The sequence below is a fragment of the Colias eurytheme genome, chromosome 4, assembly GCF_061535395.1.
Source record: "Colias eurytheme isolate Ceu_HAF_F1 chromosome 4, ilColEury1 Martin Lab GWU primary, whole genome shotgun sequence".
NCBI lineage: Eukaryota > Metazoa > Arthropoda > Insecta > Lepidoptera > Pieridae > Colias > Colias eurytheme.
In genome coordinates this window covers 8,979,630-9,123,808 of record NC_142983.1, presented here as the reverse complement: position 1 = coordinate 9,123,808, position 144,179 = coordinate 8,979,630, and the positions used below count along the sequence as shown (strand labels likewise).

Sequence of the window (144,179 nt, the reverse complement as noted above, 5' to 3'; positions counted from 1 at the left end):
GATTTAATTCATTTCATCATGCCGCTCTCATAATTTATGACTTCGTTAAAATCAATTCAGTATACATGTTATATTTAATTTTATTTACCTTGAATATTAAATAGCCTTTCCTAGTCTTTATAATATGCTCAATACTCATTGTTGTAACTTTTATGTAATCAATAATCAACATTGTTAAATTTTATAAAAAGATAAAGTTTATGGATCTAATTAATTCCAAATATTAGGAAATATAAAAAGATATCTGTTGTAATAAATCATTATTAGTATCCCGCAAATTACGTAGTCATTGACTGTGAATCCTCAAATAATCTCGTTCAAAATTCATTGCATCTTTGTTATCTTTACGACATGTATTTAACTTGAATAATATTATATTGATGTACTTAATAATTATTTTTAACTAAAAACTGAACTTCCTTCAAATTGTCAGAAGTACACGAAATTTAAATAACCACATGGGAGGAGCATTCCAATAAAAAAAAATTATCACAATCGTTTCACCCATTCGAGAGTTCTGAAGTAACAAACAAAAAAATGTAGTCGAATTGTGAACCTGTGGTTGATAAATAATTATAAACTAAAGAATATTTTAAGAGAAAACTTTCAACATAAGGAAGCAAAAATAATCACAACGTATTTACTATTTATCTTTGTTGTAGACATACCTAAATGTGACGCACTTGATCAAAGCGGAAAATTATATTATCTACACGCACTTGTTAGGGTCTACACACACTTGGCATGGTAAAAAATAATACTATAATTGAGGTAGAAACTAAAATAAATGTAAATGCTATTATAAATTAAGTGGCTAATGAGAGATGCCAAAGTAGGTATGGGTTGTGACGCAATAAATTGAATTTGAGTAGCAATTTTGTTAAAAAAAATCTTTACACAAACTGCTATGTATACATAGCAATTTATTCGGATTGTACAATTCATAAAAATCGATATTTTAGTTAAGTTATTGTTGAACTGATGTAATACAGCTACATACATTTTTAAAACGTGAATAATTTCTCAGGAATATATTCTCTCTGTCCACAAATTTAAACTGTAGCATGGATTTACATAATAATATACAGAAAGAAAAAACACACCTTTTATAAATCAATTTAATGTGAGTATAAAAAATATATATACGTAACGGACAGATGTGTGCACACCCTAACATAATTTTCATAGTACCTCGCAGTTGATTAAAAAGAAGTGATTGCGATACAAAATATACATTATGTGCAAATCATATTGCGTTACGGCGGGGGCACACGATGCGTTGCGGCGGCGGTGCGGCGCCGGAGCGGTGTCGCTGCGTCGTCTTACATAGAAATATCTGTGGCATGTCACACGATGCGCTCCGGCGCCGCACCGGACTTGCAACCACCGAGACGAGGCGGGGAGGGGTGAATGCGGTGCGACGCCGGAGCGGCACCGCTCAGTTGTTTTGCGTCACAAGGAAGGACTGACTGTCCAACGCTGCTACGACGCCGCTGCGACATAACAACGTTACGGCGCCGCACCGCTCGTGTGCCCACTGACACGGTGAAATCTTTGCGGTGCGGCGCCGCAACGCATCGTGTGCCTCCGCCGTTATTATGTACATGAGCACGCGACACGTCAATTGTTTATGAAACTACTAAATTAAAAGAAACAATATTATGTTTTGTAATATAGAATTAACATTGATAGGCGTGGAGTTATGTAAGAGAGACTCATTGGATTCAAGCTTATTAGTTACTAGCTTTCCGCCTGCGGCTTCGCCCGCGTTTTCAAAGAAAAACCCGCATAGTTCCCGTTCCCGTGGGATTTCCGGGATAAAACCTAGCCTATGTTACTCGTGGATAATGTAGCTTTCGAATGGTGAAAGAATTTTTAAAATCAGTCCAGTAGTTTATGAGCCTATTCATTACAATAAAACAAACAAACAAACAAACAAAGTTTTCGTCTTTATAATATTAGTGTAGATTATTATTATAAGTAGCAGTATTAAAAAACGTTCTACTATTCGTATGAGTTCTGTGGCTTCTATATAATAGGTTCAATTATTTTTGGACTATATTATATTCAATTTTATTAATAACTATATCGTTTAACTGAAATAAAATCATCGATCTGTATTGTAATACGAAATCATGACAGAAGCGTAACATTAAAACGAACCACTGTATTATAATACGTATAGAAATTAAAAAAAAAGTAAGTAGGTTACTGATAATATCAAATAAGCACATATAAATTAAATAAATGTTCAATACATGAATGGCTTAAGTTACTGACCCAAGTAATAAATAGTGCATATTTACACGCAGTGAACTTAGAATTTCTAAGTAAAAGCAGCAAATCTTGCGCAACTATAGCTTTCAAGAGTCTCATATATTATTCGTTGGACCGTAAACAATTCAAGGGAACTTCTTTGAAAATATATATGGTATTGTTTTTGTTATGATTAAGGGATTGCTGGTTTTTGATTCAGTTTGCAGGTAGGATTTTTATCTTTATTATTGTTTATACAAATAAATATACAGTAACAGTTTATGTAACTGCTTGTTTATAGCAATTCCATACCTACAATTTTTGTGGACATTTTAAATAAGATTTTCTAAGAGAATAAAATTTCAAATTAGTTCAAATGTTCTATTCTAATTATAATTAATTCAAATGTAATTTTACTATCAATTTTGATATTATTCAAGACAGCCTTAGATATATTTTTGTAAAGTAATTAAAACTTGAAATAGAGAAACATAAAATAGAAAATTTGCAACCAAACAATGTGAGGAAAATCAGTCAAATACACAAATAAACAGTTAATTTAATTAATTGATAATAATAGATAACTTCAATTATGCGTAACTAGTTCTTTCACCAAACTTTTATCTCTAAGAAAAACCGCGGGGCACAGTTTATCTCTATGAAATGGCTACCAGCTAATTACAACAACGGATATGTTATGTAGATGAAATATTTATGGGAGTGACGTTTTTAAATAGATTTCCGACGAAATTGAGCGAATTAAGTGGACATATCTACAACCGGAAGGCAATCAAATTTATTGGCCGGGTAAACTTTCGACGACTTGTTACGTACAATCATTATTTGGAGGTATGACAAGTTGGCGTAAGAGATGGAGACGTTTTGAGTGTCATGTTTATATAGTAGTTAAAATTACGTGCTAGAGAATAGTCCTTAAATATACATGTCTGTGAGTCCATAGTTTTTGACAACGTGTTTGAAATTAGTAGACAGCATGATTGAAAGAGATTTAAATTCCATTAATAGAGTATTTAAAATATATATGCTATGGCCTACCTACGCTAAGGATAGAGTAAGACGTGTAATGTGCTTGAAATATGGAACTGAATACTGATTATTCTGCACGTTTTCTAGTATGTATCTAAGATGTGTTTATTACAATTTAATGTTGAGTGCTAACTATTGATTATAATTTAATAAAAACATAGTAATTATTGAAACAAACTATAATTGCTCGTGTTAAATAAATTCAAATTGCATTTTTACAAGTTATTGCTTTTTCATCGTATACATAACATTCACCAGCTCTTACTCCATAATGAGTTTATTATACAAACGTTAATTCGTTGATTGGGTGTAATATAAACTTGGATTGAATTATTATTTATCTTTGGCTCCGAAATTAACAAGATCTGTACCGACCTTTGATTGACTTAGTAGCTGTTTTAATTTGTTATCCAATTGCATTTCATCGTTTTATTAGTACATGTTGAAGTTAATGAGAATGATTAAACTTGAGTTTATAAGTCTGTGAAATGGGAATCGAGACATATTATTACAATATTATAGTATTTCGGGGCTATTATTGTTAATATCTTTTGGATAGAATCTGTTATGTATTTGCAGTAAAATTTTGCAATTTTAAATTAAAGCGTATAAAAGTATACTTACCGTAAAAATTAGAAGTGTTTTATGGAAAGCCTAGATCTTGCATAAGTCATAACAGCCATGTCTACTCTCTAACATGTCAACTCATTAAAAATAAGGATTATTTATCGGTGAGACTATAGGTATCGCGTGTAGTTGAAAATGTTGGCTTTGATTAAAACAATTAAATTTTATGTCAATCATTATATTTACGGTACAAAAGGACAACGTCCGGCGCCATATTGTTACCCAGCTATTAAGGACGCTGTCACAAATCTGCGTTACTCAAATTTAGGTATTTAACGTCGCAACGTGGTTCGGGGGACATCGCGCTCACGTAAACATAGCGCAATCCATTTTATAGATCATCTTCATACTTGATATTATTATTTTTTTATATTTTTATTGAAATTGATTCCAGAAGATTACTGGGAACTTTAAAAATTCATTTTGTTACTTTTATTAGTAGGTACGATCCTTATAAGTATTTTAGTGTATTCAACCAACTTAAAAAAGTGTGACTATTTTACAACAATTTGAATATGAATTGTATTATTGTATACATTATCGAAGTTTTTTAAGAAATGTATAAAATACGTTTTTAAGAATTATTGCTGTTGGCACATGAGTAGAAAGCCGTCTTTCTACTCATGTGCTGTTGGGTCGGCTTTACACCTGCCCTTTATAGGGGCACTAATTCGTTAGTTTTGTGCTTATAAAGAGTTATTTCGATTCTGATCAAATATTATGTATTTCTTTACAACAGGAGACAATTAAATATACCAAAGGTGTTTTCTTTGGAAGGAAAAGAGTTTATACATACTTATATAAATAACTATTATATAAATTATATAAATAACCGCAGTGAAAATGTGTCTATCACTAATAATACTTTTTATTGACTAGTGCTTAATTGTGTTTAACATTTAATAATTATCTTTATTCTCCATATTCTTTAATTTTGGATTGCTTACGGCACCATTTACTCTGTAAATGTGTAACCACATAGCATTTCTAACATGCATTGCAAATTCTAAAATCTCGCAGTCATCGTGGTGACGGATGTCACGTCACGTCACGACAATTGGGACTAACGAGGAGAGTGTCACACGTCACGGCACGATCAATTGCTGTCAAGCATGCAAAACGGTATGCAAACAATAGCTAGCTGTAATGGGTATGAAATTGAATTTGCACTTGGGAATCATTTTGTTTCTATCGGTTAAAATGGGAGAAAATGGATCGACTTATTTCTTCATTAAAACTATGAAAAACAACATGTTATAAGTACGTAGGTAAAAATGCAAAATAACTAACTGGGTCGATAATAATGTAAAAAATGCTTTAAAGAACTTTAGTTAATTATTGGTAGCAGAACACATCATTCAGTGATGATTAAAAAAGCTGAACATAACTGTGAATTTAACACATAATTTACTAGATTACAAAATAAGCCTTTGCCGTGAAAGTGGTGCACCAATTCTGGTAGGTAATCTTAATTGCTGCTACATTTTACGCATATTACGCAAATATAAAAGTCAAGGATAACATTTTAGCCACCAATAAAGTTCAATTCATCAATCAAAGTCTGTATTTGCATATGAGATGGATATTTGACTAATGCACCAAGCACATTTACCTTATTGGTAATCAAGGATGTAACCAGTGATATATTTTTAATGTTTAGCAAAATGTTTAATTCATTTATTTAGAGTCGTTGCTACAATTGAACACCTCTCACTTGTAGTACGAACCTTTTTTAGACTCAAAAACGATGCCTAGTAAACTTCATCCATCAGATAAACTATTCATTTAGTACAATAATTATAGTAGAAATTATCTGCTCACAGCGCAATGTTTAATATCAACATCATCAACAAATAGGTATAGGTATATTGAAGTAAAGAATAGAGTATTGACGCGTAAAATGACCATTCCTTAAGTTATATTCACATCTACTTCCCCATAAATCCTGTAGGGCCCTTACCAGCAATGAATAAGTGCTTTCGCTCCTTTATAAATCAGAAACATGTATTGTGCATCGGCATCATTGTGCAATGCTTTATTATCCGGCCTCTCAATGGATCTGGCCAATACTGTCCGAATGACAGCTGAAAGATCCTTCCAGCTTTGATCAATCAGCTTCGGATAAACTGGGAGCCCATTATGAAGTAAGTGCGTATATAGTGTGGTTTCATTTGGCTAAGTTCTGTGTGATGTTTGGTTATGAGAAGTAAATTATACACGTAATTGCCTCTGGGATTCTAATGTATAGAGTGATAATATAAGCAAAACTTCTTTGAGTTAAGGCATATTGTAATTCCTCTATATTCTGAAAATATATATCTACTCGTGGAAGTTTTATATCTTATTATGTCTCACTGCGAAAACCAGACAATTCTGACAAAAAAATCCTTAATTTTTATAATGATATTTATACATTTATACATATCAATAAAACTCCTTCGAGTTAAGTCATGCATCTTTTTGCTGTTTCATCTTCTACAGAAAAAAATATTTACACGTGGAAGTATAATCTTATTATAATATCTAGGATTTGAAACCAGACATTTCTGACAAAAAGTTCCATAAATGATATTTATATGCACTTATATAAGTTTGGTCATCTCATGCGGTTCACACACGAGCGTGTGAAACCACGGTTCGGTGGTCACGGCGTCTTCAATACCGTCTTGTACGATACGGTTCCTTGCTTTCATGGGAATATGATTTTGGCTGTTTAGACCTTAGCGCTACCAAGAATTTGTTAATTTGTCGAAGTTTAGGGGTTCTCGGTATTTTGAAGATGCCGCTTTCGAATAGATTGAAGAAACAGCAATGGTACATAGCGATTTGTACTCCAATATTTAAATCTATATTTTTATTTTGGGTATACAAAAGAGCTTTTTCATATTTTTTTATTCCATATGTTTGCAGTACCTAGGTATCTGCATTTTGATTTAACATCTTAATTTCGTAAAATGATTACCTATAATAAATACGGTTAATAATAAGGAATAACATGAGTGTTATCTTTATATATTTACATTTTTTAGTTGTTTAAATTGTTTTAAAATGCAAAATATAAACGTGCTATTAAAATAACAACACATTAATAAAATAAAACATTTCAATCAATTGTTTTTAAAAATACCCAATTACCATTACAATTTAACCAACCACTAATAAATCGAGTACGCCCTCACAATAGTTAACTCAATCAGAATTATGTAAAGGACCGATCGTCACAGTGCCTGCCCATTGGGCTTCCCACGGTGACCTGACCCGGTAATTTATGGGTCCTTGCCTTACAGGTGCACCTTAAGAAAGTAGGGCTGCCACTTAAGTTGTTATTGTCTTCGTAATACAGTTTGAGGAGGGGAAAACTATTGCAATTTTTAGTGGTTAACAAAATATTTTTTATAATTTTTTACTCATTCCCTAAATACTATTTGTAGTCTAATGCAAAATTAAAATTGAATGTGTATTTTATATTTTTATTGAATGAAGTGAATCCTATGGTCAGAGTGAGTGCAAAGCATACAAACTTATATTAGTTGTGTAATAATTATTTTTAAATAAACCTATAAATTGCCAAATGTGTCTTTTTATTATAAGGTATTGTAATATTATGTACATTAAATAACTTTTATACACCAAAACTAAACAAACCATTTCTTTAATAAATAATTAATGCCCTCATCAGCGCTGATTTCGTAACAAAGACTATGAGAACTTAATTATAATTTTCATTTGATTTTCCGACTGTTTAAAGCGTTTTTTGGCAGTTCTTAATTTTGTGCGCATATTTTTTTAGATTTATTATTCATGTGAAGTGAACGCAAGAAAATTCAACGATTGTTCGTTATTGTTAATTATCATGAATCAAATGAAGAAAAACGTTATGACGCAAATATTAAGAGCTTTTCATTGTGTGATGACTGATGATATAACATCGGAATAAATATGTTTCTATAATAATATTATAAGAACGTATAACATTCCGAATAGTCAAAACATACCTAATAACAAGTCTGGAAACTTTGTTTAATTGATTGTCTGTTTGAACGAGCTAATCTCAGGAACTACTGCATCGAATTTAAAAAAAATTCCTCTGTTTAATTCATTTATCAAGAAAATATATATATAGTGATGGCATTGCGGCATAGTGAGTTAGTTACGCATAATATCATAATTAGTGTGAAACCCCGAACTTACACAATTTCATAAACTCTTTAGCTAATTAATTAATTATCATTGACCATTGTATTAATATTTAATTTTATTAATGTTCTTTCAGCTTCATAGCATCCATTTGTCCTCTAGCGTACACGTAACACAATATAAACACATAGATTATGCAACATCTGCATCAGATTCCGTGTAAATAATTGACTTAAACAATACACCACTTTACATAAATATCATTTCAATACAATTAATTGTATTACATTCATACCATCACATCATCGCGGATTTAACAATACAGATTACAAAAAAATGCAATTAACAATAATGCAAAAGGATGCGATAGCATGTGAATTATAACAGAAAAAATTGTAATGGAGTCCATTGTTTCAACAAGGATAACTAGTTTTTTTACGAAATGTCATAAAATTACTGTATTGTCTATGCTTCCGTGATAGGGCTCGTAATAGATGTACCTAATAATTAATACGTATTGTATCGTATCATGATACCTGTGTTATGTATACGTTCTTTACATTACCCAATAATAAATAATAACAACTTTCGAAATCACAATAAATCTACGCGCAGTATTCATCTATTCTATAATATTTATCTGCTATTTCTTTTATACTTATTCATACCTTTACAACATTTACATAAATAACCACGTTTCATTTCAACAAAACATTAAACACCTATAATTTACACCTTCCTCTTCATTATAAGCATGTTTCTTATGAAATCTATATTAGAATATTATGTAATAATGTCACCTTACCTTTATATGAGTCATTCTGTGATAGTACAAGTTGGAGCTGGCCGTGAACCGTTTTCCACAATGCTGGCACTGATGAGGCTTTTCCCCTGAATGTATCCTTCTATGCGTATTGAGACTACTTGATGTGCTGAAACCTTTATTGCAGACCATGCATACGTGAGGTTTTTCACCTAAAATAAAATTTAAATTGAATAAACTTATATTTTATTGTTTAATATAATCAGAGAGACCGTGCCTTACCCGTGTGCGTTCGCATGTGTCTCTTTAGTAATGACGGCCTATCAAAAGCCTTTCCACAAACTTCACAAGGTAATAAAGCCCTCTCTGACTTCGCTGGCCTTCTTTGGATTTTTGGGGTCATATCTAACAGTTCACTCGAAGAACCCGCTGATGATGATGTTAAAGAATCACCAGAAACAGACTTGTGCTCATCTTCAGGCCCCGAAGGAGGTGAAATCGGTAATAATATTCGAGAAAGGAGGGAAGTAGATAGATCTAACGGTGAATCTGAAATTAAAGTAACCCTTTAACATAACGATCCACATATTCAGATAATTAAATAAAAATGCAAGTGCAATTGCCGACGAAACGCAGATAAGAATATTTTTATCGACATTGAATTAAAATTTCCATAAACAGAGATATTAAGTGTGAACTAAATGAGTCGGTGGGTGGAACCCTCTTAACACAGATCATATTCCCATTAAACTCAGTTCCAATCAAGACGAAAAAAAATAATGATCCGGTTAATTGACAACCGTAAACATGTTAGTATTGAAGTCTAGACAATTTATGTTTATTGCGATCTGTTTGGAACTTGGCTCAATAATTATGCTTTTGTATCGTTTCTTGTCGCCGGAGTTAAAATTTCATTTATGTATGGAGGAGCTCGGCTTATAATCTATGGATATTGGGCTATTAATCTCTGCGGTGTCGGTAGTTCTAACAGCTTAATTAGCCGTTTCTCTAGCATAGATACGATATTGTAATTAATTGTTCTCTGCAATGATTTGTTGAAAACTCTACGGTGAGAGATCGATAAAATCTTTGGCATTGCGCAGATGCGTTAAATGCTATTTATTCATATTTTAAATGGAAGTTAACAGATGTCGATGGGTAATTTATTTTCACTTAAGGCTGTTACACGCAAGCGTCTGCCAGCGAACAGTAACGAGGTTGTAAATATCACTGAGTTACTGTCAGATAAGTGTTTAAAATCTACAAAGTTCCTTGTCAATGTTTTAATGAACTACGCATACGTAAACTTACAGGAATTCCTGAACGCAGCGTAATGGTTCTATTATTTATCTTCGAACTAGTTATTTCTTTCTTTACGTCTTTTCCTATCGTATGCTACTAATTCTTATATGCCTACTGTCATCCAATTCTATTGTCCTTATAATTTTATAAACATGAACGTCCGTGTCGGTTAGAATTGATGGAAAGATGTTTCGTTACAACCGGACATGAAGCGACAGGCTGAGGCCAATTACATTAGTTTACATAAAACAATTATTAATTGTATCTCTTTGGCGATATTATTCTATTCTCCTTTCTGCATAATTTCATAAAAAGTATGCAATGTCAACAAAATTCGTCCTTCACCTTTTTCAACAATAAAATCAAAACAAACACGATATTGAACTCTACAATAGATTCAATTCAAAGTGCATTGAACTTGCCGACCTTTAAACAAATTCTCAACACTATGTGAAAGGGGCCTAAATTTTAGCGATGTTTTTATATAGATATAGTGCTTCCGTCGACAGCTGCATTCGAATTATCGATACGAGGCCGAGCGATCGGATCTGCCTTTATTCAGGCAAACGGTGCCGGCTTCGTTATCGCTTCGTAAAGCGTTTATAGCCATCCGATTATTCGATTGCTTTTATTCATAACTTATAATAAACTGAGATATAAAGCGCATACCTTTGCAAATATCGCGCGATAAATTAAAGCGTATGTGTAGAATAGTTTAATTGGTTTCAAACGTCTGAATAGAGTATATTTTAATTTTTAAAATACTTACTTGAAATATTGCAGTTTCAGAACAAAGTTTGGATCGAAAATAAATAGTTAAACTATGGATAAGAACCTTATAAGAACCGAACACAATAACCAAAAAGTTAACATAATAAAGAGAATTCTATGAAAATACTTTATCAAACACTCGGGTAAAATCAACATCAACCAAAATCTTTTCACACTGTAATCCATACATCTGTACAAACACTGCTACAATCTCCCCATAATTACTAATATATTTCAGTTACGCGTGTATTTATCTACCATTTACCGTGTCATCGATCGGCGCTTTGGAGATAAAAAAGCAATCACGAAACATTCGACTACCGGCCTGAGATGCTGACAACGCTGCCTTTGAGACGCCGCCGCTGATAATAAGGAATATCTGGCACTTCTAAGCTTATGGAGGATCGGTAATAAGATTTATCATAGGTATAGTTAGGATTAATTGATTGTTGTACGCAGCTTTGGTTGTTTATGTTGAATTTCTTTATTAGAAACGGAAGGATACTTTTAACAATTCATAGGATATGAAGGAAAATAGCTTACTCAAAACTTTTCTACCATTTCATGTAAAATATACGAGTCAATAAATACTTAGCCTACAAAAAGTATACGAAAATTTTGGAAAAGTGGCAATTTATTTTTCAACATAGTCTCCTTTTAGTTCTATACACTTAGCCCAGCGATGCTCAAACATTTTTAACCCGTCTGAAAAATAGGTTTTCTCAAACTCTTCAAAATAGGCCTCCGTGGCAGCGATAACCTCCTCATTTGATCCATATCTATTCCCGGCGAGGGATTTTTTCAGATTAGGAAACAGAAAGAAGTCACCAGGGGCCAAATCTGGAGAATACGGTGGATGAGGCAGCAATTCGTAGCGTAATTCGACCAATTTGGCCATGGCAACGGCAGCCTTGTGAACCGGTGCGTTATCGTGGTGAAACAGCACCTTTTTCTCACCCAGATGGGGTCGTTTTTTCTTTAATTCGGCGTCGAATCGGCCCAATAAATCGGCATAGTAAAGCCCTGTAATTGGTTTACCCTTCTCGAGGTAATCGATGTAGACAACTCCTTGTGAATCCCAGAAAACGGTGGCCATAACTTTTCCAGCCGTTTTTACAGTTTTCGCCTTCTTTGGAGCACGTTCCACGGTCTGGATCCATTGTTTTGATTGCTCCTTGGTCTCTGGTGTGTACCAGTGAATCCAAGTTTCATCGACGGTCACAAAACGACTAATAACTCCCCTGGATTCCGCTTAAACAGCGCCAAACACGTCTCCGATGTGGACTCACGGTTGCGCTTGTTTTCCGGTGTGAGTAAATGCGGCACCCATCGCGCCGACAGCTTTCTCATGCCGAGTTCCTCGTGAAGAATATGATGCACTGTTCCTTCTGAAATGCCTACAGTCTCAGCTAGCTCCCGAAACTTCAATCGGTGATCTGTCAATACGAGATCATGGATTTTTTAAATGTTTTCCTCCGTAACAGCTGTTTTTGGTGCACCTGGACGTGGTTCATCAAAAACCGACGTAGGGCCACGTGCAAACTCGTTGAACCAATTCTTGAAGGTGGTTATCGATGGAGAAGAGTCACCGTACACAGCATCCAAGCGGTCTTTGATTTCGATGCGCTCTTTCCCGTCCAAAAATAGGAATCGAATCACCGAACGATATTGCTCTTTTTCCATTTTTGTAAAACCGATCGACACGTTCGCTTCCATAGGTTGTCAAATTAAAACAAATGCAGGGATTTGAATGAAAATTTAAAAAAATAATTAAAAAAGAATGAGCTACACTGTGGTAAACCTATTTTGAAACAATAGCGCCCTCTGGCGATGAGGCTAGGTACTTATTGAATGCACCAGGTAAGTTTTTATGAATATACTCTTGAACTATCTCCGCCTTTAAATGTCCTGATCTATCGGAATTAATAAGAGTTTTGGATTAAAAATTGCTATACCATTCAATAGCAAATTGAGCTTAATCATTATCAAACAAACATGAACCTTATTGTTATGGCAATACATTTTTAAATACATTACACATCCACTTTAAACTATCATCTAGAATTCGAAGCCGCTATCTGTCGCGGGAGTACAGTCTCAATCTAAATACATTCGTACTATCGTGTGAAAACATCCACTTAGCAATTCTTTGATTTGCCGACGCCAAGGAAATGTAACAAGCTGGTCGGAATGTTAATATTTTATGTGCTAAATGTGAATGATGGTCTATTTGTGGTTATCGAGCATGTTAGTGTTTGGATTGTTGATAAAATAAAAATATATTGGCTTTTGCATTGAATGGGTGTGAAAACACCCATTCAATTTCATGATTGATACTATATTTGGATCAGATACAAAGCGAACGTAATCAGGACAACATTAAACAATAATGACGAATTTAGAATTTACACTGATATAGGTACTTAATATAAAGAGAAGACTAGGCGGAAATATCAGTACCTACAACGGAATGGTCACTAAATACAGTACGGACTACGGATTAATACGGAACGAAAACGAAAAGCAGTTTAAATATATATCATGTAAAACATCTAGGACACCTCAACCTAGAACTGAATAAACAGGCCCTAATAGGTTAATTGCCAACAATTTTAGCATTTTCACGCATCGTCAATATTGAACTACAATTACTACGTCGATCGTAAACGGTTGATATGAGCTACTTTCTCCACATTCAAACATAATCACCACCTGCTAACAGTATGTAGATTGTAGAATATTCAACCGAAATAAGTCAATATGACGTAAGAGTAAAGGCTGATAAAATGATTGATGAACGAGCACCTAATCTAATTGAGTTGGCTCATAAAATATTGATGTCATTAATTATAAATATTTATTTTTAACTCGATAAATAGTAAATGAGCGTACGGAACGAGGCTTTCTGACAGTGGAAACGGTGAACTGTTTTTGTTCATAATTTATTGATGAAATACAATTTTCAATTTTATACATGATGTATTGCACGGCGTCATTACGGTGGATTGCTAATTTTGAAGCTACCGCTAATCCTACTTATGTTCTGATTAATTTGTTTATCAAAGTAACAAATTTAAATAATAAATGATAAAGAAACAAACGCTTGACTACAGAAAGCCCAAATGACATATTTTTCTCACTTTCATTTTATTTTTTACGGTGAGATGTTATCCACTTATTTAAATCTCAAGACTTATATTATGATGACCTATAGAAAAATATACCTTTTAAAATAAACTTACCCTCCAAAATGGAATCCATCGTCTGCCTGTACAAATTATTCCTCATCCTAACAAAGAATAATTCCTCCGGCCTTTCAGGTAAATAATACACGACCAACTCCGTGTGAGGTGATATAGCTTTAACAGCTTCGTACACCGGCTCACCCTTGACCTTGGTGCAGACTAGGTTCACCTGGAACAATAGAATATAGGAAACATGATAGATGGTATCCAGGAGCTATATTTTTGCTGTCATACAAAGATTTAGAGGAACGGATAGTGCGTAAAAGTACGAGTTATGAATGTGTAAATGGTTAGATGTATGGAGGTACCGTTTTAGTTAGAATTATGGTTTTAGACAGCTTTGAATGTTGGTGGAAACATTTGAATGGTGTTAAGGCTAAAATCTATCTGATGAGTTGAGGAAATACTAATGCAAAATTGAACACAAAATGACTTTAATTAGTCATTAAATTAAAGTCCCCCATCATTCACAGACAGCAACAAAAGATTTTCTAAAACATTTAATGATCGGTTGGGAGTTTAATTATTTCGAGAATGTTATAGAAAATTCCGAAAATCTTACCTGTGGTCCATAATTTTCTGAAACTCGCAAGAATCGCACCCAATTACAATGCCTTACTTGCACTCCACCCGATGTACAAACTTCATCAAACAACCCGAATCTATGCCGTATCTGCAACAAAGAAAAAAAATGTATCGATAATATTAAAAAAACAACATAATATAACAAAAAGATTAACTTGTAAAAACCAGTAAATCCAAATGATAAGGTTAAAAACATTCCTAGTGTCCATATCGCTAAAGTATACTCGAAGATATATTTTTATTCATTTTAAATTCTTATAAACGGTAGTAAACATTAATTGAAGATGTAACTGATATTCAAATAGCAATTAAAGCTAAAATTGTGTGCAATCAACGTGAAATAGCTCCAGTGCAATATGCATACACCATCGTTATCATAACAGATGTAAATTGCGTGCATTTCTTTGCGAACAAAGATTAATATGTAGACGTGACAGATTAAATTCTCCACGGTTCAAAGATACGATCTCTAATAATATCTGTTACAGATGAAGGGTTTTTGATTAAATTTATGAAGAGATTGTATCTTTGATGTAAAATACGTTTGATGGTGGATCCATTTATTTGAATGCTTATTTCATTAGGATTATTATTAGAAAAGTTTTTAAATATTGAGTAAGTGGAAAACTTTAATCATAATGAAACTGAATTTATAAGTCCATAATGAACGGCTAAAGCCAAGAAACAAAAACACTTTTGAATTGATTATCTGTTTATTTTATTCATTGGCGAGCTTTTAAGTGACCGCCGAGGGATTATGCATGACGACGTGAAGATTACAGGCCATACAACTCGTTCCTTGATTCATTTTACTGTTAGCTTCAGTATTTACACATTATGGCTAGTTAATGAATATTATTGAGTATAATTTAACTTTACAATAGTAGGTTTTTGGTCATAGTTTGCTATGTCATTCGTACGAATCAGCTATGAAGATTGGTGGTGGATCAGAGTATTGGTAGTTATATTTATTTCATATTTTAGGTTTTTATTTTTTTATTAGGAGCTTTATTTTATGTTTGATGCAAGTGATATTTTCATTAAAATTTCACTCAAATCGGTGCCGTGGTTTAGCCGTGAAAGCGAAATAGACAGATGTATAATTGAGCATTCATAGATTAAATTAGTGTGGACCGAGTGCATTGAATGAAATAAGTGTAAATAAATAATATATTATAATAAACCTCTTTTTATAAGCACATAAAATTCTTTAGCACCTATTGAAATCCATCGTAAATCGTAATGCATTGAATGCATAATATAATTAGAAAAAAGTATGGTAATATTATAAACAACATCTATTTATGTGACAAAAACTTGTTTATATCTCCGTAATTGACAGTTCTGTAATTATAGAAAAATGAATGGTCACATAACAATTATAAAACCATATCTTCTCAACAGAATGTTTAATAAATATTCAATTGAAAGTAAGATATAACACGGAGCATCATTAACGTCTTCCAAATATGTTAAACGCTAATAAAAATGTAAATTTTATACAAATGTAACACCCGTGTTGAGATTGAAGATTCAGAAATAGGTATAATAAGTATTCTCAAATTGGCCACACAGAGTGAATGAATTTCTAGTAATCAATGAATTCATTCAATGAAACTAAACATTTCCAATTTGTTGCCAATGAGCGTTTATACAATTTATTGCAAAAATTGTGTTTATATTTATTTATTAATTAATGTAAGAATGTGTCCATACCCAAAGAAGATTATTTTTATTTAAGTTATAAATCTATAAAATATAGGATCTCGTTCAGGTTCACAAGTTCAGTTCACAAAATATATTTCTAAAATAATAAGAAAACATAATATCAAAAAAGAGGGTTATTTTATGAAAGTACCTATATTTATTTAGTCTTTTGGATCGTGTGATTAATTTCTATTTTTTGTAGGTATTTAAAGACAGCGTTTTGAAAACTAGGTACATAAATCAGAATAAATAAAATACAACAATTATTTTTATGATAACTTTCATGGAACGAAAGTACGCAATACAACAAAGCTATTATATTTTAAAGCCACATGTATATTCGGTACAGCGCAATAAAAAGCAATTTAAGATTCCATCGAATACAACTCGATTTTATTACGTGAGCCACCAATCGATTCAGTATCGATTTTTAATCAATCTCCAAAATGATCTCAATCAAATTTAATTGACGTTCCGAGGGCTTAAAATGTATTAAAAAAAGATGCGTTCGTCGTATCCGAAACAGATGAACAATTATTTATTTATTATTGAGACGTAAGTAATGAGTATAATACCAATTACTCGATTTTTTGCTGTCATAAATCAATTAGACATGTCAAAAGTCGATTGTTACAAGATTATGTCTTGTATTTACTGTCTCATTAAGAGTACAGATAGACATTCGTAAGGATTCTAATGCAGAAGTAAGTTTTATTGGAAACTATTTCTTGGTAGGATATTATTAATTATTTTTATCTGTCTGTATACGATTTGAGATAGCTCTGAGTCTTCATTTCCTTGGTCTTCCTAACGTTTTACGCCTCTTCTCCTTTTTACGGCGAATGGAAATACGCTTATAATACAATGATGAAAAATATGGATAATAAATAAATAATAATAATAAAAAAAATAAAAAATTATGGATTTATGAAAAATTCAAGCTAATTGCAATATTGGAAACCATAAAAAAGAGCGATGAAAAAAAAGCTCGTCCCGTAATTTAATATACCAACTTGCTTATTTTATAAAAAAAAAACTTAGAATACCAACCGATCCCTAAATATTCTTTGTAATCATTCTTATAAGTCCTTTGTCCCGACTTTTCTAAGGACCATGATTAGCTGCATTATAATACCAATATCCATAAAAAATAATACAATAATTTAATGATCGCGTTCTTAAACAGAAGCCCAAATGAACGTCCGCGCCTCGGGCACGCATTACGGACATCTCCGCATGGCGAGTCGGGTAAATTTTGTGTGTTTCCATTCTCTTATACGATACGAATCTCAATAATATGTGTCACTACAGATATTTAAATTTGAGGTACTACAAAGTTATGTATGTGATGCTTCTCGAATTCGATAACTTGATTTCTAAATGTTATATATACTTTTACGTGGAAATATTTAGTAATCTGTGCTTTTACTTTTATTTAATTAAGTATTGGATACTAGGGAAGACCTAATGATTAGACAATTTTTAAATATTGAGTTCAATTTTTGAAAATTATCAAACTATAAAGCTCAAGTGAAGACATTATATAAATTGATGACAAATCCACTAAAAATAGACTAATAACTATATCTATGAAGACCATAACAATTTATACAGTATCAAATAAAAACAAATCAATAACCAAACAACATGAACACAATATTTAATCGCTACTCAATTGCCTTACACACTCCTCGACCACCGATAGAAAATATGAAAGTCAGGCAATTTAACAATCACGATACAATTTTCGCGTGACAATGGAAACGGTGTCTCGTGATTGCGGCCCGCGGCGGTTATTTGCCGCACTTCTACCAAATTGCGCTGCGCACGCGCATATTTTTTAAGAATGTCGAATGAACACTCGTTAGAACATTGAGTTTAATAGCAAAGGCATATATCAAAATATAGTAATTTATTGTCGCAATGTATCTTGCGGTTTTTCATAAATTTGTAGTAAATCTTTGTGTGTGTAAACATAATATTGATCGTTACTTAATAATCTAAGTTGTTTTGATATATTATATGATTATAGAAATTTGCATTTAAAATGATACAAAGCTTAATAAAATACTTTCTATAGCTTTTTGTAAAAGCTTTACATGTAATAATTATATCCGCTATGATGTAGATAATAATCCATCTAATCTTAATACTATTATAAAGGCGAAAGTTTGTATGGATGTTTGTTACTCTTTCACGTAAAAACTACTCAACCGATTACATTGAAATTTTCCTTTGAAAACGCGGGCGAAGCCGCGGGCGGAAATCTAGTAGGTATATAAACGAATAATACACATACAAACAACATCATATTTTTTATTCCATTAAGCTTGACCATTCAATTAAGTCTTCTGCATTTCTCTTAGCTAAAGCTGTTACAAATTGCCTTAACCACTATCTACATTACTATTACCTATACACCTAAACAAAACATTTTCATATGAACTTTCCTAACCGAGCTTACGTAGAAAACACTCAATTTGTCTACGGATACAGCACGTGCCGGGCACTGCCGGGCAAGTGGTGCGAGTAATTCAAGTGAAGTCGTGAAGGCCGCAGGTACGCAATAATAATACAACATTACGCGGTTCTGTCTCGTGGTACAAGGGAGAGGAGCGAGCGGTTTGTAAGGTGGTAGCGGGTGAAAGTTTGAAGTCAAAGATATTTTACATAAATGAACTAAGGTGTTCAAATAGATACATTCAGACATAGAATACATTCAAACTCAAGGTAAGGGTAAACTTAAGTAAATTTAATATGAATACAGAGGATGTATAATGTAGACGTTATCTCGTAGACGCAGAAAAAAATGACAAAAAGCTTTTCATTAAAATACACGAACGATGAATAAAATACACGAATTATATTAAAAATTGCAGTCAATTTCTGGAAATACTTACTCGTGTACAATAAAGGTATATATACCTTTATTATCTCTATATATAGAGACCCTGTAGAAATAATGCTCAAGAGCCAATCAATTTTTACGACAATTCAAAGTCACATTAATTAATTTCACCATTCATTCTTTTAAATTAACTTAAATTTGTTATAATTATTTTAATTCCAGTTATATTATAAAAAAACAAAAACAACAACTGATATAAATAAATCAATAATTTGAGTTCCACTACACCTTGTACCACATAAGTCTTCGAGGCGTCTGCGGTCTTAAGTCGTACAGTCATGATCGAAATTGCATCTCATTTTATACGACCCACCGGTTGATTGTGTACCAATTGACAGGCTTCGTACCAAATAATAGTGTGCAAATATCAGGAAAGCGGTTTTGTGCCCCTGTTTCGTACAGGTCATATGTTTTACATACTGTTTGCTGAGTGGGCGAGGGATTACGGTCCAGCGGCTAAATTGTCATTATAAACTAGTTAATAATATTAAGTAGGATGTGCATAGCTATTAATGTATGTAATGTAATATAATGCACTCCGTGTAAAATCAATGTTTGGTTTTCTTTGCGATGATTTTGTTGTACTACAGAAAATTATAATGAAAATTCTAGTTCTGCGAGCATTCAATTATTGTAAATCGTTTTATAGAAGCTTAACAGAAAAATAATTTTATAGGTACCTACATGAAATTAGATATTTATTATGAGCACACTAATAATTTACCATTTACCTTTCAATAATTGGATTAAACATTAATCATTTTCGGTCTCTGGCTTCGCATGACACAAAACATGTGCACTTACAAGCAGCTAATTCTCTTTATCCCCTATTTACATTGACAATTACCAAATGTCACGGTCTGGCACGCTCCCGTGGTATACTGGCACGTCACGCTCAATATTGCACGCAGCGAGCGTGTCATTGCACGTCATTCGATTAGTTATCACCTGTACGCACTTGTTTGTGGGGTTACGGTATTGCACGTGAGGAATTTTCATTCATTGATGTTTTGAATTAAATAAATAGATAGAATAATAAAATATAAATGTGTTGCTCTATTTTACTAGCAAGCAACCTCTTGGCTCAAGGAAAAGTTTCTGCGGAGCGTAGAATCGATAAAACATGACAAAAGTAGCCTATATATTGTTATGCTACAAGACTATATTGTAGAGTTGAATTAAAAATCATTCATTTTAATCCAACATCATTTTTTATAATAACCAGAAATAAATAATCTAAATAAATCTTGTGTGCCGAGCACACTTGTCAGAAGTGAAACTTCTTTGGCAAGATTCAAAGATACCAAAATCCTCGCTTTACTCAATGATGTGATGTTATTGCCATGACGTGACCTTGAAATTTATCACTTCAAAAAAAACCGTATATCCTTCGCAATAATAAACCCCTTATTATTTTATTGTAACTTATCAGTTAGCGTATCAAAACACGGGAGAGCGTGCAATACCGTGACGCAGTCATGGTTCGATATACCACGTGGTATTCAACCATGCTGATAATATAATGTTAACACGCTTATGTAGGGGAATCGGTGATTATCAATTAAACGCTTGTTAAACTCGTGTTATTTATAATTAAATGGTATTTGAGGGATCTGAATTGTTTGTTTAGGGAAATGCAAGATAAATTTCAAGTTTTTTTTTATACCTATTAAAACTTACTTATTTTTTATAATTGATTTCTATTCTGTTATAAAATAAGCAATTAACTGCGTTTTCTTATCTTCCGATATTATAAATGCGAAAGATTGTGTGGATGGATATGTATGTGTAGGTGTAGGTGTGTATGTTTGTTACTCTTTCACGAAAAAACTACCTACGGAACCGATTACAATGAAATAAAATTAAGAACGAGAACTATGCGGGTTTATCTTTGAAAACGCGGGCGAAGCCGCGGACGGAAAGCTAGTGTTTTTTTTGTGAATTATTTATTAGAAATCAACAAACATAAGCAATTAATAAGCATTTATCAAATAATGAAAAGTGTTATATAAGTTAGCAAAAGTAGCTTCTAAATACATTTTTTTGATACAAAATCGGAAGGCTATAATTAACACGTATAAGTTTATCCCGCTACCACCAAAAGGGGCTTGATCAAAAACAGAATGTTCAACAATCAACCCGTCACAATTTTAATCAAGGACCTGGTGAATTCTATCGCCTTTTTACTCTCAGATTCCTTTCAGACGCAATAATTGCACTAAATAACAGGGCACAAGAATCCGAGATTTACACGGAGGTAATTCGGTGGATGAGTAAAAAGTTAGGAAGTCTTATACAAATTATTTTGAAGTGGAACTTTTTTAGGCGCGTTGAGTGTAAAATTTCAAGGTCGCATCATGGCCATACCGTCACATGGAGTAAGGCGACGATCACGGTATCTTTGAATCTTGCTAAAGAAGTTTCACTTCTGACACGTGTCGGCACACACGCTCTTCTTTATATACAAGTACCTAGTATTAAAGTGTTTAGGAGAACTGTTTATTGATTAGATGTATTTATCGTTACTTGTTATATTATTAGTACCTAATCTAATGAAACAATTATCTAACATACATATCTATAGATTGATTAAGTAGATATTTTTGCAAATTTTTATGAATTAGTTTTGTACATTACTTTACAATTAGCGTTGATGAAAATAGTCAATGAATTACAAGTACAATCAGATATAGATTTTAATATATACCTACTCCGGTTTTATAGAATAGTCTAAAAATATATTATTTTTAACCGACTATTTCATGCTTTAAAGATAATTTGAATATATCAATTTTCAACCTCAATATTGAAGTTCATTATGTTCAGTGTTCACAAAAACGTTAGCTTGTAATTATTTTGTAATTGGTGGGTTGGGCAGTGACCCAGTAGCCGATACATCACGATACACTATTAAACATTGAGCTCCTAACACACTGAGTTTTTATTTATTTAATACAATATTTATAAGTAAATAACAATCAATATTTGGTAAAATTTATATTCGTACTGGTTAGACTTAATTTAATAAATTAAATACCGATACTTATAGAAAAGTAAATCGTTTGTTTTAACTGAAGTTTGAACATTTAGTTAAATATTTAACTTAAGTTTTAAAATGACTAAAATATGCTTAAATTATGTATAATTGATGAGAGATGGTGTACCATCAACATAATCTAGATTTTACAAAATATTTTTATTTGTATTTAAATTTTAAATGTAAACACTTCTTAACATCTAAACTGACACATAAAAAGCCAAAGGCTGTTAATTTGTTAGTATCTTTTAAAACTTTCATAAGCATGTATGTACTGTGTATGCTATCTCTTAAATTTATGAATTACAGAAAAGGTTAATGATATTATATTATTACACTAGCTTTCCGCCAGCGGCTTCGCAAGCTTCGTCTAAAACCTTATAAATTTTATGCAAAAACCTTTCTCTTTAATCACTTTATCTATTAAAAGAAACCGCATCGAAATCCGTTGCGTAGTTTTAAAAATTTAAGCATACTTAGGGACATAGGGACAGAGAAAGCGACTTTGTTTTATACTATGTAGTGATTCCTTCGGTATATATTCTAAAACTTCCCTTCAATTAAATAATCAGTAAAATATTTATTTAGTCGTACGTTATTGTAATTTAACCCGGCGTCATTGTGGCTACTAAACAGAACTTGGTCGTTGTGGCCGGGTAAATTTTACCCATGTACATTATTGTGCACTGAATCAAGCTTATGTCAATATTAGTTTTCTATAATAGGGAAATAGGTAGTTAAATACATTATTAATAAAAATCAAACATTTATCTTATATATAAAAATGAATCGCAAAATGTGTTGGTAAGCGCATAGCTCGAGAACGGCTGAACCGATTTCGATAATTCTTTTTTTATTATATTCCTTGAAGTACGAGGATGGTTTTTATGTAGAGAAAAGGTAAATATGTACCACGGGCGAAGCCGGGGCGGACCGCTAGTTTATCATAAAATGAGCATATTACTCATCAAATTAAATCTTTTTATTCTGCGATAATTTTTTTAGAACATAACTTAAAACGTTTATTCGAAAACATAACGTAATAGATATTTAGAGAAAAGACATAAAATTTTCTTTCGAACATAAACCTGAAATCATGAACTATATAAAACAAAGCTTATTTACTAATAATATACCGACTTATTCGCTATCGAGATCAACGCAGCGTTTTTTGACCTTGTGCGGACGTTGGTCCGAGGTGGTGGAGACCATTTGGTGGAATTGTCTTTACCAATATAAAACTGCTGGTTACTTGTTGAAACAATTACTTCTTGCACATCATCGCTGCAATCCTGTTCCGTATCACTGCCTTGACTTCGCTCTGAAATATGGTCGATTTCACCCTCGTCGTCTGAACTGCACTGTTAATTTTCACTGGCGTCAGCTTGTTCAAACAAGGCTAGGAGTCGACGTTGTTCGCTTTCGTAAGACATGGTTCATAAAATTGTGCAAAACGATATGCAATTTATGAATAAACAATAAAAAACAACAAACACGCTATCTTTGTAAATGTTACGTGGCCATTGTGGCCGGGTATAACTTACCCGCGCGCTCTTTACACATGTCTACACTACGAGGTAGCCGAAGCAACACAAAATAGAGAAGAGAATATGCGAATAGAGGTCAACGACCGCAGCTACTGTAACGGACAAAAGACGTGCGCATTTTGTTTTAAAATTATGACAGTTTTAAAATGCGTCGGGTATTAGATACCCGGCAACAATGACGCCGGGTTAAGTGCATCTATAATGGAGTGAAGAGTTCATTAAGATATTTAAAGGACACCTAACACAGCAGAAAACTTAAACGAGGTAATAAAATTAACACCGTATTATTGGCTCTGTTGGAGCTAAGATAATGAACGATAAGATATAACTATTTTACTTTACATTTAAGTACTTCGATTTTAATGCATTTTTGTACTCTAAATACAAAAGGCTTTACTAAAACCATATGTTGGATAACGAACCGCTGGTCTTACCAAAAACGAAAAGTATGCATATTGCAAGATATGGTTGTTAAATGGCAGGGCAGGAATTTTTAAATTCTCTTTCATTCATTTTATGTTTTTATTATAGTTGTGTTCTCACTGAACACCTCTTTAAGTGAATTGTTTCACATATAAGTAAAGTGTCTCTATCACATTATAAACAGCGTCTTTCCCCAAAAATAAATACACTTGATCGTATTTAATTCCGAAATAAAGTGACCCAAAAAGCTTAACATCATAATTCAAAAATTGACACACTCAATAAAATACACTATGTAAATATCTTGGCAATTTCGTTCACTTATAACATAATTAATCGAATCAAGAACAAATTATATAACGACCAAAAGGCACCATGAGAAATCCATGGAATTCAATTAAGAGTTTTATTACATTGGGAGTAAATACAAAAACATGTTCCAATCTCGTTGCGACGGGGCATAAAAAGGCTTAATTTATCCACAACGTCTGATCAATTATGCTGTTCGACACGAGTACATTATCCGGTTTAACATACATTACTGGTTTTCATCTCGCGTCGCTACAGAAACTCCTGCCATTGAATTAGTAGATCGTGAACATATCGATATTACCGTTACATACGATATTGAATATTAAATAGCGTAAAGAGACGTTCATTCATAATAAACGCTTGGCACAGGTAAATCGGGTATGTATAATCTGATGAAACGGTCAGATAATTTTATGGCGTAAAAATAGAGATATTATCGTAGAAGAATTATTATCTTTACGTATTAAGATTAATGAATAGGCACAATATTTTATTGGTCGTAAATTTTACTGCCACTTATAATGATAATTCATAAAATTATCCAGTTAAATTACAACTGGAAAATTGATATATCAAGATAATATTTTGTTTTGCTCTTCTCGATCTGCATATTGAAATACATAATACTAAAGAGACACGCGAACCATCATAACATAACGCAACTAAAACCAATAAGAAGTAGACCACTTTTACGACCACGTATGCGTAGGAGCGCCTCAATTTTGCTTCCTCCATTTAATCACCAGCAATCATTTTCAATTCATATCGGGACGGTAATTAAGAGAGTACATAAAGATAATCTATCGAATTAAAGCATGCACCAGTTACCTGTGTTTTAGAGATAAATGAATATTGCTTCGTATGAAACGTATTAGCATTCCGGACTTTACCGTTAGCCGATACAAATTCTTTGTCGGGCTTATTAATAAGCAAAACTAGAAGACTTGTCTGTACTTGTAACTTAATGTACACCTCGAGGCATACTGATGTCATATTTAATTTCAATGATTTAAACGCGATATGCATTACATTACGTCTGCAATTAATGCATTCGTTGTGAAATATATCTGATATATTTTACGGTGTACTGCGATCGGTTTATAAATATTGAAATAGGTTCGTTTTGTTCTTGTCAGATGCGTTAGATAGTAGTCTAGGTAGTTATTTCTTTGAATGGTGAGGCAATAGATTATTTTATGTATCCTCATTCTATAATGTTATGTCCTTCCAACCTAATTTAAAGGTAGTATAGAGAAATAGAAGTATTTAAGAAGCAAAGATTGATCACAGTGACAACAGTGATATGAAGAACATGCCATAAAATCTTATTCTAATTCACCAATCCCACAATGTTCAAATAAACAATCAAAACAGAAATGTAAATACACACAAAATAAAGGCCGCAACCAGTGGTTCAACAAGAAAAGGGCATCAAATAAACGAGTTGACGAAAATAAAGTCATAAATTGTTAGCGGCGCGTTTGGTCGCTCATCTAACAAATTAACAGGTGATTAAGCTACCGATTTTGGTACACTCGATGGACCGTTAATGGGATGCAACAAATAACATTGACAGAGCGAGATACTGTCGCGTGAATAATTCGAAATTCTTAGATATTTAATTGTGAATTGATAAATTAGATGAGCGTAGAAAAACTTGGCTACTGTTGATAATAGTAATGGTATAAAAGTTATTTTGAAAATAAATGACGAAGGAAAATATAGTTGAGAAACTGAAATGTCCAAGAATCAAAAGTTCGTTGAAATGGGTCATCTGCCAATCCGCACTTGATAGAATATGGCATGGACCCTCATAGGAGGCCTGTTTCCCACTGCTGTAGGTATATGGGCATATGCTTATGATGATAAATTATATTGACATGAAAGTAAGTTATGTAGGATTTACAAGATACTATGAAAATTAAGAACACAATAGAAAAATTCTTAATTATATTATTCTTTAAACTGTATTCTCTATACATCTGTACTTCTTTATTGTAACTTTGTCGCACATCTCATTTAGAATCAAATGAAATAGTTACATTAGGTAGAACAAAATAAGATAGGTAAGCATAATAGAAATAATTAATAACTGTGAACGCGCTGATAGAGTTGTTTTACTAAATGTATTCAAATTGAATCATTTATATTGTTCATTTGGTCATTATAACACACAGTAATGTGACTAAAACAACGATTAAAAGCCACTTTGTTTTTATAAATAAATATAGTAGGTTAAAGCAGATGTTACAGGTATGTTATGCTTAGTAATCATTTCGAAATATATAAGAATTATTATGTAAATTTTTCAGTAATATTACGTGCTCAATTTCATCAGAAAGTTCATATCATACTATAATCATATCAAGATGTAAAACAGCAGTACAATAAAACTTTATGTTCACCTAAATCGACTATAATTTGTCCAAATTTATGTCAATATGATTCATAAAGGAAACGCGATCACATATAAATCTATTGTAACATCTTGAAGACTAAATGGCAGTCAAACTAAACATAAAACTTACCCTATTTAGTTTTAAAGTCACGGCCATGTAAGCAGGTATCGCAGGAAATGATCAAGAAATCTTACCGAACACGATATTAATGAATTAATTTCAAATGTAAAAACACCGACAATCCGGTGACATTAAGCGCAAAAAGTCAGCAATGAATCATCGACTCGTTGATGTATAAGTAGCCTTCTAGTTCCTAGGCATTTCGCACGACGACTAATATAGGTTATACTAGCTTTAGCTATTCGGCTTTACTCCAATTAAAAAGAATGTTCAGTAAGAAAAGTTGTTTATAATAATATATATCAAAATTTGAACATTCGCTGAAGTGAAGACGAGCCGAGTGACGCCATTGTTTGAAAAAAAAAGATATATACATACATACATACAAACTGCAATGATATCGAACATAATAACGGCAATAAATAAAAGTACAATAAACACTAACAATATAATGGGTGTACTATTTTTTCTTCATGACAAACCACTTTCCCATTAATAATTTCAAATAAACACCTGTCAAGATCATTTTTATAACATGATAGCAACATACTAGTTCAAATAAATAAAAATTATAATGTTTATATGAGCTTGTAATCATTATTGCTTCCATAGAACATAATACCACATTTTTATATATTACGAATGATCATTATATTATTACCTATTACATAATTATGCCAACTTGTTATCTACTCTGCCCGCATCGCATATTATAAACTGATTAAAATGATAAGGAACTACTTTTGAATGTACTTGATCTAAAATTGTAAAAAAAAACTGACTACTACCTAAATCATATCATAATAGCTTTAAAAAGCAAAGGTTTGTGCGATTTCCTTAATATAACCTAAAGCTTATAAATGTACATGAAGGATTTTAGATAGCCATTCTCCTGGGAAAAGCAAAGGTTTTTGCAAACATTAAGATCGTTACTGATTGGATCATTGGTCAAACATGTTGGTAAATTGATCGTGTAGAAGGACCATTAAATCGAGATTGTGCTGTGCATGTATGCTCATAATTGCTTGATATATCAATGTTGTATCCGATAGCGAAATATTGCATTATGATAAGCCATTTTTAATTTATTAGTAATTTTACTCATATATTTCATGTTAATTTGTGATAAACGTATTGATTGACTTTATATGTAACAAGATTAAAGGCAAGATATGAAATCGTTACAAAAATTGTTCGAATTGTTTCGTGAAATTCGATATAATTATATAAATTTGTAAAACACAATGAAAAAAATATAAACGTTAGCACTAAATTTTGAGAAGAAATAAAAGAACATTAAATGCTGGTACCCTTACCCTACTGACATCCGAAAAACGGACCGGAACAACTTTCTATCGATATCGATTCTAATTCACTCTAAAAGGATGTACTACTTACAAAATTGTATCAATAATTATCGATTCCGGAAGGCAATAACGAGCGATTTTATTTTCTCTTAATTCAATTTAAGCTTATCATGATTTAGCACGAAGTGAACTCGCAGTAGTTAGCAGCTTCGATTACAGTATGATATTTACGAGGAATCTTGTCACGAATAGACACAATTTAATTACAATCGCTTTATAAATGGGTGCCTTGGGGTGTTTGTTCAATCACGCTGTAATAGCCGATAAACTATAGCACCGGATTAGATTGGACTTTTTATGTTTCAGACTTCACTTGGTACTTGTTTTGATACAAGGTGCTTATAATTTATATTCATGGGAAGGAGAGGTTAAAAGCATGGCTCTGAATTCAGTCAAAAATAAATAAAGTTACCCACTCTAGAATAATAAGAAGAGGTAGGTCGACTTCTTCTATCTGCATAATTAGAAAACGTTTGATTTATAAGAGTGCGGGGTGGATAGTCTGAATCCTCATAAATGGCTTATAAGCTTGGCAATTATGGGATTAACAATAATGATGATGAAAGAAACCCTCACACGAGACACGTGAGTAGTGGGAACGTGTACGAGATGATGATGATGAAGGCCTAGGCAGATGAATCTTTAAACAACGCGTTGATAATAATAAATAGATAATCTTTAAACTAAGGAAACTTTCTCTTATTCACCTCATCTGGTAGCGCTAAACTAATACATACTAGGATTAGAGATGATAACAACAAGTATATCACTATCCTCATACAGATGTTCAATGCAGATGATAAATATAATATTAAATGTCAAGCAATGCGGTGAAATATGAGTGAACAGTTTGCGGTGGCTCTCACGGTGAGGTTACCTTGTGGGATGAGCCTATACATAGACAAACCTGTCTTCTCAGCTAGTCTTAAAATAATAACATTGGCAAAGTTGGACTGATTTATGAGCAATCGAATACAAATATGGTTAAAATACTTTTAACAGGATAGATTCATTTGGGGCTCTTCATTTTGGCATTGTTTACGTAAAATGTTGGCTTTATGGATATTAAATTCGTATGCGATAAAATAAATTTCAAATATCAAGATATATATCTACTCCGTGAGAAATGGTAAAAAACAGAAAAAGAAGGCCGTGAATAATAAGAAAGATTTATGTACTTATTAAAATTAATATCACACTGATGATAACGCGTTTTATTACATTCATTTGTCAAAACCTGATTTATTAGAAACTTCAAAAAAAACTATACAAAAAAAAAAACTTATAAATGTAACTAGTAACACCATATGTTTTAAGTTTTATTAGTTTCCCATTTATGCGTAATTAAGCGTTAAAACATCTTATAACTCAAGAGATAGTGGTTTATCAATTTATAATTAATTCCGCAAAATAAATCCTTAGCGGCCTACTCGATCAACCTGTGTTTATTCAATTAGCGGCTTTTTATTCCAATTCCCATACAAATCACTGTGAATAGGACATTTTTATACGCTTAAGTGATTATGCTGGAAAATAATTATCTACCTTCATCATTGGTCAATATAATCGAGCTGGTTGAGAGGAATAAATTAAAAACTATGTTTATGTATTGAATACAAATGATGCGGTTAATTGTGTTAAAGATAAGCTTTATAGTAGTTTAAATGATGGTGCGAATCCAATTGATTTCCGATGTTTAAATTTTGTATTATTTAAGTTTGAAGAGTGTCGTAGTTAATGTTAAAATATATAATTATAGAGTGCTCTGATTTGAACAACTTTATATCGGATATCAAAAGCTTTTTACGTTGTAAAAGAAAACTGCATTTTAATTTCTAAATGTTAATAATACTGATAAAGAGAATTAAAAACAAAAAAATACATTTTATTTATAGACCGGATTGTGGATATTATTATGTTTTAAGACATGTCTTCCGTCATAATGATTTTAGGAAGAAGTCGAATCGTTGGTAGTAAAAATAGAAGCTTGCATTGATTAAAAGATCCGTTACAAATTGAAATAGAGGAAAGTCTGTTTATAGATAGAAAATATTATTTTATAAAAAAATAGTACGAACTAATTAAAAAATGTTTTTACCTTTGCACAGAAATGGGCATTATATCTCTTTTAAAATAAATTAAATGTTTTATTGCCATCCACTCAATAATTAGCAATACAACAAACCGTAAAATTATCAGCCATAATAATTTCACGCGCAAATTACCTAAGCGTTCCCAGACAAACTTGAGCGATAAAAAACATAATGTTTGATTAATAAAGTTTACACACAAGCAAACCCGCTAGGTGGCTAATGCATTTGACCCCAGATCCGCGGGTGTTAACTTTTGAACTATTCTCTTAATATTCGACAAATCACCATTTCCCAGTGCCCATCAACTCGCAGTCACGACAAATTTTATTAGCATTACCACCTATCTATCGAGCCAACTTCTTAGTACTTCATCCATTACGCGCTGTAATAGAAAGGTTAAGGTTTAACCGCACTTATGTACAGCATTAGATTAAAAGCAATTTGTTAAGATCATAAAGTGATTGATTTAGATGTAGCGGCCTTGCTATGATGTATAGGCACACGTCAGCTATAAGATTTTTATAAGCTTATACATTCATTTGTTATTATCGATTTATATTTCACGTCTAAATTCTTGATCATCGTAAATCTAATTACCATTATTTTGAATTTTATTTACATTAAACTATAAAATAAATGATTCGTGATCATCATTACATGACGGGAGTGTTTTGAATTCGCCTCGAGATTTTGTACGTATATTATTCACTATCACTTTGAAGATTTCCAGAAAAAAAATCTATAGCTATCTTTAGTTGAAAAAAAAAATATGAGAAAAACCATTAAAAAACCAGTAGCGAATGAACTTGCGGTATTATCAGCTTGTTTTGGAACGAAACTAAAAAAATCCGATGGGAAAAAGTCCTATCAGATGTTTTTGTGCCTTTTCGCGTAACTTTTTATTATCATTACAGGTTCTAACTTTGTCGTATGTAAATTGTTGATAAATTATAGTTACATTTCCGACTTGAAATTTCACAAACGTGAGATCTTTATGTGTTTCCTCCATAGTGTCTGGGAATCAGAACATTTCGTCACCACCTCTAACGGACGTCCTGTCGTTTCCAAAAAAATTAGCATAATCCATAAGAATATTTTACGAATCGAGTTCTTCATATTTCTTGTCGATTCTATTGAGAAAGTGAAAATGTATCAATGAGTTGTAGTGGGTTAACGACCAGAAGCCGAGTGTGAGAACAGGCCACAATGGAAGTTCATGTTGACGTTTATTTATAGATTGAGAATATTTACATAACACGATAGATTTTTGTTTGATTTTATGTAATCTAGGTGTACGTTTTGAATTTTGATTTTTTGATTTTTTTGAATTGGAATTATGATGAATGGGAATTCAAATATGTTAACAATATTATACTTTTAGTTAATAGTTTCAATATTACTATTAAATTTATAAACTCTATAGATCACAACATTGCTCGGGAGTAGTTTTTCGTTTGCACTAATAGAAGTAAAGAAGCTCAAACGAATCAGCGAGCTCTATTCATCGTATACTATAAACGAGAATTCTAATAACTTCAACTCATGCATAACTTAAAACTATAGAAAAAACAACAACAAATTTGCATAACTAGGATACTTAAATATTCCGCTCGAACGTAGAACGAAGCGTGGCTACTTAATCAAACGCTTTGCAAAAAACGCTCATACTTACACCGTGTTCCCATGTTAACGGCCGAATGCTCATACATCGATAGGTATTTGACAAATGATATCATGGTAACACAACACGTCACGGTCAAGTTGTGACTTTTCAATTCCCATGATACCGATACAGTAAAAATGGTAAATGATTCGTATTGGGTTTCTGTATGAGTGCTAACTATGTATGCTTCTAATTTTCTTTGGTGTTTTCATGACTAATATAAAGTATATAATTATAGTAGGTAAAGGCTTACACAATACACATATGAGTAGCAATATTTTAAATGAGATATCAATGAATCATTCGATTTTTAGACGATCCCAATGTTAGATATCATTTCTTAAAAACATTATTGTTTTCTTTGTGCCAAAACTCATCTGTATTAAATGATAGTTTCTCATAAACAGTAGGTATAAAATAAAAAAAATGTGTGGTTTTATGAAACCACGGTAAAAGTGAAACTGTTCGAACGGTTCCGAACACTGCTTTGTGTAGCGCATGTCGCGTGAGGGTCAGCTGTCGAGTAGGTATACCTACTCGGCAGCCGCGATACACGCGACATGCGCTACACAGACCAAAAAGTTTGAGACGATGTAATAAAAGTTTCACTTTAAAATATATTCTATTCATTCAATAAGTGCATGCTCAAAAAAACCAACATGTGTATTCTTATCGTCTACGTCGACGATTTTAAAATGCTCAAAAACGTCAGGTAAGTCATTATCATCAAATTATATCGCATTAACGAAACCTTCCACAAGCATTAGTTATGCTTTTTTCTAAACCACATGTCAATTCACAGGCCCATTGATGATTTTTTTATTCTAGAGAAATGTTTGACTTTTTCAAATTCGCACCGGTCCGATTGTAGTTTTTATGCTTTTATCGCAATTTCACTAATGATGCATGGGATGGTGTTTCCGCTTTTTTATGGTTCTGTTGTTTATGGGATAGACGTTAACATTTATTTAATAGATACATACTTAACAGGTTATATTATTTTCACATTACTGGACAAAAAACGATATTCAAGCTTCTCTTCACATTTTAACGATTTCAAATAGGTACGAAAGTCTGACTCGCAACTGAACACGCTTTTGCAATGGTTAAACAAACCCTTTAGTCACTTGCATAAAATACGTCTATCAAGATACTCGAGTTATTTCAATGCAAACTTGCAACAAATCACACCAACAAATTGGTTTCCTATAATTATATTTTATTACCTCGCCCGTTGTTCAGATAACGTGAGGAACATAATTCTCATACTAACTAGTCTAACCACTGCGCCATAACCAAGATTCTGTCGGGAGTTAAATAAATAATGAAATGAAAGTAGCATTTGTAACCTACATGTTGTATTAATGATGATGCCAAATGTTGCCGTGAAAGATAGAAAGAAAATGCTTATTTCACTTTGAGAAGGAAAATTTTATTAATTAAATGTATTTGAATATTATTTGAAGAAAACAACAACAACACAAGACACAGTAGGTACACATTCGTACAGGTAAGGTTCTGATTGTTATAAGGAAATGTATAAACAGCTCTATTAAATAACTCTATAATTAGATTACATTGACGGATAGCTTTATCTTCAGGTTTTTATTGATATTACATAAGTTTGATATCGAAAATTTCTATAATATGATAATAAAATTCTCAACAAGGCTCAAGATAATATGCTGAGCAACACCATAAAAAGATGGTTACCTAATTTTAAAATAATTTCCTTGAATAAAAACAAGTTTATTATATTTTAACAATCAGTTCTTATATTAAATAGGTACCACAATGTGTAAGTAAATCAAATCATGATGTAAAAAAAAAAAACAGTATATTATTTTTAATTCAAAATCGTTCTGTGTATAAACGTTAGACTAGGTATTCAGCTTGTGGGTAGATAATGTTATATTTATGCTATCTTAGTTCTATCAATTTCGATATTATCTCGATGCCGTAAAAATATTTAAAAGCACGTCTCAGATAACAGGTAATTATCATATGGTTTATCTTAACTTGAAGACACATTTATATTAAGTTGTATTTATGTATTAATAATTATATGGATATTATAGCAATAAGGTAGAACGCTATAATTAGTATAAATCTTCTCTTATCATCGGTGTTTATATACGCTAATAAAAAGTGACAGATTACGTAAATTCATATAAGGAATAGCAGTAGAACAATTTTATTATTTTAATGTAGCTTGTACAATAGCATGGATGATTTAATTGTCCATTTTTGTATGAACAATAGGTGATTATGATAGAAAGCAAGACTCCGGGAGGTCATTGTATTTGGTCCTCAGGTTATCGATGTATCGATATCAATTATATATCGATTCAATCAGCTAACAAGGAACCATCTGTTTTCAATTAATTAACGCGCCATGATTCGAGATCTGTTAATGATATTATACGCTTTTGTTATGTGCGATTTTGGGCAATCCTAATCGATTATTGTAATCGAATAAAACATCGATTAAGTGGAGTATTAATCAATGGTTGTAATTTATCAAATTAAGGATTGTAACGATTATTCAAACGGACTATTAATATCTTATTCTTCACACTACAACTTCGGTTAAGTTAAAGTTAGAAATAAAAAATCATGCTGCAAATATATATTATATATTCATGATATTCATGATAATATTATGTAATTGACACTGTTTAGGTACCTAATTATTCATTTGATACATTAATAATATCATTATGATCGTTATAAATTATAATATTTGTATACCTATAACCTCCTACGCTGTAATCTTCTTATATATAAAAATGAATCGCAAAATGTGTTGGTAAGCGCATAACTCGAGAACGGGTGGACCGATTTCGATAATTCTTTTTTTATTATATTCCTTGAAGTACCAGGATGGTTCTTATGTAGTTAAAACATAAATGCGAAGCCGGGCGAAGCCGGGGCGGACCGCTAGTTGCAAATATATTTTTTTCATTGACTAAAAAAATAGCTGAGAATTTTGTTTAAATTACCGTAAGTTTCATTCAATAAAGGATTGTCCAAGTTTGAAGAAGCGTTATCAAGCTTTCTTATCCACGGCGCGTTCATTTGCAATGCAGCCTTACCTCCATATATAATTACGTACACTATTGAAAGGTTCCTATTAAAGATACCACTTTTAATACTGCCATTATATTTAATGCAGTTCAATATGGTTCAGAAGTAAGTGCTGTAGATAAGCTACTTTCCGTTTTGTTACTGTTTTATGACTGAGATAATATTTTAGCTTGATTATGAACAATTTGCATGCTCTTATCATTTGCTGTAATAGTCTTTATGTTATCTGGTTTTATCAAGTCCAGAGTCTAGTTTGTTACTGAATGGCGATCGTGGTCTGCGTGATTTTTATATTTTTTATATTTGTTTATTTTTTATTGATTTTAGTGTTTAAATGCTCCTTGGCTTGTACCGTGATAGAAGTGTGAAATCTTATCTTTAATCAAAATAACTTTATGTATAAAAATAATGTTATTTATTGGTTGTGATAATAATAAATATATTGTAAAATCAATGGGTGTTTTATTTTTAATGCTTTGTCATAGGTAATCTATGCATTATAATTATTTATAAGTCATAAGTGAAGAAGGGAATTTTAACGTGTTTCATATTAAAATATAATCTGTAATGAATTATCGTATAGCAGTAATACTGTCTTTTGGTCACATAATTATGTTACTTTACATTTTTACGTTTTGTACAATAAAGCATAAATAAATAAATAATCTAGTCCAATCAAGTAATGGAGTAAATCTTCACACATTCTAACGAGACTTGAAATGTACAAACACACAATATAAATCAAACGTTGATTAAAATCAACTCGCGTGCGCTAAATATTCATAGTTATCTCGCGCATTATACCATCCACATGAATAGCTAAAGACCTGAACCGCTGCTGGGTATTCTGCATAACATCGTCCAGACATAATATATATCCGCTCCTAGTGTTTATGTTGCCCTGGTACTTGGGGATTAATCTTTACTCAGTATGAATGATGATTGCGCTGTATGAAACACTAAAAATGATTTTGTTTATTTTATTGAATTCAAATTGAATATATACAATAATACAAGGATTTTTTTATGTAAAGGCAAGCAAAGGGGCAGATGGTCCACCTAATGTTAGTGTTCACCTCCACCCATAAACAATTGTAACACTGCGTGAAACAGGTGCTTTACCGGCCAATACTAACCTTATTTTAACTCTAAAATAATCATCAGTTGTAGATCAGTTCTCTATCTTAATCTTAATACTATTATAAAGGCGAAAGTTTGTAAGGATGTATGGATGTATGGATGTATGGATGTTTGTTACTCTTTCACGTAAAAACTACTGAACCGATTACAATGAAATTTAGCACACATATAGAGGGTACCTAACTTGGATTAACACATAGGATAGGTTTTATCCCGGAAATCCCACGGGAACGGGAACTATGCGGGTTTTCCTTTGAAAACGCGGGCGAAGCCGCGGGCGGAAATCTAGTTTACTATAATTCGTAGCAAATGTCGATAATTTCCCTTGGCGACTTAAAACCGTATTTTAAATAAAAACTAATCCGAAGATAAATAATTCTTCCGACAAATCACCAGACAATATGCCTGTAAAAACTATTTTCCATATGAAGTTCATCGTCCACTGAAAAAAAGGCATGTGACGCAATCCACGGTGAAACACGTAATTATCTCATGAACTTTCGCTTTTGTGTTCAAACAATGTGCACTTCTAATGTGGTAACTTATTCGTTTTTACTTTGTATTGTTTAGAATGCTGCGCCATAAACATTTGTTGGTAATAGTTTTAGCCGGAAAATAGTGAGAAACTGTAGTTGATTAAATTGGTTGTTTGATGATTCTCTTGTCAATGAAGCTCTTCAATTAATATTGAGAAATTATATAATACTAGAGGTCCGCCCCGGCTTCGCTCGTGGTACATATTTCGCAATAAAAGGTAGCCTATGTCCTTTCTCGGGTATCAAAATATCTCCATACCAAATTTCATGCAAATTGGTTCAGTAGTTTAGGCGTGATTGAGTAACAGACAGACAGACAGAGTTACTTTCGCATTTATAATATTAGTATGGATTTCACTTTTGTAACATTGTTTAAATAGCGTGTAGCGGGATTCACTTCTGAAATCGTCCTGCGTGTCCACTGTCCATAGCGCAGTGCTGTCCAATATTTATTAAACACAGAAATGGAAAAAATAAATAAGTATTAAAATTGAATTTAATTAAAATTGCACAGGCGACACAAACCATTATAATCTAAGCTTTTATTGTTAATCCCATACTTTTGAGAATTTCTTCATTATTATTTCTATAGAGTTGTGTGTCTCTACGAGGTGTGCAGTCGGTTGTACAAACAATATATGTATATACATAAATATCCTCAGTGGTATCTTCTTCTTATATATAAAATTCTCGTGTCACAATGTTAGTCTGCATACTACTCCGAAACGGGTGGACCGATTCTCATGAAATTTTCTGTGCATATCGGGTAAGTCTGAGAATCGGCCAACATCTATTTTTCATATGTACTACGGGCGAAGCCGGGGCGGACCGCTAGTCTTATATATAAAAATGAATCGCAAAATGTGTTGGTAAGCGCATAACTCGAGAACGGCTGAACCGATTTCGATAATTCTTTTTTTATTATATTCCTTGAAGTACGAGGATGGTTCTTATGTAGAGAAAACGTAAACATGTACCACGGGCGAAGCCGGGGCGGACCGCTAGTTGTTGATAAAAATACTATTTTGATACAAAAGTCAGCAATAGATTTTCATTTCATTGCGAATTCAATGAGCTTATAATTTACAATCATAAACGCGTTCTCACATCAATAATTACACACGTTCTAATAGACGAATCACGAAACTATTTTAAGTATGAATAATATTGCTGTATGCTTACTTAGAAGCATTCATTTATTAACATTCGGACGTTCTGATTTATTAGTTTTTTATTGGAATGGATGTGATGGATAAATGTGTTCAAGAGAAAGTATTATTTTTGCTATAGCATAGAGCTTTTAATTCTGTTTGTATGTTTGTTACGCTTTTGAATAAATCAAGACATGATTTATGTTTGGAGGAAAACTACTAATAATTATTAATTACAGAAATGATACCAGGAATTGTAATACAAACAGTCTCTACGATAATACAAAGGTTACAATAACAGATTTATAAAGCCTATATCAAATTGCCGAATTAATAATCTATGTATTAAACTATTAACTAATATTATAGTTACCGTAAAGTACCCATTTTCAACAGCTAACATCAAGAACTACGCTTTTGTGTTTAATAGTCCATTAAGGGCCGATTTTTCAATGCTTGGTTAAAACTTACCCGTCTAATAAAGTATTACACGTGTGATTACACGATAACATTAAAATGTAACTTGAAAACTTTCAAATACGGGCGTACAGAATATATTTTTATAATGGTTGTTTAATACGTTATTCGACGAATAATATTTATCCAAGGATTGAAAAATCAGCCCTAAACGTAGGAAGCTTTAATAGAGGTATAACGTCACGTTATATTCAAAGCGAGAAGCATTAATAAAAATGTTGAAAATTTGAGTGGAGTTTCGTGAGTCAGCAGTTGGTTTCTTTCAATAAATATTGTTTACTGAAATAAAATAATGTGTGGTGTATTACTATAATAAAATTATTATAAGGGTATTGTAACTCCAAAATTATTCACAGTATCACATGTCATCGCACGATAATTACTTCATTTCGTGAGCAACGAAGCTTATGATATAATAACTTCACACGTTTTCTTCTCTTTGTGTTTCAAACAAAAGAATATCGTTTGTTATTTTCTAAAATAATTTTATTATGGATTATAAAACCGCTATGATAGCTACAATTTTGAAATTATCTCGATTATTGTGTTTGTCTTGTTATAGCCGTGATTATTGTCAGCGTTTTAGCGTAGATAACCTTTCTATTTTTTAAACACATAATTTACATTTATAGCTTGTCATAAAAAACATACAAATAAATAAATATTTCAGGACAATTTTCACACACGGCACGATCTGATCCCATACTAAGTTTTCGCTTGTGTTATGGAAACCAGATGGCTGATAAGCATACACATAGGTATAATTTTAAATAAATACCTAAATAGATAATTAATACCCAGACGCGGAGAAAACATTTATGTTCATCAAATCATATTAAAATATCAATCAGGAATGTGGTATTCAAAAAAGTAAAAAGTGGAATTAATATATTACTTTGTAATTTTTGGAGGCTTTTGACTACGACTATAACATAAACGGCTTCTATCCAGACACATTAAGTCCTAACTTTTTATCATTGGTATACAAAAAACATGTCTATAAAAGCAGACAATCCATACTAATATTATAAATGCGAAAGTAACTCTGTCTGTCTGTCTGTTACTCAATCACGCCCGAACTACTGAATCAATTTGCATGAAATTTGGTATAGATATATTTTGATACCCGAGAAAGGACATAGGATAGGTTTTATCCCGGAAATGCTACGGGAACGGGTTTTTCTCTGAAAACGCGGGCGAAGCCGCGGGCGGAAAGCTAGTATACGATAAATACAACAATGACCTCAGAAGTAAGTAACCCGGAATTAATCATAATAACCATTCCCAGCTTAGAACTCAATCTACGGCGTTCAAAGCATCGACTGTGGTATTATTATAAATGGCCGTTGTCAAAATATCCCAGACAATTGTAATTAGGCTCTTGTATGGAACAAACTGTGGCCGTAATGAACGCGGTGCGGACGCGTGCGTTCAGATGTACAAAAAGCTACCAAGGGTGTGAGTCATGCGCTTAAGCTTTGTGTAGAGATTTGAGCGTCTAGATGTCTGGTGTAATCCATACTAATATTATAAATGCGAAAGTAACTCTGTCTGTCTGTCTGTTACTCAATCACGCCTTAACTACTGAACCAATTTGCATGAAATTTGGTGTAGAGATATTTTGATACCCGAGAAAGTACATAGGCTACTTAGGGACATAGGATAGATTTTATCCCGGATATCCCACGGGAACGGGTACTATGCGGGTTTTTCTTTGACTGCGCGGGCGAAGCCGCGGGTGGAAAGCTAGTTATTAATATTTTAGTAATTTAGAGTTCCTATGTAACGTTTGGGTAAGATATTGAATACAGTTGGTTTTTCGTAGAATTATGGTTTGCAATTGCATAACACTATAAATTGTAATACAACATTGTGCATATAAGAATAACCTAGTGTTTGTGGAGTATTTTGTTTTCTTCTCATGATTTTTTTCTAGAAGTTGCTAATTATCCATACTGCATGTTAAAATTATAATAATATTGTAGTTTATCGAGTTTTCAGAAGCAACCTTGAATAAATGTGTGAAAAATGTTAATAGGTACATAAAATATCGATTAGGCATAATATGTGTAGCATTGATAATTATTTGAAATGTTAATATGATTTTTCATAATATATTTTTATTAAATACCTTTTAACTTAAGAACTGAAATTAAAACATATACATGGGTAACATGTTTGGTGGAAATTGTTATAGTTGTATGTTTATAGGGAAGATAGATATTTCTAAATTCACTATATTCCGGGATTATATTTTCGCTACCTCTTATAACACGGGACAAACAACAAGTGGCGTTCTCAATAAAAGGTTAACGAAGTGAAATTAATTACAGATCCAATAATATGAATACAAACACATTTTTAAATTCTCTTCGCAGTATAACACCTATACATTAAGGAAATTTTATTATGAGTATGTTTAGATTAAAAAGTATTTTGAAGATTTTCTTTACTCATTTTTCAGTAAGAATTTTATTTACAAGGATAAGGAATTCGCACAGTTATAAAATTTAAACATTTTTCCCATTAATAATATTAATTACACATTTAGAATAAGTAGACGAGTAAGACTAAATATAGAACTTGCAAAGTTCATGTGACCTTAAAACTACATGAAAATGTAATCAGTTTTAATTACTAAAACATAGCAATCGTATTTTTGGTATTTATTTTCATATAGTTATATGGGTATATTTAAATTATTGCAGTATCTAAGCGGATTCGGAAAGAGATCGAGTTTTACATGACTTTGGTGAAAAAAAAAAATTGTCGCAATTTAAGCCTTAATTACTATATAAATTGGTTTTAATGTTATTGACACTGGATTTCTATCTAATTGATATTTTATTATATGGCACGGATTTTAAAAGGCTTTTAATAAATGTGGGAAACGCAAATGAAAGTTGAAAAAAAACAGGAACTGTCTTTTATTTATAGTTGTGAATGTTATTTATAGAAAAACAGTATGTATTTTTAATTACAATTTGGCAACTATGTTGATTAGTAATAATTAATGGGATGAATTTGCTATTTTTGTTTTAATTATCGTAATTCAAATTAAAGCTAAAATCCATTAAACTGTAAGTTTCGTACAGATTTCGTATTACAGGGTGGAATAAAAAATTTCAAAAAACCTATAGAGACATACTAAATATTCTTATCTTCTGATGCACTAGGTAAAAAATAATAACCATGCTTATTGAACTATGAAACAAAATATATCTGTTTATGGCACTCATGTGACACAGCTTTATTAAATAACTAGCTTCCGCCCGCGGCTTCGCCCGCGTGGTGTTTTGATAAAAGGTAGCCTATCTTTCTCAGGGTCTAAACTCTAAAGATTGTCTAATGTCTGTGCCAAATTTCATCAAATTCGGTTGAGAGGTTTAAGCGGGAAAGCGTAATAGACAGACAGACAGACAGAGTTACTTTCGTATTTATAATATTAGTAGGGACTAGTAGGGATATGAATGAATGTTTTGGATGAACGTTCCTACACCCCATGAAAATTGTTGCAAAAATTACCGGTACATACTTTTCCTCTTTGTTTTACACCTTTGCAAAGCGCTGACGCAAGAAATAACCTTAAAACACTTGTCTCAAATATTGAATTATAGTAATTAACATGTACATATTCCTACACCAATCGTAAACCAGTTTATTTTGGTGAAAGTTTGTGCATGCCTCTAAATTGTAGGCATGGGCTTCCGGCCAAATGGCTTCCAATGTTATAATTAATCTCAACTAATGGAATCTTTGTTTATGATTTGATATTGTTTTTCCTATTAGAATATTACTGTTACTTATTAATAGAAGTATGAAGATATTATAACTGATGATATTATTATTATGATAACTTGATCAAGGTAGTTATACAGGGTGTCCCTCTATTGGTATACTAAGCGCGAAGGAAATTGTAGTTTTGCATACACTGATCATGTAACAAATACTTAAACAACAAAATTACGTCAAAAATTTTTTGCTAAATTTTTCCTGAAAATTCATGTTTTCTTCTCTTCGCTTAGCGCAGCCGGCATATTATACCGTTTCTCTAATGTGAGCATTTTGTCTATGAAAACAAAATCTTAAACGATAGCTCACGTGCGGGTGGCAAAGTTGGGCGGGTTGTTTGTTATGGGTGTACAACATAGAGTTTTAAAATTCATCTATTTGAAAAAAAATGCGTCTGGAATTTTATAAGTATTTTTACTTACTCAGCGTATGCAAAACTATAACCTCCTTTGAGCTTAGTATACCAACAGTGGGACACCCTGTATAAGGTAGATGTATTATGAACATTAAAATAGGTAGGTACCTATCTACTTACTTGTATAATATGAATTTCTCACTTTGCTTCACTGCGTAAAGATTAGTTGTAGATAATAATTCAAACTACCTACCTAAAATAATAATTATAGGTAGTTTAAATTGTAATATTTTCAGGCATTGTAAATAAGTGCAGATAAAATTATATGAAAATTTAACTGTGATGGGTATTTTGTTCATTATACTGTAGTTATGATAAAAATATGACAATAGAATTGAACTTGGCTAATTACTCGATATCAGATCCATGCGAATAATAAATTATGTGCATTTAAATTACCACAATAAAATTATGATGATTAAGTTTAAATATGGACTGCTCTTTATACTGGAAACTAAATAGCATAATTTGTGTGACGAATATAATATCTTCTATCTAGATGAATAGATAATATGAAATAGATACAAGCGACTCTCCGCAAGTAGAGAGCTAGCTAGCTATCAAATTGTATACTGCAAATGAAATGTAAAGAACATTATAACATGTGAACATTATATCAACTAATATTCACGATCGTCGTATTTCGTAGATACACAAAAAAGTCATTTAAATCTGCTAGTAATCAACAGGCATCTCGCGCAGCGTTCAATTCGCGTCAATCGATTTCGATCACAACGCACCATTGTAAAACAAACAGCCAGAATCGAATCTAGTTTTCAAACAAACAATCATGCGGTTATAACATTATAGTAATTCTGTGATTATTGATAAAAACCATCCACTCGCTAACCGAGGTACGTGAGTTGGATCAAGTCTAACTGAGGCACTGCGGTTTGGTATTGCATATACTTTTATTTCACTTGGAAATGTAATATAGTTTCGCGTTTTTTGTATAGGAAATGTTTAACGTAATATCGCACTTTTTTAATGTTTATAGAAATCTTTCGTAATGGAGTTTCATGAAGAAAATTGGATAATGTTGTTCATGAAAATAATGTTGATACTAAATATCCTATCATCACTACATAAAACAGAGTCGTTTTCTCTGTTTGTATGCTTAAATCTTAATTTCTTAAACTACATAACGGATTTGATGCGATTTTTTTAGAGTGATTCAAGGCAGGTTAGTAAGTATATAATTTATTAGGTTTCAGACAAAGCGGGTGAAGCCGCGGGTGGTAAGCTAGTTACTCTATATTCACGTTCAAATTTTTATTTGAAACATGCATTACGCGGCACATTACTTTTTGGTCTATGAACTTTTTTACAATATTGTATTGTAATATAATATCTCTATTGAGTGTCAGTTTATTTAAAAAAAACATCTATTTTTAAATCTGAACATTTGTAATATTAAATTAAATGGTAACGTTTTTTATTCCATGTTTCCATTTATAATAATTAAAATAATAAATCTGAATGCAGGTTCACACATGCTATTATGATCTCTTCAGGGCTGAATAGATCTAGACTATCGTAGATATAACCTTGTTTTAGTACAATACAATCTATCGAGAGAGGTTTCCTACAAAAACTTTTACTTGCACAATTCTTATGTAAGAAAATTCCATTGTAGGTACCTATATAAATGAACTGAAACAAGTAATTTTTAATTTTAAACTCACACATTGTGCATTTTAGACAATCCATGTTATGTTCAATAGTTTATAGATTAATTGACCTTATAGATATGCATATTATATTATGTTTAATAGATGATACGATCATAATCAATTAAAAAGACTATTATACAATTTTGTTCTCTCTAAAAATATAAATTATTATCAATTAAATTATAACATAATAATTAATATTATATATTGTGACATATTAATCGGATGCACAATATTATGCATCGTAATCAATTCCGTATGACGCATTTCCTTTTACAACAAAAACTGCATAAAATTTAAATAAAACGAATTATGTCAATCGGAAACACTTATAATTATTATACAAGTGATATTTTATTTTTTATCTGTGATATAATGTTCACACGAGGTCTATGGGAAAAGATGTTAAATTTATGGTGTCTAATTAATGAATGGTATACATTTCACGCTTTTCCATTAAGCTTTTGAATAACAAATAAACTTATTATTACTTTTTTATTTACGCAATATAAATATAAATATCTATGTATACATATAAAAATACCTATAAGTCGTGTTAGTTACTCCACTTATAACTCAAGAACGGCTGAACCGATTTAGCTGAAAATTGGCAGGGAGGTAGTTTAGAGCCAGGAGAAGGACATAGGATGCTAAATATGTACCACGGGCGAAGCCGGGGCGGACCACTACTTGTATTTTTTTCATAAATCACAATCAATAAAGGCAACATAAATATTCCATTCAATAATAAATCATTGTAATTATACAGTCAATTTGCATCTTATTGTAACACCCTAATCCAATTTATTTTTGAAATAAGATAAGGTCACACAACATTGTATTTATATTATGTCATTAGATTTTAATGTGGATTTATTCAGTGGCATTTATGTATCTTGTCATATTAATCTAATATGAAATTAAAACATTTATCGCTTTATTACCTGTTTATTTGTTTTGTATTTGTTTAAAATTAATTTAGCATTTCCAAAATTGGTTTTAAAATTGTTGACAGTTTTTATGTTTGTATTTAATTATTGGATGACACTTATATGAATTATAGTGCCAGTCATTCACAAAAATACTAGTCGTTGTTGAAGTAACGAAAAATGGTACTTACATCATGATCTGGCACGTACGAGTAGACATGGAGCTTATCAATCCTTATCGTGCCTTGGAACGGATACAGTAGCGCACCCCTCTGTATTTCTGTGGATGTCCACACGCTGACAGACGCCTCCCGACCTCGGGCACCCCCTGGCCTCAACGCCAGGCTCAACTCCTGCGGAATCAGTACTAATGTCTCCATCTTACTGGCACATTCCAAAATCAATCGAGTCCCAAAAAAAAGCTCAGTTTCAACGCGTCATAAATGAGTAATCACAGGGAATGCGACTGGTCTCGTTCATCACAATTAATGAGCATAAATAATTTATCGGGAACGAAAGGATGTCTCGGTTATCGATGTCGCCGATGTGATCGATCGTCCCGAGGAACGTCGCAATAAATTACACAGTCCTCTAAACATGTAACACTGATTTTTCGGTAAAGTTCGTTCAACTTTACCGATACTGTCCGTATTTTAGAACATTACCGATGGGGCGGTCGCTACGTAGGATGCGCGCGCGATCTTTTCTGAACGTGCACTGAAGGAAGCGCTAACATTGACCTTAGGCACGGCCGTGATCGCGTTTACAGTTCATTTTTTGTTCGATAAAAAGGAGAGAAGTAAGGCCCTACCGCGGTGCAGTGCAGGTTTGGTGCGCAATGTTGGGCCTTATTGGCTTGGAATAGGGTCGTTCTCGAGCGCATGATCGGGTTTGTAAGACGTGGAGTAAGGTGCCCCCTCCATAGGCGGCACCTGCCGGCTCGCGCGCCGCCCGACAGTGCGCTAGAGCCTTCGCACCGCGCACCTGATTCCAACGTCTTTTTAATGCTACCTGTTGTTTTTTATTTTATTTTGACATCTGCTCTAATGCTTTTCGATAACGTGCCGTTTTATTAGGGTTCTTTGTATGTTTAATATGGACGATACGTTCGGTTATGGTACAATAACAGGTATACGTTCAATTTTATACTTTGTAATTTAGTTTATGATGAAATGTGTAGAATTTTTTATTTTTTTCTTATTTTGGTAATTATTTGCATTCAATAATTTTTTTTTCTTTATTTTTCATGCAATTAAAAATGTAGAAAAATATTTGTGGTTGAAATTTTTATTATTTTCTTTATACATTTCTTACATTTTCAGTGCACATAAATTTTATTGAAAATAAATCACTCCTAAATTTTTTTTCAATAAAAATTTTGTTGATAATTTAAGTTGTCCTCTTGCCATTAATACCTATTAAAAAATCTATAAATTGTCGGCTCTAGATTATATTTATGAACAATATTTGAATAGGCACTGAAGTAATACATTTTATTATTACACATTCAAATTATTTTATTTATAAGTAGGTATATAAATTTTTCTTAGCAGAATAAAAATTGATGAAATAATAATTTGTTAAAAATTGTCATAATAGTATGTACTTTTAATGTAGAATCTCAAAATAGAAATAAAAAGTGCAGTGAATTATTTAATTAGAAGTAATTTAGATATTGCCCTAAAAAACAGTCGAATTTAAAGCGTTGTACCTAAACGTTCGCAGGTGATTAAACCATCGACAGAAAATATAAGTATTAAGTATATAGATTATTTTGAAAACAAAGAATCTTATAAATATTCATGGACTCCAGTGGTCTAAATACCTAATAGGTATTTAGCTCCAAAAATCGTGATTACACTTTTTTTTTGGGGAAACTAATTATTTGGTAGGTAGGCATCACCACTTTTTTCCAAATAATATATAGTTTAATGACTCAATGAAAAATTGAATTGGACTCTTTCAAAATATTTATTCATATTTTATTTATGATACTTCTTATTCTAATCATAATGTAGAGTTATTATAATATGGCACAAGGAACAGAAATAAAATTGAAATGCCATTTTACCGGTTAGCTAAAGTTAAAAATTCATTTATGGGCCAAGGTATACATTTTTACAACAGAATTCCTCATAGTATTAAAGAGTTTAGTAGTGCTAAATTTAAAAATTATGTAAAAAACGTATTAGTTCAGAGAGCCTTTTACAGCATTAAGGAATAGGTATATTATGGAGTATATGGACCCATGGAGGGTTGTCGCGTAAAAACCACATTACAGTTCTTTGGCATATTATGATAATATACAGTTACATATTATTTTGTAAAATAAAATTGTAATACTGACATGATTAAAAAGAGCAACTATGGAGTTTCTTGCCGGTTCTTCTCCATAGATACTGCTTTCCGAATCGGTGGTAGGTGTTAAAAATATGTAATGACGTTTCAAAAGTGCTTCTCAAAAAAGTCTAATTGAATAAATAAATGTTTGAGTTTGAGTTTATAGAGTGGCTCTACCTATTTAAGTTCTTGTATACATTTCGCGTGCTCTATGCATTTCAAAGCTTATGAAGGAAGTAGGATTAAAGCTAAGTATGGATACATCATTAATAAAATATCTCACAGATTAGTTACGTAGCTATACATGGTTATAAGACATACATACGTCAGTGCTCGTCTGAGTGCGGTTAGCGCCAGGTGTGTTTAGGTCATCGACATTTTCTGTATCATATACTCGAGAAATCGCTGATTTAAAATGCACTTTATATCAAGTAACTAGGGTTCAAATTCGAAATGCAATGCATACGATGGTCCTTACCCGTACAGGACATCAGTATTTTTAATTAGCATTCATTTATATCGGTTGCTTAATTTTGATACTTTTTGTCGGAAGATTGCTCTTTTTATTTTTATAAGGTGTGTTGTATAACCTATTGTTATTAAATTGTATGGCGTAATATTGTCGGAATGTCGATTTCTCAAGAAATTTATAATGTGATGGTATTCAAAGCTGCTTAAAAAATAGGTATAGGTATTTAATTTAAAAACGTCTAACTATATTAGCAAAATACGTAAACTAAGGGACCTTCTAACATATCGATATTAAACGATTAAACAAATCTTCATAGACATCCAAGTAAGATATAAAATAACAAACTAAAAACTAAGTCTTTTAAAAATGGTCGACTCTAGAGTACCTACATATTTTATAAAAAAGTCATCTAGGCAGATATTACTAAATACTAAGAATTTATAGGTATAGGTATGCTAAGCCCGTTTTATTTTACGTCACCACATTATTGCTTTTTAATTAGATAATTGCAATGTTTTAAATGCCAGTAGGTAATGAGAAGATATTTTACCCCTTGCATTAACAGCTATCGTTTTAGTATTTTTTTGTGCCCATTACATTGTAACTTGATGTACGTATTCCATAGGGAATAAGTAAAATAAAATTTATCACTCGAATAGTCATGTCGGATTATAATACCTATCTATTATAATCTCCTGAAATAATTATAATAAAATCAAAAACATGATCATTAATAATTAATTGACATGTAAAATCTTATTTAGAATAATATGAGTTTGTTTTCTAATTCATTAAATAAAAATGTAGAGTTTTAATTTAATACAGGAAGTAGGTCTTTAACGAATTCAAAGCTATTTGGGACTGAATCAATAAACGAATGTAAGTAAAACTCGCTACCTCACTACGATTAGGTACGGTCTACTTTTAAAATGATAGCTCCCTTGTCAAATACCTATTTTTTCCCGAAATATGTAATAATTAATTAATATTTTTAACTTGACCCCTTTCATAACTTGCTGATAGTGTAGACCTTGATAGCCTTGGCACTTTATCAAGTATAAAACATAATTTGTATTTTTCACATGCAGATAAACTACCTAAACAGATCATATTCAGACGCTGTAAAATCAGTCATAAAATATCGATTTATTGTAGTGAAACTTTAGGCGCGTTGTGAGTAAAATTTCAAGGTTGCGTCATGGCAATACCGTCACGTTGAAGCAAGGTGACAATTTGGTATCTTTGAATCTTGCCACAGAAGTTTCGCTTTTGACACATGTGCTCGGCACACACGCTCTTTTTTATTAACTTTGTAGATCTAAACAGAGGATCTAAACATACTAGCAGCCCTTAGAAATATAACCCACCACATCGAACAAAGCGCAAAAAGCTTTACAGATTAACATTATTATGTATTAAAAAATGTCATAAATCACACGGCGAGCTTATGGGCGGGGCCGCTAGAGGGCGTGGCGCGGATCGACCCGCCTGCGCGTGCGTGCATTACCGAAGTATTGTTTAGTTTTTACGTGCCATTGGCTGGATGTAAGCTCTGTTTGGGCATTGTTCAAATTGAGACGTGATCTGTGTTTGCTGTGGATCGATGATGTAGATTGTAGAATGTAGAGTATTGTTCTGGGTGGAGTTGATACAAATATAAAAAAAATACCTACTGATATTTTTTTTATTAAAAAAATATAAAATTATTCGGAATAAGGAATTGATACCTAGGTCTAGGGTCTGTATTTTTTTATTACGTACCTACCTACAGTGTTGTATTCAACACACTTCATAGTTCATTTTCATGACCGATAACACAACAATTTGCAAATACCTAGTTATAATAAAGCAGCTATAGATCCAATTTACTGTGTAATATTGTGTATAATTAGGTACCTACGTAAAGTGGCATTTCACTAACGTTCCTTCATTGTTAGGTAGTGATTACCTATCTATTATAGGCAATAGATGATGAACTAAATAATTTTAGACATTTCAAATCACATAAAAACAAAACTAACGTACAATATTTTTACACGCAAAAAGTAGGTACCTAAAACCTACAAAAAACACAAAAAGCATCGATGTCCAATCGCAATGCCTTGACTCGAGAACAATACAAAACGCAAGGTAAGGTAAGCCCTTAGACACAACACGATCTTTAATGTGAATGATCCTACATCGGATGGACAGTAAGCACGGTTAATCGGATTTCATCCTATATGCGATGTAGATGTTGCAATACACGGAGCGTTTGAACGCGGGGAAAACGCGCGTTATATAAGTAGGTAGGTATGTATTTTTTATTCTAATAGGTAGATAGGTACTGTAAGATTAAGTTGGTATAAACCATTTTGAAATTTAATAGGTACCTACGCTAGAATATTTAAACTTGACCTATAACATTATGTAGGAAATAAAAGTTTCACTAGAAATTATTTGACTCACAACAAACCATTCTTTGTAATTCAAAAGAAATTACAAAGAATGGTTTTTGTACCTCAATCCCTTCTGGGAATTCTAAATAATTTATAATTTCCTCTTTTTCTAATTGCCCACTGTTTAAATTTATTTCACAGGTGAAGCTCTTGTTATATTTCTCGTAATATGAAACTGTTCTAGAAGAATTTTGTTAATGATTTTTTAATAATTTGACAGAAATATAAAACACCAAGCGTTTTACAACATCGTATGTAAGACGCCTAAATCGTCACTTACTGCAACTCGATTTAAACGAGCGATGTAAATCCACTGCAACACGTCAGTATTGTTCAGTTTTAAATATTTGGATCGGTATTAGTGTCACACGATTACAGTTCACGTATTTTTTAAAGTTATAACCATACTAATAATATGTTGTTTATTTCGTTAGATTGTAATTTTTTCTGGCATTTTTAAATAATATAATTATACCTAGTACCTACTATAACTATATAAACCAATTGTTTAGCGGGTACCTATATTATAGGTACTGGTATGTTTTTTTTTATTCTACTTACCACTCTATGACTATGACTCTGTTGACACTGTTGGAAGCTAGAAAGGGAGATTTGACCTCAAATTGTAACAAATCATATTTTATAGAGTTGAATAAATAATTTATCAATCAGCTCAGCTCTTTAAGTCTACACTACTATATAAAACAGGTGAGATATATTTGTTAATTTGCATATTCAGCTAAATAAGTTTCTCAAGCAGGTACCCATTAAAAAAATCAAGAATTGACTTCATAAAAAGTTCCTGAGCGACATTGACTGTTTTTAGGTTGGTTAACAAGGAACCAGACGCGATTATTTGTACATCTTCACGCAGGCACAATTTCATAACATCCTTGCATAGACAATGCAACTCTAAACTTGTATATACAGAGACCTACGTTTTTATAGCTTCGAGCCATTCTACAAAATAATGGTCCAGCTTCTGTTATTACGCCGATTTGCGTGCAGCGTTTAATTCGGTCCTTTCCGACCCTCAGGCGACAATATTCATTCCAACATGCTATTCAGTAAATTCAACTTTTCAAGCCACAAAATGGGCCTTAAGTTCTAAATTATTGGACCATTTTAATAGTAATGTTTTGAACACTAAAAAGGCATACAATGTTGTATTGAATTGAGGGTGTTATTAAGTAGTAAATTGTGCAAAAAATATGGAGACATCACACAAATGAATATCATTAAATTCAGCGTCTTGGAAACTATTATGGTCTACTTATTGTTCGTGTATATTAAAATAAACAATTTAGAGGCATGTGGCTATGTTTTATGTTCGTAAAATTAAAATCATCATATAAAAAAGTGTAATCAATACTGTATACCGGAGAAATTGCATTTAGTCTCTTTGTGACGGTTCAGTTTTTAATAATACATATCTCATCTCATTGCTAGGGAATTTATTTAAATGATTTCAAAGTTATTTTACCAATAACAAGCCAATAATATACTGAAATTGATATGTCAAGTTGCAAGGCATCTGTTTATTATTCAAGTAGAGTACCTTATGGACCCTATACCTACGAATTACGTGAAACAACTTATTCCTTAGCGAGAAGAAACAAAAGTACAATAACATTTCATCGAAACTAGAAATGTACGATCATTAAATACTATGTTGTTCCTCACACACCTGACATTTGGTATGAATAATTGCAAGTTACGATAGCAAATAACAATGCAGGGCAAACGCCAGAACAATTAGCATGAAAAATATTCAGTCGAGACAGAGGCAATGTTTAATGAATTTATAATTTGCGTCCGTCGACAATAAGGTTGTGGTGTGAGAGCAGCGGTGCGGGAGGATATAGCGGATAATTATGCAATACAATTTGCTAGGAAATCTTCTAATTTTTAACCCATTGAGCCCCGAACGGCCCGATCGGTCCACGACACAATAGATTTTTTATTGTGTCTGTGATTCCGGGGCCTGAGTTATTAAGTAATAAATAGACCACATAGACGTTAGTAAAATTTCATTAATCCTCATTTGTGAAAATGTGTGTTCAAAATGGAATAAAGTTACAAAGTAGGTACCTACAGGAAACATTTATTTAGATCGAGATTAAACTTTACCTAATTTAACAAGGACACGTTATCTGTTGATCCTTTGAAAATAATTATGATTTCCTTCATGAAAATGAAAACAATCATTTATACTAAAATGAATAAGTATTTATCACTATTGCTTGACTATTGCTTTATCGCACACGCTATAAGTCACTGCAAAGTCACTTCGTTTATTTCTTTTAATTTAAGAGTCTTGCTCTTATCTCCAGACAGCATATCCAGCACAACCTTCTTGATCTCCTAATACGATACAAAATTTAAATCCATTAATAAATAATATAAATCGCTAATCGCTATTACAATTTCCATATCCCAATCTCAAACCCGACGAACCGCCGCGGGAGCCATCCGGCGACCGGCTACTCATTCAGACCGATCGTTATGGTTTTTTGTAAAAGCATTTCGTGTTTATGTGCCTTTGATTTGTTGAGGCCGTTTATTGTGAGTTATCCAAATGATATAGTAGAATCCGATTGTGCTTTATTAAAGTTCTGCAGTTGCTAGAATAGATGGTGAGATAAAGATGTTAAAAATTTAGACCTATATATAGCTATAGGTAGCTTATATTATTTATTTATTTATATATAAATTTATATATAGGTAGCTTATATTAATGTTAGTAAATGAAGTATGAGAGACGAAATATCTCTATTGAAGGTCAGGATAACTATGGAATTATTCTTCTGTAGAAGTGTATAATATGCGAACTATTTCTACTTAGAATTAAATATGCAAGTCCTTCACTCTGTAATTACACTGCACGTTTTACAAAGCTTACGCAATCTTCATCTTTACCATTAAATTGTATTGTAATATCTATTAATGTGTGACTACTCATCACGTGTTTATATGCTCATTTGGATCTCATCACAACTATCATAAGATAGATTGCCTTAAAACACCAGTAATTGCTACAAAGTTTGAACCTTTCGCCTCTTGTTACTTTAACGAGAACGTTATGGGTTGATTAATAGTACTTACAGTTAATTGTTAGCAGCTTAGCCAGCGGCTAACTGACGCAAGCTGGTAGTTTACGATGTAAGGTGTTATTTTAATCAAATATTCATACCAAAGTTCATATTTATTTTATTGTGTCGTACGTATTTATTTTATTGTGTCCTAGAATTCCATCCACGGCTTCGCCCGTGTTGTAATAACCTTTGTATTATGTTCCGCTCCCGTGTGTTTTCTGGAATTTGACCTATCCTTTGTTTTTTCTCAGATCTCAAACTATCTCTGTACCAAGTTTTATAATATAAATCGGTTTAGTAGATATGGCGCGAAGAAGAGACTGACAGAGTAACAATCGAAATGTTAAGATGATTGAATGATGCTCGAATTGCTTTAATAATTAAATTACAAATTTTAAATTACTATTAGAGTAGAACAAATGTGTTAGCTAACAAAGATTTATTTTCGCATGCGTGTATAAGAAACGAGCAAAGAAATTCACCGTTACATCCAAATTTATATTCATCCTTTAACAAACAGCGAACAAAACTAAACCCTCGCGTGTCTAAAAAACGATTAACGAATGCAATTTAAAAGGATTGCCTACGGAAATGGAATGAGAAACAGCCATTTAACAATAACTTGATGACTACTGTTGGGATTGGAATTTAAAATTGGCAAATGAGAGTCGAAAACGAAATGTTTATTTCGTATGCAAAAGTTTAAACGTTCCCTTTAAATAAAGTGTTCCAAATTGTCGGTGGAATGTTCTCGAAAGTGGCACCTAAGTTTTATAAACGGTTGGATTTGATTTGATAAATATAGTCTGTAATGATATAAGGATGGGGGTTTAATTGGCATTTTATAAGCAAGTTGTATTTTGGCTCGGTGGTTATAGGCTGTATAATGAAATTTACTGTGAAGAAACTTTTATAAATTAACTATGTAGATTAATTATTGTGTGTTTGGATTTTATATAACACGGATTATGCAAATGATCACTGATGTTATCGGTGCAGGAAAATGTTGAGAGGAATCTGGGTATGTAAGTCGAAATTAAAGAGTTTGATGATATTTGAAGTCTGACGAACAACACTTGTCCATCGTGGTGGATGATGGCCCAACACACATAATGTATTCCTGCACACTATGTTCCTGCAGTGTGAAAAAAGGAGATAATATGATAATGATGATTTGCACCTACTTACTAGATTTGTTCGTTGACGTTTTTAATTCAGGATAATTGAAACATTGCTGCGTTATATTTAATAAAAACCGGCCAAGTGCGAGTCGGGCTCGCGCACAAAGGGTTCCGTAGCAGCAAATATAATAAATTACAGTTAAATCAACCTATCTCAAAAACTATAAGAGATACTTTGATCAAACCAAAAATCGTTGAAAGAGTTAATTAGCATGCATCACCTCTATTTTTTTTAGAATTTTATACCCCGTAGTTATAAAAATAGAGGGGGGGGGACATACTTTTTACGACTTTGAGAGCTGATATCTCAAAAACCGTTCACTTTAAGAAAAATGTTTTTTAGAAAACTTTATATCATTTTAAAAGACCTTTCCATTGATACCCCACACGGGTATGTACATCGAAAAAAAAAATTTCATCCCTCAGTTACATGTATGGGGGGCCCCACCCCCAATTCTTTTTTTTACTATTTAGTGTCATATTTTTGTAGCGGTTCATACAACATATATTCCCATCAAATTTCATCACTGTAGTACTTGTAGTTTCCGAGTAAATCGGCTGTGACAGACGGACAGACGGACAGACGGACAGACGGACATGACGAAACTATAAGGGTTCCGTTTTTGCCATTTTGGCTACGGAACCCTAAAAAATATCCTTATCTATCCGCATTCATCAGAAATAAGTGAAACAATAAAATTATTCATTATGGAATTTTATTTATGTCCTGGTTCAGGCATTAACCTCGATATTTCTATCATAATATTGTGCAGGTCTTTGACCGTCTCTTTTAGTAAATAAATGATGAATGAATCCGAAGAAAATAGATTTGGAATGATCGATTAAATGTAATATAATGGTGGAGTTACACAGATTTTATGACCAAGTTCCTCTCAAGCGGTAATTAGTAAAATGCATCAAAGTATAGTATTATGAAGCCTCGTGAACGTCAGCTGGAGCTCGGTTGGGGGGAAGAGCGGTTGTAGCCTCCCGTATCAGCTGACGGTTTTTCCACCAAGATACAGCCAGCTGACCTATATATTTATCCACAGTTACATATAAGCTATCATCAGGTAAATTTTTGTTTGAGAGGAAATCACGGAAAATAAATTTTTCTTTAAATTTAACTTTCATGTTCGAGACACCAGCTGACGTATAATACACCATGTTGTAACCAGCTGATTTTTTTTTTTCGTTGAGATATTGGGTTAGCTACAATTTGACAAATTTTTAGCTGAGAGGAAATGAATGAATGAATGTATTTTTTTTCCGACGTGCGTGGGAGGCTACAACCGCTTACCCCCCCAACCGAGCGCCAGCTGACGTTCACGAGGCTTTGTAATACTATACTCTGATGCTTCTGACGAATTATCTCTTGAGAGGAAATAATGAACCCAATTTGCACCTGGCTCCCTAACCAATAAGTTGGCGCCTATGGTTGGCGCTTTTTAGGTGTTAGTTCAATTATATCTATCTATGGTAATGATTTTGCAAATCTTACTGACTGATTCTTCCATAGAATTTTCGTTTTGTTAAGGAAGATAGTTTACGCAAATAATAAACGACTATCTATCTATTACAGTAAGTTCCAAGTTTTAATATTATGATAATTATACTTATTTGATTACTAGGAACATATCATAAAATAGGTATGATTTAAAACTTAGTTGATAAAAAATGGCTTTTAATAGTAGTAATTTTTAATTTAACATCATGCAAATTGAACGATAAATTGAAACGTGTAGACTGCAATATTGTCAACAAAGAAACATATCAAGCTAATAAGTCATTCTCATGATAAATATAATCTGCTTATCATACATGGAAAGATACCGAAATTATTAATTAATTCGATTATAAGACAAACAACACATTTTATGACCTACTACGATTTATCAATGGAAATTATGAAGCTTGAGCTACTAGGAACAGTAAAATAAAGAAGAATATCCGTATAGTTCCGCTCAAATATTAGAATATTCTGGATAATGTACTTGTAAATTAGATCTCTATATTCCTTGTGTTTTTTGTTTTTGAGTCAAATAAACTTCATTTTATTTATTATTTTATTTTGTGTATTATCACTCTTATTATAAGACGGATTGCAGGAAGGCGTGGCACTTCTTTAACAGTCGACGTAGCACACTGAGATTACGTTGGAAATTGTTGATAATCTAGTATTTAGTAGAATAGTAAGGATTAGCTGTAAAGCTAGTAGCACTATCGACTATCTTCTACTGCCACTTTAAAAACACAAGTAGGCAGGTACTATAAAAACGTATACCAGTTTCCTGATATAGATAAAATATAATATACCTAATAAAGATTATTTATAGAACAGCTCTATGGTTATAGATTGAATTTTGTGAAAAATCTATACTCATATTATAAAGCTGAAGAGTTTGTTTGTTTGAACGCGTTCATATCGGAAACCACGGGTCCAATGTGAAAAAAAAAATTTACTATTAAACGGTCCATTTATCGAGGAAGACTTATCATCACGCTAAGACCAATCAGATCGGAGCAATGCGGGTAAAACCGCGGGGCACAGCTAGTAGTAAAATATATTGTTTTTATTTGTTTATGTTGTACACGTGAAAGAACTTTTGTGTCCAGAGTTTAGACTTTGATATTAAAATTTTACCAAACCGATAAGATACGTTAAGTCCACTCTTCCTGTTATTGCCGTAATCTTAAAACCGTACATAGTTTCGAGATTACAATAATCAGAGGAGATTTTTAATTAATTACTTAAGACAGCATAATTTAAGATTTCAAGAAAAACGGATTTTACTGATGATTCATTTCTTACATGAATTGTTATTATTTTATGTATCGTAAAGATGACTAATAAAACTTGTAAGTGTATTTTTTGTTTATAGCTATTACTAAATTAGCAAATTTTTTTTATGCTATAGGATAGCAAACGAGCAGACGTGTCGCCTGGTGTTGAGCGATACACGCCGCCCATAAGCATCCACTCCACTGGGAAGTGGATGTGTTGCTGTCCAAAAAAAAAAAACAATTAAAATAATTTAAAGGCTCAGTAGGATAGGGAATACTGATAAGTGAGAGCTTACTAAATGCTATTCATATTTTATTATTTAACAACGTAATATTTAATTGACCCAATCTTAATTACTAGGTCAGATATCGACTTTGTAGGTTTATGGCTTATGAGAGGAATAAAATTCCTTGAAATTATTGCCATTAATTACGCTGCTTTTAACAAAAATATCTCAACAACACAAAAGGTAAATTAAACAACAGCTTCCTGAACAGACGTGTGTTAACAACCGAAAACAAATGTAAACCATATAAAAGAAAAATTAATTTGTGCCTTATTATCTAGAAATATTCGTATAATGAACAGCGATCCTTATCAATGCTGGGCTCCGCAGTTTCTCGTCGCGATAAACCGCTGGATGGCAAAGAGATCCGCCTCAGATAGGCTCGCTAACAATTAACAATGAGACATTATACTTACCGGGTATGCCGCCGATAATTACGAGCAGGGACGGACTGGTCACGAGATCAGTGGCCCGCTTTGACGCACGCGATCTTGGATCTGTGGGGCTGGCCATACCATGACTATGTTTACGATACAATTATACTTCGAATATTAGACCAATGACTCTCTTCTACATGGTTCTACGTATATTGTTATTGGGTTTTTAGTGAAGCGAAATGAGGAAATAAAATAAAAGGCTCCTGTTTAATAATAGCAGTAATCTTTATTTTTCATGATCGTTATAAAAATATTATATTATCATAAATGCAAATACAGGAAAAAATTAAATTTGATTCAACACTCAATTGTAAAATAGATAACATCGCTTGCCCTTATCCTACCAGTACGTCCCTGTTTCAAAGAACTTCGTCGATTTGCTTCCCGTCTTGAGTTATGGCGACTTGTTTTAGTTTTCTAATTGGTATGTTCGAATGTACATTATGTCTGCATATTTGTATTAAACGCTCTTTAAACAATTTACATATAAATAGCATCACTTTGGGATGAATAGAAAAATTCTTTGAAACAATGAAGACATTGAATAGTTAAATTACCCTTTGATTGCGTATAATAGGAGCCGAATTAATTGAGTGGAACGAAATTCTATTTAAGGAATAAGTGTTCATAAATAATTCCTTTTCAGGATTAGTGAGAGCGCTTACAAAAGAATTAGATTAAGATGTAGACGGTAGACGTAGGCTTTACAATAATAATTATTGGCAATAGATTATAATGTTCCCAAATTGTGGGATATATTAATGCGGTGTTTCCAAACATTTATAAATATATGACTTTCATAAATAAATAAATAAATAAATCATTTATTGCATAAAAAGATGGTACATACAAAGATATTAAGATCAAAATTAAAGAACATTCATGTTTTTACTATAGCTACATAGCATACAATAATTATTATTAATTCACAAAATGAATGAGAATGATTAGTAACAATAAAAATACGAGTCAGGAGTATAAAAATAAAGAGGGCGTATTCTTATTGAAAAGGCAAGCAACAGATTTTCTAGTTACGTTTACTAGTGAAACTTTGCTAGTGATTTTTCTGGCGTTGTGATCACTTACCATAAGGTAACTACTAAACTTTTCTACCCCATTCTTGTATCTGTTTCTAACCTGTAATAATTTTGGTATATTCTACATACAGACACGTTTTTTTCTCTTGTAATATAAGTATAGATGTACCCGGAACCGCAACGTATTTACCACAGTATATCTAAATACGTTAAGCTTGAATTTAATATTTTAATTTATTACGCGTGTTGATTATGTCAATTTAGATTGAGAAGTATAGTTATATTTGGTGTAATACGCTTGATACTGCGTCAGCGAACTTATCGTTATCATAATGTAAATGAATTAATGAATTTATGTTGGCAGAGTAATGATTGGTGTATTGTATTTTGTATGTACTAAACTACCATTAAGAAATACTTTTATCTTTACCAAAATAGTGAAAATAACTCTATCTGTCTGTCTCGTCTTCATGCCTCAATCACAGAACGGATTTGGATGAAACTTGGTACCTACAGAGATAGCTGAGAAAAGACATAAAATAGATTTTTATCCCGGGGTTTCTTTGACTATGCGGGTGAAGTCGCGGGCGGAAAGCTCGTATAATTAAGCTCGTTAATTTAATAAAATAAAAATATTTTTACATATACTGCACCTATTGCATCTTTTAGAACAAAAACAACGTTATTAAAACATTGTTATGTCATAATATTATATGATTTTTGTTGTTGTAATTGTTGAATCAAAACTGACATATTTTGGAAAGCTTACTGAAAGCTCTTTTATTAAGGTGCATATTCTGAGAAAATACTGTATCATTACGCAAGGATCCAGGAACAATTCGATGATATTAAATAATTTATCTTTGTCAGTACTTATTATGTATTATCTCGCAAGTGTATAAACTTTTGGAAAGACATGAGGTTGTTTAAAACCCAAGACTTATATGAATTAAATTATTATAACTGAATTGTTTGTTTATTTAAAGTTATTGCTTGTAGAGTTGAGACATGTTGACTTTTGACTCTATAAGATCTGATTTTCTTTTTAGAGTAAGCCACAGGGCGACTACAGACTCGCTTTTAAACGACATTTTAAATTATTTAATAAAGTTGAGATTTATTTTACCATAAGAATTATTTGTCAGAAACAAAATAGTATACACAACAGACAATATTTTGCTTAATATTTATTATTATAGGTAATATCATAGAGTATTTTCAACTATATACATAGATAATATTATGACTATTGAAATATTCTATTATTAAATTTTTTATAAAGAAAACTTATGTTGAGTTTGAGTTCGAATCGATGAATGAACTATATCCAAATTCTATCTTCTTATCATATTTTGTATACGTATTTGATAATGCGTGTCTTATGTTCTTAAGATACTTATAATGAACTTACGTAATTACAAATTATGAAGATTTTCATGCGTGATATCTATAATTGTGATACTTAATCCATTATTAAGTATAGATAATACAGATTTAACAATCAGCCTGGCTTGCCAACATTTTTCGTATATTATGTTGTTTTAATACAATTTTTGATTAAACACTAAATTGCATATTTAGATTTTTAATTTATATTCTTTCATAGTTTGTCAGGTTACAGATGAAAGTTTAGATAATGTTAAAGTAAAATTTTGAGATATAAATGTAAACATAACCTATTCTTAGATAACAATAACTTGAAAGGTCAAAGTTTGCGTAATATGGAAATTTCCTCTCATAAACGCCTTTGTTTTTCATAATATAATGTTTGGCATTGATTTTCCACCAAAATTGCAAAATTGTATTTATAAATAACCAATAGTATCGCTTCAAACGCTATACGCTTCAAACTTCAAAGTAAATGAAGCGATACTATTGCTCATTTACAAGCACATTCCTCTCTACACATCCTCGCACATTATTCATGGCAAAACACCCGTAAATCCGTACGTTCAAATTGTCAGTTCAGCCTGTTAGCTTAAGAGCCTCTAGAGAAAAACCTAACATAGTTTAGGACTGCTGCAAGAAAAAGCTTGGTAAATAATTGAAAATTGCTATAATTTTTTTTTTCATAATGTTCAGAGAAGCTTAAAAATATAAGCTTGACTGAACATTATGAAAAAAAATATCTAATAACTGTATGTCGTACATTACCCCAAAAAAACGATACTTGATTTATATGAAGGTGGTATGATAGATAATAATATATAAAACTTCACTGTTTCCCTTGAAAAGGATATATTCAAGCTTTTTTTAACATAATATCATAGATAGTTTCCTAAATCACACAACTATTAAGGATAAACACATCGAACTGAACTAAAATTAAAAAATTTACTGTAATTTTTATCGAATATTGAATAAAATAATCAATAGTGCTTATAAAATATCGATAATCAAAAAGTTGCAGTAACATCTGTATAATAAAATGACACATATAATTGCTATCAGTAACAACAAAATTTATGGGTAGGTTTAAAAGATTTTTAAAAAGCTGTAAAAGTTATCTTATCGATACATTAAACAATAAATTTATTTATATAAATATTGTATGCATAGTTTATTCCGGTTCTGATTTCTAGTGACTAGCATTGATGTGATGTGGAAATAAGTTGGAAGAAAGTGTAGTGGATCTAAAATGGAGATCAATCATATATTGGGATTGTTGTTTCTGTGTGTTTGTGTAAATGGACAGTTATTAGGATTAAAAAGACTGCCGACGGCGCCCTTTGATCAAGAGTTGTATAAATCTGTGTTAGATTCTGAATTATGTCAAGAACAAATAGCGCGTTTGGTGTGGAGAGAACAACTGACGTTGCTCCAGTGTAAGTTTCTTGTAAATTATCCTCCACCGCGTCCGTCTGTCTGTCTTTCGGTCTTTTCATTCAAAATCGATTTTCATTTGGTTTCCAAATGAAAAAATGTAAACCGATTCCGTGATCGGGATTAAGTTTGGCAAAATAAATATATACAGAATAGATGGTCAAGGCAAGTAAATAAATTAAATTCATATTTACTGGTCATTTCACACTAACTCTATATAAGCTCGAGACTAAAAAAGCTCTTCGCAATGACATAATTATTTTGTGAAAATACATATTTACTTAATTATAAAAAGTGTTTATTGTGAATTGACCTTGGTCCTGAATACATGATGATTGTATATATTTGTATCTTGATAGTAAGTTGATGATTCATATACATATTTACATAACGAAAGAAGGATTTGATATAAAAGTATTGGTCCGGGAGCCAGCAGCAGATTTTATGACCAAGTTCCTCTCAAGCGGTAATTAGTAAAATGCATCAAAGTATAGTATTATGAAGCCTCGTGAACGTCAGCTGGAGCTCGGTTGGGGGGAAGAGCGGTTGTAGCCTCCCGTATCAGCTGACGGTTTTTCCACCAAGATACAGCCAGCTGACATATATATTTATCCACAGTTACATATAAGCTATCATCAGGTAAATTTTTGTTTGAGAGGAAATAACGGAAAATAAATTTTTCTTTAAATTTAACTTTCATGTTCGAGACACCAGCTGACGTATAATACACCATGTTGTAACCAGCTGACTATTTTTTTTCGTTGAGATATTGGGTTAGCTACAACTTGACAAATTTTTAGCTGAGAGGAAATGAATGAATGAATGTATTTTTTTTCCTATGTGCGTGGGAGGCTACAACCGCTCACCCCCCCAACCGAGCGCCAGCTGACGTTCACGAGGCTTTATAATACTATACTCTCATGCGTCTAACGAATTATCTCTTGAGAGGAAATAGTTAACCAAATTTGCACCTGGCTCCCTAACCATATTACGATAAAATAATCAAGTAGGTTTCACTTGACAGTTATACTATCTCACGTAGAGTTTTGTAATTATTATAGTAATAGAATGCTTAAATAAAAAATAAGCTAAGAATAAAAATAACAAATATACAGTCTATATTCTATATATAAATCAGAATATTTTCAGTCAGTAGGACGTTGCCAGAGCCGTTTATTAATTAAGGAAGTATTCTTACTAATATTTTAACTGCAATATTATAATATGCAGGAGAAGTAGCTGCCGAAAAGCTAGTTCTTTATAAAACACTTCAATTTTCAATACTAGTATTATAGTGGAAAAAATTAAAATGACACGTGAGGATAATATTCATTTCGGGACGAAATTCGCATAGTCATCTAGATAAAGCTAAAAATTGCAGAGTGATTTATTAAACCCACGATTAAGCTAGTGATTGTGTGGACTTTTGTTGTTTTTAATAATAAACAATAATATTTGCTTTTCTTTTAAATTATTTTAAAACTCTCTCTTAAATCTTAGTTATCGCAGTAATGTACTATTCGAAGATTTAAAATGACCGTAACTAAAAAAAGCAGATATATTCGTACAGTTAACTTTACGCAGAAGGTTCTTTTTATTTTATAGGGACATTTATTCAATGTTTGGCTAAGCAGCTGATAATAACACAATCACATAATACATTTATAATTACTATTTTTTTTTCAGTCATTGACTCCGGATTTCGACTACCGTCCGGTCTTTTAGGGGGCAATGCGCACCATTTAGGCAATTACTACCAATGTCTGGACATATACAGAGAAATAGAGGGACGTCCCCCTATAAGAGGGAAATATTCATACATAGCGGTCCCTCTTGGCCAGAACTTTGAATTACCTTTCATTGGTGAAACAAATGGTTTAGAATTAATGGAAAATGAACTGCGTTTGATGAGCCAAAACCCAGACAAAGCGTCAAGGCTTTTGGATGAGTATGTTTCATTATCTTTTTATGTATAAAATTCTCCTCACTGTTAGCTGTTGTGATAAATAATTTTTATAAAATTTTATATTTATTTTTGGTACTTTTAACTCTTGGACATACGGAATTCTTCGCGATATATTCCTGCACCAATATAAGCATTTGTGAAGTAGATAATGTGCAGATGGTGACGTAGGCAGTGCGTAGAGATTGAAAACTTAATTATTTATTACATCTTCTGCAGCCCGAGACTAATGGCAGAGAATAGAATAAACGCTAAGGAATGGAAACTGCTATCGCTAATTATTGACATAATATGCTCATGACATCTTAGTAATGGTTCGGTCACACTACCAACGACGACGAAGACAACGACCAAAATTCCCATCCAGACAAAATTCGTTCAAAATAAAGTATTAAAATTTTCCGACATACTGGTACTCGAAAAGAAAAAAATTTCGAGGTCAATTAATAAAAAAATTAAGTGTGTTTTTCACAATTTTGGTAAATTGCGACTGGATGAAAATTTTGTTTGTGGTCGTCTTCGTCGTTGGTAGGGTGAACAAATCCTTAGCGAAATATCGTACACTTATGACAATTAGTATCGCTAGCGGATTCTATTCCATTGCGTTTTGACGTTTGGCTAAAGGTTTAATCTACGAATTTTTTATTTAAATCCAAGTTTAGATGGACCCCGTCACCTTTGTGCCACCTGTAATTAAAAATATAGTACACGTAAATAATAAATATTATTAAAAATATAGAGCAAAAATTATATTAAAAAAAAAGACGGGTTGCACTCCGGGAGTGCCGGCAGAAGTGAAAACTTGATTATTAACGTTCAGCATGTTTGATATTTTGGAATTTCGGATATTTCGTCTATATAAAAAAAAAGTCCGTCTTACGCTTTTTCGATCAGGCCACGTGTCCTGACGCGAGTTTAAGATTTTATACCCAACGCCGCTAAAGAAGTTTTCACTTCAAAAATAAGCGTGAGCTTCATTTATTATTTTCATGAATAAAATGTATGAGGCAAATGATTCTGAAATTATTGATAATTTAAAATGCAAACTCATCTCAACTTTTTTAAGATTTTTTTTTCTAATTACAGCCTCGATATAATATTAGAGTTAGCTGCGAATGTTTTCCTGAAGTTCGGAATATGCATACCTGCGTCCTGTACAGCGCAGGAATGGATGACTCATATATTCTTCAATATTACCATGTTCGGCTTCAAATTTGAAGAGGAATTTGTTCGTCTACCAAACGACAAGCAGTGGGTCGCTGCAGATTGGGTGGGCGTGTGAGTATATGAAATAAATCCATACTAATATTATAAATGCGAAAGTAACTCTGTCTGTCTGTCTGTTACTCAATCACGCCTTAACTACTGAACCAATTTGCATGAAATTTGGTATAGAGATATTTTGATACCCGAGAAAGGACATAGGATAGGTTTTATCCCGGAAATCCTACGGGAACGGGTTTTTCATTGAAAACGCGGGCGAAGCCGCGGGTGGAAAGCTAGTACTTTATATACCTATAGTGCCGAGGTGGTTAAATGTTGCATAACATGAAAACTACATACTGCAGGCGGGCTTACTATGATCCAAATCAATCCAATCATTTCATGAATTGCTTGCAGATTCTTAGCAATTCCTCTTTTTTTATTATTACACGCTTTATATTAGCTTCACCTGTATGTTTGTAACCGACTTCTTTGGGCGCGATTTTGACCCACTTTAAACGGCCAGATTTCGTTCAAACTTTGTAGATTTATTTAGGAGCGATGACAATACACTAATTTGATAAAATAAATAATAGTTAAAAAAAATAAAAAACACGCGTTTTATAGAAAACCGAACTAAAGGCGTGTTTTTTAGTTTTTTTAAACTATTATTTTATTTTCGTAAGATGGACATAAAAAGCGTCAAATAGATTAACTTTTATATCAATTGATGATATGTGAAGATGATGGTCTATAAATTATAAGGACTACTTTATTCAAAATTTTTGTTCCCCTTTATGACGAAAATTGCGAGTATATGGTAGGTATGGAGTGAATTTTAACCACTGGGACCAAATTACCAATAAATCAGTACTTACATGCCGACTTGTAATCAAATCTTTTATTACAAGAAAATCCATAAAATTCATAGCAGATGAATGAGAAGCATTTTACTAAGAGTAATAACCAACTTCTTTAATATTTCAGCGCCGTGTTTGGTTTACTTGCTGTTCTGACGATACTAAGTACGAGTTATGATCTCCACAATACGTTTACACTTAAAAAAGGTAAATTAACCGTTCGCTAAATACTCATAATTTTAAGACTATTACTTTCTTCCAATTGTAACTATATTAACTACTTCATATAGTAAAGTCCTCCATTTTCTTTTAACTACAGTTGTAAGTTTAGAGGAAATTTAAATATTAATATAAAAATTACCTTTCCAAAATGTCCCGAAAAGATATATCAATTTATGGTCATAAAGATAACTCAATTTAATACGATTACTTTAATAAACTTAGGTAGATTACATCAATAAGACCAAAATAGTCTTATCATTTTAGCTATTATTTTTTTATAGTTTTGATACTGAAGTTATTATTTATGTAACAACTTCGGTATATTTTAGTAAATCGACCAAGTTTGGAATCTACAGGTACTGTTTTTGTCTAAGATTTTTAAATGATTTAATGATTTTATGTTAATGTTTTAATTGAACATCACTTATGCGAAAATTATAAAATACAAAAATGTAGATAATATAAGAAAGGTTCTAAACTAATATGTACTAAATATTATCTTTACAGATCCGAAGCAAATAAATCCAATATACAGCAGTTTTTCGGTGTACACAAACGCAAGGCGTCTTACAACGTTTTCAACAAGTAGCAACGCTCTCGAATGCTTGGACGGAATCCGTGCGATATCTATGATTTGGGTCATCCTAGGACATACGTTCACCACGTCAAACCATTTTGTGAATCTCTTAAAAATATTAGATGTGAGTCTCAAATAATTAACTTTACAGTGTTGTAAACATTAGTTTTGTTTTTAGCTTTCTTTCTTTTTTCTGTTCTTTAAAATTTTACGTTATATAATTAATTCTTTCTACTACTTATTAGAATATGATGTTCATGTTGTTTTTGTTTTGATGTCATTTCGTTCTTTCTAACTTTTTATACGTTTTTAAAAATGTTTTACTACTTTGACTTAATTACTTTTTAATTTAGATTCATACTATTGAAAAAAATAAGAATAAATTAAATTTCGTTTCAGTTTTTAGTATCTGAAAATTCAGTCTGGATTGCGACTGGCGTGTTTTCCGTGGACACGTTTTTCTTGATGACTGGTCTTCTCTTAGTTTATACATCTATTGGTCGAATGAAATCAAGTAAGTTGGCTTTTGTTTTCAACGGAACTAAATCAGAATAGTTTGGTTTCAATTTAACGTTATCAATTATCTGAAATGTGGTTGCATTATCAATTTAATAAATGCATTTTCTTCCTTCACTTATTTTTTTGAAGCTTTTCTAAATACAATTTCTGATTAATTTTCTTTCTGATTTCAGTGCAATTATTAAAAGGCCTACACATGTTTTATATACAACGAATTCTGCGACTGTTTCCTTTATTGGGCGCGATCATTCTTCTAGAAGCTTCGTTCTTCCATAGAATTACAGATGGACCATTCTGGATGTCTGTTGCAACAAATACGGATAGATGTAGAACTAATTGGTGGTCTACATTGTTGTATATACAAAATTATGTACATCCTATAGAAACTGTAAGTTTATATAATATTAATGTTTAAAATAATTGAAGTACATGAACCTGTAAATTTTTTTTTTAAATAAAGTATTTCTTATAATTTTTTCAAATTTCGAAGTTCGAATCGCGCCTCGTAGACGGTTTTGTTATATTTATTGAATTTGAATGAATTTTCAATGCTATAAAAGATATTTAGATATCTTAATATTTCTTTTCAGTGCATAGAACACTCATGGTACCTAGCAATAGACATGCAATTGCATTTTATATCCCCATTAGTATTATTCTGGGTATTAAGTGGGAAACGAAAACTGATATGGACTGGACTCTTGGGTGGCCTTCTAGCTATTATGACTGCTTCCACCATTTTCAACTTTATGTTGAATATGCAGTCATCCAATGCAAGTATAGTGTGAGTATATTTCAGCGATTTTTTTTTAGTTTTGTTTTTGTACTTTTCATTGGACTGTTAGCTTGATTTAATTTTTTACAAATATTATTTAGAACACCTATTCTAGCTTTCCGCCGTGGCTTCGCCCGTTATGTCTAAAGCCTAATAAATTATATACTTATACCTACCTCTTGAATCACTCTATCTATGTATTAACAAAAAACCGCATCTGTTGCGTAGTTTTAAATATTTAGGCATACATTATTTATATGATTATCTTACAAACTCTCTATTTTCAGTCGTGTGGCTGAAATGGATTATTACATGACAAATTACTATAAAAATACATTAACACGTGCTTCGCCATTTTTCTACGGCATGATTTTGGGATACATTCTCAGTGAACTGAAGGGTCAAAAAGTTAAAATTCGTTGGGTAAGAATTTATGTACCTACCTACAATGGTTTTTTATTTTTATTTTCTTAATTAAGTAGTAGTAATTAAGTAAGTTTTTAACAAAGGAGCGATATATCCATTCGGGTTAGAGGATAATAAACACAGGCCAATTTTTCAAATATTTTTTTAAATTATGTTTTCAAAATTTTGATAATCTTTCATTAATGAATATTTTGGCTTTTTTCAAGTTGATCCATTCTTATTACTTCTTTTTATAAATGAGTAACCTTATTTTAGTATTTTCTTTGATTTTCACGCGTATCGAGTTTAAAAGACGTTAAAAATTAATAAAAAAAAAGACTTGTGGCACTCGGGGACTGCCGCGGTAAAGGTATTGCATAGCATGCCTTCAAGCCATACCTCCGAGCCCGTCGGAGTGGGGAGCGTGAGGTTTTTTCGTTACGGAATTTCTCGATTCGGTCCCCGCGCTCAAGGCCCGCGATAGAAGCTATGCAATAGCTTAATAGACGCTTAATATAGTTTGAATGTGACATTAATTTATCTATTTTGTTTTGCAGTATGTCGCGGGTATCTTTTGGATAGTATCTTTGGGGTTGTTCGCTGTTATATTTTACTTTACGTACAGAATAATGCAGTTGGATTGGAACAACCAGCTATTTGATAATTTATTCAATTCTTTCTCGAGAACAATTTGGTCGTTGGCACTGTCATGGCTGATTTTTGCCTGCGTGCATGGATATGGAGGTATGATTTATTTCTATATCCATACTAATATTATAAATGCGAAAGTAACTCTGTCTATCTGTCTGTTACTCAATCACGCCTTAACTATTGAACCAATTTGCATGAAATTTGGTATAAAGATATTTTGATACCCGAAAAAAGGCATAGGATAGGTTTTATCCCGGAAATCCTACGGGAACGGGTTTTTCTTTGAAAACGCGGGCGAAGCCGCGTGCGGAACGCTAGTATGTAATATAATTGCATCGATTTCATGATTTAAGAATATTATAAATGGCAAATGAAAAATAAAAGAGCACTCAACAAACCACAAAACGTGGTAACTTGGTAAACGTGGTAAAAATATTGTATTCAAGTTAAAACAAAATTAAAAAAAAAATAAATTTAAATGGATCTTGAAGATATTTTTTACAGGAATTTATACAGGAAATTCATCATAACATTTTATTTTTCAGGTCCGATAAACTGGTTCCTATCACTTCCAATGTGGAAGCTGCCATCTCGGATATCTTACGCAATGTATCTTTACCACTACTCCATTCTGTTCATCGCCGCTGGTACAAAGTTTGAACCTGTTTACTTCACACCAGAAAAAGCGGTAATATATTCTTTTAATAACCTTTAGATTTAAAAAAGTGAAACTTCTGCGCGTTGAGAGAAAAATTGCAAGGTCACGTCATGGCAATACCGTCACGTTATGAAGACGTAAGGCGACGATTTTGGTATCTTTGAATCTTGCCTTGCTTATTTTTTTCTTATTTAAACCTTCTTATTCGTGAGTATGGCTTTGGTTAAACTTGTTGAAGAGTATATTTTGGTAATTAGACCATATTAATTGTAAAGTTTTTCACATGCGATCTCTGCGATCCAATAAACCGGCATCTAGCTTATGATATTATATTATGAAAATTAAAGCATATCTATCTATGCAATTGTATACGTAAATTTTAAGTGATCTGTATACCTATTACCTACTTCTGTATCGATTAGTATTATATTTATACAAAATATTAAATTTTTTATCCGTATTGCTTAGCGTTTAGCTGAAACTGTGTCCGTATACTTTATTTAAATTAATGAAATATTTTAAATTTAATTGTTTTTTGACACTAAATACCTTAAACTTAAAACTATATTTCAGGTTATTTATATTTAACAATTATTTATTTAAAATGTTGTTTTTCAGTTGTTCAACACGCTTGCTCACTTTTCGTTTTCTTTCCTGATTTGTTTCGCATTAACCGTCGTTATTGATGCACCATTCTCGACTCTTACGAAGGCAGCACTAGGAGGAGGTTAGTATTTTAAACATATGAACAAATGTAATCATTTAATCTAAGCTAGATAATAATAGTTTTACTTTAAAATTTACGATGACAGAAGAAAATAGTTAATGACTGCAACAATTAATTTAATAGATGAAATTTTCCTTGAGATAACTTTTTAAAAATATTAATAAAATCAATATAATAATTCACAATAAAGTGGAACACTTTAGTAAAATATTTTCTTACAATCGGATTTTATTTTCAGGAGTAAAGAAAAGGCCTCCACCGCCCAAAATAGAACCTGAGACAACAAAGGATCCAGAAGGTCAACCTGAATCTACCAAGGAGACTAAGTCTGAAGATAAATCTAAATAATAAAAATATAGAATAGGATAATAAGAATAAGTAAGATACCGCCCAGAATGAGAATGACTCTATGAGTGTAACTCATGCAACTCTCAATGCAGTAATAATAGACAATATTCAATGTGAATGTAAGACGAGTAAAAATATTATTGTGAAATATTTATTTCGATGAAATGATAAATATTATGGAAAAGTAGGTTTAAGTCAGCTTTGTTGTTACTGCAACAAGTAATTCTTGGAAATCCTATTTATTCTAGTTGCTTTATTTGCCTAATTAGTTTTAGTTCGAGTAATCAAAGTGAAACTAGGGAGTATAAAATGTATATTATACTAATGTTTATAATAGCTATAAAATTATATTTTTTTTTTACATACAGTAATAGTTTTCACACTTGAAGTTGGGTTGTTTCTCCTATTGAAGTGTGCGGAGGGAAAATAAGATTATATTGTAATATATTATATATACTGTAGAAATGTGATTTTATAGACGTTATACTAAGTAATTTTCTGTCGGATAGACATTTTTTTCATTACACGTTACGCCATATTATTTATTGTTACACACATTTATACAGACAGATACTACCTCATATTGTTGTGGGAGAAATAGAATGAAATAAAAATACTTTTTGTATGTATTAAATTTAATAAAAGCAAATGTGACCTAAATCTACATGACTTCCAGACAGTTCAGTGATAATATGATTAAAATAATCGGTCTTCTGTCTACGTCGGATTATGTACATACATGGTACATACAAATCAAAGTTCTTTAATGCATAATTTATATGATATTCATCTAAATTGGCGTATTAATACAAAATTATATGACGTTTTAATCGTGTCAATTGCCTTTGATTCACGATTAGTCATTTTTATGATAAGTGTATGTATGTCCAGATCTACAATATAAGATAGTTTGTGTTGATTAGTTCGAAGAAATTGTAACGATATTTTATCAGCTCGAAAGTAACTTATTTTGTATAATTAAAAATGTGTAATACTTTTCTTTTAGCTTAGTCATGTGCAACGAAATTGATTATCGACTCCGATTTGGGTATTTCTTCAAATTGTGATAAAGATAAATTCAAATTTAAATTGTGACCTATAATAATGTTCAGTGTGATGTAAATTAATGTAAATTGAACAATTATTATTATTCTTCTCGGTGCATGTACGTATCAAGTTCGTAGAAATTAGGCGCAAGCTTTGTTTAATATTCAACATAAGCATATAAGAAAAAAATACAAAGGCCAGACGTAAATTCTTACTTAACCTGTTTGTAATCAAAGCGATGATAAAATCACAGCTTGTAATATTTTTGATATGATTATAAAAACAACCGTGTAACTAGATAGATTACGCAGAAATTGTACAAAGTTCATATGACGTGATACTTTAAAAAATAACCTAATAAAGATGATAAATAATAATTAACAGGATTTGCCTACATTTTACTAAGTGATTCATTTTCTGTTGCCTACAAATTTTTTTTCGTCTAACACTACTTGCAGTTAAATTACATTTACGCAAGCTAAAGCTGTTCCTTAGCCTATCTTTTATTAAGAAAACACTTGTAGAGATATCAATTACTGCCATGCATCTGAAAAATATAAATACATAAGTTACCTCCCAATACTAAGATTTACTTTCATTTACTTAAGTTTAATAATTAGTAAGTATATTATATAAGTAACACTTATTTATGAATTGATAAAATATCTGTATTATACTATAAATGTGAAGTATAGAAACAAGTAATAAAAATATTTACGACTATGGAATTATCAATACGGTAGTTAGGTATGTCGCAGGCAAATTGTATTATTTCGTCGTTTACAAAAGCTCGGCATTTTGTAATATGTCGAGAATTCGTTATCAGAAATTTTTCGTTTGTATAAGGGGTGGGTTAGGTTAGGTTCGTGTTTCTAACTAACTACACAGATATAGGAGCCCCACGAAGTGGGGCTCCGTCGGCTTGCGACCGTCTTTTTGTAGAATTTTGGAAAACGTAAATCCTCAGCATTTTACGAAATGCCGAGCATTTGTAAACGGCGAGATTATACAATTTGCCTGCGACAGTTAAAATGACGGAAACTACGTCTACGTAAATATTTATGGCCCCCAATATTAGTGAAGTCAGGGCAATAAACATTATAATATAACCTGATTAAATTCAACATATTGAAACGATATCGTTCTGCTAATACTCGTATGATTTATGGTTACTTCTGAACTAGTAGCAAAACGTGGTTTTGCTTCTGATAACGAACATTTTTGTACAGGTTAGATTTTGTATTCTTGTTGTTGTTATAAGTCTTTTTGCATAGTTTTTTGGATCGTCGTGCCGTGAAAATTATCATGAAACTTGATAATTACTACTTTTAATTTCTTTAACAGACTGTAAAATGATTAACTAGTAGTTAAAAATTTAAAATCATTGGATGCCTAGCAACTATCATGATGTTGATTTGTGATTTGTAAATTGCACTCTTTTTTATCGTCAATATAATTGTTTATTGTATTCTATAAGTTATAATCGTGTTTTGACTAGATAGCATAAAATCTGGTTCTTCCTTTAGCTGATTAGTTTAGTTTATCGTTAACTAAGTAATATTTTTACAATGTTTGATTATAACAATGCACCTGGTCTTATAATATTGATGATATAATAATTATAATATTTATAGTGATACTTTTGTAATTTTATAGAATTGATTATTAATGATTCGTGAACTGTTGTGATGGATTTTTATGAAACTCCTGGAAATAATAAATCATGGAATGAAGTATGAACCCTGTCTTTTTATTTTTACTTCTTCTACAAAAAAATAAAGAGGCTTTGCCAGATATTTACTTATTTTAATCGTTTGCGAGGAAGACAAAAAAATTTGAATCTTCTTTTTGGAGACTATACAAGTCATATTCTTAGTATCTAAGCTGGGCTGATTGGCTATTATAAATAATAATGATGTCTATGGCAATTTCTCATATTCAAAACCCTTTTATGCCAAATGTAAAGATCAAATCATTTGAAAAATTAAAATTTCATCACTAGGTATGGCTGTTTTTTCGACCGGATAATATTGTGTGAAACTACGAAAATATAATAGCCATGCTATGAAACTATGTGTAAACCAGTGCTAAGCTATGTAGTGATGCGAGTAATATGCGATATAATATTGATGCGCAGCCGCAAAGTAGCTGTGCGAAGAAGATTCGCAGGTTGAGCTATGCGATATTATGTCGATAGTAGGCGCTCTGCACATAGCACGCATCCATAGCACACATCCAAAGCACGCATCCGTAGAACACATACATAGCACGCATCCTTCTATGTAAAAAACATATCTGAAGTGAGACCGTTTCAACCAGTGCTACGCTATGATATTTTCTACTATATAAAAATAAGTCGGGTTTTCCTTCCTGACGCTAATACTCTAAAACGCACGAACCGATTTCCACGGTTTTGCATTCGTTGAAAAGGTCTCAGGCTCCGTGAGGCTTATAGCAAAGAAAAGGTGTCTCTGGTTGCGAAACGGAGTTCGCCGCTAACATTTTTTATATAGATTTTATTTTATTTTATTAATTATGCAATTTTCACGCAATCATTTACTTGTATATAATAATTATTTTACATACGAATGAATCTGAACCTTTTTTTCAGTTTCTCAGGCATGCACTTATGTTTCTATTTTCTTAGTATCTAATAGCTTTTACAGATGTGGAGATTACCCAATGAATCAAATTATTTTAAGCCGCATATCCCTTATGGACGCAGTTCTCTCTATCTTTTTAGAAACATAATTTATAAAGTTTATGTAACATTTAAGATGATAAATGTAACCGTCATAAAGGATGAAAACACAACAGTCGTAATAAAGGATCAAAATAATCAAAGTGGTCTCTAAGTTCGATCTTTATGTGTGCGCATATGGCTATATAAAAAGGTGTGGAAGATATAAAGACTCGGTTTGGTAAAACATAGTAGGCTGATCACCTACTTGTCCCTAGAAATTCGATTGGTACGTAACAGATAAATAATTCTCCACTAGCTTGCCACTAGCCCATACTCCACAAGACAACACGGCATTACACTGATTTTTAGAAATTGCCATACTTTTTTTTATTCTAAACATCGTTGTGACAAACAAACGCACCTACAATTTCACCATATAGAAACTCGGACGGTTCGCACAAAAATGCGGAACGTTTCTGATAAAAGGATAAACATTGATAAAGGCATTAGTCCTCTTGATTAATACACCAGATGTTAAACCTCGTATGTAGTACCACTAGTACTGTAGCTGTATAGCTTAGTGTTAGAAGTAACAGTGGTATAACAATGTGGAATTATATTACAAGTGGATTGATATTATGGTCTATAGTTAGTACAAAAGCTCAAGTTCATGGACCATCGGATGTGCCAAGGGATTCGTTTGATCAAGAATTGTATGAATCCGTGCTCGATCCTGAATTATGCCGACAAGAAGTCTTGTACATGATTATGGAAAAACAATTGTTGTTGTTGGAATGTAAGTTAGATATAAATGTTGGGATATCTTTAAGAATAGTAGCAATATACAAGTTGGTTCTTTTACTTTTTACGTAAGGTTAAGTTAATTTCAGCTAATAAAATAGCAAAGGGAAAATATGGACTCTAATAAAGTGATTTTTAAGAAATCTATATTTATTTTTTATCCATATTGATAGTAGAGTTGAGAAGTTATTCCAAATTGCGGCTAACAAAATATCAATTACTATATTCTTATGAATTTTTTCTCAAAATTTTCACATAATTTCTCAAAATATTGACAATCGTCATAGTACCAGCCAGTGAAGGGTCCTTACATAAAATCCCAGCGGAGAAAAATCTAATGAACTAAAAACAATTAAAAATCCGTTCAACCGTCGGTTCTCGAGTTATAATATAAGTGATATAAACATGTCTCTCTTTTATGTAGATTTTTTGCCATTTATCACGTATTCTTTTGTCAAATGGTGGAAAAAGAAATGTAGGTATCTAGTGAATTAAAACTGCCTTCAGTTATATTCAGTTATAGGTATTTTAATCCAAAAACGCTTAACTGAAACGAAATAAGAAATAAAAGAAAACTACTTTTCCTAATTTTGATATTAAATTAATTATAATTATAGGTAGAGTAGTTTTAGTTTTTTAACGATATTTTTAGAAGACTTGTAGAAAAAAAATAATAGTTTTTCACTAGCCGAGCCGAGGTTTTCACGTCTTCTTTTCATTGGCGTTTGTGATTGGACCATCAGCGGTTACCAGCATCTTCGTCCATGCTGTGAATCACATTAGTTATTTATTTTATAAAAGCGATTTAATAAAAAAAATATATATATCTTGAACATAGGTATGAAAAAATATATTAGAAATCAGTTAAAATAGGCCTTTTTAACGACAATTATCAAACTTCAAGCCTATTGATGTAAAGTTATAATCCTTACAACATCTTTTTAAAATATAAATGATGTTCATAAATCTAGTATTATCTATTATCGTTATTTATAATGCGAGTTTTATGTCGCATTCTTTACATGATTGATTATAATATAATAATCTATTTTTCAAATCAGTGCATATTATCTATGAAACAAGGGACGATAATTTTCAAACAAAAACTTAATACAAAAAGAAAGCGCGATATATATAGATAACTGTTTCAGCATAAAAGCAAGACTTGCGAAATGAATATTATGTTATAAGTATATGAACATAGTTAAGTGTATTTAGTATTTACTTTAGAAATTCGAAAATTAAAAATAAAGATTTCAGTGAAACCTTACAAACCTAACTACAGTCGTATTAAAAAAGCTCAAAGCTGAAAATCGGTGCTGTGATATCTTTTCTTCACAGAGCTTTAATTAAGAGTGGCGTTTCATATTTTAATGTTTTTATAGTGCAAAGACCTCTTGTGATATGAAATTATTTTTCAATTAGTTATGTATTTTTATCGTTTTCAAAAAGTTACTTCTCTATTTGCGTCCATTTAAATTACCTCTGTTTGCGTCGGGGATAAAAAATGTATTTTATTTCTTTCTATTATAATTCATTTTTCTATTATCCATACTAATATTATAAATGCGAAATTAACTCTGTCTGTCTGTCTGTTACTCAATCACGCCTTAACTACTGAACCAATTTGCATGAAATTTGGTATAGAGATATTTTGATACCCGAGAAAGGACATAGGATAGGTTTTACCCGGGAATCCTACGGGAACGGGTTTTTCTTTGAAAACGCGGGTGAAGCCGCGGGCTTCCGCCATCTAGTAATAAATAATATCAATATTTAACTCTGTTGCTCTCTAGTCCAGAGTGATATTATCTAGACGAATTCCAATCTACATAATATATTGCACAATTATTACCTACTTACTTTGATGGGGACTAGACGGTATAAAAGTCAAAAAAAAATTATCTGTTTTTAATTACCGATTTATAAATTCGATCTCACTTATCTTCGTGTCATACTCACGAGGAACTTGTCACATATTATTATGTCGATAATTTACAATTCCCTAGATAAGATTAGGAACTAATTGCTATTTTTATTAAATCTCAGTTTCTGTACGCATTACGAGACGAATTCGCGCACCGTTCAGTGAACATGAAATAAATTTGTAATTAAAAGTGAAAGTGCTGTGAAAAATGAGTTATAAGTATTTCTTAATTTTTATTTTAAGTATAATAGGAAAGGAAGTTAAGGCTTCTAAAATAATACCGTCTTCGTTGTTCGATGACGATCGGTACGAGTCGGTAATAGACCCTGAATTATGTTTACGGGATATAGCATATTTGCTGCTGGAAAATCAAATGATGCTTCTTGAATGTAAGTGCAAAATATTTAAATAAGATCGTGTACATTGTACAAAATTACTTATTAAATACAATACAGCAAAATTACCATTAAATAAAGTATGTCATAGTTAAATAATAAAACCAGTTCGTATATTGTTAAAATATTTGATATAGGTATTGCACCAGTACATGCGTCATGAATTGTGAAAATCACAATAAATTTATAGTAGAATGAAACTAATTGCAAAAGGAATAAACTATTACAAAATTAAGCCATTGTCTCACCACTCCATTTTTTTATTAATTTTTTTATTTAAAAAAAATGGGTTTTCTCAATTTTCAGCAAAGCCTAGTACTACGGACAAAAAACAAACAAATTTTTAATTACCTATAGTATTTTAATGAGAAAAATTATATATTTTAAGTATTGATGAGATAGGGATGTTCGATAAGATTATTTTTGTATTTCTTTCAATTATTATGAGTAGGTGACAGATAATAATAATAATTAAGAGTTCATGTAGAGAGCCGTTTGTAAATAAAGTATCTACCTTTCTTCCAAAAAACAATATATTTGTCAATAATTTTCTTTTAATTATAAAGAAGAAACACCTATTAATTATTTACTCTTCTGGTTCTTTGTATTTTTAGACATTACTTTGTTTTCATTATAAATTTGATCATTTAAAATACAGTGTTTTCACGTTTTTGATCAGATATGATATGATTTTAATCAATATAATCAATCACAAAATCATTGATTACATAGAATGAATGGAAAAAATACTACAAATTCATTATAAAAACTGTAATGTTTATTTTTAGCAATACATTTTCCATTAACTAAAGTAGCAGTAAACTAATGATAGGAATAAAGATAATAAAGATTACAGAGCAAATAATAATAAATAGTTTAAATTTCTTATCGTTAAAAAAATTACTTCTATGCATCCGTAAAAAAATTATCTGCAAGTATTTGTATGTAAAAATCAATTTCTGTTCGTAAGTCTCGCACTCGAGAACGGCTGGGCTGATTTAGCTGATTTTGGTTAGGAAATGTTTGTAGTTAAGGAAGTTTAAAGCGGCAAGAATATAAAAATATGTATAAGTAACGAGTGATATGAACTTCACCAGGAATTCTAGTTTATAATAATTGCCATTTTATTGGATCCCTACTAATATTATAAATGCGAAAGTAACTCTGTCTGTCTGTCTGTCTGTCTGTTACGCTTTCCCGCTTAAACCTCTCAACTGATTGTGATGAAATTTGGCACAAACAATCTTTAGATCCTGAGAAAGAACATAGGTTACCTTTTATCAAAACACCACGCGGGCGAAGTCGCGGGCGGAAGCTAGTAAAAATAAATAAACGAAAGAAGAATCAATCCGCACCTACCTACCCATCTGCGACATCCTATAGTTTTGAGTACAATATTTCTTTTATAATACCTAATATCATAAATCTATGACGCCAATAAGTAATCGATAGTGTGAATATCAAAGATTTTATCTTTACTACTGTATATTATTATACAATATTAATATGTATTAAATAATAGTAATCAAACATTATCAAATATCATAGTTTTGTTATTTAGATTTTGTATCGAAAATATTAGGTATAAATTACTATATTATTATAGAAAGAAAAGCAAACTTTAGGCATACCTAATTACTGTTATACAAAATCATCATTATGATTATTAATTATTAGAAATTACATAATTATTAGAATAAACATAGTTTATCAAATAACAATATCGCTAATCATTCACTGATTACAGAAATGTTTGCTATAATTATTGTTAGTAGGAACGTAATAAGTGTATAATACAACACTAATTTTACTAAAAGTCAAAAGATTACGCTAAGAATGATCATTTATAGAGAAATACAATTAATATTACTAGAGAGTGGCTAATAGAAAGCCACTACTAATAAGCTATACTCAAAAAATAAAAAAAAAAACCCTAAAAGTAAACTGTGAGAATTGAACAAAAACTACAAATAATTCAATGGATAGTTTTGATAAAGTTTTAACGTCCAGATAATAATAAGGCTCACGTCATTAATTATAATACCATTTAAATAACAACAATATTCTATTCCAGTCCTGGACGCCGGGCCTCGAATCCCGACCGGTATCTTCGAAGGCAGTACCAATCACTTGGGCAATTACTTCCAATGTCTATCAATAAGAGAAGAATCTCTAGACCCGCCCATACAGGGCAAATACTGTTCATTGAAAGTGCCTTTGAATCAGTCCTTAGAATTTCCCCCTGATACACAATTTGGTATCAATGGAAGACAGGTTATGGCAGATGAAATACGTAAAAGGGGAAAGGATCCAGAAGTTATACTGCGAGCTTTAGAGAAGAGTGGAGAAAATGGACCGTAAGTACTTTAAAAAGGCACTTTTTAATTTTATAGTATTATCGTATATCTTATCGTATTGAGTTTTAAGATCTAACGAGAATATAGACCCGTCATAAATAGATTTAATATAATAAAAATGTTATGTTTTAAATGAAGAATAAGTATCAGTAATAGAATAATCTCACTCGATCTAAAACGCATGTATAGAGCTCTCGCGCTCATACTCATGGTTGACTATTTTTGTGTTTAGGGGATATTAATTCATCATTGCAATTTGTCTGACTGATCTATAATATAAGAATGAATCGCAAAATGGGTTGGTAAGCGCATAACTCGAGAACGGGTGGACCGATTTCGATAATTCTTTTTTTATTATATTTCTTGAAGTACCAGGATGGTTCTTTTGTAGAGAAAACATAAATATGTACCACGGGCAAAACCGCTAGTTAAATATAAAATTGTAATAGTTATCTTAATAACATATCAAAAAATCAGACATTTAAAAATAAATTAAGATCATTCATTGGAGCTTTAAAACGTCTGATAAAAGTTTTGGCTCAGTGGTAGAGCTGTCACTGTAGAGCTCCACAAACATTCAGATATTAAAAAGTACACTACAGACTACTGTGAACCGAAACTAATATGCTTTAGAAAATAAGTTGTGTCTTACGGCTCTGGGATCTTGGACCATAAGTATTCAGTATTTCATAATGTTTATAAAACCAAACATTGTAATTTGACTTTATCACATAGTAAATTGCGTCTAGATTTAGTACCATTCGATATCATTCGCTATCAAAGCTTTAAGAGAATTGTGTGGTAATAAACGAATCGATGAGAATATTATCTAATACCTTTATTGTGTATAGACATTGTTAACGATAAGTAAAGCTAATATTGTATTAAAAATGAAAAGATTATGCAATAATTATTAAACAACAATCAACAATTGTGATGAAATTTAAACCCTATTTAATATTATAAATTCGAAAATTTGTGAGGATGGATCTCTTTGACGAAAAATATTCCGGGCGAATTTGGATGAAACTTTACAGTAATATATTTTATACATTAGTAGGTATAAAATAATAATACAATGCGCGGCAGATCAAGTACCGTGTGGCTTTTCACAATTTTCGCGTAGGTGTACCTATCTATACCTTTTAATTAGCCAACTACAAGAACCTCCCCATTTTCAGAACTGGGTTACTAGAATTCCTAGACGCTATATCATATAGATATGGTATATGCATACCACAAACATGTTCAACAGAGGAATGGGTAGCAAGTGCCATGAGAACTGTTGGCTTTGAATTTGAAGAGGTGTACTGTCGTCTACCAAATGATAAACCTTGGGTTGCAGCGGACTGGGTCGCTACGTAAGTATCATTATACCTTCCTATATCTATGATTTTTTTTAGTTATTAAATAATGAATCCTCTCTTCACGTATGTTTGTAACAAGGTTTAATAGTTATATCAAATATTGTTATTTTTAATATACTTAATGTAAGTAGTACTAGCCGTCTCCTGTCAACAAAACATTGATCGTAATAGACCGGGAGATACTGACACAAAATTTCGAGTCATTTGTAACAGGATGGCGGTTCTACAGGGTTCTTAGTACGCAATGACAAAAAGAAAAATGATGGTGTGAACGCTGGTACCGGCGGCTTAGTCGCGTGGGCGTTAGTCGAACTCATCGGAAAATAGCGAAAGTCAAACGATTTGTAACAGTATGGCACTTATTTCTCCTGTAAGTTTGAGGATCAACGAATATAAATACAAAATTTCAAAGATCTAGGTGTTGGAAATCTTCACTTATATAAATTAATAATTAGCCCCTTCCCCTTGGATATTCATTTGAAGTGGACGTCTTTTTTGTTTAGATTTAAATTTAAAAATAATTTATATCAAAGTAATTCAGTGTGAAATAATAGGAGTGCATAAAATAAAAGCAGTGTTGCTCAAGTGACGCGTGATCAACTCGCATAAGTAAGTTAATCTAGCAGAGGTCTCGCTTAACTGGACGGAATGGTTATTTGTATGAAATCACCGATCGACGACCATTATACAAGACCTCTCCGCTTGTAATGCATAAACGATAACTGTTCGATACTTCTGCTTTCCTAGTACATTTGTTTCCTACTTGGAGTGTTATTTTAAATGAAGATAAGTTTGGAACTAAATAAATTGTAATTAAAAACACCACCTACTATTTTATGATATCCTGGTATATGAGTGCATATATTTTATAAAATAAAAATGCCGCATAAACGAACTCCTCCAAAAACTAAACAAATGATTAATATTACTTCCGAGAACATTTCATCTGCTGCGACAGATACCGAGACGGAGGGCGCCACTTGTATTATGAAGCAAAGAACCCGTACACGGAAAAGACAGCATGATGACGAATTGTCCTTATTTATGATAGAAATGAAGGAAACTTTTGATGAATTTAAAGAAACTGTTATGTCGGATCTCCATCGGTGCCTGAATGAATTCAAAGAAGAACAAGAAAAAAAGTTTTCTGAACTAAATAGCACTGTGTGTGAAATTAAATGTCAAAATAGTTCTATTATGGAGACTGTCGCTTTCATTTCTAAGCAATATGATGATATGAAAATAAAATTGGATTTATTTGACAAGGAAAAGAAAGAATACCAGCACCGTATTAACTTACTAGAAAGTAAAATTGAACATTTGGAAAGAAATCAATTTTTATCAACTATAGAAATTAGAAATATACCTCCACAAAAAAAGGAGAATACGCATGATCTCTTAGGAATTGTATCAAAAGCCACGAAACTAATTGGTGTTCCGCTTAATCCGAATGATATTTCTAACATCTTTCGCATAGGTTCGAAACCAGAATCAAAACCAATAGTGGTCAAGTTCTCAAACGTTTTTATAAAGGAAAAGGTTTTGTCAGGTTTCAAGAAGTACAACAAAGATCAACAGGAAAACAAACTATGCACAGCCGATCTAGATATTGTTGGTAATAGCAATAAAATATATATGTCGGAATATCTCACTCCTAAAACAAAAAGACTATTTTTTCTTGCTAGAGATTTTGCTAACACATCTGGCTATAAATTCTGCTGGACTGCGAGTGGAAAAGTGTTTCTACGCAGGAAAGAAGGTTTACCACCAATTAGAATCGAAAGAGCGGAGGATTTGGATCAACTTAAAGCCCATCATAAACAGGATTAATATATACATTTTAGACATAACTTCTCTTCATTCTGTAATTTATGTTATATTAGTAATTTTTTTCTATCATTGTTTAATTAACTGCAAAATCTACTTGAGCACGTATAACGCTAATATTATATATTTAATACACTCATATTACAACACAAAAAACACACCTAAAGACTCACACAAACACGTTAACACATCATCTGTTTTACGTATAATCTCATCATGTATCATAATATTTATATCGGGTTTTATAGTATGGCATTTATTTTTCAACTCTTTATGTGGTCTAATCATGAACTCTTTCAGACTTATTTACAATAGTTGCTTTATTACTGTTCTTTATATTATAAAACTTAAAAATGGCTTCGTTAAATGATATTCAAGTAGATCTTGATATGGTGACGATAGCTGACTCAAGGGTTTGCGATCCTGACCAGTGTATCACTTTTATGGACTGTGTAAATGATAAACTAAAAATAATGACGCATAATATTCGTAGTATATACAAAAACATGGATCAATTGGAGCTCCTATTAGACAGTATGGGGTTAGATTTAGATGTACTGGTCCTTACGGAATGTTGGTTGTCCGAGGAAAAAGATCCTCCGAATCTTAAAGGCTATAATCATCATTTTTCATCCCATAATATTAACCAAAATGACGGTCTTACTTTATATATCAAAAGCGATCTTAAATATCATGTAAGGGAACCGAAATTTGATGAAGCGAATTGTCTAATTCTAACTGTTAATGACTGCGCTATTATTGCTGTCTATAGGCCTCCATCATTTCGTTCCACTGACACATTTTTAAACGGCTTGGAAACTGTTGTGAAGAGTGTGAAACATGTTAAAAATATAGTTTTAATCGGTGATATGAATATAGACATCAAAACAGATTCTAGAGACAAAAACTCGGGTTCCTATCTAACTCTAACCTCTCAGCTAGGTTTATTGCCAGCTCATACCATACCTACAAGAGAATTAAATTGTTTGGATCATGTTCTTTTAGGCTCTCATTGTAATGCTCAAGTATTTATTATAAATTCTTTCATAACTGATCATAAACCGATTGTGCTCACAATGGACACCGATGCACGTGCTGTCAAACCTATGATCTCTGAAAATTCTGTAAATAGGACTGATTGGGAAGAGGTTTCTCGTGATCTAGATAAAATCGATTATACTACTGTCTTACAGGCTACGAACGCAAACACTGCTGCAAACATATTAGTTGACACCATTAAGGAAATTATCCAAGCTCACACTAAAAAAATTATTAGATCTAAGCGCAAAAAAATTCTTAAGCCCTGGATAACCCCGGGTATACTAAAATGTATCAAAAACCGCGATAAATTGCACATTAAATCTAAAAAACAGCCTAACAACGAAATTTTAAAGTTAACTTATACTAGATACAGATCATTTTGTAATAAATTGCTGAAAAATGTAAAAAAAACTTATGAGAAGTCTAAATTGCAAACATCCCTTAATAATCCAAAACTTTTGTGGCGGTCCATAAAAGAAATTGCTCAAATGAATATTAATAAAAATTCCCCAACACCTTTAATAAGCGGTAAAGATTCTCCAATAAATACATTAAATAATATTAATAGGTATTTTTCAAACATAGGCCGGAAATTAGCTGAAAAAATTCCTGATTGCTCTAGTTCCCAGTCACAACATAAAAACGTAAATTTTCATCCACCCTGTAATTCATTTGTACTGCTACCTACTAGTGAATCCGAAATTTTATCAATAATAAATAATTTAAAAAATGATTCTGCTACTGGCTGGGATGGTATACCTACCCATTTAATCAAAATGAACAAAAATATTTTGGCTAAGCCACTAACTAAAATTTTCAACCTATCCATTGAAACTGGTAGTTTCCCTAACTATTTTAAGAAATCTCTCATAACCCCGGTATTTAAGGGCGGTGACAGGAACAGTGTCGAAAACTATAGACCTATATCAGTTTTACCAGTTTTCAGTAAAATTTTCGAGAAAATTATAAATAAGAGATTAATGAACTTTTTTACTATTAACAAGCTTATAGCTCAAAATCAATTTGGTTTTCAGGCGGATAAATCTACAGAGGGAGCAGTATTGGACTTAACTAATTATATAACCAATAGGCTAGATAAAAGAGAAAAATGTATAGGCATTTTCCTCGACTTAACCAAGGCTTTCGACACTGTTTCTGTTCCCATCCTTTTGTCTAAATTGGAAAGTTTTGGAATACGCGGGGTTGCACTTAATCTTTTTACTGATTATTTAACTGCCAGAACTCAAAGAATTAAAATAAATAATCTTGTGAGCACCGATATGCCTGTATTTTATGGCGTTCCGCAAGGCAGTGTACTCGGACCTAGTCTATTCTTAGCCTACATCAACGATCTGTGTCTTCTAAATTTAAACTGTTGTAAAATAATTACATTCGCGGATGACACGGTCCTGCTTTTTAATGGTACAAGTTGGAGGCAAGTTTTTCACAACGCGCAAAGTGGTTTTCAAATCATACTGGACTGGCTTCGTTGTAATAAGCTCACAATAAACCTTAAAAAAACTAAGTGTATTAACTTCAGTTTAAAAAATGATGTTTTGCCGATCGACCTCTCAATCAAAGCTCATACTTGTAATTATAACAACATAAGTTTGTGTTCTTGCCATACAATTGAGATTGCTAATAATATTAAGTACCTAGGGGTTATTCTAGACTCCCGTCTGACGTGGCAATTGCATATCGATAATTTGTGTTCTCGTACTCGTAAACTGATCTGGACCTTTAAAAAACTACGACAGGTAGCTGAACTTAACCTACTTAAAACTGTTTATCTTTCTCTCTGTCAGAGTATACTTAGGTATTGTATTGTAGCTTGGGGTGGCACTCATAAAACTATTCTTCTACCTTTAGAGAGATGCCAGAGGTCAATACTTAAGGTGTCAGCTTTTAAGCCAGTTCGTTTTCCCACAAAGGATATATATAATTTATTCAATGTATTATCTATTAGACAACTCTATATATTAGACACTGTTCTTAAATTCCATAATCTAATAAACATTAATGTAAGTTTCTCTAACATAAACTTAACTCAGCGTTCAACTAGAGATGTAGTAAAACATCAAACTTTCAATACGACCTTTTTCCGTAGGCAATTTCTATATTTGGGACCACACTTATATAATGTAATAAATAAAGAGTTGAAAATATTTAATTTATCACGATATAAAAGTAAAAAAACTATAACTAAATGGCTGCTCTCAAAGGATTACTACTACACAGAAAATGTAATTATCTCTAAAACCCGCTGTTAACGTGAGAGTCTATATAAGTTATTCAAACGTAAACACATTCTACTCATGCTCTTCTACTATTACATGAACCCACACTCCTCCAATCAAGCACACACGTAAGACATGTCACACACACACACACACTCACACTCACACACTCATACACTCACAAACACACCCACAGACACAACTTTTACATTATATATATATATATTTTACTTTATTCTCTGTTTAAATTACGTCACTATATTTCTCAACTGTAACATGGAAGGACATCGGTACCCGTAATACAGACTATAGTCTAGTACGGGACCATCGTTTTTGTATATTTTGTAATTGTGGTTGTGAAATAAAGATATTTTTATTTATTTATTTAAATAATAAATTTATGTTTCAAGTATGACAGCACTTTTTCCCCCTACTAGAAGTATGGCAAATATAATAATGGTCACATTTTATCAAATACTCTCCAAAAAGCCAAATGCAATACTGGTACAAAAAGATAGGCGAAATAAAAAAATTTTGCAGATTTTCGGCGGTATGGCGACCATTTGGAATCGTCCGAAAAGTATGGCATGGCGATTTTCATAAATGGCTGCACGACGATGGTTACCTGTGCAAAAGTTAGCTTGGTACAAATGGTTGAATAATTGTTTTTTTTAAATCAACACATTCGCGTCGGTATGGCGGGCTGTAAGTCATACCGGAAAAGTATGGCATGACACTACCGCCTACTTCTTTTTTATGGGCTATCGGTAAATTCTAAAATTTTTGTGTTACAAATCGTTTGACTTTCGCTATTTTTCCGACGAGTTCGACTAACGCCCACGCGACTAACCCACCGGTACCAGCGTTCACACCATCATTTTTCTTTTTGTCATTGCGTACTAAGACCCCTGTAGAACCGCCATCCTGTTACAAATGACTCGAAATTTTGTGTCAGTATCTATAATACTTATTTATAAAAACAATCCTGACATTTTGATAGTATTAGGTATAGTTTTAAATTATATCTTTAATCTTTTATGTTCACTTCATATCACGATTAAGAGGCAAAAAACGATACTTAAACAATGCAAATTATTTGTTAGATATTAGTCTTATATTTTGAGTACAATACAAAGACCATTTACGATTATTTGCTGCAGTTTCGAGACTGCAGACTGTTGACATTCTTGTACACAATATTTTGGAAGTGCGGGATCTATTTCCCTTAAATAACGTAATAAACTACCATTTCAAAAGTGTATTCTTTGCCTGTATTTGATAGTTTACGGGTGACATTTTAATGTTGTCGTGTAATACTTTATTGGGCGAATAAGTTTTCACCATGGATTGAAAAATCGGCCCTTAAGCTTATACAATCATAATCATAAAAAAGTGCTACGAGGTGCTACGCCATTTTGGTTAATTTATGTTATTATGTTCAATTACAATTTTATTTGTGGTAAAACATTTCAAGGAGTAGGATTAGTTTGAAGGATAAATTAACTATAATAATTTATCCCTAAAATTGTTTCAAAATTCGATAAAATTACACACAGGAATTTAATATTTATATCATTGTTTTAGAGCAATCTTCTCAATACTCGCTGTGATCACCATATTGAGTACAAGCTATGATCTCCACTGTACGTTTACACTGAAAAAAGGTAATTATTGCACCACCTTTCAAAATATGTAGAGCAGTGTTTATCTTATACTATCTATACTAATATTATAAAGAGTAAAGTAGGTCCAGTAGTTTATACGCATAAACTACTGGACCGATTTTGATGAAATTTGGCACAGATAATCCCTGAGAAAGAAAATACGCATCCTTTTATTGCGTAATATATACCACGGGCGAAGCCGGGGCGGACCGCTACTATCTATATTTTCAAATTCCATTAAAGTCATCGCTTTTTGTGAATAAAAACGAAAGAATCAATAAGAAATCGAACGTTACAAACATTAGTCCATAAAAATAAACAATTTTTTTTTTCCAAATTATTCTTACACTTAAATATTAAGTAAAGAGTCGATGAAGAAGAGAGGATAGCAGCATGTCATTACATCATTGTGGCTTAATAACTATTAATAATTCTGTGTGATATATTATTATAAGCTGAATTTAATAATCCCTGAATCAATCTTAATCAAAGGAAAACCAAGATTATGATAGCAGTTGAATCCAGTTATTTTAGGGGACTTTTTCTTATAATTATAAAAATACACTTGAAGCAATGATGAAGGTAATTATCTATATGCTTATTCTCATATCAAGTGTAATCTTGAAACGTGTGCTGATTATTTTTCTGCGCAGTTTAATGTTTAAGAGGTTAGGAACTAATAATAAAGTCTTAAAATTAGGCATTTATACACTCAAGCCGCGAAGAGAACGGAAATCTTAATGTAGAGCATGAAAAACTGACCTACTATTTTAACATGTATTCAGGCTTTTGAATTTTGAAAACCACACGGACTTAATTATCTTTCTCGTCAGCTTCTCAAATAAGACATGATCAAAACTATCATTTCAATATTTCCCTCGAATCGAATTCTTCACCTTTTCATGTAAAGTTAATGTTCATAACAAAAGTTCGAAAAGTTTATTCTATTTTCATTTTCAGATCCAAAGCAAATGAATCCAAACTTCAAAATATTCTCTGTTTATACAAATGCTCGTCGTCTCACCACATTTACTAAAAGCAGTGACGCTCTAGAGTGCCTGGATGGTATACGATCGATATCCATGATGTGGGTCATCATTGGCCATACGTTTTCCATGTATAACCACTTTACGAACCTTCTAGATGTTTTAGATGTAAGTATTTAAAGATAATTGTTTGCGGAATTCAAAGGATATAAAATAATATACATAATATATTAAGAACCTCTAACAAATAATAAATAATGCTACCTATATAGCTTGCAAAATCAAAACTAGTATAAACTGGTTCTTACAGTACATTGGAAATCAAATATTATTATTTTATTATAAGGTCATATGGATTAACGGATAAACCTATCAGAGACTAAAAATCTATAATTAAAACACAGGAATCAATTTCATATGAATTAAAATTGATGTGTAATGGTCACGTTTTAACAATATTATTATCACATATTTTAAAAAGATAATATAAAAAGACAAATTCACACATAAATAAAAAAGTAAATTTAATTAGAAATTTATATTGATTTATTTTTAGTTCCTCATTTCGAAGCCAGCCACAATGATTCAAACCGGTGTCTTCGCAGTAGATACGTTTTTCACTATGTCGGGCATTCTTCTTGTATACACTTCAGTTGGAAAAATGACTTCAAGTAAGTATTGCTACAGTTGTTCTACAAGCTAGTTTTACAGTGCAATATCATGAAGTATGTCAGATTGATAAATTTTCACCAAAGGCAAATTTATGGGGAAGATAATAATATCGATAGCTTTTCTGGTAGCAATGTAACCTACATTGCTACGAGAAAAACACGTACCTACCTAGGTTATTCTGCAATACAGTACATTTATCTAAATGTGCTTTGTCTACAAAACATGGGAAAAAAGGTTTGGAAAAGTTGATTATAAACAATAAAAATTCAATATGAGTTATCTATCGCTTTATCTTATACTTTATAGGTACAGAGTATAGAGGTAGGTACTATTAAATATTAAATCCATACTAATATTATAAATGCGAAAGTAACTCTGTCTGTCTGTCTGTTACTCAATCACGCCTTAACTACTGAACCAATTTTCATGAAATTTGGTATGGATATATTTTGATACCCGAGAAAGGACATAGGCTACTTTTATCCCGGGAAAATAACGCAATCCCGGAAATCCCACGGGAACTGGAACTATGCGGGTTTTTCTTTGACTGCGCGGGCGAAGCCGCGGGCGGAAACCTAGTTATTGAATAAACTTTAAAAATAGGGCAAAACGTAAAATAAGATAATAATTATACCTAATAGTATGTAGAATGCAGATTATCCATCATTATTTCTTGTCAGATAAAAGGGATTATACATCATCATTTTCATGTTTTGATAAAACGATTAAAATATTTAAGGATTTTACTTAATATAGATTTTCCTTAAAGTAAATATAGATAGTGACAACTGCTTTGTTTCAAAATGCACATAATATTTTGGCGCTAAAGAAAATATATTTAATAAAGTATGTCTCACAAAAAATATTAAAATAGGTACATGCTTTTTGAAAAATGGCTTCTTCTTTTTCGTTATCTCAAGTATTCGATATTTTTTTTATGAAAACAGAAATATATAAGAGTATTGAATACATTATTTATTAATTTACGTTGGTGGTATTATCGTATCCTATTAAGCTAGTTTTAATACTATAAATGCGAAAGTTTGTAACAATGTAGAGCGGTTTTTACTCTTTTATGCAAAACCATAGAACGGCTTTTGACGATATTTGACAGTAATATAGGTTTTATATACTGGTATAGTAACACATAAAGTATTGAAGAAACTTTTTCCTCCAAATACGTCCACGCGTGAAAACATAAAAAACAGACATTAGTGTATTCTCTTATACTAATAATAGTTCTCCGTTATCTGAAGTTACTTTACAATACTTTACGTTAATATTCTATTGACGATCATGAAAAAATACCTAATTCTTATCTTAATTCACAGGATCATTCCTCCGAGGTCTTCATGCGTTCTATTTGAACCGTATCTTCCGTCTCTTCCCACTTTTGGCGGCAATCGTGCTTCTAGAAGCTTCGTTTTTCCATAGAATAGCTGATGGACCGTATTGGCTGACTGTGGCCAGAAACACAGAAAGATGCAGGACTTGGTGGTGGTCGACACTGCTATACGTACAGAATTATGTGAATCCTGATGACATTGTGAGTATATTAAGTAATAATAATGAATTAGGTAGTTTAAACAGTATTGTGATATAATTTGTAAAAAAAAAACACTACAAAAAATATCTAATGGTGCATTTACACATTCGGCATTCAACTCGTCACTAGGTATACGAAATATTCGTATATGTGTGTGTCAAAGTTACGAACCACTGTCCTCAAAACCGCTCTTGTGCGAATAGCGAATGCATTGTTTACAATATAACGTTTACGAAACGCGTGTTCGTCGTTATTCGCCTCGCTATTCGCACGAATGTGTAAATGCACCATTAAATACGAGCCGTTAAGCTGCGTTTAGACCGTAGACGGAATTAACTCGGACGGGAAAAAATGTGATAAATAATTCTATGAATATTTGAAGTGAACCTTCTTTATCGGGGGTGGACAAAAATTTAGTGTAACATTTTTGCGTTACGCCGTACGCGTGACATTTTGCGTTACGCCGTACGCGTGAAATTTTTGCGTTACGCCGTACGCGTGAAATTTTTGCGTTACGCCATACTCGTGACATTTTTAAGGTCATAAAGAAGTTTCACTTCTTACGTGTGTACTCTAGTATATGCATACATTTTTTTTTGCATGTGTTCTTTGTACCTTTTTGAAATACAATAATTTATATTTTAGTGCATCGCCCACTCATGGTACTTGGCGATAGACATGCAAATCCATATAATATCACCACTAATATTATACTGGGTTTTGTCTGGCAAAAAGAAGGTTGCATGGACAGCTCTGTTTGGAGGTATTTTGGCTATCTTGGCGGCATCCACGATATTTAACTTCTTCAAGGATATGCCTTCAACTAATGCTAGTATTATGTGAGTTTTATTTTATAAAACAATTGCTTGTAAAAACATTGAAAAGTTTCAGTCAGTCTTATTAATTCTGAGACTTATTTGTGACGTTATAATATTAATATCTAATTCGTGTTTTGATTCCATTCGTGTTTTTAATCAAAACCAATTGTTTAATACTGGATTGAATTTTGTTTCAGCCGTTTAAATGAGCAAACCTATTACATGAACAATTTCTATCAAAATACTCTAACGAGAGCTTCCCCGTTCTTCTTCGGTATGGCACTCGGGTATTTACTGACTATTACAAAGGGAAAGAAAATAAAAATAAACTGGGTGAGTACATAACATTTTTTATTTAATAACAATATAGATACAATAATATAATTAGCGAGATTTAAAAGCATTTTAACCATATTTAAACGGCAAGTAATTTGTAAAAACACCTGTCGTGTTCAATTTTAATTCATAACAATTAAAAAAATAAATAAATAATTAATTTAATTTTTCAATTTCATAACATGTACTATGCTTTTCTTTGTACTGTACCACACCCCGGACACTCCATACAAAATTATTGTTTTGACAGTCACACTGTAGAGACTGCAAATGTGTGTGTTAACGCTTCATGGTTGGCACATTTTTGACTAGCGTAAAAAAAAATTCGCGTTTTTCTGATGAAATACATCCGTAAACAGCACAATATCTAACCATTTTCTACGAAAAACGATAATCACAAATCCAAAATAATAAAATTACTTTAAGTCAATTTGATTAATGTTATCAATCTTCGTTGCGTATCGTCCCTGTAGAAAAATATGGACCATTTTTAGACTGATCGTGCGGGTTGAGGTAAGTTTTGGCGGGAGGCGGAGAGTGTCCATTCTGTAGCGTTTAGCTACTATTATGTATTCTGTGACTGTACTTTACTTTTTACTTCCTAAAAAAATCTTAATTTCGTAAATTCGTTAATTTCAAAATCACAATAATATGCATGACATTATGACACGGAACATTATTTATTAATTTTGCATCACACAACATAAAGCTCTACATTATCACCATATGACATATCCACAATATTTTATAGTGTCATTATTGTTTCAACATTTCAGGTGATCGTCATTGTAATGTGGATCCTATCTGTAGCGATGTTCGGTGTAATTTTCTACTTAACGTATGAGATAATGCAGCTGGACTGGGATAATCAAATGCTTGACAACTTTTACAACTCTTTCGGAAGACCGATTTGGGCTTTAGCGTTGTCGTGGGTTATTTTTGCTTGCATTCATGGATATGGAGGTGAGATATAGATTAAATTTACTCTAAATTTGTTGTTGTTTCGGACTTTCGGAACAATATTTTGTGCTGAACATGCTTTTCTGTTCATTCAATGCTCAGTGCTCACTGTTCATTTAAATTAATTTATCGGAGCTTTAGTTTCGTAGTATACCATTAGTCAATATTCATTTAATTTTTCTAATAGTTATTCAATTTCACTCGCCACAAAGAATGCTTCAATAAAAGATTCTTCTGTAGAGACCGCAAATATTCTATTGAATATGTAAAACTGCTAAAAAAGTAGATTAATTGTACTATGCTGTATAGTGTACTTAATAATCACTTCAATAAACACCAGGTCCCGTAAACTGGTTGCTCTCGCATCAAATGTGGAAGCTGCCCAGCCGCATCTCCTACGCCATGTACCTATATCACTATTCCTTCATGTTCATTGCTGCAGGGATGCAACTGTCACCGATTTATTTCAGCCCAGCACAATCGGTATGTCCTACTAATAGGTATTTTAATTGCGAAAGTTTGTGAGGATGTGCGTGTGTGTGTTTTTTACTCTTCCACGCAAATACTACTGAACCGATTAGAATAAAATTTAGCACACATATAGAGGGTAACTTGGATTAACACATAAGATAGGTTTTATCCCGGAAATCCCACGGGAACGGGTACTATGCGAGTTTTTCTTTGAAAACGCGGGCGAAGCCGCGGGTAGAAATCTAGTAGATTATAATTTCTAAATAGAAATTGTGACTGTTAAATAGTAATTTTGACAGTATATTATTAATCACGCTACATGTTATGACGAGCGTCATGAGAACGAACTACATAAAAGGATAAATCGGTTAAAATTTTTTTTTTAATTACGTACTTACTTCTTCTCTTCTGAGAACACGATATTTATAATTATTGTTTATCTTAGCTTATGAAATTATGAATTAGTTACTCATAAAATTAAATCTTAGTTTGATGTGTCAATTATGTACTTGATTTCGTAATACATAACATATTATTATGTACTTGACTTTTTAAAATCTATGTAACAATAATTAAACAATTGAAAATATACTTACCCACGAATTACAAAAAGATACTACTGTAGATTTAATTAAAACACTATTTGTTCTGGATATTTTTCAGATATTTGACTTCATCGGCCACTTCACACTGACCTTCGTGGTATCTTTCTGCGTGACTGTTCTCATCGACGCTCCATTTTCAACTGTCACAAAACTCATCATGGGAGGAGGTAATTAAATTCGATATTATGTGCTTATTTGAAAGTTCTTAATTACAAGAAACTTTTTTGCGAACACTGAAAAAGCTGAAACAAAATAAAAGTTTAAATAAATAACACTTTATTGATAGGTACTTACTGAATATTAGTTTAATTGTCAAAAACTTTTTCTATCCGTCATTGTTCAGAAAATAAGTAACTGTAAACCTATATTTTATTAACCATCTATACAAATATTATAAAGAGGAAAGGTTTGATTTTTTGTTTGTTTGTTTGTTTGTATGAATTGAATAGGCTCCGAAACTACTTGGCAGATTTGAAAAATTCTTTCACTGTTGGAAAGCTACATCATTTCTGAGTGACATAGGCTAGGTTTTATCCCGGAAATCCCACGGGAACGGGAACTATGCGGGTTTTTTTTTGAAAACGCGGGCGAAGCCGCAGGCGGAAAGCTAGTCATTAATAAAAACAAAACTGAGAGAAGCTGTAACACTTTAAACCTACTTTACTTTAATAATACAATAATTAATTTTTAGGACCTAAGAAGAAAAGGCCTCCTCCACCAGAGGCCAAACCCACAGCTGAAGTCCAAATTGAAAATGGAACAGAAGCAGATGCCACAGATAAAAAAACTACGCGAATATAAAATGATTAAAAAATTTTTAGTACGTAGCATAGTACATAGATAGTAAATAAAAGCGGATTATTTATAGTGAAATAAGTACTTATTAGGTTAATATTAGTAGACCGGGAGATACTGACACAAAATTTCGAGTCATTTGTAACAGGATGGCGGTTCTACAGGGGTCTTAGTACGCAATGACAAAAAGAAAAACGATGGTGTGAACACTGGTACCGGCGGTTTAGTCGCGTGGGCGTTAGTCGAACTCGTCGTAAAAATAGCGAAAATCAAACGATTTGTAACACAAAAATTTTAGAATTTACCGATAGCCCATAAAAAAGAAGTAGGCGGTACTGTCATGCCATACTTTTCCGGTGTGACTTACAGCCCGCCATACCGACGCAAATGTTTTGATTTAAAAAAAAACAATTCAACCATTTGTACCAGGCTAACTTTTGCACAGGTAACCATCGTCGTCTAGCCATTTACGAAAATCACCATACCATACTTTTCGGACGATTCCAAATGGTCGCCATACCGCCGAAAATCTGCAAAAATTTTTTTTTTCGCCAAACTTTTTGTACCAGTATTGCATTTAGATTTTTGGAGAGTATTTGATAAAATGTGACCATTATTATATTTGCCATACTTCTTGTAGGGGGAAAAAGTGCTGCCATACTTCATAAATAAATTTATTATTAATTTATAGAAGTGAAGATTTCTACCACCTAGATCTTTGAAATTTTGTATTTATATTTGTTGAACCTCAAACTTATAGGAAAGATTAATGTCATACTGTTACAAATCGTTCAAAATACGAATAAAATCATACAATAAAAAAAAATCTTATACACATTCGCCACCTCCCACAGGTATGGCATTATCACACTTCTATTTATAATCATTCAGGAGTTGTTGAAAAAAAAATTTAGGGTGTTACAAATGGTTCGGCGAAAAAAAAAATTTGCAGATTTTCGGCGGTATAGCGACCATTTGGAATCGTATGGCGGACTGTAAGTCACACCGGAAAAGTATGGCATGACACTACCGCCTACTTCTTTTTTATGGGCTATCGGTAAATTCTAAAATTTTTGTGTTACAAATCGTTTGACTTCGCTATTTTTCCGACGAGTTCGACTAACGCCCACGCGACTAAGCCGCTGGTACCAGCGTTCACACCATCGTTTTTCTTTTTGTCATTGCGTACTAAGACCCCTGTAGAACCGCCATCCTGTTACAAATGACTCGAAATTTTCTGTCAGTATCTCCCGGTCTATAGGTATTTTATATAATTTGTATTTAGAGAAAATTTGCTCAATCATGCTCTCTGTCGATAGTACCTACCTATTCGGTTTTTATAATAATTTTCATAGTTACCTCATTCACATATTTTCTTCTAAACCTATGATAAGGAATAAACTGCTTATTATTCAATAAACTCAATAAATTATAATGGAGCAAATTAATTAAGGTAATCTCAATGAGTTATTGTAAAATATATTTTATACGTCCATAATTATTTTATTATTGTTGTTGTTAAATAAAGCATTATTTTAATAATACATTGTAGTATTCTTTAATCGTGCTTCCCTTTTTAACCTTAAAAATTCTAAAAATTCCGACCTTTTTTTATTTTTGGTGACAACGCCATCTCTGGTGTGACGCTATAACTTTCAATTCATTTTTTATTTAAGCGACATCTATCGATATTTGAATAAACTAATATAATTAATATTTTTAAAGTGTTATAATTAATTAAAGTTTATAATTATTTAAATACATTTAATTCATTAAAATAATTCAAAAAATAATCATTATAGCGATTTCTTATCTTAATAAATATATTTTAATAATTTAAAGCCACCTTTTATTTTTGTTTACAGCGCCATCTGTGATTGAATAATATTCTTACTAAAACCAGTAAGTGTTGTCATGTTTAATGACATCTGTTAATAATTTATAGAACTAAAATACCTATGCCAATTTCTTGCTAACTTCGATTCGTTAAGATTTTTTTAGATAAACAATAAAAATTTTATGAATGCTTTTTTTATAGCAATAAAATAATATTTTATCTCTTTTTTGTAAACACTACATAACTAAGCTACCTAACATAAAACTGGCATAAAAAATAATAGGCGCCATATTTCTGATTGGCGCGGACGGTAACTTTTTTTTTGTTCTAGAACTAAAATTCAAATTACTTCTTAGGTACCTATAAGTTCTTAATTTTGTAAGCGCGTAGGGGCTATCGTAATAACCTCAGTAATAAGTAATAACTTATAAGTGGTAATAACTAATGCATCACAGGCTGGAAACGGGGAAATTAAAATGACGAAATTAAGCCTTGGAAAACCAAGATTGTAACCTGTAATTTGTAAGTAAATATTTTACATTTCTTCAAATACGAAATCTTTTTTCCTTGTCTCGACTTCTTTTAAAATCGCAAGTATAACGACGACGACGACACACAGCCGCACTAAGCAGCCCGTGTTAGTATTAAGCCCGTGCACCAACTTCAAACCTATTTAATAAAATATAGCACATCTAAATAATATTATGTATCTAGTAACTAATTAATAATATCAAATCTTTTTTATTTTGTACTTTTTCGTTTTTGAAGTCGGTTGTTTTTAACGTAGTTATTTTTATTATTAAAATCTTTGTGATTAAGCCTATGCTTAATTAAGATTTTAATTGATTTAATAGGGGCGTGGTATTCCCAAGAAAATATTATCATAATTTTATATAGATAGTACATAGGGAATACCACGCCCCTGTTAACGAAATTTGATCGTATGATCGCGAGATAATTAATTGATAAATGATAATATTATTATATGAGACGCAATCAGTAATGTGTAATGACGAACATTATCAGCCTGGAAATTTGTACGTTTTTCTTATAAAACTAAAGTCATAGGTATTAAACGACGGACGAAAATGACGGCATATTTTGTATTTGCAAAATGACACACGTCCACATTTTGTGAAGTCCCGTGTCTATATAATATTTATTGTAGGAGAGCCCGTGGGTATCGTCCTTCACCGATCTGATAACTAATGAGACGTATTTTTCTATACTGATATTATAAAGAGGAAAGGTTTGTTATTATGCAATTATGTATGTATGTATGGTTTTCACGCATAAACTAGGTACTGGACCGATTTCAAAAATTCTTTCACCATTAGAAAGCTGCATCATCACTGAGCAACATAGGCTATATTGCATTTTTTTTGCAAAAATGCAATAAATAATAATGTAAACTAAGGTAAAAAATTCTGTCATCGCGTGCGCTGCGGACTCTAGAAGATAGAACAAAAAAATGTTCTACGGTATTATGGAATAGATCAAAATCTACAAGAAAGTCCGCGATACCATATGTCCATTGTCCATCTTCAGTAAGTTATGTTACTACAACAACTTTTTTACGTTTTCAAAGTAAATAGAAGTGCCGACAGTAATCAAACCATGTTATCCATAACATAATATATTAATCCTTATCCCATTAAATGATGTTTTATTATAGATTGTTTCAATACCAGCAAAATACTTTTTAAATTAAAAAAATGGGATATTCCATTCAAAAGATACCTACCTATAACGAATTTTTGAGTGCTACAGAAAATAGTAGGTAATGAGCAGACGTAGTGCGGGACGGGGTAAAGGTGATTTTCATGTGATTAAAAATTAAACCTATAGTCCGACCTATAGTAGACTTTTCACTATCACGATATCGCTATCTATGCGGGTGAAACCGCAGGGCATTGCTAGTAAGTAATTAATTTTTTTTTATTAACAATTAATATGCCTATAATCGCTTGCCTATCGAAAAGTGGTCATGGCTATTTTTAATTAAATTACCTTAAATTATCGATTTTTTTTTCATCACCTTCATACTTTTAATAATCCAATGAAATTTATTTTATTCATAATTTTTGATACACAGAATATGCCTAGTAGACCCTAAGAGCAATAAACCTATATTGCTCTGAGAGTAGACCGGACTCTCAGTGGAGTTTCGTTTGAAAAAATAGCGGACCTAAATCTGACTTCTGATATATATTGTATAGATCCCAGACATCCTATAGACAGATGTTGCCAACCAGTTTTGTGGTCCCCTCTCCCCACCCCGGTAATTAAATATGGCATACAAAGATAAAAATAAAAATTTCCAAAACATGCCGTGTGGGGTATCAAATGAAAGAGCTTATTGAGTAGATCACGAATATATAGCATACTATAACATTTCTTACACTTTCTCTAAGATTTTTTAGAAAATTTAGGAAAATGCTCCATTTTTTAGTTAACTTTAAAGAAACTCAAAACTCATGAATATATTTTTTAAATTATTATTTTAAATAATTAACAATAGTCCATTGTTTACGATTCAATAGTTCGTACAGTGAAATAGTTGCATGGGGGAGTGGGGGAGCATTCAAATATGGCGAGTATATTTTCAAGTTTATGCCAGAAATAAAAGCCTAATACAAAAATATCGGTGTCAGGGCTTAGAATAATTATCCCTGCACTGTCGTTGTATTTGACAGAATAAAAAATATGGCAGAATATTCTTGAATCAGCTTGAATTCAGTGAAAGTTGCGCCTTGCAATTTACATTTTACAACATAACATTCTGTGGGGTCATCAAATCCACCACATACATATAGCTCACTTATATTATATTACGAACTATTGCATATATGATAGGCAAGCAATTATATCCATATTATTTTGTTTATAAAAAATATTTAATAAAAAATACGTCTCATCTGGTTATCAGATCGTTGAAGGACGATCTCCCACGGGCTCTTAGACCAATAGTATAGGAGATAGCAATAGTATAGGAGATAGGTAATTGCTAATAGCTTTTTTTTTTCAAAAATATTTTAACACACATTTGGGTTTGGTATCGATCCAGTAACACCCCCTGCTATTTATTTTTTCAATATTTTGAATGTACAGAATTGACCCTTCTGGCTTCTACAGATTTATTATAATATGTACATACTTACCTAAGTAAGTAATTGATATTATTTAATACTTAACGAATCGAATTAGCGTCTGGCTAATTAATTTTAATATTATATAATAATTAATTTTAGATTATACTAGCTGTTGCCCGCAGCTTCGCATTCGTGGAAAAGATAAATTTTCATGGTTTAAGTTTTCATCCCCTATTTTACCCCTTTAGGGGATGAATTTTCTAAAATCCTTTCTTAGGGGACGCCTACGTTATGACATCTACCTGCATGCCAAATTTTAGCCCGATACGTCCAGTGGTTTGGGCTGTGCGTTGATAGATCACTTTATCAGTCACCTTTGAGTTTTATATATGTAATATATATAGATTATGTTTGAAGAACATAATATGAAAATTACAGATATTCTAAAATAATTATACTTTTTTATTAAAACGAAATAAAAAATTGCGTATGGCACCTATTTAACAAGGAAAAAAACGTCTTGCAATATAAAATGTATGTCTGATGGATCTATCTAAAGGCAAAAGATTAAAAATTACGCGTTAAAAAATGACTATAAATTAAGGATATTTCCCTGTGCAGATAAGATGCGCACTAATAAACGCAACCACTACCGCCACGCCAGCCAGACAGCCCGGACTATATAACCGAAATAGCAAGAGAAACAGTATATCGAAAAACCAACTATTCTAAAATTCTTTTGTTTATTAATTTGTTTCAAGTGACTGACAAGTAGATGATAAGCCATGTGTGCTGCAAGACCGAGGCGTTTTTTTCTTTGTCTCCACCGGGAATCGAAGCTCAAACACGCTTCCTCCGTTATACGCTCACGTGTTAACCACTATGCCAAGGCAGTGATCACCAAGGCACGGCCACGAAGACCGAGCTAAATGCTTCACGAAGCTGCTCACTCTACGGTGAGCCGCCTATTGCACTTCTCTTGATTTGTAGAACAGCTTGCCATTTTGGGTGTTTCCATCTGAAGACGATATGGATACCTTCAAAAAAAGAGCCTACGCATCTCTCAAAGGCCGGCAAAACAATCTAAAAATCAAATCAAATCAAATAATGTTCCCTGACGTTGCAATTGCATAAAGGCTATGATTATCAAGTGCACCGCCCTCTCCTTTGCTGGTTGTTGTATAAAAAAATGTAAAAATATATTACTAGTCAGGATCTACATAATATAGGCTGTGATATCACAGCACACACAGCAGCACATAATATTATATAGGATAGATAATAGATATACTTAGGATCATATTTTTAATTATTTTTATTGTGTTCATATGGAATTCAACCCGACGTTTCTTTAATTATGTGCGGGAAAAGACGTATATATAGAAAATGTATTAATTACTTACCAAAAGTACAGATTGTTTAGCGTTTCTATTATTATCTACGAAGTGCACTTACCCTTTGTCTTGTTGGATTTAATCTTCGCGGACTTTTTCTTTAAATGGTTATCGATAGCCTGATAAATTCAGTTTTATTATGCACGGTAATTGCATAATAATTTACCAATGCTTCTCATTAAGTAGAAAACAATACTAAGTGATAATTGTGTCACAATGTTAATTATATTTTTAATTTTAATATCGCATTCTGTTAGTGGTCATATATCATTAAAATTAGATCCTCCTACAACGGGGTTTGATAAACATTTATATGAAGAAGTATTAGATTCGGAAGAATGTCAGAAGCAGTTAAATTATCTGGTTACGAACGATTCCTTTTTGTTGGCGCAATGTGAGTCCTAGATACTATTTTCATAACAATTTTTTTTATAATTAAAGTGAAGAATATTAATAGTACATCTACACATACACATACATACTACATCTGTATCGTCTTAAACTTAAGAAGATAACGTAATTATAACACGTATTAGATGTAACTTTCATACAAAAGGAAATTCGGTTGGTAACAATAGATAATAATTATTACGACATCGTATAATTTTCAGTTCTAGATGCTGGCTTAAGAATACCAAGAGGTCTTTTAAAAGGAAACACACTCGACATGGGGAATTATTTTTCATGTCTCGAAATAAATCAAAATGTAGATAATGAAATGGATATAAGTGGAAAATACTGTGTCATACGAACAACTCCAAATTCGGAGCCTAGAAGAAAAAAGAATATTCCACAATGGCTTAATCCTATGAAACATGGATTGAGTGAAAATGAATGGAAACCTATTGAACAATATGAGATGAGTAATGGGATTGACAACAGGTAAGATGTAGATAGAAAGTACTTAGATAACAAAACTGCTTTTAGTTAAACAACTTCACTAAATATGAACTACGTTTAACTTAATTTGTTAGCAAATTTAAAAGGTTAAGAATTAAGAAGCAAAGAGAAAGAGGTGGATATTGTTGAAAATATAAATAATAATATAACAATAAATAATTAACAAATATATTGAGTTTATACACATATTACATTCCATTATTTTGTGATTGTGTTTTTATAAGATATTTTCCATATGCTTCTTATATACAACTTTCTTCTTTCTTCTCTTTCGTAGTCAACCAGCACATCAATTTCTATTAAATTATTAAACTATGTAATGGCTAATTCAACATTTACTTGAGCATTTACTTGAGATTTATAAGCCTTTCTAATTTTCCTTCCATGATTTCACTCATACTGTAAAAAAGCTAGAAAAAGTTTATACAAACAAAATTTGTTTCAGGAATATAATATCTATTTTAACTAACACAAGGTTAAGATTAGCTTTATGTATACCAAAGCCGTGCACAACAAAAGAGGCAATAGATGGGTTACTATTCAATATTACTTCTCTGGGATTTCAATATGAAGATGATTTTTGCCGTTTACCAAATGATAAACCTTGGGTCACAGGAGATACTATTGCAGTGTAGGTATTAAAACTAGTTAATATATTTAAATTAGTTAAATTCCTACGTAATTTGAATTATTGTATTTGATTTTTTTCAAATAATTTAAAACTTGATCTGACCTGCCCTGAAGAAAATTGTATGTTTATAGTGTTTAACTGCCTTGTCTTTTCAGCATAATTTTAGGCCTTATTGGTTTATTGACAATCATCAGTACAACTTACGATATTGTGACTAGACAAAAAAGTGCAGGTAAGACTCATAGGAAACAAAACAAAATTAAACACTATAAAATTGCCGCTTATACAAATATTTTTTGAAGTGAAAACTTCTTTAGCGGCGTTGGGTATAAAATCTTAAACTCGCGTCAGGACACGTGGCCTGATCGAAAAAGCGTAAGACGGATTTTTTTTAATCCCTTATATTCCATGCGTAAGACGGATACCATTCCAAAATATCAAACATGCTAAACGTTAATAATCAAGTTTTCACTTCTGCCGGCACTCCCGGAGTGCAACCCGTCTTTTTTTTCTATACATTAATGACGACTGCCTGATAAACAGTAGAATTAATGAAATAGTACTTAATGTAGATGGATTTATTGAATAATATAGATAGTATTATTGAGATAATAAGATAATCCAGTATAATAAAACATAACATAAATAGATCAACTTGGATTACAGGGGTATTACTCATTATATTATAAATAAGCATTAATGCAATGATAATATTATTCTATTGGTTAAAAGAAGAATGTTTAATTAAGATTGAAATTCTACGTGTATGAATAGTAATGTTTGAATTTCTTAGATCGGAATAGTTGTGATCTAAACTGAAGTAAAATTACCATTTTCAGATGCAAAGCAAGCAAATGAAATATTGCTATCGTTCTCAGTTCTCAAAAATGGCAAAACATTTTTTGATATATCCTCCAAACCTGGCTCTTTAGAATGTGTAGATGGTATAAGAGCATTATCTATGTTATGGATATTTGTGGGCCATTCATTTTCGTCACAACCGTTTACTTTGAATCCTTTTGAAGCTGATCAGGTTTGTATAATTTTGTTATTAACTAATTTATTATTAAAAGCAAGGATCTTACCTGTTTTTTACATGATATTGCTTCGTGGTGAAAGATAAGTGACTATTTAGATGTCCTAGAAATTATCGGTAAATTTCCATAATTACTTTATCAGTTATTTTTATACATAACTATTCGTAGTGTTTTCTCATATTATGATAATCACAAGTAACTAAATAATATTATTATCTTATGAACATCGATTCCTCAGATAAAGCTAATGTTTGAATGACGTGATGTTAGCGACATTATTAATTATATTAAAAACTTGGGGGTCCACGCGGATTCGCAATTCTTTTAGTATTTAAGTTTTTATCAGGTACTAGCGGTCCGCCCCGGCTTCGCCCGTGGTACATGTTTACGTTTTCTCTACATAAGAACCATCCTCGTACTTCAAGGAATATAATAAAAAAAGAATTATCGAAATCGGTTCAGCCGTTCTCGAGTTATGCGCTTACCAACACATTTTGCGATTCATTTTTATATATAAGAAGATTAATGTTAGACGTAACTTTTGATTCAATATTTTTGTGGATGAATAGTTGTCACTATTTCCTATCAAAGCATGTTAAGGTATCGAAAACTAAAAATTGCCGCTTTCCTTTGACTCGTGGCGCATTCGTACGAATTGCTCCTAGGGGCTCGGACGTTGTTTATACGACGTTTGACCCAACTACCCTCACTTTGCTAATAGTCTTTGACTTGCTGCGATTTGTTATCAGCATCAATTAGGTAGCTGTGTAGAATCGTAGTACATTCTTATTACATTTAACCCGGGCTCGCGTGTAATTTCTTATATTATACGAATCCAAAATACCTACTTTTTAGTTTTGTTATGATCACGTTATGATGTTATTTGACAGCTACAAACAGAGTGGACTTTGTACGGGAAATAGTTAATGTTGGTTTTAGGAATAACTTCTAACTGTTGACAAAGGTCCTAAATTGATCATGAAATAAAAAATTTTATCCGATAAATAGTTATATGTCCTAGAAATTATCGGTAAATTTCCATAATTACTTTATCAGTTATTTTTATACATAACTATTCTTAGTGTTTTCTCATATTATGATAATCACAAGTAACTAAATAATATTATTATCTTATGAACATCGATTCCTCAGATAAAGCTAATGTTTGAATGACGTGATGTTAGCGACATTATTTATTGTATTAAAAACTTGGGGGTCCACGCGGATTCGCAATTCTTTTAGTATTTATGTTTTTATCAGGTATTAATGGACGTAACTTTTGATTCAATATTTTTGTGGATGAATAGTTGTCACTATTTCCTATCAAAGCATGTTAAGGTATCGAAAACCATAAATTGCCGCTTTCCTTTGACTCGTGGCGCATTCGTACGAATTGCTCCTAGGGGCTCGGACGTTGTTTATACGACGTTTGACCCAACTACCCTCACTTTGCTAATAGTCTTTGACTTGCTGCGATTTGTTATCAGCATCAATTAGGTAGCTGTGTAGAATCGTAGTACATTCTTATTACATTTAACCCGGGCTCGCGTGTAATTTCTTATATTATACGAATCCAAAATACCTACTTTTTAGTTTTGTTATGATCACGTTATGATGTTATTTGACAGCTACAAACAGAGTGGACTTTGTACGGGAAATAGTTAATGTTGGTTTTAGGAATAACTTCTAACTGTTGACAAAGGTCCTAAATTGATCATGAAATAAAAAATTTTATCCGATAAATAGTTATAGATGAATATCTAGAAATAAATATTAATTATAATTAATATTATGAATAGATAAAGTAGACCATATATTTCGAATTCAGTAATAAGCTTGTGGTCCTGGGTTGAATTTCTCTTGGAAACATAACTGTTTTTTTGGAAAGCATAAATTACAATAAGTGTCTCGACGGAATCTAAAAGCTTCTCTTAGTAGCAATAATCATTTTAGGAATAAGATAATCAAAGGATGATTAGGTAATAATGATTTCTAATGATGAAGTATTATAATCACTAGTGTTTATTATTTTAAAAATGTTAAGATATAGGTACCTACTCTAAAATATAATCGATGTAATTAATAAAATTATTAGGTATTTATTTGTTATTAATTAATTTCACGCCTGCATCTAGGAATTTATTCATATTTAAAACGCTGAACAAACAGCCTTTTAAATTCAAAAGCACTTATTTCTAAACGAGAGATTCCTAATGATATTTTTTTAAAGAATAGGCACAGAATACATAATACTAAACGCTAACGCTGGAATAGGTAGAAAAAAATTGGTTTCGGGGCGGATTTCGAACGTCTTTCGCCTTCAAACCCGCCTCGCGATAGAACGTTTTCTATTTTGTCTAATTTGTGATTTATAAAGCGTTATATTAAATGCTATAAAACTTATGAAAATGTTTCGTTTCAGTGGGTCTCGTCTGCGAAAGCATTGTGGGTAGTTGCAGGGCATCTTGCTGTAGATACATTCTTTATGCTCAGTGGTTTGCTTGCGGTTTATTGCACTGTTGGTAAAACAAATAGTTGTAAGTATACCTTTATTTATATCCAAGCTTTGACGGAATCCCAGAGGTACTTAATGTTGAAAGTATTTGGAAAGCGTAGGTCTTCATTCTGATGTAGAATCTTTAGGAACCAAATTGTCATTTAATTTATGAATTATGTATTTCTTTGCTATTAATTTTATTTAATATTCATTTCTTTCCCAATCATACAAAATTACAATAAATAACATTTTTGTCATTCACAATCTTTACCATAGTTTTTAAATGACAAAAGCATCAAGAATCCTTTTGACGCAGAAAATTTACGAAGACAATAATATTATTATAACACTTTTACGTAATTCAACAGTTTCTTATCTAACAAAACGTAATATATAGTTTATAATATTTCTGTCGATTTAGTATTAAAGTCATAAAATTAATCTTTATTACCCCACTATCTCGATAGACTTTGGAAATTTCAGTAGGGAGGTGTTAAAGTGAATGTATAATCGTAGATAAAAGAATTTCTTGTGATTTCCTTAATTTGCCCTTGAGATTGTATTGACTATATTTTTATGAGCTTATATTGGTTATGGCTACTGTATGTACTACCTATCTCTCTAGTAGGCTGACCATTACTAATTAAAACTTAGATAATAATTATATTTTCAGTGATTAAATGAGTCTTAACAAAGACTTAAACTTAAATGAGTCGTAATAATAATTAACAGTTTAAAACTGTGTAACTGTAACATGTAATTTCTTGATTTGTGTTTAAGATTATTTGTCTTCGAAAACATTTTTTATTAATAGTTTACTGGTGACTTACAACATTCTTAGATAAGCAATAAGTTAATTAAAATAATTGTTACGAATCACTCCTTAATGCATACGATAAAAATATTGCAAGTTCTAATACTTTAATCCTTTTCTTTGATTGTATTTTAAATCAAACAATAAATCAGTGACACGATGCTTTTTTATTTTTTTTTCGAATTTCTTTTTCGAATTACGATTTAATCTCTATATATAAAACTCAAAGGTGACTGATATAGTGATCTATCAACGCACGTCGCACAGTCCAAACCACTGGACGTAACGGGCTGAAATTTGGCATGCAGGTAGATGTCATAACGTAGGCGTAAGGCCTAAGAAAGGACTTTAGAAAATTCATCCCCTAAAGGGGTAAAATTGGGGATGAAAGTTTGTACGATGAAAATTTATCTTTTCCACGCAGGCGAAGCTGCGGGCAACAGCTAGTAAAATATAAAATACGGGAGTAGTTACTTATTATTGTTTTTTTACATACTGTTTATAATAATACAGGTTCTTGTTTCAGTGGGTCTTTTGAAAAATCTCCATAAGTTTTATCTCAATCGTCTCTTGCGCATGTTTCCAATACTCGCTTTGACGATTCTGTTCGAAGCTACATTATTTAATCATATATCTGATGGTCCATTTTGGGAACCTGTGGCTAAATATGCGGAAATTTGTAGAGCGCATTGGTGGTCTACTTTCTTGTATGTACAGAATTATTTGAACGCAAAAAATGTTGTAAGTATTCTTGATAGGTATTGAATATATGAATGGTTAGGTTATAGGTACCAATATATAATTTGTAGGTATGAATTATGGAGTGATTTTTTATGATCTCGTACTTTATTTACATATTTTTAAGCTATTGCATAGCTTCTATCGCGGGCCTTGAGCGCGGGGACCGAATCCAGAAATTTAGTAACGAAAAACCTCACGCTCCCGACTCCGACGGGCGCGGAGGTGTGGCTTGAAGGCATAGCATGAAATAGCTTTACCTCGGCAGTCCCCGAGTGCCACACGTCTTTTTTTCCTAAATTCATAGGTACCATGTGATTAAGTATAAGATTAGAATGATCTTATCAATTTTTTTCTTTCAGTAACAGTTCGTCCTTTTATTTTTTTTTATCTGTAATCTAAAAATAAATGTTATTATGTAACTTAATTCAGAATGAACATCGAAATTACTAGAATTCACTCTTTATTATAGTAAAAATGGTATTTTTTTCGCTTTTAGTGTGTCTCAATAACATGGTACTTGGCGATAGACGTTCAACTACACATACTATCACCTCTCGTACTATTTTTGGTACTTAGTGGTAAACGTAATATAGCATGGATTGGTCTAACCGTTGGTTTGCTTGGTTCTATAGCAGCGGCCACTATTTATAACTTCGCTAAGAACTTTCCTTCTAGCATGTTGACTAAGTATGGCTTTTTATATTATTATAATTTTTGTTAATTATTTTTGCTATCATCATCATCATCATATTATGTGCAGATAAAAATTTATTTTCTTCACGATCCCCTGGTCTCGAACCTCGGACTCAAATCGATAAGTCCCCGACTTATTAAGTCCGAGGTCCTCACCACACCACTGAACCATCAATGCTTTTTTTGTTAAAATTGTTATGCTGCTTGATAAATATTATATTGATCAAATATTTTGTTTGTAATCAAAGAATCGGTAATCTAACTGGTAAATTATATTAGAAATGTATAATTTCCACTTGTAACTTACTGACCTATATTAAAATTTGCTACCCTTGAAATCGTTTTTTTATTACCTAATACTTTAATTATTGTTTTTAAAAATATAAATATTTTTCCAGTAAAAACGAGATTTTAAGTTGTGTTATTTAAATAATAATTAGTTAAATATTCAATATATAATAGTTAGGGATTGTCTTGAACCCAAAACTTAGCACACTTAAAAATGTTAATTAAATATTAATTTAAATAAATATTTTTTTATTATAATATTAGATTTACTTTTCAGTCGTATAGACGAATTTATGTACTACAGAATATATTATTACATGAATACGTTAACAAGAGCACCACCCTTTTTAGTGGGAATGGTATTTGGATATTTACTTCACGTGTGGCAGAATGAAAAAGTGGAAATATCAAAGGTAAATATTTGAGATTATTTTTCCGACCCAAATATCGACCAATAGAATTGCACCATTCGACGTCACGTAGTACAACTTACATGGTATTATACTGATAATTTTTTGAAAATTTTCTCTGGTCGTTGACGTCAAACTGACAGGTTGAATTCAATTGTGAAATTATTGGCCGACATTTGGGACGGAAAAATAATCTCCCGAATACCACACGAGCTTCAGAATTATCTGGCATTTCCCTCAAGGTTCCCTGCAAACAAATAAAGTCGTCAAGTTTTTCAGGAAAAATCACTCGCCCTTCGCGCTCGTGATTTTTTAACCTTGACTAAAAACTTGACTCCTTCATTTGTTTGCAACGAACCTATCGGAAAATACCCGATAATTTTGAAGCTCTTGTGATATTATAAGTGAAAATTAGGTGATGCTAGAGAATTTTTTAGTGATTTTGTTGTTTCTGCAAATAATTTTGTATAGATATCTTATTTCGAGTTTTAACTTTCAGAAGTTTACAAAAGCTTTATAAAGCTTAACTAGTCTAAATTATTGTACAAAGGAATTGGAATGGGTGTCTTGTTTTAAGTTTTAAAAACTTTTATAATTTATTTTTCTTAAGCGCCTAATTAGTCATATTTTGGTAAAATTAAATGATACATTTTAGGTTAATATTCTACAGCAAATTGAGGTTTACATTTGAGAATGTTTTCTTGTGTTAGGTTGTATGCAAATCTAACCTTTAGAAAATCAACGTTTCTCTTTATTTCTATCTTTATTAATTTAAATAACTTTCTTTCACAGATAATGAACATAATAATCTGGTTTTTAGTATTAGCTGTACAAGGACTAACAATCTACAGTTCCTATCCCGTAATCCAATCGAGTTGGGATAATCAAACAGCGGATAGTTTGATCAATTCGTTTGTAAGACCCGCGTGGGCTTTGGCACTGGGATGGGTTATATTTTCCTGTGTTCATGGGTTTGCAGGTGGGTTAATTTTTATATTAGGTAGTTGAATTATTTAGTAAGTTTTATATTATATTAAATTGTGGCTATAGATATTAGATAGAAGTAATATGATATAATGATCAGTTAATATAGATTATAGAGTCAACTGTAAACAAATTTCATACTCTTATAAATTTATTTTAAATAAATAAGCCAATAATGAACATTATTTCAGAGAGTCGTATCTGACTATTAGCTATTATATTGAAAAAAAAAAAAAACCACGACGACGCTAATCTAGTTTCATCGATACATCTATGTTCTAATTAATTAAAGGGTATATAAAATTATTTAGTTTTATTTCCCAAAAAAGACATAAATTCACGTATAAGATCTGCAAGCGTCTCATCTTTCCTAAATGCTTATATTTTGTTAATTTGTTATAGTTTTAGTAATTTTATATTCCAGGACCAATAAATTGGTTTCTATCTCTAAAAATGTGGAAGATACCAGCCCGTTTATCCTATGCTTTGTACATAATGCACTATGCCATTATGGTCATTATTAATTCTAGCAGAGTGGCCCCTATTTACTTCACAGTTGGAAATATTGTGAGTTAATTTCATATAATATATTTGTAAAATAAAATATAGTGGTAAATTTATAAGTTCAAATTGTAATAGTTCAGAAAGATTTGCAATTCTTGAAAAAATTATGAGCAATGTTTCTTTACCTCACTTTAGATATTTTGATCGTTTATTCGATAGCTTTGTAAAATATATTATAAAGAAATTAATGTTTTTTATACTTTTGATAATGATATGTATTTTATTTTTAATTCTTTAATTAGGTATTATACAATAATTATTCTGGATCTGTATCTAATTATTTTCAAATTTTACGATATTTTAACTAAGATTTCAAAGTATTTTTGTATATTAAAAGGTGTCAAGTACTTGTAAGAAATACGAAATCCGAAATAATAATATAATGCACTTTATAATTTCAGATGTTCTTCTTCTGTGGTTATCTAGTTGTGTGTGGTTTTGTCACGATTGCCGCATGTGTTCTTGTAGATTTGCCTTTTTCTACTTTGTTCAGAATTATGTTAAGCGGAGGTAAGTCAGTTATATAGTTAGTACAAAAGCTCAAACACCCTTTCCTTTTCATGATTTAAGTTTCGAATACCTTAAGACTTTTTCATTTTATCCATTGACCTTTTTTCACATCTTTAAATTTTTTTTTCCTACTTGATCGTCCTGAAAACAAAATATATATAAAACTTTTAATTTTTTTAGGTGGCCTTAGAAAAAAGTGGTCGTACCGTTGAAACCTGACTCCACAAAAAATGATAAAACTTCTGACTGAATAAAATTAATTAATTTATTTATATTGTCTTTATTTTATGCTATTGCAACAACACCCTGTTCTTATGAGACATAGATACCTATTGTTTTTTTTATACGATAGAATTATTCAAAATATTTCGAATTTATCACTTTTTATACCACAAGAGCTTCAAAATTATCGGGTATTTTCCGATAGGTTCGTTGCAAACAAATGAAGGAGTCAAGTTTTTAGTCAAGGTTAAAAAATCACGAGCGCGAAGCGCGAGTGATTTTTCCTGAAAAACTTGACGACTTTATTTGTTTGCAGGGAACCTTGAGGGAAATGCCAGATAATTTTGAAGCTCGTGTGGTATTCGGTGGATTATTTTTCCGTCCCAAATGTCGGCCAATAATTTCACAATTGAATTCAACCTGTCAGTTTGACGTCAACGACCAGAGAAAATTTTCAAAAAATTATCAGTATAATACCATGTAGGTTGTATACCACGTGACGTCGAATGGTGCAATTCTATTGGTCGATATTGGGGTCGGAAAAATAATCAAAATAATTGACATTATAAAAAAGTATGTCTGCATTTACATCAAACGAGTGAGATCATTCCTTGGCTCTTTCCAAGCTCATTCTAACCCCATGATGTCAAATTATTTTAGTGGAAACAGGCGTAGAGCATTCTTTCGTTGTTCTTAGTGTTCTTCTTAGTGTTTTTCGTTGTTCTTAGTTCTTCTATGCAATGTTCAAATACTGAACAACACTGAATACGAGTTTTCGTTTACACTAAAAGATCGCGAAATAATGCTCTTGCTCTAGCTCCAGCTCTATGTTCGTTTGATGTAAATGCACCGTTGATATTGCTAGAAATGAGCTGGAGCAATTTCGAACGAATACCACTTCATAGAAAATCAATATTATAGCTATTTCATAGCTTCTATCGCGGGCCTTGAGCGCGGGGACCGAATCGAGAAATTCTGTAACGAAAAAACCTCACGCTCCCTACTCCAACGGACACGGAGGTGCAGCTTGAAGGCATAGCATGCAATAGCTTTACCGCGGCAGTCCCCGAGTGCCACACGTCTTTTTATTTTAACATTGTTTCTAAAATAACTTTAAAAGTAATATAATATCAATCTGACGGAAAAAAATATGGGTACTTAAATTAATATAAAGCCTTTAAAAGAGGTGCTCTATTTAGCGATTACTGGCCCCTTGAAGTAATCTTTACATTAATGTTTATCGGCAATACTTGACTACAAGTACAAAAACACGTGTAAGTGCGCCTATGGCTTTTATCATGTGAAATAATCAGAAAATATTATAAGCAAATAACTACTGGATTATTAATTGCTTTTTAATATTGTAATTTTAGGTTTGTGTAAATAAAAAGGCAATTGAATAATTATTGATCTAAGACTATACCTACTTATATATTATCTATAAATGATGTGTCGATGTGGATTGGTAGGTATAATTTCAAATTGGAATACATAGCTTCAGTTTTTGGTAGGTCACACCGCACACGATATTTTATGACTTAATCAATTTATATGATTTACACAAATCTTAATAGATATACTAGGTCAATCAGTATTTTGGTGTAAGAATTCAAATATTGGAAAAAAAATGTTGGTAGTTCACATAATTCAGTTTATTTTATACATCACAATTAAAAAATGTCCCCTACAGAAAAAAAACCAAACTTCATGCTTTAATATATTTGCTGTTATTTTCCTAAAATAAAACAAAAAAGATTTACTTTCAAAATTTGTTTTCCCTCATTAATAAATGAAATAAAGATAATAAAGACACTGTCCAAGCTTGTCTTCCAGTAAATCAGTTATCAATTATCATTTACGAAATCATTTCACAATAACATTGTTGTTAACTAAAAAAATAACCGAGTAACATCCGGTACCTAGTACTTTAGTTTTAACAAAGAATCACTGCCTTATCTAAGGATTAATAATTACTTGAATTTTATCAATTGGACAATCAGAACTAACTGATTAAATAAAATATTCATTGTTTTAGTCTAGTCACTGTATTTTTCCATTAATTTATAGTTTCATAGTCAAAAAAAGTATGTAATTTGTAAGTAAATAACTTAACGTGGCCTATGCAGGAAATTTGGTATTACCATGAACTTTTTAATTCAACGAGAAAAAGCATACAGTATTATTACCTTTTTTTTCGTTTCTATTGCAAAAGTAATTTCATAGAAAACTTAGGTTTATTAGGTACCTACAATTCATGCTGATGTAAAGGAATACGATAATCACGCAATAATTACAATGTTGTTATAAAATTTATACGGATACAAATTAGTGTCAAATTTAGAGTAATGATGTTACAAACAGATATATGTATGTATCACTCAAAATAGACCTATGTTTCAGGTCTTATAAATATTTTTCTTAAAGAATTCAGTTTTATAAAAGAGTGTGCTAAAAAAAATATAAATCATCCCTATTAACTTAATTTAATCTATATTAATAGCTAACATTCTTAAGCTAGGATTCGAGGAAATACCTCATTGAGTAAGATAAAATCAATGTAATTCAAACAAAAAAATAAAAAATGTAGCAGCCGTACACCATGCGATTATGAAAGATAAGATATGGTCAGTATTACTGTCGCAATACAAAAATTAAGCACTTCAATAAATAATTTATCTCGTTCGATACGGGGGCATCGCCAATTAATCCAGTTGTGAATAATTCGCGTACGATGGAGGCTTTCCACATTTTTTACTTAAGTTTATTATTTATTTCTCAATCACACGCTAAATTATATGTAAGTGACTATCCTGGTGGTTATGCCTTCGACAGAGAGTTACATGAAAGTGTTTTGGATTCAGAACTGTGCAGACAACAATTGAATCATATACTGTTTAATGATACAGCATTACTATTACAGTGTAAGTTTATTTATCGATTTTTACATTATTTTATATTGGGCACGAATAAAATTAGCACCTCTCGTAATTCTAGTTTTTGATGCTGGGCCCAGAATACCAAAGGGTATATTGACTGGAAATTTAAAAAGTTTGGGCAACTTCTTCCAATGCTTGAAAATCAGTAGATCTATGGATGATACTAGAACAATTGAAGGAAAGTATTGCACTGTTAATGTTGGGCTAAAACAGAACGCTAATGCTCTTTCTTTGCCACAAATTGATTGGTTGCCAGAGAGGACGAAAGAATGGGAAATTTTAGCTCAAAACCTTTTATCAGACGACCAAAGAATTTTAAAAGATTTAGAACAAAAACATTCAAGTCTTAGAGATTATTTAGTTTTTGGACCTGACCTTAAAGGATCAACAAAAAATAACCGCGATTCCAGGTATGTTTATGTATTATATACAGATATCTAATATTTGAACAAAACCCTACAAAATTATAATTGATTGCAAAAAATGTTATACCTACTTTGTGAATTATAATTAATAATGGTATTGCTGGAATATCGATTATATGCTTTTTACTTGTTAACCTTATAGTTTTTCAGAACAATTTTAAATTCCATTATTTCTAGGCTTGGCGATGCAGGTGCCCTAACTGGTTTACAGTTTACACTAGGAATATGTATACCAAAAGCCTGTACGGTAGATGAAGCAGTTAACAGCATTCTGGATATAAGCAGCGTCATACAGGTTAACGAGGATGTATGTCGTCTTCCAAACGACAAGAATTGGGTTACTGCAGATTATGTTGCTATGTGAGTATCTTACGGTATATAGAATTAGGTTTGCTACTAAATCTTCCTAAAAGGAAATTGTCTGGTTTCTTCGGAAAGGACAAATCGTTAATTTTCTAATATCATCTCCTTCGGTAGGTTTCGAATATCATTCAGTAGCATTGTGTCATGTGTGGAACTTGGCAGATACTCCAACTACAGATACTAGATACTCTTTCTACCTGATCTTAAACATTATTTCTTAAGTCTACATAATATGGTCTTCATTCATAAAATATAATCACTTCAGCGATATTGAAAATGTGCATAATATGACCGCTATGTCATTGATCGTAATTCATTTCGAATCAGTAAAAAATAACATTATTTACTTGTAAAAAAAATTATTTATTGGCGACTATAAAAAGAAAATCTTTCTATGTATTTTCACTATGTACCTGCCTATTAATTATTTATCTATCTCTCATCCGGTAGCTAATCATATTTTTCGTAATTTATTACTATTAATTTATCAATACTATCTAGTGAAACATTCACTGCTGATTTTTGTGGGTGACTCTTAAGTTCGACTTCTATTGAATTGCTTATGTGTTTTAATGTCATCATATACATCATTACATGTCATCATATATAAGATATATTATGTATAAATGTAACTTAAGTTATATAGTATTTTTTAGTGTTAAATACTTTTCATATCAAACATCACAGAAGGTGTCTACTGCAAAATTTATGAATATTAATGTTTTAAAACTTTTAAACGGAAGCGATTCTGTAGCAGGTCAACAGTAAAGTAAACAATGTAACTCAGATGAAGAGTTCTGTTATCGACACAGAATATTACTTTAAAGTGTAAATCAAACATTTCGTAGTAGTTGATATTATCTTTGATCATTAATTGGATAGAATTAAGCTTCTAATCTTATCATCCTAGAAACGTATAGAATAATAACAGCAAATAATAAAAAAAAATATTTAATGTTCAATTATTTACGTAATTAATTATTTTCAGAGCAATTTTTTCAATTCTTGGATTCATAATTTTGGTCAGCACTTGTTACGATGTACACCACATATTTTACCTCAAAAAGAGTAAGTAACCAATTTTCTTAAATATGAAAAATCAGTTTTATTTTTGCCGTATGCGTTGTAAACACTAGTAAACATTTATTTGGTAATAAAGTTCAATTAATATGTTCCAAAGTTACTGTCAACATCTTTGTTAAGTGGAAAACGCATGTTGAAAGTTCTCGCTCGAGGAGCGAAAACTTTTAAACAAAGTTGCCACAACATTTTAAAGTAGTAAATAACTTAACTGTTGCTTAACAAATGTTCACATGAGGTTTTTTGTATTGATATTAAACAGATTGACATTAAATATTGCAGATCCGAAACAAATGCATCCATTGCGAATATTCTCTGCGTATAGCAATATGGTCATATTATTACACACTCCCGATAAGCCAGGTAAATTGGAATGTCTAGATGGAGTCAGGGCTATGGCTATGCTTTGGGTACTTCTTGGACATACATACTACATTATACCACCAGTAGGGGCTAATCTTTTAGATCTTCTTGAGGTAAATTAATAGTTTTATTACAATTATTATGTTCATTAATTATTTGATGTTATCTAAATTATTTAATCCTTTATCAGTAATCACTATTGATTCACTATTCAATGGTAAAGTTTTGATTTTATCGACTTGGATTTATTATTTAAGTAGATATCTATGAGATCATTAATAATTAAGGAAATATGTAAAAATATGTATTCAGACATTTTATAAATACGTCAATTGATTATAATATTAGTAATGTGTAGTTATTTATTTTAAATTTTATATGTTTTAGTGGCAAGAAGATGTAAAAGGTATTTGGATAACGGGGGCTCTTCACACTGTAGACACATTCTTTATGCTCAGTGGTCTCCTACTAGTTTATATAAGTGTCGCCAAATTTAAAGATGGTGGTAAGTATTTGATATCCCAACAACTTACCTATATTTTACCTCTTTTTTTTTGAAATGATAGAAAATATAATTCACGAGCCGTGATTCGAACGCGCGTGTTTTTGCCAACCCAAGGTAACGCCTAGCCTCTTGGCCACCTGTGAATCCGCCTTAATTCAATTTATTCTATTTTTTGGACTCTTTTGCTATTATTAAAAAAAACTTTCTTTTCAGTGGCATTACTCAAGAATCTACATATATTTTACTTAAATAGATTAGTTCGTATGTTTCCAATATTAGCGACGGTGATACTTTTTGAAGCTTCGTTGTATAATAGAATATCAGATGGTCCTCTTTGGGACTTGGCTGGAACTAATGTCCACAGGTGTAGAGCATTCTGGTGGTCGACGTTATTGTATGTACAGAACTTTGTTAATCCACACGAGGCGGTGAGTATTTACTTATTGTTATCAATAACACGTTTGAAAAAAATATGAAATTCAAATGTTATTTCGTTACACAAATATACGATAAAAATAACACAAATGTTCCGACCTCAACGTTTCCTTCTGAAAGATTGTTGTAGCATATATCCTTAACATCAATAATTCGCGTTGCTTCTTCAATTAATTTATAAATCTCTTAAATTTTAATCAAAATAGTGTTTGCTTAGTTTCATACACATTCAAATTAAATATCATCATTTTATATTTCAGTGTCTGGGAGTAACGTGGTACTTAGCAATTGATATGCAGCTGCATATAATATCTCCTTTAGTTTTGTATTGGATGTTAGGAACCGGCAAACGATCTTCTTGGTCAGCTCTTACATTTGGCATGATCGTATCTTTGACTATAACAATCTGCTATATTTTCTTCGCTGATATTACAGATTATTATACTTATTACTATGTAAATATTTTGACTCGCTCCCCACCGTTCTTCGTGGGAATGATAGTTGGATACTTCTTGCGTGTTTATAGGAATAAGGAATTCAAAATGTCCGCGGTAAGTTATTTGTTTATTTATTAAATAGGTATTGTAGAATAGAAATGAACAAAAATATTTTACATTTAGCATGATTTACATAAGCGTGCGTTAATATCTGTGAAATTTCAAGTACAATTTCTGAAGATTTACTAGATTAGATTTGAGAAAAACCAGACGACTGATCACCATCATCTTACCACTATGATATATTTTAACGTTTTACACCTTGATTCAATTTCAGATATTACAATATTTTTGTATAATTTCAGGTACTCAGTGCAATCGTCACAATAATCGCAATTGGATTGACATTCGTCGTTTTATACTTGAACTTCTTGAAATCTCTATCCGATTGGGACCATGAAGTTTTTGGCAATTTGATAGATTCATTCACTCGTTCTGTATGGTGTGTAAGTTTAGGTTGGATTATATTTGTATGCGTTAATGGATATGGAGGTAATTTTTAATTAATATTATCTTCTTATTAGTCATTTTTTAATATATCAATCATTGTTCCAATTATATTGATTACTCATTTAGATTTCTGGTGATGTTTTTAATTTTTTATCTGGTGTAGAATATTTATGACTAATCGCGACGTTTAGAATTAATAAAAGACCTTCAATAATCTTTTAATTGGTTATCTGATATAAGATCAAAAATTTTAAAGCGTCTTTATCAAAAGACGCTTTATCAAAAGACATGTAAGGGTGGTTAACCTTACTTTGAAATGGCATTAAAGAGGTCAAAAATTATTTAATATCAATAGTATTAAAATTGACATTTAATTTGCTTTTACAATAGACATTAACAGTAGAAGATCTATTAAAAATACGTACTTATACTAGGTATAATATATAATTACCTATAAAATAAGAATAATTTTCCTATTTTTATAGGTCCCATAAATTACATTCTGAGCATGGGAATTTGGAAGATTCCTTCTAGAATATCGTATGGAATGTATTTAGTGCATTTCTCTTTGATGGTCGCATATTATGCGTCTGCAGTTGAACCTGTTTACTTCAGCATTGGTTCTGGGGTAAGTTTTAGACAAATCCTACAACTGTAAGTTATATTCAAATGCGTAAATTTTAGGAAAGTTAGTTTTAATTTTAGTCTGATTTACATACGCGTAATATTATGTTATACTTCAGTCTATTAATTGATTTTTTTTATTGGACTTTGATTTATCAATGATTCATGAAGTACAGTGGCACTTCTCAGTATTGATTATAAATGCTTATCAATATTTAAAAGATTCTTTATTAAATATTATAATATCGTTGTAGAAATTTTGTATAAAGTTCTTATCTTTTTGTACTTTACATAATGAATCACGCACTAAAATTTTTAGTAGTTTTTGAAGTGAAACTTGTTTAGGCTCGTTGAGAGTAAAATTTCAAGATCGCGTCATGGAAATACCATCACGTCATGGAGTAAGGCGGCAATTTTTGTATCTTGCCAAAGAAGTTTCACTTCTGAGTTCTGACACGTGTGCTCGGCACTCACGCTCTTTTTTGTTTCTAATGTTTTATTTTTATTTTCAGCTTTTCAGATTCTGTGGTTTTCTATTTATAACCATAGTACTGGCTATTCTGATCACTGCGCTTATAGATATGCCAGTTTCTGCGATTTTCAAAATAATATTGGAAGGAGGTAAAACCTATTTATACTCATTTTATGTTGTATGTATGTAATTAATTACTTATTTGCTTCATTGATTTACAATAGCGCATATAACCGAGGGAGCCTGGGTTCGATTCCCAGTGGACACGAGGACATGTCTCGGTCTGGCAGGACACAGAAGACTGATGACCTACCTACTTGTTCTTAAAGAAAATCGATCAGTGAAATATGTGTACAATGTACATACATAATGCACCTGCCTAAATACAAACCAGGGGACATTTGACTTCACTTTCTTCATTGATTCACACATCCACTTAGGTTTTATCTTAAGATTTTTTGTTTTTCTATTGAAGAGTTAATTTATTCGATGAAATATCGATTTACCATAACAGAAAGTTGGTCAGGAGTGCATTATAAAGATATCAAGTAATTTAAATATTTTGATAATGTTCATTAATAATAATATATTTTATGGCGGTGTTATTTAATACATTATCAGATATGTAATCAGCAAGAAATTATGTGACGTAGGTTTGTGTTATGAATGATAATAATGAATGAAATTAAATGACTTGAAAGTTTTTTTATTTACGCATTTATTCCGACAATTCCTATAACTCAAAATTTAGCTCCTTATGAATGAAATGCTTTTGAGATTTCTTATTATTATAAAATGTAATATTATGGTATTGATGCGCTTGAAACACGGACTCGAAACTGTTTTAACTGCGAAACAAGCTCATTTTTCCGTAGTGTTTAAATCTGTCTTTATTTAGAATTGTTATCGTAAGAGTTTGTAATAATGTTGAATTGAGTAATACCTATTGATATTATAAGAACGGTATTTTACCAAGTAAGATGAATCAATTTAAAGTTTTGATCCATGCGTGCCTTAAATATTCCTAATACATATTGTATTTCTTATGAAATTCTTATTTTCACGCTTTTATTTTAGCATTGTCTTATGTCAAAAAATTATTTTACAGGCGGCAAAAAACCTCAAACAAAACCACAAGAGCAAGTTATACCTCATAATGAATTAAATGAAAAACATATGAACAAAAATGGAACAAGTAATAATGGTTTTGTGCCAGATGACGCAGAAAAGGCGAAACCGGAAAATAGTAAACTTTGAAAGATTCTATTTGAAGAAAGAAGGAAAAAGAAGAGAAATTATATTTCTGAAAATTAATTTATTTAGATAATATTATAGTTAAAACTATAGAAAAGGAGAAAACCTTCGATCATACAAAAAAGTAACCTCGAGTTTTGAATATCGTTTATGAGTGACATTAATATGGAGATTATAAATACTCATAAATTTGATAAATTAATAAAAAAAAACAAACAATTTGTCTGAAAATAATATCGAATAAGAGATGCAAAGATATCTGACGAAAACTATAAATTTTTGCTTCAATTATTTAAAATATATTATAGTACTTATACGTTAATTTTTATAAATATTTATCAATCGTAGCCATTATATTATAGTAATCAATCAGATTGCATGTTATACAGGAGATTTCAAATGTAGAATGCCCCTTGGGGTACCCAAATTACCCTCTTATATGTTATCTATTTTTCGTAGTTTACAAGTGTTGATTTTTTTTTATTTAAAGTATATCGAATCAACGAACCAAACGTTTTAAATTGATTCAAAGTTTCCTTTTTAATGAAACCACTTCAATGTGCTTAAAATTGGCTTGTAAAATAAGAATGTAAAATATTTCTTAACAATAAAAATTTCTAAAGCATACGATTCGGGTAGATCGAGGGGTGCTCTAACTCTGAGCCAACGCATGACAATTTTTCCTGGACCAACCTGTATATTATTATTATATTATATGGTATATTTAAATATAATAATATAAGTAGATCTCAAGACATAAAAATATATGTTTCACCAGCCTATTAGTTAGTAATACAAATGAGCAACATCATACATTTATTTGGTGATAATAGATATGTATCTATATAGATCTTATAATAATGAAAAATTTAATTGTGAAATTGTGTAAATAATTTGTGAGATTTCACTATTAAAATAATTATATGTGTGTAAAATTTGTTTCATTTCTTAAAAGATTTCCCGTTCGTGGGAGTCGAGATAAAAATAATTATCCCATGTTCTTTCTCATGTATCTACATTTGTATCAAATTTTATGGAAATCGGATTGGTGGTTAAGGGATGAAGAAGAACAGACAGACAGACTTATAGACAGAGTTACATTTGCATTTGTTAATAATTGTAGGGATGCATACCAATGCATCTAGTCATCAATTTAGGATTCTTGTTTTAGTCTTGACATTAAAAACATAATCAACAACTAATTTAAGGAAACTTATGTATTTGCGTGTTAGTCTAAACTCTAATGCAATGGATACTGGATATAATATATCAAAGAATCGCTTAGTATAATTATGTGAAGTCAATTTTATACTTATGTACCTACTCTTCGTTAAATAAATCGATGGTCGCTTATAATAAAGTATATGCCTACTAAATACAGTACTGAATTAAACAGCTGTTCATAGTTAAACAATTGTTACAGTTTTTGTTCTATTTATATTGTTGAAAAGTGCTAAATATGATATCATTATGACTGTGTCCACAATGTTATTTTAAACTGTATAAATTGTAATATTTGGATAATTAAGCGGCTACATATTACCTATACATATTCTGAATCTATTAAAGTTTGTGGTGCATTAATTTAACTTTTTAAAAACTTAATTATAACCGTTTGACAGATTATATGAATATGCATGTTAATTTTTATTTCCTTTTATACTTATAAAACTTAATGCGGTTTATTTTTACATATTAGGTATGTCATTTTAAATAAATAAGTTTTATGCACAGAATAATAGTGATGTAGAATAACAATTTTCCTGAAATATTCCAGCCACACAAGCATATCAATATTGGATAAGTATTTTACTGTTATATCTTTTCGTTCAATGTTTAAACTTTTAAACTGTTTTATTCTAATAGATCGATACAGCTATTTAGTACACAATAAAATCCATACTTAATATTATAAATGCGAAAGTAACTCTGTGTTACTGTTACTCAATCACGCCTAAACTACTGAACCAATTTGCATGAAATTTGGTATAGCGATATTTGGATACCCGAGAAAGGACATAGGCTACCTTTTATAATGCGAAATATGTACCACGGGCGAAGCCGGGGCGGACCTCTAGTATATAATAATTTGACATAAAATGTATGCACAGTGCATACATACGAAAAATATATTATATTGACTGGAAGATTGCATACCTAACTTAACTTAAACATTGCATTTATATGAATCTTCAATCACGTGCTTTGATAATAAACGTATGCTTGAGATTTACCAAAGAAATTGTGCGACAAATAACTATTGTGTATACGTCCTTATTGTGTTCATTAAGATCATTTAACTTCTTAATATTGAAGCGTAGTATCATTTTGTTTGGACTCCATTCGATACACGAATAAATTGGTGGTAGAAAATGTAAGGAAATTATAAAAAGAAATATCGTTGCGAATAAGTGATCTGATTCTTTTATACGAAGTAATAATTACATGTGATAAATATGAGAGTGTATGGAATATTCAAAGAAGGCAGTAAGATCAATCAAATAATATGCGCGTTTTTCAGTAAGTACCTTTTTTTAAATATTTTAAGTCCTCTAAGCATGTAACTCTAATCCAATTCTATTAATTAGACTCTTTTCACTAAAAGTAAATAAATAAAATGTATTATTTATTTAAAAGCTCTACAACCACACTTCGTGTTTAATTAAATGGTTCAATTGCAGATATTCTGTAAATTATGAACACTTGTTTCATTACTCCACTTTCTTGCAATTACTACCAAGTACCAATCTATATTATCTACTTAATTACCTTCATATTTCATAAAATATTTTAAAATATGTATATTTCTAGTAAACCTACCCGTATTCGCGTACGGAGCGAGTATAGGATGGATGTCGCCAATGACTCTGCTCTTGCAGTCAGATAAGTCTCCCAGAGGTACCCCGCTTACAGACCTTGAGGTAATTTAGATTCATATTAAAAACTTATTCAGCCTTGGATACTGTTAAAGCTTGCTGTCTCATTGATAGAGTAATAACTATAAGTATATTATAATCCTGAATTCGACATTGAAGCTAGGGAAAAGTAACAAATTTATAAAGTATGCCAGCGAATCTTATATGAAATGAATTTTATAGTAACTATTAGGAACAGGTTGTTTTTACAACATAAACAAATTTGATCCTAGATCTTAGTGCTTGAAAACATGGGATTCTTTCCTGTAAAATTGCCAGATTGATTTACAATATAATAAGAGCCTATTTTGCTCTATCAACCGTTGAGATGCATTATAAATATTGTTTGCCTATAAATTACATTAGATGCATCATAAGTATTCTCTACCTATAAATTACACAATATGTACATGATATAAGGCTAAAAAATATTATATATTTTCAGGTATCATGGATGGCAGCGGTTGCCTATTTAGTTTGTATCCCGGGCGACATTATAATGGCTCTCTTGGGTGACCATATCGGACGCAAGAGAACATTAATGTTGATTTCTTTTGCTAATGCTGTAAGTTCCAAGGACCATGTTATAACATAAAATATATTTAGAACACAAATGGAATAGTTTTTATAACAGCATCGATCCTTAAATTTTAATTACGACAGGAAGTCGGGTAACTATTTTAAAAACGACACAATGATCTCGACGCCTAAGTTTTATGATGATTATGACAAAATACTTGTGAAATGATATTTTTTTAACCCGCCATTGGTGACCTTATATGTCTGTGAGACCGGGCAGTTAAAGAAACCCAAATATTTTTGTCACCGTTTATCGAATTGCACTGTGGTTTCGAGTAGCTGCCTAATTTCGCGCCCCCTACCCTACCCCTACCCCACGACAGCGACGCGGGCGCACGTTACTGAGTTTTGGCCCCAACCCGGTGCGTGAGACCGGCGTCACCAACTAAGTAAGTCAAATGGTTATTGTGTATTTTTTTTATTTTACTTATTTTGATAAAGCTGTTGTTGTAATTTATAGTTTAATCATATAATTCTATTATTAGTAAGCGTTTTGCTAGATTTGATCGATATTTTACAAGAAATTCCGTGTTTTTTGTTCAAACTGTGAACACTGTTTCAGCATGTCTTACGAAAGTAATCAGTGTCGTCTCGAGGCTCTTTTGCAAGAAGCAGTATCTGATGAGGACAGATTACAAACGTCATCGGAAAGTGAATCTGGAAGTGACTTCGAACCAGATAATTTCGAACCAGATCGGACGTAGTACCAATAACTTGCTCTAGTTGTTTGGCTGTTGAAGATGAGTGATTTTAGTATTGTATATTTTTTTTTTTTGGTCGAAGTATTACCATTTATGTTACTTCATTTTATGTTTTCAGTGTCATAAGACTGACTAAGCCTAATTTTACTGTTAAATAATTAAGATTGATGCTTTATTTTTGAGTTTTAAAAAAACTTTGTTAAAATACTTGACAATTTTAGTTATTTCAAAGATGTTGTCTTATGCTAATAAAAGAGATTTGATTTATGAAATACCTATGTTTTATTGACAATAAAAGATCAAATTTTATATCTATCCCAATGAAAAGTAGCATGAACCGTAAATTACAGATAAACTCGTAGTCAAAAACCCCGGTGCGTGAGACCGGGGTCACCAACGCTGTAAGTCAAATTCACGTCACCAATGGCGGGTTAATGTTTTAGTTAACGTGGATATTACTATTATCCTCTACAGAAGTATGGGCTCTTATATTAGCAAGAGCTTTCGTTGGAATCTCAATGGCAGGGAGTTATGTCACATGTCCAATATATACGAAGGAAATTAGTGATGACAATATACGTGGTGTTTTGGGTTCCTTGGTAAGGTTATATTTAGTAGAGTATTAGTTTTATAGAGTATTAGTTTTATTATAATTTACCGAATCGATTTTGCCTGTTGGTAGAAATGGGCACATTACAAGTCTAGTCAATAGATAGGTAAGTCCTAAAGATTTTATGCCCTCTGAATTTTGATTCATAAATAAAGCTGCAGATAAATTCTAGATTTGAACTCAAATTAAGTAACCTTCTAATATATTTGGTTTGGTTGGAAATATTTTGTCTCAATCATCTGTTATTTCTTTAACTTATTTTCCAGGTGGTTCTTTTCCACACTACAGGAAACTTATTTCTTTACATCATCGGTGATTATTTAAGTTATAATACTATTCTATGGATATGCCTCATGATACCAACCTTTCATCTAATTGTATTCATGATGATGCCAGAAACTCCTTCATATTTAATCAAACGTGGAAAATCTGAGGTAATTGAACAAAACTATGACGTTATATTGCCTATACTATAAGATAATAATGTATTCAGTTTATTTTGTATAAACTTTGTGATTGGGTATTACGATAGCTCAATTTGTAGCGTACGTTCATTTATTTTGATTCTTATTTATAGTCGTATAAAACAGAAAATTACTCTTAATATTCAAATAAAAACTATTAACAGGAAGCTGGAAGAGTACTAGCATGGTTACGATCAAGAAAGGTAACCCATTCCTCAATAACAAATGAAATTCAATCACTACAGAAGGAACAGAAAAATGATGAGGGCAGCAACAAGTTCCTTATTAAAGCTATTTGTAAGTATTTCATTTATTAACCAAGATTAACTATAAAAATAATCCTAAAGCAATACGACAATTTATTTCCCCACAGTAATACAATTTGGAGAAACTGTTTTTTTTTCAGAAATGACTGTTGATGGAGGTTTCATAACTTAAAATAATTTCCCTAATTGCCTTTTTAACACTTTGATATATTTTTATACAGTATGTCTTTGCCATTTATCTGACAGATAAACTAATGAAAACATATCCATAAGCTGAGAAACCACGCATTACTTAGAAGGCCAATGAATTTTTATCAATAACGTCAGTAAAACGTATGACAATAAAATTATTGTTGAGTCAATGTTAAATTAATAACAGATATGTATGCATTTCTATTTCCAGCGAAATTTTAATGAACACAAGGATTAAATCATGATAGCACGCGTACATAGAGACTTATGAATATTTATTTGGCAAATATTATAATAATTATACATTTAACATTGCAAATGATACATAGAATAGATTACAAGTGCGTGGCTGTGCAATGTGCATCACATCACATCTTAATATTATAATGAACTAGCTTTCCACCCGCAGCTTCGCCCGCGCAGTCAAAGAAAAACCCGCATACTTCCCGTTCCTATGGGATTTCCGGGATAAAACCTATCCTATTTCCCGGGGTAAAAAGTAGCCTATGTCCTTTCTCGGGTATCAAAATATCTCTTTACCAAATTTCATGCAAATTGTTTCAGTAGTTAAGGCGTGATTGAGTAACAGACAGACAGACAGAGTTACTTTCGCATTTATAATATTAGTATGGATAAATAAAAAAATACACTTGATTATTTTTAGAAAAGCCTTAGAACAAAACCATTATAATACACTGAGTTTTTAAATAACTTTAATAATTATGGTTATTTCTGAATTTTTTATTTATATGAATTCAGTCATGAAAATAACCATAACAGGGAGTTTTATATTTATTTCACCCCATATGAAATTGACGTTATTTCAACATAAGCTGAAACGTAAATAAATTGTTAGAATTGAACTACGCCAAAACAATATCCAGCGTAGTTGACCTATTTATTATTTAAGGCCTTCAATTAATGACGTTATAAAAAACTTCCATGGCGAAATCATCTTGATAAATTGCGACGTGCCTCTTCTTATAAACCGATTAATTATCTGTCCATTGGTGATGGAAAGAAAGAATGTCTTTGTGGATAAGAAAATTTAATGAATCACAATTTTCTTCATACATTTTTAGCAAAATCAAGTGACCAGTAAATCATAGACTAGAAAATTTTTAATAGGAAGAACCTCATTTTTCTTCATAGATTTTTCATAGAATCATATATACCATATTTTAACATGACTTGGTCTACTATATTCTTACAGTTAAAGACAAAACGCTATTCCAAGCATTCCGTATAGCCATGGTTCTTAGCTTAGCGCGCGAGGTTTGTGGAGCGATCCCAGTACTGAACTTCGCTGGTGAAATATTCGCAATTGCTTCTAAAGAGAACAGTCTTGTATTAACACCAAATCAACAAGCTATGCTATTGGGAGCTATACAAGTCGCTGGTTCCGCTTTGGCCTCTTGTATGATAGAAAAGACTGGAAGGAAGGTAAAAATGAATCATTAAGTAGAATTAGTACTTTTGATTATTTTATTATTGTAATATTGATTGTAATGATTACAATAATTGGAAATGCATTTCGATAAAATTTTGAATAAGCATAAATGTTCCAGTATGATTACTTATAACTCACGAATCTAATAAATTTGGAAATAATCTAAAATGGACATAGATTTGCACATTGAAATTAACATTATTCTGTACATTACAGAGATGGATCATACACCAAATAAAACCGTCCATTTCGAAATTGATAACTTTGTATGTATTTCTCTCCAAAGAATTCTCTCTAATGAAGTACTTTATTAAAGCGAACCAGTGGTAACAAAATCTGTCTTTTTTAATTATATCATTACCTACTAAAGATCTTTTTATTACAGTTCATCCTCTTCACAACATCACTAATATCAGGCCTAAGCATGTTCGTATTGGCTTCATGGTTTCTAGCAATGGATTATGCCTTGATACTGCCGAATTGGGTGCCAATAATGACTCTGTGTTTATGTATCTTTTGTGATTCAGCTGGTCTAGCGCCTATGACTATTGTCATATTGGGAGAAATATTCTCGTTTAAGGTAAGTGATAATTGAATAAAGGTAGTTTTCTATACTTATTATTGAAGGGACTAAGTAAAAAAGAACTGAAAACATCATATTTTTATTATTTTATGTTTTAAAACTATCGATGCAAATTTGCGACTTAAAATACGCACGCATTCTCACAAATAGAAATTCATAATATTATTCGTATGGTACAAAATGTAAAGCCTTCATGTGTTTGACTGTTTTCTATGATCTGGTCTGGTCCGTGCGGATTCAATGACATCACGGACTATGCATTGTAATCATATTTTGGGTTACTTTGAATTCTGGATTTTTTTTCGTTCATGTGGCAGTATCGGATGAAATAATAATGAAATAGGTACAATATTATTTCAATGTTTAATGTCTTTTGGTTGGAAGAAACAAACAAAAATCTTAACATATACATACAAAATAGTCGTCTTTATTTTTTCTAATAAAACATTATCTATTTCAGTACCGTGGAACTGTCATGGCGGTGACAATGTCGTCAGCATCTCTTGCAGACTTCCTACAGTTGCTTCTCTTCAAACCTCTAGCAAATTCCATCGGAATCCACGCATCGTTTTATTTCTTTGGCCTTATCTGTGTCGCGAATGCCTTTTATGTTCTCTTTTGGGTGCCAGAGACAAAAACAAGATGTCTAAATGATATTTATGATGATTTGAATAAAAGGAAAAAGAAAAGAAAGGATAATTCGTCGTCTGTTGAACATAGATTGTAAATAAATGTGCTAGTGTATGTGTGGTTTTATTTTAAGCCTTATTAATATTCTCTCATAATGGATGTTTAAAATCATCAGTCTTTCATCTCATCTTTCAATCTATCATAGGCAGAGGCCTGAGAGTGTAGAGACCTATGGTAGAGACACTATCATGATTGCTTCTACTCGCCCAACTCTGTCCATTGTGTAGATGGCGCATAAAGATTATAATACTCTATATTGATAACTATAGTAAAAAAATCTCTTAATCAAAATAAATTACCTACGTTTCGCTGATAATAATATTATTATGGTAGTATAGAAGACCAAAATGTCCCATACAAGAGTATACTTTGCTATAAACGCCCTCTAGGCGATTTGTCGGATATCAATGAAACTGATAACCTCTCGGAGGATATTGCACGCCTCATAAGCGAAGCGTTGAGGTGGGTACTACTGTCACTTCGCGCAAAACATCAGATTTTTACAGGTTGCTTCATATTTATGTAGAGGGCGTGGAAAATAATGGTGAATGGTAGAGTTTTTCTTGAGAATATTTTAATTAAATATATTGTAAATATTTATAAACAACCTTAAAGTATATTACAATATGTGTCCCATTTTGAGATGAAATAAACTTAAAACAAAGGCATGAAGAATATTATTTTAATACTCCGTTTAAAACTTATTTTTTGGTTATTTGTTTTTAAGTAGGTAAATGATTACTTTAGCTTTTTCGTTAATTGATAATAGTAGATATTATAATAACGACAAATAAATTTTATACTTAATTCTAAATTTTTACTCCAAAGATTTTCATTACTGACATTAAGATTTAAGTGTGTATTTATTTTAAATGGCCCTTATAAAATATCCTAAATATACATTTTAATCTCCCGAAGACAAAAGCGGGACGGTCCATTAAAACTTCAATCGTCCTTTTAAGTGTATGGAAAAAGCCTCAAACAAGGGTTCAGCTCTCAAATGTTACAAAGGGTAATGCGTTTCCTCTCCTGCTGAAAAGAGGACGGGAAACAGAGGATTCCGTCACAATGAGTTTGCAATTTTAGGACATGGATATTGCACACCCATAGAAATCTAAATAACAAGACACATAGAAGTGCTGTAATGTCATAATTCGTATGAAAACCGCTGTCGCCAAAATCAACAAACACATTCAAGCCGAAAGCTAAACAGTACACACAAGTAAACTATGCCTTTTATTGGACAGCTTGATTTTAGTGAAAACTAACTTATCTATTAAATTAAGCTTTTGAATATGTATCCTAACGCACGAATTTATGGTTTATTTTAGAATAACATCCCTAAGTATATGAGACTTTTTGCTCCAATACGAACAAACGTGATAATAAGAATGGTCGACTGTGTCATTCATTGTTATTTCGATTACTATGGTGACACTCGTAATACTTGTAAATATTCTATAATTTTAAGGAAAAACGGCATTATTTCTAAAAAAAAATATTTTCCGATGAAATATTATTCCTTTATAAGTATAATTTCAACTTGTGGAAGAATTTCGCAATGGGAATTGCTGAAACACACCATGTATACACTCATAGGTCTCCAGAGCAACTGAACAGTGACGAATGCACTGGTGATGTGCAAATCACCTGAGTGGCGACAAGGTCACGCACGCTTACGACTTCTAGTGTCTTGTTATTTAGATTTCTATGTGCACACCTCATAAGCGAAGCGTTGTATCATACATTGCACTTGTAAGATAATACATGTATACACACACATATTAAGAAAAAACACTATTTTTAACATTCATGATATTTTTGATGTCATTTTTGTTATTTAAACTAGTTAAAAAACAGTTTAAAAAAGTTCTGTCTTGGACGTCCGTGTGTCTGTATGTGCGGAGGATTTTCTTGTTGACACGATAGCGACCGAAATACTTTACTAATCGAGTCTTTTTTTTCTCTTACGCTTGAGTATGCTCAAGAATAGAACCCTTTCATTTTTCAGGGTCTGATTCGATGTGGTTTAATTGTTATTAAATAAACAAAAATAATAATTAATAAAAAATAATTATTAAAAAAAATTATGAGGCGTGCACTTTTAGATTTTCCAAACTATTTCATATTCTGATCTGATATGGGCAAAGCTTGTAGCTAGCAAAAATTGTTTTGACGATTAATTTTTATTTTGAAATTGCATTAGATTTAAATCCAGATGACTTTGGTAGTGTGCTATATACTTTGTATAGGATATCAGTATTTTGACTGTGTGATAACGTTAGTATCGGTACTATGTAGGATTATACTTATGTATTAAATACAAATTTTGTATGTATTAATTATATTCGTACTTGTATAGGTAGTATTATGTTATCTGTGGTACCAGTAATATTTGAAATAGTTCAAACGAATTCATGTTTCGTTCGTATGTCTTATGCTATAAATTTCTTTTATTTTAGAGACATTTTAGAGATATATGGCTCAAATAAATTCTAGATGGTTATGTTAGTAAGCCACTAATTACTTATGTAACGGATGAACATTTATTGATCGTTTCTATTTTTGTCGAGACGGTGATCAGTCTTCTACGTCTTGGCAAACCTTTTTTTCACTACTATGGGATTATAGTGGTGGTTGGTTACTGGATAAGTATTATAGCAAGCATTAAAATAATATTCTGAGCTGATCGAAATCAAATATGAAAGCTAAAAGCTTTAAATAGGGATTGTAGTGAATCATAATTATTAGGTATGTCATTTATGATTTATCTTGTTTCCAGTATTTTCCATGAATGTTTATAAGTAGGTACTGCTTTGTGCACAATTAACATAAATTTTCTAACTAGACAATTGCAATACTTGTACATTTTCTTGTACATAATAAACATAAATTTATGTAAGAAATCAATTGCGATGTAATTTATTTTTCCCCAAAGTCAATGTCCGCTATCTGAATCGAAATCATTAACTTTCATACGGGTCGATCCTTTACCCGCCGCGCAAAATGGACACTCATTCGCCTGTTAAACATCCCGTTAGTAAAACGCTTAAAATAATAGTAATATTTCGTAACTTATAGCATATTCAGATGGCTATACGAAGAATCGTCGAATCACACTTGCCAAATCGGCTCCGCACACCAATTTATGTTTTATTCCCGCGACAGCCGGTACTTCGAACGACTATTAAAAGCCACTTTAACGGTCAAATATATTTTGCTTTTGTTCATCGAACCGTGAAATATCAGAGTTTCAGTTCTTACATATTGTGTTCATATTTTTGATACCGTTTTATTTTTGTGGCAAATTAGTGCGCGTATTGGTTGGGAAATCGATCGCCTAATGAAAATGGATATTGCTTTTATATCGTTATATCTCAGCGTTCTGCGCCGTAGAAAAACAAATAAATGATTGAATATTATAACGACAAAAGTAAAACGTGACTTAAGTATAACGCGTTTACTGCATTTTTAGTATAATCTTATTAAAGAGCAGTAAATTCTGAACTTTACCACGGACATAATTATCTTTAGCCAACGACCCTTAAAATGACGGTGGCCCTATATCCGACACGTATTTTTTATGTGTTCTACGTGCTCCTTTTTATTTAGGTATATAATATAAAGTGATGTGACATAGTTACCTAAGTACCTTTAGATAAAGAATCTGAATTAAATACCTAACATTTAATTCATTTTGTACTGTTTATTTTTTCCATTAAAACAATCTTAGGTCTTTCTCAATTCGTAGCCTTGTTAAAAACAGATTCAAATGACAATAAAATTTATTTATTTTTAGTCGATGCTCCCACAAGCGGTGGAGTTTGTGAACATGCCATCTTCAAAACAAAACAGTGAATATAATATAATAGAGATTATCCTATAATTTGTTAAGTTCTCTACAAATCTCATTCTCAACTTCAAAACTTGTAAACTAGTAACTAATGCAATAAGGTTTATTTATAACAGGAGTAAGATTACACGAAGAGGGTTTAATCTAAGGATTACGTATTACCATAACAAAAGGCATAAGTTGGATTACTAAATAAGGAAAGATGCAAAGGGACACGGATGAGTTGAACATTTCCTTGTTTATGATGATTGCGTTGGATATAATTTAGTTCTCAATTAAGTTTTTGTTGGATAATGTAGTTGTAGTTATTAGTAATGCATACTAAAATTCTTAGCTATTGAAAATTAGATGCAAACTAGTATAAATATATGCAGGAAACTTCTCATGGTAAGGAGTGGTATCACCACGTGCCACGGTAAAAGATGCCTTAGATGCTCTCTCTAGCCGTCTAACAGGCACAAAAATATCCTAAAATCTCTCCATGGCAACTTTAGAAAGGAAAACAAATACCTACTCACTTTGGCATTTATAACATTATTGAAGATAGCAAGGATTAAAAACAGACCACAAAAATGTACAGTCTAATAAATCTACTGAATCGGGTCTGTCGGTTCGCTTGTTACGTTTTCACACTAGAACCGATGAGATTTATTTAGACAGATGGAACATTGGCGAATGGCATCGGCATTTTTAAACCAAACTTGCAAATTTGTATCGTGAACGCCTGTCAGGCTATCACGAGAGTGAAGTGTACTCGTACAGTGCGTTTCAAATAAGAATATTCGCCTAAATAACTGTGATCTGACGATAAAAAAGTATGGACAGCAACGAAAATATTTGCATATTATAAACATACCTACCTATTTGTAGATTTTCCTTACACCTGGTAATGACGTCACAACATGACGCGGGTTCATGCGCATTTATAAGAAAATTATAATTATAAATTGTACATAATATTTGGTCAGTCTCTTTATTACAAGCGGCTCATAGTTAGTATACTCTCAATACTTAAAGTTGTATTTTCATAGCGCTGACCCTAGAATACTCATAATAATAGACTACAGGCCCATGTTGAAAAAATTATGGGTCGTTTGACCCACCACCTGACCTATCTAGAATGATATAAGAGCATAAAATAATAAGATTCAGCACTATGACGACACTCGTAAGCTGTCCACCTGAGTGCAGATGAGAATTCGAAAGTTCAGGTAGAGATTTTCTCCCCTTGTCTCCATGATTTTTGTACGGCGTTGCGGAATAATGGCTTAAAAGCAGTATAGAAATAGTATGACACAGATGCCGTACAAAAATGGTGGTCCACAAAGTCGGAATTTATTTTTATTTTTCGACAGTTGCCGGGGTAAATTTGGTCATTTGAATGGTTATCTGTAAATTTTGTTCAATTGCTGTTGAAAACAAGAGTTGAAGAATTTTCGTCATAATATATTTAGATCTAAATTACGTTAGATACTTTATATTAGCTAATGAATACAGATATTCAGGTGCATACACATTAATCTTTAAAGCGGCCTAATGCCTACAGTTAGCCTGTACAGTGTACATAAACAATCATTTTAACGAGGAAAGCTAAAACAGTTTCAGATTTATGAACTCTATCGAATTAGATTTAAACTCTATTACAGAATAAATAGTGGCTAATCTAAGTTTTATGCGAAAGCTAATTCCCTGAATGAAACGATTTGTTACCACCAAATACATTAATTTATCTAACTAGGCCAATCATTGGGCTCGGTATTTAGTAACGGTTTGCAATTAAACATGTTAGCCGGAAATCACTGAAATTGACGAATGCCACTGCATAGCAAGTAACTAATAAGCCTCTTAGCTGGTAAATAAGCTTATATATCAACATATTCGCATTCCAACTGAAATTATATTATGTTAAATAAAGTTGAAAAGCTCTTATCATTATTATGTTAGACGTTACAATAATACATTGCTAAAAGTCAACAATATAATTATTGTAGTTAGGACTTTACAAAAGTACTATAACTTGTCATATTGTACAAAATAACTAGGTAATTTTTAAAACTTTCCGATAATTCTCAATAGATACGACATTCATAAAATTTTCTGTTTATAAGTACGTGTAAAGTTTCACCAATAAAAAGAGTCAAAGTTCGCAAGCAAATTGAATATCGCCATACATATAGCATTATATAAAAGAGCAAATATCGAGATCAACAGATCCCTGCAACTGGAGTAACGAATAAATATCAAGTAAGTCCATTTGTAAGTCAACACATACCTTTCACGTATTTGAACGGGATAACGGATTTACGGAGGACAGTGCCAGATTCAGGAAAACGTAATTTAATATGGTTATTGCACAGAAAGGACCGCCTCCTTGGTACAGTGGTTGACGCGTGAGCGTAGAACCGAGGGGTCCTGGGTTCGATTCCCGGTGGAGACGAAGAAAAAAAAATGTCTCGGTCTGGCAGGACACAGAAGGCTGATCACCTACTTGTCCCTAAAGAAAATCGATCAGTGAAACAGATGTATGAATAATGCATCTGCCCCTTACCCCACTACGGGGACACGGGACTTCACTCACAGAAAGGAACTTGGTAAACATGTATGGACAATTGACAAGTTAAAAGAAGTGAACAAAATCAACGCACTGTTTTATAAGATGACCATGCAAGTACAAATAGGTATTTATAAAAATATTGGTATACCTCAGCTTTTATAGTTCGCATTGCAAGATTAAGGAGCAAAATATATACATATATTTTACACTTACCAATACCTTATACTTGTTGGATGTTTGTAAGAAGAGATTAATATTTTGGAAAATATTTATTACCTATTTAATCTGTTTCATTTTTATCAAACTTAAATTTGTTCAGGTCGATCTACAACTCTATAAAAATTTAAATTGATATATTTAAATGCGTGCTAAAAAATACATATCAATAAACCACGTTATAATGAATAATTCTTTTCCGATTATGAAAACGTTCAAATCCAGCCCTGCGTACAAGGGTAAGGTCTGAGCCTTATTTAAACGCAAGTGGTTCACAAGTGTAAATACGCACCGAAAATAACTCGTTTCGTGAAAGGGTCTTTAAACTTTAAATAGCTGGTCCGTGATTAAAGGTAGAGGTTAGAGAACATCAAGTTTAACATCCTTATGATTTATATTGTTTGTGGAAGCTGTTGATTGCAATTGCAGTTCTTTTAGCGTGTAGTAATAAGAAATCAGACCACAATGACAACATTTACATTACCGATTCGACAATCGGTAAAATTTTCAAGGCAATTGAAGTTTGGAGTAGAGTTATATCATAGTCTATCTAAATACTATAGTTATAGTGTACTAGAAATTAGGATCACATACTATGAATGTTAAACGAGATGCTATCCTCTTAATATAATATATTTCACTCAATTAGATGCAATGATTAAGTGTTCAAATGAAATACGGTTAAAGAATCGATTGACCAAAACGCGTTTATACCTAATTAAAATCCATATTTATATTAATTTAAATAAATAGTAAAAGATTGCCCACGTTAATTGCTTCGCTATGATTAGCATATCGATCAATAATTCTTACTATAAAGTCTATTAGCTCTTTTAGTTCTTATTTCGAGACGAGAAAATTAAAACTGAAAAAAAATTGCAGTTACGCTGATTGCGTTCTGATTTCCTCAGCTGTGAATTTTTTTAGATATGCTGTGCTTTATAATTGATTTTGAAATGAGTTTATGTTTATTAATGGACACTTGCTTAATGACTTCGAAGATAATATTATTATTATGAAGTATAATAATCCGCCCGCGGCTCGCCCGCATAGTTCCCGTGGGATTTCCGGATAAAACCTATCCTATATGTTAATCCAGGTTACCCTCTATATGTTTGCTAAATTTCATTGTAATCGGTTCAGTAGTATTTGCGTGAAAGAGTAACAAACATGTGTATGTGTATACACATCCATCCTCACAAACTTTTGCATTTATAATATTAGTAGGATGAATTATAAACGGCTTTTTCGAGGTGTTCGAATAAGTTGTTATTTTTAGGGCCGATCTTTCAATGCTTGGATAAAACTCATTTATCGAGAAAGGCTATAGACTATTTATCATCACGCTAAGACCAACAGGAGCGGAGCAATGCGGGTAAAACCGTGGAGCACAGCTAGTCAAAAAAAACCTTGACTTACCATTAACCATCCAGTTCCAACAAATTCTAGAAACTATCTTAAAACGAGGCTACAGTCCTTCGAAATTTACACAAAGGCGTCGAAAAAAAAATCGGAAAATTGAAACGGTCTCCGTCAAAACACATCATGCGAGAATATTATTCTGAGTCGCTCAGTATTGATCTTATAAACCTTTTTACAGTCATACCGTGGCGCATAAATCAAATAAGTTTTCAAAGCACGTGCGAAGAGTTGTAGCGGAGTTATAAGCCTCAAACCTGAACTTGTGGGTGAATATGTAATCACATCAGATCAACCTTCTACGAGTATCTTCTGTTATGGTTTTGATATGGACCGTTTATGAGTCGTGGCACTTTGAGATGTTGCTGACTGAATGGTTGCCTTACAGTTTTTACTGTTTACGGTTTCCTATATGGATAATCAAATCCTATATAGTACAATCACATAAAATAGTATCACGTAAATATTATATGGTGATTTTAGTGTATTATTTCAGTACTGTATTGTTTAGGGTGTATTATAAGTTTTAGAGTTCTTTGGAAAAAGATTTTCTATTTCCACGGCATCTCTCTTGATAGAAAAATATGTACCTATTTCCTATAGTTAAATAAGGAAAATTTGTGGATAATGCATTCATATTATTCATGAATAAATACCCTAAAGATCATTTAACTATTATCATAAAGGCCTCAGGATGATTTGATTGAGGTGTTCCCATGTGGAATACCCTAGTCGTTTACGCAACTTGCATTTGATATTTTAGGACATGGGATCTCAACATAATATTCAGTGAAATGTGGTCTAAAAAGACAACTACCTCTATCTAAACCTATGGGAAATGTGATCGTTATGTTGTGTTTTGTAATTGTTTTACTTATATGTAATTGCAAGATAAGGTTTCTCCGCTTGTTGATAGCCCCGTAAAAGTTTTATTGAAGTAATATTTTTCATAAAATATTTGACATTTTATCTGTTAAATAAGAAAAAACGTACTTGTGATATTAGCTCTAATTTACGAAAAAAAAAGAGAAGAAAAATACCCTAAAATAAGAGAAGTAACAAAGATTCGCATTCATTGCTCGTACAGATCAGTTATCAAACCCATTAGTGCTATGTAATACGCAATGTATACCAGAATATCACATGAACTCGGCTCTAACGAAAATGGTGTCGAGTAGACAGAAGTGAACGCTGCCTGCGCATACAAATTTTACGGGCACTCCCCGGGGTAATAAATTATGTAATCGGAAGTTGATACTTGTCACAATGTTAGCGAACTTAATTATGGGGAACTATTTCGGAGGTATTTATCTAATGCGTAGGTATAGGCTTTTACGTTTTTAAAGATTAAGCAATTTTGTCGAAATAAACAGACTGTTAATTGATCAGACAGATTTTATCTTCTTTGTTCGTTAGAAAATTTATAGCTGTTAATAATATATTATATAGATTGTTAATTTATCTCATAATACCTACATATTACATATTTTGCAGACAAAAATATGAATTGTCCAAATTTATATGTAACTTATAATGTGCATTGTGCAATGTGCATATTGTATTTCTAACATAAAATATTTTAGATTTAGGGTCTGGTTCGATATTTGATACAAATGAAAATTTCACTGTATTGTTTTCGCTGTAGAGCTGTAGGTGTTCGCATAAAATTAAAAACAAACTAGGTATCTACAATATAAACATAAACAACTGTTTACGTAACCGATGAAATAGGTACAACAATAACATTAAATTTAAGGCATACAATTTTTAGATTAAATATGCAAATTACAATACTTTACATTAAATATGTTACCCATTTTTTAGTCAAAACTATAGAATCTTCTACCTCAAAATGTTTAAGCAAAATGTCCGACTAGATATTACAGAGGGCTCAAATGAAACCGCATCAAAGATAAAATTGGCCCCTTCAGTGCCCGCGTTCTTTGAAAATTCCGTCGTTTGTAAAACACCAAAGTTTTGTCGAATAAGCAACTTGTCGAATTATTTCGCTTAAATTTTCAATATTGCGCCGAATGCTGATTTCGACAAAAGATTTATGATTTTAAACGGACGCTGGGGGAATAATTTAGAACAAAAACAATAACATGAATTCTTGTAATATTTTTATCATATTTCTTACTAGCATTGCCCTGCGGTTTCACCCGCATAGATAGCGATATCGTTACAGTGATAGGTCGGACTATAGGTTTAATTTTTAATCACATGAAAATCACCTTTACCCCGTCCCGCACTATGGCCTTTTTTTTTGTTTTAGTGGGGAAATCTTTCATGTCGGATTCCTACCGACGAAAACCCCACTGTGTTCCGTCAAGACGCATATTGGTAGAATTCCTCCGTGACCCCCGCACTACGGCCTGCTCGAACATTATACCTACTATTTTCTGTAGATTGACACTTTTAAAAATTCGTTATATCTTTTGAATGGAATATCCAATTCTTTTCATTTAAAAAGTATTTTGCTGGTATTGAAACAGTCTATAATAAAACATCATTTAATGGGATAAGTATTAATATATGTGTATGGATAAAATGGTTTGATTACTGTCGGCACTTTTATTTACTTTGAAAACGTAAAAAAGTTGTTGTAGTAACATAACTACTGAAGATGGACATATGGTATCGCGGACTTTCTTGTAGATATTGATCCATTCTATAATACCGTAGAACATTTTTTTGTTCTATCTTCAATAGATTCCGCAGCGCACGCGATGACAGAAGTTTTATTAAGGAATTTTTTACACCTTGGGTTACATTATTGCATTTTTGGTAAGGATCTCTAATTTTTTTGAAAATGCAATATAGCCTATGTTGCTCAGTAAAGATGCAGCTTTCTAATGGTGAAAGAATTTTTGAAATCGGTCCAGTAGTTTTTGCGTGAAAACCATACATACATACATACATACATACATACATACATACATACTTACAAACTTTTCCTCTTTATAATATTATAGTATAGATATAGATTAAGGCCCTGTAATACGATAACGTTTTTGTACGGTTAGTGCAGACTTGATTGAAGTTTTAATATTAAAGCGTTATTAAAATTCAAGAGATCTTATTACTGAATGATTAATAAGTAAGTTTACGGTTGAGAGCTTCGTGAGACTTTAAATAAAGATGGTAATTTCGATGAGAGTGGGCCGTATTTGAGATTGTTGTCGCTTGGAGTCGTACATTACAAAGGGACATTCCGTTTTGATCTGTAATTCCTTTGAGTGTCATTTATAGCTGTTGTATTTAATTAATAATGAATTCAACATGATCCTGCCCTATCCTGGAATACATAGAGAAAATTATTGACTCCAGAGAATTATTTTTTTTAAAGTGCGCATTTTAAATAAAGAATAATGACATAATTAACAATCTTACATCGATAGATTTTTCTTGTATTATGCTGTCATTTGAATGGCATAAGCAATATTGTATGAACGTAATAAACAAAATGATTATTTTCTATGTAAGTAAATAAAATTATAAAGTTATAATTTTTTCTAGATAATATACTTAGTATAATCTCTGCAAATCCGCAATATGGGAAACAAAAGAAATGCAAAAACATATTGTATTATGTAAAAATACATTAGGTACTTACTTCAATAAATAATATGAAACATAATAAAAAATGTTTAAGATAAAAAAGAAAGAACAAAATGAATTCTGAATATAAGGTTTAAAAGTGTCGAATGTCTGCAGCAATGACGACATCACCATCTCATGGTCCCCCAGGGTACTTGTTATAAAGACAAGGGCTGATTTTTTCTAGCTTCAAATAATATTCAAGGAAGAGCTTTCCCTTTGGGTAATGTATATTCCTTTTTTATCAAATTTCCACATTTTCCTTGAATGAGTTCAGATTGCAAGAACGTTGATGGTGTTAATATTTTATTGGACAAAACTTTCGTAAATAAAGCTAAAACAAAATTATTATAAGATGAATGTTATAAAATATTATTGTCACAAATTATTTCTAAAAATTTCAAACTAATATAAAACTTGTTTCATTAGTCTTCTAACTCACTAAAGCATAATACAACACTCAATTTATATAACAATTTTATCAATTTATTATAACACCGAAAATTAACTAACCGTCGAGATTTCATTACCAGTTTGTGAGGATCTTAAGGAGCCCTAGTTAAACCTGAGTTAGGTAACAGCTAATAAACACTTGCCTAACTTACCGTAAATTATACCCACGCTTTATTTACACAACAACCTGATAAACAGCAAATTTGTTAGTAGTTGATGTATTCTGTTTATAAATGCAAGTTTATCTTTGATGCACAAACTATTTGGCTTTGCTCAAAATTTGGAAACAGATTTTAACTGCTTATATTTAGGGTTTACAATTTATTAAATAATATTGCAATTACTCTTTTGTATACAAAGTACCTATTATAGGTTTGATCATATTACGTTAAAGCTAATAAAAAACACATTAATGTGTTCAATTGTTCATATCAATACCAAATCATACTTCAAAATGTTCGATGATAACTACTACATTTCAAGAGTCCAAACGCGGAAACAATCATATTGTTACAGCAAGTTCTTACATATAAAAACCAAATACTTACGTTTGATTAAAATCCAGACACATAGCTGATAGCACGTAAACCAGAAACTTATTTGATTTACTAAGTGCGCTTGTTCGACAGATCGAGCAAATTGCGAAAACTTACTGTTATAAATATACCCTAATACTTAGTATTCTACTCGCGTGTTTGATACCATTTCATTGTACAGCTAGGGACTAAATCATGCACTAGTTATCCCGCAGCCCCTCTGTTACGATCCTTTTCTATATTTCACTTACCCAAGGGAGTTATGATTTTGTATAAGTTTGTACGTTCTGTATACTTTGATAGATAGTTCCCTTTTTTGTTTTGTCACCAAATCTTTACAGTATATAATATTTTTGTGAGTATGGTGTAAGGTGTATTCGAAGTTTATTGAATTCATTTTAAATTCAATAGTGGATGAGCTTCGCTTATCTGTATATAATGTATATATACCTATGTTAAAATAGCTACTACAATACTTTTCAATATTAAGCCGCTGTCGTTCACTTGTTATAAAATTATTATCCTTGCGTGAACAAATAAAAAAATAACTAGCTGGACTTTTTTAAGCGAATAAACGGGTACATAAAACACATGCGTACTTAGTAAAAGATAATAATGCCATAGGCAACGCAGTACGCTTACAATCACATTGTATTCCACTCCATAAATTAGCAAGGATAACTGTTTTTCTACTCTTCCAATAACATGAGTGCTTCTAAAACATTTGAATTTTCCAACGCGACGCCAGTATTTTTCTAGCAACTGGGATAGACACTCGCTGGGTAAATAAACTCAACATTTTGTGTTCTAAGGAAAATAGAGCGGTCTTTAGATACTTGGCATTATAAGGGTTCCATTCAGGGCTAAAGACGTGCCACTTCAAAATTATCTATGCGTTCTTGAAAAAGATGTTACACGTGTGTGCTATGCATAGAAAGTTTTTGCTTTCTTACAATTACAATTTATTTTGCGATGGACAAATATATGAATGCAATTTAGTATGCGGATTTTGTTTTGTTCTTTACATAAATTAATTTCAAATTTTAGGATAATAATATTAAATCTAATGCCTATACGCGTATATATTTTTTTAAATATACTGTTAATGGTTTTTGAGCACGCTGAAGGTAAATACATTTTCTAAACTTTTTGAATCGTTTATAAAACTGTTAATTAATAAAGGTACGCTACTGGATGCAATAAATTATCTAAAATATATTTGATTCAATTTAAA

General features: G+C 31.7%; 6 protein-coding genes across 6 annotated transcripts in view; 5 read left to right on the top strand and 1 right to left on the bottom strand.

The window, feature by feature from the left end:
* Positions 1-46,228, bottom strand: part of LOC149909136 (uncharacterized) — a 53,240-nt gene extending 7,012 nt beyond the window's left edge. The window contains exons 1-5 of the mRNA XM_090120238.1: positions 45,701-46,228; positions 14,711-14,821; positions 14,146-14,317; positions 9,113-9,379; positions 8,873-9,042 (exon numbers count right to left, since the gene is read on the bottom strand). Coding sequence (XP_089976364.1) covers positions 8,873-9,042; positions 9,113-9,379; positions 14,146-14,317; positions 14,711-14,821; positions 45,701-45,889 — 909 coding nt within the window. The 5' untranslated portion in view covers positions 45,890-46,228. The remainder of the gene's footprint in view (positions 1-8,872; positions 9,043-9,112; positions 9,380-14,145; positions 14,318-14,710; positions 14,822-45,700) is intronic.
* A 15,990-nt stretch (positions 46,229-62,218) lies between these two features.
* On the top strand, positions 62,219-70,968 carry LOC149909135 (O-acyltransferase like protein-like). Its single transcript, XM_090101526.1, has 12 exons — positions 62,219-62,405; positions 64,090-64,351; positions 65,453-65,644; positions 66,557-66,636; positions 67,159-67,352; positions 67,628-67,742; positions 67,921-68,135; positions 68,338-68,531; positions 68,810-68,945; positions 69,485-69,671; positions 70,124-70,266; positions 70,855-70,968. Exons 1-12 carry the CDS (start codon positions 62,219-62,221, stop codon positions 70,966-70,968), a joined length of 2,019 nt encoding a protein of 672 aa, XP_089957652.1.
* Positions 70,969-75,647: 4,679 nt separating this feature from the next.
* LOC149909134 (O-acyltransferase like protein-like) lies at positions 75,648-95,852 on the top strand. Its single transcript, XM_090101525.1, has 13 exons — positions 75,648-75,837; positions 80,239-80,521; positions 81,703-81,882; positions 88,578-88,657; positions 89,618-89,811; positions 90,200-90,314; positions 91,647-91,861; positions 92,507-92,700; positions 92,877-93,012; positions 93,792-93,978; positions 94,316-94,458; positions 95,110-95,218; positions 95,743-95,852. Exons 1-13 carry the CDS (start codon positions 75,648-75,650, stop codon positions 95,850-95,852), a joined length of 2,136 nt encoding a protein of 711 aa, XP_089957651.1.
* A 6,533-nt stretch (positions 95,853-102,385) lies between these two features.
* On the top strand, positions 102,386-112,450 carry LOC149909133 (nose resistant to fluoxetine protein 6-like). Its single transcript, XM_090101524.1, has 13 exons — positions 102,386-102,563; positions 102,781-103,051; positions 103,515-103,700; positions 103,856-103,932; positions 104,540-104,733; positions 107,160-107,274; positions 108,575-108,789; positions 109,286-109,476; positions 110,048-110,183; positions 110,973-111,159; positions 111,589-111,731; positions 112,130-112,238; positions 112,419-112,450. The coding sequence occupies exons 1-13, from the start codon at positions 102,386-102,388 to the stop codon at positions 112,448-112,450; spliced, it is 2,034 nt and encodes a 677-aa protein (XP_089957650.1).
* Positions 112,451-115,153: 2,703 nt separating this feature from the next.
* LOC149909132 (nose resistant to fluoxetine protein 6-like) lies at positions 115,154-122,142 on the top strand. The gene is made up of 12 exons (XM_090101371.1): positions 115,154-115,381; positions 115,455-115,806; positions 115,999-116,181; positions 117,173-117,252; positions 117,547-117,740; positions 118,015-118,132; positions 118,346-118,560; positions 118,828-119,118; positions 119,370-119,556; positions 120,000-120,142; positions 120,651-120,759; positions 121,719-122,142. The coding sequence occupies exons 1-12, from the start codon at positions 115,192-115,194 to the stop codon at positions 121,865-121,867; spliced, it is 2,211 nt and encodes a 736-aa protein (XP_089957497.1). The 5' UTR covers positions 115,154-115,191; the 3' UTR covers positions 121,868-122,142.
* A 2,050-nt stretch (positions 122,143-124,192) lies between these two features.
* On the top strand, positions 124,193-130,361 carry LOC149909131 (facilitated trehalose transporter Tret1-like). The gene is made up of 9 exons (XM_090101372.1): positions 124,193-124,384; positions 124,676-124,785; positions 125,225-125,344; positions 126,503-126,658; positions 126,936-127,103; positions 127,298-127,430; positions 128,805-129,034; positions 129,427-129,621; positions 130,085-130,361. The coding sequence occupies exons 1-9, from the start codon at positions 124,321-124,323 to the stop codon at positions 130,349-130,351; spliced, it is 1,443 nt and encodes a 480-aa protein (XP_089957498.1). The 5' UTR covers positions 124,193-124,320; the 3' UTR covers positions 130,352-130,361.
* Positions 130,362-144,179: the final 13,818 nt, after the last annotated feature.

Coding starts and splice junctions, on each gene's coding strand:
- LOC149909135 (XM_090101526.1), top strand. CDS start 62,219: ATGGAGATCAATCATATATTGGGATTGTTGTTTCTGTGTGTTTGTGTA. Junction 66,637..67,158: donor TACGTTTACACTTAAAAAAG/GTAAATTAACCG, acceptor TTATCTTTACAG/ATCCGAAGCAAATAAATCCA. Junction 70,267..70,854: donor ACTTCACACCAGAAAAAGCG/GTAATATATTCT, acceptor GTTGTTTTTCAG/TTGTTCAACACGCTTGCTCA.
- LOC149909134 (XM_090101525.1), top strand. CDS start 75,648: ATGTGGAATTATATTACAAGTGGATTGATATTATGGTCTATAGTTAGT. Junction 80,522..81,702: donor AAGAGTGGAGAAAATGGACC/GTAAGTACTTTA, acceptor CCCCATTTTCAG/AACTGGGTTACTAGAATTCC. Junction 94,459..95,109: donor ATTTCAGCCCAGCACAATCG/GTATGTCCTACT, acceptor GATATTTTTCAG/ATATTTGACTTCATCGGCCA.
- LOC149909133 (XM_090101524.1), top strand. CDS start 102,386: ATGTTAATTATATTTTTAATTTTAATATCGCATTCTGTTAGTGGTCAT. Junction 107,275..108,574: donor TGTTGGTAAAACAAATAGTT/GTAAGTATACCT, acceptor TTCTTGTTTCAG/TGGGTCTTTTGAAAAATCTC. Junction 108,790..109,285: donor ATTTGAACGCAAAAAATGTT/GTAAGTATTCTT, acceptor TTTCGCTTTTAG/TGTGTCTCAATAACATGGTA.
- LOC149909132 (XM_090101371.1), top strand. CDS start 115,192: ATGGAGGCTTTCCACATTTTTTACTTAAGTTTATTATTTATTTCTCAA. Junction 117,253..117,546: donor CATATTTTACCTCAAAAAGA/GTAAGTAACCAA, acceptor TAAATATTGCAG/ATCCGAAACAAATGCATCCA. Junction 119,119..119,369: donor AGGAATTCAAAATGTCCGCG/GTAAGTTATTTG, acceptor GTATAATTTCAG/GTACTCAGTGCAATCGTCAC.
- LOC149909131 (XM_090101372.1), top strand. CDS start 124,321: ATGAGAGTGTATGGAATATTCAAAGAAGGCAGTAAGATCAATCAAATA. Junction 125,345..126,502: donor TGATTTCTTTTGCTAATGCT/GTAAGTTCCAAG, acceptor TTAATGTTTTAG/TTAACGTGGATATTACTATT. Junction 129,622..130,084: donor GAGAAATATTCTCGTTTAAG/GTAAGTGATAAT, acceptor TATCTATTTCAG/TACCGTGGAACTGTCATGGC.